This window comes from Hypanus sabinus, chromosome 18, assembly GCF_030144855.1.
Source record: "Hypanus sabinus isolate sHypSab1 chromosome 18, sHypSab1.hap1, whole genome shotgun sequence".
Lineage (NCBI taxonomy): Eukaryota > Metazoa > Chordata > Chondrichthyes > Myliobatiformes > Dasyatidae > Hypanus > Hypanus sabinus.
The window spans coordinates 3,396,320-3,540,498 of NC_082723.1; the positions used below are offsets into that span (position 1 = coordinate 3,396,320).

General features: G+C 44.3%; 2 protein-coding genes and 1 pseudogene across 4 annotated transcripts; 1 reads left to right on the forward strand and 2 right to left on the reverse strand.

Annotated features, from left to right (window-relative positions):
• Nucleotides 1-2,929: 2,929 nt before the first annotated feature.
• On the reverse strand, nucleotides 2,930-21,602 carry LOC132377456 (zinc finger protein 239-like; annotated as a pseudogene).
• A 15,239-nt stretch (nucleotides 21,603-36,841) lies between these two features.
• Nucleotides 36,842-75,966, forward strand: LOC132407286 (zinc finger protein 229-like). Of its 3 annotated transcripts, none has more exons than XR_009516433.1 (2): nucleotides 36,842-38,078; nucleotides 74,880-75,966. XR_009516433.1 is itself a non-coding variant. In XM_059993569.1 (2 exons), exon 2 carries the CDS (start codon nucleotides 58,008-58,010, stop codon nucleotides 59,463-59,465), a length of 1,458 nt encoding a protein of 485 aa, XP_059849552.1. In that variant the 5' UTR covers nucleotides 36,842-38,078; nucleotides 57,616-58,007; the 3' UTR covers nucleotides 59,466-61,511. The 3 variants fall into 3 exon arrangements, 2 of the variants coding, with proteins under 2 accessions (XP_059849552.1, XP_059849551.1); XM_059993569.1 differs by lacking the exon at nucleotides 74,880-75,966 and adding an exon at nucleotides 57,616-61,511; XM_059993568.1 differs by lacking the exons at nucleotides 36,842-38,078; nucleotides 74,880-75,966 and adding exons at nucleotides 39,679-39,749; nucleotides 57,616-61,511.
• Nucleotides 75,967-106,182: 30,216 nt separating this feature from the next.
• Nucleotides 106,183-108,323, reverse strand: LOC132377457 (zinc finger protein 239-like; the record flags this gene model as incomplete). Its single annotated transcript, XM_059943737.1, has 2 exons — nucleotides 106,183-106,749; nucleotides 107,739-108,323. Coding segments are annotated over 2 exons (1,152 nt in total), but the record flags the coding sequence as incomplete, so codon positions are not given.
• Between the last annotated feature and the right edge of the window lie 35,856 nt (nucleotides 108,324-144,179).

Genomic DNA, 144,179 nt, shown 5'->3' on the forward strand with positions numbered 1-144,179 from the left:
GTCAACATTCTGGCATTGTATTCCACGCACACTGAGCTGCCAGAGCACAACACTGGCCAGAAAGACTCCAATACAAGGAGATACATCTCAGTAAACATTACCCTGCTGACACAAACCAAGAGAATCCTTTTTTTTTGCTGTAGCTCTGACCTTTATAGCAACCAGCATCGTACTGTAACTGATTCTTACAGCAGTTTGCACCATACTCTAAGGATACGGATCTTTGCTATAACGGCTATCATACTGGAAGGTTGCATATATTGACAACATCTAGCACTGTACCGTAAAGGTACAGACCTTTACAAATGTTGTCAGCATTCTTAATGGGGATAGTTGTATGAGCAAACGGCTGCACAACCATGAAACTGTACTGGAAAGACTCAGAATCGTGTTAAATACAACATTTAACTGTCTTTGTCCGGTGTCAGGGAAGACTGGAAGCATCCCTACAATGACCACAAATTTCATAACAATACAATCATCACTCTGTTTGCAGTCTATGACAACCTTGAAGGCTCTCAAAAATAGAAACAAAATTGTGTATCACAGACCCAGCAACCCATCTCTGCTCTTTGGGACCACAGATTGGCAGCACCATTTATATTCTGTACAGAAAAAGCCATGAGGAATACCTCATTATACACAACCCAACAGAGACCGCACTCATCCCTCTGAGTACACGAGCCACCAACACTGGCAGAACAAAGACCTACAAACCAGCTCCGGAATGCATGGACACTGCCAGGAACAGCTACACAACTACCCAGTGCTGCACATCAGGGAAGCGGACAAGTAGAAACCAAACACAGTCCTGCAGGGTCAAACCCTGATGCAACTCAACATGTTGAGGAAGAGGAGGGTGTAACTATGGTACAAACATTACCTGATTACGAGCCTGTACAAGAATAGTCAGCAGTTAATTTACCAAGACAGTGAAATTTACAACTCCTACCAGGGGTCAGCAACCTTTACCACTGAAAGTGCCACTTGGACCCGTTTCCCACAGAAAAGAAAACACTGGGAGCCGCAAAACCCGTTTGACATTTAAAATGAAATAACACTGCATACAACGTTTTTTTTTGCCTTTATGCTATGTATAAACAAACTATAATGTGTTGCATTTATGAAATTGATGAACTCCTGCAGAGAAAACAAAATTACATTTCTGCATGCAACAAAAACATTTTGAACTCCGAAAAAAAGACGTTGGGTTGAAAGTTACTTTTAAGTAAAATATTCAATGTCTATTTGAGTCCTTCTTGTATTTATGAAAAACGCCGAACTTAAATTTTCCGCCAGCAGCAAACCAAAAATAACGTCAGCCAGCTGTCATCCTGAAAAATGAAAGGACTATTTCACTGAACAATGAAAAAATATGAATATAAGTAAAATAATAGGCAATTAAAATATTTATCATACTTGGTTAATGGGATTTCTGCTCCTGGACCTCAGCGCACAGCGTCTGCACATCAGGGCTGTATGATGTCACCTTCATCTTTACACAGGATCGCAAGCTGTCATCTGTGAGGTTTTCAATATCACTCCATTTGTGTTTCTGAGCAAGAACGGCCTTCTGACGGGCAACATCTTCAAGGTCTGCTGTCAAGCGTCTAAACTTGGACACCCATATGTCTTTGTCGGCTATGTCGGCCAGTTCCATCTCAAGATCAGGTTGACTCACACCTGCCAATGCAGTCGTATTCAGTAGGGAAGGATCGATGCTTAAGGGAGTGACCGGGAAGGATAATGTGTTTTTTTCCTCTCTGAACTCACAGAAGCGTTTCCCAAACGATGTTTGCATTGCGATGATTGCAGAATGTAAATACTCCGAAATTATCATGTCGTGACCTTGTTTGAACTCTCTCAAATTGGGGAAGTGAGACAAAGTGCCTTTCTGTAAATCTCTGGCAAGCACTGTCAACTTGCGTTCGAATGCCAAAACATCCTCCAACATGTGCAGGGCTGTACGTCCTTTCCCCTGAAGAGCTGTGTTCAGCGTGTTCAGGTGCGCTGTCATGTCTACCATGAAGTGTAGCTTTTCCAGCCACTCTGGCTGCTTCCAGACACGCGACAAAGCGTTTCAGCACCTTCCGTCTGGACAGCCAGCGATAAAAACACGTTGTAGCGGTGTCAGTAAACTGCAGTCAAAGATAGCTTTATTCGAACTAAACAGCCTTGCTTTTAAGCCTCCCTCAACCCAGCCCCCATGGACGCAGATGCTGCAAAAGACGCGTACTCACAAACCCCCGTAGGCTATCTCCCTTAGCCGGAATGCTGGCTAATTGTGAGCCGTTTCGGATGTGGCAGGAAATGTGTCGCTACACTTAGGTTGTACAAGATCACCATAATTACATTTCAAAAGCTAACAAACTAACATAAAATACATTTTAATTAAATACTGACCAATTATTTCCCAAAGCCACAGGGAGCCGCAGAACAGAGGTGAAAGAGCCACAAATGGCTCGGGAGCCGCAGGTTGCCGACCCCCGTCCTAGACCTTCACTTCTCGGGCACAGTCGTCTAGAACTCTGAAACCTGTGCAGTGATCACACTGACATTTGTACACCCAGCACGGTACTCCACCGGGAAACACTAGTGCAACCCAAGAACTTCAAGAACAGAGGTCTTTTCATCCCTGACACTGGACTGCAATTCATTGCATCACAGCCGCAACTCCTCCCACCACTGAGAACCTCTACAAGGAGCGAGGACGCAGGGACACAGCATTTACCATCAAAGACCCCCATTTTCCGGTTGAAGCTCGCATCTCGACTGCGCCAGCAGGAACAAATTACAGGAGCTCCACGTGTCACAGCAACGGATTATGGAATAGCTACTACTCCTAAATGATCAGGCTGTTGAGGCAAACGGGATGAGCCCAGCTGGTTTATAAAGAATCTACATCAAGTATTCTACCACTGCAGATATGGACAATTATTTCATATTTATTGTTATGTATGCTTTTTTTATTTGTACAATTCATTGCTATTGTTGTGTTTTGTGCTTTGGCGTTTTGTCCGCCTTTGTTGTGAGCTGTTTTTCATTGATTCCATTGCGTTTCTTTGTATTTACTGTGAATGCCTGCAGGAAAATAAAAATGAGTTTGGTAAATGATGGCACATATGAACTTCGACAACAAATTCACTTTAAACATGTCCAGTGAGGCTGATTTGAATAACATAGGGATCTTCTCTTTGGACGGAAGCAGGATGAGAAGTACCTGAAGGACGTATACATTATAGCAGATAAATCGAGTGAACAGCCAGAGATATTTCCCCAGGGAGGGAGGCGGCTGAAGCAAGGGGGATAATTTCAAAGTGGTTGGAAGAAAGTATTGAATGCAAATCATATGTCGCGAAACATGTGGAATTTGCTCTTGGGTTAGAGGTAGAAGCAGATGAATTCGGGACACTTAAAAGACCTTGCACTGGGGCATAAGCCTTATAATTGATGAATTTCAGTGGGAGAACATTTTTTGATTACAGGACGTAATCTTGTTGGATTTTGCCAAACTCAGGACAATCTACTGAACATCTTGCGCCTTGTACTCCTTCCTCATGTCCCTGCATCATATTTGTTCCAGTGCTGATAGTATCTTCTCAGCCCGAAACTAGGACTGTTGACTCTTTTCAAACGATGCTTGCTGAGTTACTTCAGACTGGTGACTAGGGAGAGGATCTGGGGAGAGTACAAATCGGGTGCAAACTGTGACGGGGTAAGTACACAAAATATTTCTGAGAGTTATTTGAAGCCAAGAGGTTTTGAATTCAAACTGTCTCTGGAGGAGTAAAAACAAGGTTGCAAGATCTGGGAACATTGGGTAATGAGAGATGTGCACCTGTAGACTAAAACGAAAAAGAATGCATAAGGAACTTTTGATGTTGTTGACTGCTATCCAGTCGAGGTCGGCATGACAAACCGATGGATAGTGCAGATGTCCATGTGGTTTCCGTAGCAAGACAGCGAGTAGATTATCAGGCTTTTCTTCCGTGCAAATATTGCTGCATCCCAGGTGGGGGCACTGGGACGAATTCGAAGACTGGAGCATTGGCCAATATATATTCAGTCACTAATCCCTTGTTCACATTATTCAGTATTACAACCAGGGAGTCTGATCAATTTAACTCAGAGTTTTTATTCGTGAATTTTATGCTCGTTTGTTTTTTTCATAGTGGACACCCCCCCCCCCCGGGAAAAAAAAATAAACAGGGGAAATTGTAAACCATGATAAACTGAAAATTCAAACCGGAAATGTTAGCAGTTCAGAAGTGTTCACGGCCCCTTACTCATACCTATTTCAATCATCCCTCACAGCCGGTGTACATTTTGGAAAAGTCTGTTTTAGCTTTACACAACTCCTTGCAAGATTGCCGAGGATGCGCCAGGTTAGCTGTGCAGCGCAAGTGGACAGTAATCCTCAGTTCTTGCCAGAGATTTAGGATTGGGGTAAGGTCGGGACTCTGGCTGAGGCAGTCAAGGTCAGGCTAACACCTATCACTTCCTTTCTTATGCCTCCCTCCCATCGGAAAGAATGGAGGGGGATTTATCATTCTCAGTCTACTGAAACAATTCCAGATTTTTTTTGGGTTATTGTTATCTTTTCAGCAGTTTGCATGGGGTACAACTGCGCAAGCGTGTGGAGGTCGGCCACTGAGAACAGCGGGAAGAGTTTAAAAGCGAAACAGATTTACAAAGCAGGCGACGGAGTAGAGAGAGACAGAGTAGGAAGGCTTTGGCTCAATGGAGCTTCGGTGACAAAGGGTCGAGGTCAAACCAGTTATCTGTTTAAAATAAACTCAGAGAGTATGTGTGTGAGGCCGGTTTTCTGTGCTCGGTGTCAGATGTGGGAGGTCCCAGAGCCTCCCAGCCTCCCGGACAGCCACAGGTGCGTCGAGCTGCAGCTCCTTAGACACCGCGTTAGGGAACTGGACCCGCAGCTCGATGACCTTCGTCTGGTCAGGTGATGATGGGGAGGAGCTATAGACAGGTAGTCACCCCGGGCCCACAGGGGAGAAAAAAATGGGTAACAGTCAGGAGAGGGAAAAGAAAGAAACGGGTTCAAGAGAGTAAAACAGTGGCTGTCCCCTTGACAATAATTATTGCTGCTGGAGTACTGTTGGTAGGGGTGGGGGCAGCCTACCTCGGGGAAGCAACAGTGACCGTACCTCTGGCACAGAGTCATGCCCTGTGGCTCAAATGGGCAGGGAAAGGAAGAGGTTGGCAGCAGTGTTAGGGGACTCTATAGTTAGCCGGTCAGATAGGCTATTCTGTGGACGCAGGAAAGAAACGCGGATGGTAATTTGCCTCCCAGGTGCCAAGGTCCGGGATTGCGTCCATGATACCTTGAAGTGGGAAGGAGAACAGCCAGGGGTCGTGGTACATATTGGTACCAGCGACAGATGCAGAAAAAGTGGGAAGGATGTCCTGAAAGAAGACTACAGGGAGTTAGAAAATAAATTGAGAAGCAGGACCTTAAAGGTAGTAATCTCGGGATTACTGCCTGTGCCACGCGACAGCGAGAATAGGCATAGAATTAGTTGGAAGCTAAATGCGTGGCAGGTTTCGAGCAGGGGGTAGGGTTTCAGATTTCTGGATCATTGGAACCTCTTTTGGTGCAGGTGTGACATGTATAAAACAGACGGGTTGCATAGGGATCAAAAGGGGACCAATATCCTGGCAGGAAGGTTTGCTAAAGCTATTGAGGAAACTTTAAACTAGAATTGCTGGGGGGGGGGGGGGGGGGTGAGAACCGAACTGAACTGACGGAGAAAAAGGAAGTTGGCTCACAAATGGAGCAAGTTGGGAGATATTGCGAAATTGGGGATAGGAAGGTGATAGAGAAGGGATGCGCAAAGTCTGGTGGTTTGAGAAGTGTCTATTTTAATGCGAGGAGTATCGTGAATAAAGCGGGTGAGCTTACAGTGTGGATCAGCACTTAGAGTATGATGTGGCCATTACAGACAATTGGATGGTGGAGGGGCAGGATTGGCGCATTAAAGTGCATAGATGTTTCAGGAAGGATAGGGAGGGAGGCAAAAGAGGTTGGGGCGTGGCACTGTTGATCACAGATAGAGGCACGGCTGCAGAAAAGGAGGAAGACATGGAGAGGTTGTCTGCAGAGTCTCTGTGGGTGAATGTTACGACAGAAAGGGGTCAATAACTACTGGATGTTTTTATAGACCACCAAATAGTAACAGGAACATAGATGAGCAGATAGGGAGGCAGATTCTGGAAAGGGGTAATAATAGCAGGGTTCTTCTGGTGGGAGATTTAAAATTCCCAAATATTGATTAGCATCTCCCTAGAGTGAGGGGTTAAGATGGGGTGGAGTTCGTTAGGTGTGTTCAGGAACGTTTCTTGACACAGTATGTAGACAAGTCTACAAGACGAGGGACTGTACTTGATCTGGTATTGGGAAATGAAACTGGTCAAGTGACAGGTCTTTGAGTGGGAGTGCATTTTGGAGATAGTGATCACAATTCGATCTCCTTTACCATGACATTGGTGAGGGATAAGAACAGACAAGTTAGGAAAACGTTTAGTTGGAGTGAGGAGAACTATGAGGATATCAGGCAGCAACTTGGAACCATAAATTAGAAATAGATTTTCTCAGGGAAAAGTACAAAAGAAGTGAGGCATATGTTACAACCATATAGCAATGAAAGCACGGAAACAGGCTATCTTAGCCCTTCTCGTCCATGCAGAACGCTTACGCTCACCTATTTCCACCGACCTACACTTAGCCCATAACCCTCATACCTTTCCTGTCCATATAACTAACCAAATTTACTTTAAATGACAAAATCGAACCTGCGTATACCACTTCTACTGGAAGCTCGTTCCACACGGCTACCACTCTCTGAGTAAAGAAGTTCCCACTCGTGTTACTCCGAAACTTCTGCTCCTTAACTCTCAACTCATCTCCTCTTGTTTAAATCTCCCTTACACTCAATGGAAAAAAGCCCATCTACGTCAACCCTATCTATCCCCCTTAAAATTTTAAATACCTCTATCAAGTCCCCCCTCAACCTTCTACTCTCCAAAGAATAAAGACCTAACTTGTTCAACATTTCTCTGTAACTTAGGTGCTGAAACACAGGTAACATTCTAGTAAATCTTTGATTTGTTGACATCGTTCCTATAATTCCATAACCAGACTGTACAGAATACTCCGAATTTGGCCTTACCAATGCCCTCTACAGTTTTAACATTACATCCCAACTCCTATACTCAATGTTCTGATTTATACAGGCCAGCATACCAAAAGCTTTCTTCACCACCCTATCCACATGAGATTCCACCTTCACCATTATTCCTTGATCACTCTGTTCTATTGCATTCTTCAATGCCGTACCATTTACCATGCATGTCCTATATTAGTCCTCCAAAATGTAGCACCTCACACTTATCAGCATTAAAGTCCATCTGCCATCTTTCAGCTCACTCTTCTAACTGGCCTAAATCTCTCTGCAAGCTTTGAAAACCTACTTCATTATCCACATTGCCAACTATCTTGATATCATCTGCATACTTACTAATCCAATTTACCACCCCATCATCCAGATCATTAATGTATATGACAAACGGCCTCCAACCTGACAAACAGTTATCCACCACTACTCTCTGGCATCTTGCATCCAGCCACTGTTCAATGCGTTTTATTACTTCAATATTAATACATTACAATTAAACATTACTAACTATGCTTCCGTGTGGAACCTTGTCAAAGGCCTTACTGAAGTACATATAGACAACATCCACTGCTTTACCCTCGTCAACTTTCTGAGAAACCTCTTCAAAAAATTCAATAAGATTTGTAAAACATGAACTTCCACGCACAAATCCATGTTGGCTGTTACTAATCAGACCCTGTCTATCCAGATAATTATATATACAATCTCTAAAAAATACTTTCCATTAATTTACCCACCACTGACGATAACTGCAAGGTTTACTCTTTGAACCCTTTTTAAACAATGGAAGAACATAAACAGTTCGCCAATCCTCTGACACCATCCCCGTTCTAATGGAAGTCACAGACCGAGTGCAGAGGAGATTTACAAGATTGTTGTCTGAATTGGGGAGCACCCTTTATGAGAATAGGTTGAGTGAATTCGGCTTTTCTTCTTGGAACAAAAGCGGATGAGAGGAGACTTGATAGAGGTGTACAAGATAGTGAGAGGATAGTGAGAGACTTTTCTCCAGGGTTGAAATGGCTAGCTTGACAGGGCTTAGTTTTAAGGTGTTTGGAAGTAGGTTCAGAGGAAATTTCAGGGGTAAGTATTTTTTTAATATATAAACGGAGAGAGTGGTGAGTGCGTGGAATGAGCTGGCGGCGGCAGCGATGGAGGCGGCCACGATTGGATCTTTAAAGAGACTGGATGGCTGCATGGAGCTTGGAAAAATAAAGGGTTATGAGTGAATTCCAGATAGTTGTAAGGTACGGACATGTTTGGCACAGCTTTGTGGGCTGAAAGGCCTATATTGTGCTGTATGTTTTCTATGAAATTTCCATTCTATGGAATTTAATTTTATGATTGTTAAGCGATCATTACTAATGCCTCCAGAATCGCACCAGCTACCTCCTTCAGAGTTCTGGTGAGTAATCCATCTTGAGCATGTGACTTATCTACCCTGACAACATTCCGTATCCCAAGCACCTTCTCATTAGTAATCACAATTACACACAATTATACCTCTTGACTCTCAACTCTTAAACATACTGCTGCTGTCTTTCAAAGGGAACATAGACGCAAATAGTCATTGAGTTGGTCTGCCATTTCTTTGACCGGCATTATTCCTCCAGAAGCACCATTGTAAGGCTGTCTGCTATCCGTTCTTGCCTCTCCTATACTGGATATTTTATAAGATTAGTTTCGTGTTTTATGTTTCTGGCTAGCTTTTCCTGATATTTCCTATTTTCTATCCTTACTGAGTTTTCCTTTGTTGCATTGTGGATTCAGATGGCTGAGCTCAAAGTGGCAGGGTCCAGGACCGAAGGTGAGAAATGACCGGGGAGTTGGACAATTTATGTGCCGTGCCAGGGTTAAATGTCCATGTCATTGGAGCTGAAGGCAAGGGGCAGAATGTTTCTGCTCAGGGCTCCATGAGGTTGACCGTCTTTGCGCTGGTCTGAAGCTAGTGAACTGGTGAATCTGCTGCAGTGATAAGGGACTTAGTGGCTGTCGACTCACTTTTGGGAACTTCAATTCTGAATTTTATTTGCTTACTTTCTTTGTCAGCACAATATCCTTGTTTTCGTGTTTGACGATTTGCTTTGTTAATTGGTTATATTGAGTTTCTTTGCATTGTTGCTGCCTGTGAGGAGACAAATCACAAGGTTATTTATAGGAAAAAATGGTTTAATAATAAATGTAATTTGAACCTTTGATGTTTTATTCTGTCGGTTTTTAACAGCTTCCCAATCCTCTCACCACCCAGTATTTTTTGCAAAATTATATGCCCCTCCTATGTTTTACCTCATCCCTCTGTTAAATACTTCTACTTTGAGATGTATCCATCCTGTGCCTGCTGAATCGCTTCCAGAAGTTCAAGCATTGATGCAGGGGCACAGATATCCCTGAAGGTGCAGAAACAGGTACATGCAATGAGGACTCTCAATAGGATATCTGCCTTTGTTTAGCTGAGCACGGAACAGAATTCTTTGAAGGACTTAATAAAATATTACTAGTGCCAACTGGTAAGAAGATTCACAAGGATGTTGTCGAAAGGCCTGAACTACAAGGACAGACTTCATTGGCTGGAACATTTCTTCCATCTGAAGCAAACAAAATTAAAGGGTAAAAAACATTAAAAGGATAGCTCAGGAAATTATAGGCCAGTGAGTCTTACTTCAGTGGTTGGTAAGTTGATGTAGAAAATCCTAAGGGGCAGGATTTATAAACATTTGAAGAAGCATAATATGATTAGCAATAGTCAGTATGGCTTTGGCAAAGACCCGTCTTGCCTTACGAGTCTGATTGAATATTTTGAGGTTGTGATGAAGCACATTAATGAAGGTAGAACCATAGATGTAGTGTATATGGATTTCAGCAAGGCTTTTGATAAGGTACCCCATGCAAGGCTTATTGAGAAAGCATGGATTAAGGATTAAAAGAATTACAGGTTTCCTTGCTACATAAACATCTGAATATGCTGTGGATACCTGGAAACCGATTTTCAGGTCACACTGACAAGAAACATCAGAACCAGAAGGATAGATTTCTCTTGAACAATGCTATTAGCTGTAAAATTATGAAATATCTCCCTCCCTTTTAGATAGGAAATTGGTGAACGATGGTGGGTGATATTAGGAGAAAGGGCTGACAGTTTGCCCATTGGAAGAAACCAAGAGTTGTACAGCATAGAAACAGGCCCTTCGTCCCCTCACATCTATGAGCGCCGTAATGCCTGTGCACAGTGATCCTGCTTTCCTGCATTAGTTACAAATATCTTTCTCATTGAAATTTCAGAAAGTACCTGAAATGCGATAGTGTCATAGAATATATATATATTGCAGCCCACCTAGAATTTCCTATTCTGTCTAGCCCTATCAACTGGTGCTGCATTAGCACCCTCCATAACCCTCTCACCCATGAATGTATCCAAATTGCCCTAAAATGTTGAGATCATGCCTGAATTCACCTATTCCACTGACAGTTTTCTTCACAATTTCACCACCCTCTGATTGAAGAAGAATTCCCTCATGCTCCCTTTACACATTGCAACTTATAACCATATAATCATATAACAATCACAGCACGGAAACAGGCCATCTTGGCCCTCCTAGTCCGTGCCGAACCCTTAATCTCACCTAGTCCCACCTACCCGCACTCAGCCCATAACCCTCCACTCCTTTCCTGTCCATATACCTATCCAATTTTACCTTAAATGACACAACTGAACTGGCCTCTACTACTTCTACAGGAAGCTCATTCCAACTTTCACTCTTAATTTCCAGTTCTATCACACCCAACCTCAGTGGAAAAGTCTGCTTGCACTTACTTGAAGTCTGCGCTTCACAATATTGTGCACCTCAATCAATCTGCCATTTTCTCCCTATGCTCTGGGGAATGCCGTACTAATTCATTCAAATTTCCCTATAGATCAGGTCCTCAGATTCTGGCATTCTACTTATAATTCTGTCAGCACTCTTGCAAACTCATTGATATCTCTCCTGTAGAAAGGTATTGCGACCTGAACACAATACCTAAAATTAAGCCTCAAAAATTTCTTGTGCAACTTCCAGACTCCTGCATTCAATACTTTAATATATGAATGCTTATGTGTCAAAAGATCTCTTAAAATCCTTTTGTATCTCTGATGGTATTAAGGATCTGTATTCCCAGATCTGTCTGTTTTCCCACAATTCTTGTGCCTTACCGCGCTCTCTATGAGTTCTACTAAAGTTTCTCTTCCCAAGCAGCTCACAATCATCTGCATTAAATTCCATCTGCCACGATTACCACTGGGGAAGCTCCCTTTGCGAGCTTTGATAACATTTCCCACTGTCCACTATGTACCGAATCTTGGTGTGATCCACAAATTTGTTTTGATGATCTTAACACATTATTATCCAGATTATTTGTACAGATCAGAAACAACAGCAGACCCAGCTCCAAATACCACACTACATTAAAAGCCACAAGGCTCCAGTGAGAGGAGCAAAATCTACCACAGTGTCTGGCTTCTCCAGCAAAGCCAATCTCTAATCCAATTTACTACCTCATCCTGAATGCTAAGTGATTCAACATTTTTGATCAACCTACCATATGGAACGCTGTCAAAGAACTTACTAAAGTGCACATAGACACTATCAACTGCCTTTCCTTCATCAGGCTTCCTAGTAAAGTCATTGAATAAATTTATAATCAGGTCGCCCCTCTACTTCCATGAACAGAAAATTCCACAACTTCACATTTCTCTGGGAGAGGTAGATCCTCCTCTTCGCCACCCAAAATCAATTCCTCTGAATCTTGATTCTATGTCCCCAAGTAGTAATCCTACATACCTGTACAACAACATTTCTGTCTCTATCTCATCTACCCATTTCACAATTTTGTATGCTTCTATAACACACCCTCTCATTCTTCCTAGTTTTAGCATGTATCAAATAGCACAGTAGGCCAGGAATACATATAAAGTGTGATGTCCTGCATCTATACATTGTGCTATTATAGACCAGGGTTGCTTATAAGGAGTGCAGTAGAAACATAGAAATAATGAAAACCTACAGCACAATGCAGGCCCTTCAGACCATAATGCTTTGCCGAACACTACCTATTTAGAAAGTACCTATTCAGGAGTCTTTATTGCAACTGTCGCTGGCAGCCCATTCCGTGTACTCAGCGCTCTCTGCGTAAAAAAACAAAACCCTTACATCTCCTCTGTACCTACTTCCATGCACCTTAAAACTGTGCCCTCTCAAGTTTGCCATATCAGCCCTAAGAAAAAGCCTCTGACTATCTACACGACCAATGCCTATCATCATCTTATACACCTCTATCAGGTCACCTCTCATCCTTTGCCACTTCAAGGCTGAATTCACTCAACCTTTTCCCATAAGGCATGCTCCCCAATCCAGGCATCATCCTTGTAAATTTCTTCTCCACATTTTCAATAGTTTCCACATCCTTTCTGCAGTGAAGTGACCAGAACTGAGCACAATACTCCGTGGGGTCTTACCAGTGCCCTATATAACTGTAACACTACCTCTCTGCCATTGAACTAAATCAGATGGCTCATGAATGGTAATGCACCCTATGCTTTCTTCAACAGAGTCAACCTTTAAATGGACTAAGATTGGAACCACAAGATCCATCTGATACTCCACACTGTCTAGATTCTTATCATTACTATAATCTGCTGTCAGATTAGACCTACGAAATTGAACCACCTTACATTTATCTGGGTTAAAATCCATCTGCCACTTCCCAGCCCAGTTTGCATCCCATCGATATTCGTTTTAACAGCCCTCCACACTATCCACAACATTCCCAACCATTGCTTCATCAGCAATTTACTAAGCTATCCCATCAGTTCTTTATTCAAGTCATTTATAAAAATCACGAAGAGAAGGTGTCCCTGGTTACAGAACTCCATGCATGATTGACATCCAGGTAAACAGTTGCGAAGGGGAATGCTTATTCTGCAAATGTTTGGAAGGTGCAAATTTAGAAGGTACAGTGATATGGATCACCTGGTAAATTAGGTAAGTAAACACCAGGTAGCATTTAATTCTGGGCTAGGTGATGAATTATGAAAAGTTGAAATGATAATAGACAGTGAGGAAAGCCTATGAAAAAGTTGCCCTTCTTAACTGTGGCACAGAACACAAACTTGGAGTAACTTTTAGGAACATTAGATAGACCCTAGCTAGCATTGTGGGCACACTTCTGATGGTACATTTCATTATGGGTATGATTACATTGGAGATAGTCGCAAGGGTGATGCAGGGATCAATGGCTAGAACTTTCCCATTAACATTGAACATTCAGGCATGAAATTTAAGATTAATGTAAAATACTGAGAGATGAAGGTTCAGCCAGGGTCTTCTATTAGCCACTGAGTAGGGGTCAGATGTTTTAAGAGAGAGGATGTGACATGTGAGGGACACTTCTTTCACCCAAATATAGGTGGAACGGGCTGCCAAGGAAGTAGTGGAAATTTGGACAAATAGAAAATATATCGTTCCTCTGGATGACGAACAAATTCTTGCTCACACCCATTCATAAACTCTTACTGCTCTCCTGAGAACTCTCCCCTCTTTTTTGGCACATTTCTATATACTGTCATGTGTGATGAGAAAACCAGATGTAGATGGGGTCCAGATTTGACCTCCCCCCCCCCCCCCCGGGGAACTATGCTGGTAATGGGAGAGAGGGGAGAGGGGAGAGGGGAGAGGGGAGAGGGGAGAGGGGAGAGGGGAGAGGGGAGAGGGGAGAGGGGAGAGGGGAGAGGGGAGAGGGGAGAGGGGAGAGGGGAGAGGGGAGAGGGGAGAGGGGAGAGGGGAGAGGGGAGAGGGGAGAGGGGAGAGGGGAGAGGGGAGAGGGGAGAGGGGAGAGGGGAGAGGGGAGAGGGGAGAGGGGAGAGGGGAGAGGGGAGAGGGGAGAGGGGAGAGGGGAGAGGGGAGAGGGGAGAGGGGAGAGGGGAGAGGGGAGAGGGGAGAGGGGAGAGGGGAGAGGGGAGAGGGGAGAGGGGAGAGGGGAGAGGGGTAGAGGGGTAGAGGGGTAGAGGGGGAGAGGGGGAGAGGGGGAGAGGGGAGAGGGGGAGAGGGGAGAGGGGAGAGGGGAGAGGGGAGAGGGGAGAGGGGAGAGGGGAGAGGGGAGAGGGGAGAGGGGGAGAGGGGGAGAGGGGGAGAGGGGGAGAGGGGAGAGGGGGAGAGGGGGAGAGGGGGAGAGGGGAGAGGGGGAGAGGGGGAGAGGGGGAGAGGGGGAGAGGGGGAGAGGGGGAGAGGGGGAGAGGGGGAGAGGGGAGAGGGGAGAGGGGGAGAGAGGAGAGAGAGAGAGAGAGAGAGAGAGAGAGAGAGAGAGAGAGAGAGAGAGAGAGAGAGAGAGAGAGAGAGAGAGAGAGAGAGAGAGGATTTATGTATTATGGTTTCTTCACTGATTATTTACCTTTTGCTGCAAGGAGACTTCTTTGCTCGTTGACATCCCTGCTGAGACAGCAGGGAGTGGCCAGTTTGATGGATGGCTGATACCCTGTCAGGGGAGATAAAAAACAGGTCTGCTGAGACACCGGGAGACACGCCACAAGACACTGTAAGAGCGTTGTGCACCCACAGGAAGGTGGGGGCTTGGAGGACTGAATCAGGGGATCGGTCACAAAGCTCACAGTGTGATGGCAGGACCGGTAGGGGCTTGTGTGTATGTCCACTCAGGCCAGAGTGATGAGTCCACCACGGAAGAACGGTCTAGCTGAGAACAGAGGGGTCATAACCGAATGACCACATCAGTGCAACGGAACAAGAAGACAACGGAAGGTTTGCCTGCTGCAGCAGTCTCTCTCTCTCTCACATCACACCAGCAGCTACCTCGACTTAAACTGAACTGAACTCTGTATTTTCTTAAGACTATTCATTTACCCCTAGACTTTGATAGAGCTTGGTTTTGATTCTTCTTTTTACACTTCTGTATTTATTACTGCTAACCTGTTTTATATGTATATTTGCATTTTTGATACTGTATTACTTAGTTTACTAATAAACACCTTTAGTTACAGTCTCAGCAGACTCCAACATATCGTTCCATTTCTGCTGGTTTGGTAACCCGGTTATTTTGGCATTACAGCATTTTGAGGTTTACATTTCTCCGGCACAGAAGCCATTGAGAGTTTATACTGATCACAACCCATTGGTATTTTTGACTAACATGAAGAATAATAATAGGTGTTATTAAGTTGGTGTCTGTTGTTACAAGAATTCAATATTAAAATACAACATGTAAAGGGGACTGACAAGGTAATTGCTGATTGTTTATCGAGGGGTTAGATTTGAAAGTATATCTGTGTTACTCTTACCTTGACCATCATCCAGGGCCCCAAACTCTGCTTTGTGCAGACCTGCCTCTGGTTTCTGACTCTGTTCTGTTGAACATCCAACTAATGGTTTCCCATTCTGCTTTCAGTCTTTAGAGGACAGTGGTGTTTTCCATCAACCCTTTAGAAGCAGGCAAAATGACTCATAATGTGGAAATGAGCCGTGAATAAGGAGGTTAAATCCCAATGCCATTCTTCCACAGTGCAGTGATTTGAGGGGCAAAGAACACCTCAGGCAGAACTGCAGACAGCTTGACTGCTTCAGTATGCAGAAAATTCAAGGGAAACCTCTTCACCCAAAGTGTGGTGACTGTTTGAAAAACATCTCACAGGGAGAGCAAGCGGTGAACAACAGGGGAGGATTTCAAAGGCCTGTTGAGGAACTGAATCACTTACAGGACCCAGCCAGCCTGAGAAGACAGTCTACTGTACACTAGTTGTGTTATAAATTCACTAATTACCAGAGACAGAGTTTAAAATGCAACTGATTTATTTGTCTCAGATCCAGAATATTAAACTCCAGTCACGTTAAAGGTGAATGTGCAGCAGAAGAAACCCCTCCCATGCCCAGTGACCAGGGCTGGGTGTGAGGAGCAGCAGCAACAAATGCAGAGTTCAGCACTGACAGTCACTCTCGAAATTGCATTCAGCAACCGTGATGGACAAATATCCAGCATGCAGCTTATTGAAACTTTCTCCCCAGTGTGAACCCGGTAGTGTGTCATAAGGTTAGATAACTGAGTGAATCCCCTCCCACATTCACAGCAGGTGAACGGCCTCTCCACAGTGTGAACCCAATGATGCACATTTGGTTGAATTGGCTGAGAGAATCTCTTCCTGAAGTCTGAGCAGGAAATAGGTCTCTACGTAGTGTGTACTCGCTGGTGTTTCAGTGGATTGGATGACCGAGTGAATCCCTTTCCACACACTGAGCAAGTGAATGGCCTCTCCCCAGTATGAACTGACCGGTTTGCAAGTAGTTCGGATGACCAAGTGAATCCTTTCCCACAGTCTGAGCAGGTGAACGGCTTCTCCCCAGTGTGAAGTCGCTGGTGTCTCCGTAGGTGGGATGACTGAATGAATCCTTTCCCACAGTCTGAGCAGGTGAATGGCCTCTCCCCAGTGTGAACTGGCTGATGTGCCTTCAGTTGAGATGAGTGAGTGAATCCCTTCCCACAGTCTGAGCAGGTGAACGGCCATTTCCCTGTGTGGGCTGACTGGTGTGTCTGTAGGTGAGATGACCGATTGAATCCCTTCCCACAGTCTGAGCAGGTAAACCGCTTCTCCACAGTGTGAACTTGATGGTGTCTCTGTAGTTGGGATGATCCAGTGAATCCTTTGCCGCACTCTGAGCAGGTGAATGGCTTCTCCCCAGTGTGAACTCGCTGATGTACCTTCAGTTGGGATGAGCAAGTGAATCCCTTCCCACAGTCCGAGCAGGTGAACGGCTTCTCCCCAGTGTGAAGTCGCTGGTGTCTCCGTAGGTGGGATGACTGAGCGAATCCCTTCCCACAGTCCGAGCAGGTGAATGGTCTCTCCCCAGTGTGAACTCGCTGATGTACCTACAGTTGGGATGAGCAAGTGAATCCCTTCCCACAGTCCGAGCAGGTGAACGGACTCTCTCCAGTGTGAACTGACTGGTGTGCCTTATGGGTGGATGACTGAGTGAATCCTTTCCCACAGTCTGAGCAGGTGAACAGCCACTCCCCAGTATGAACTGACTGGTGTGTAATTAGGTCAGATGACCAAGTGAATGCCTTCCCGCAGTCTGAGCAGATAAATGGCCTCTCTCCAGTGTGAACTGACTGGTGTCTCAGTAGCTGAGATGACGAAGTGAATCCCTTCCCACAGTCTGATCAGGTGAACAGCCTCTCCCCAGTGTGAACTGACTGGTGTCTCCGTAGGTGAGATGACTGAGTGAATCGCTTCCCACACTCTGAGCAGGTAAATGGCCTCTCTCCAGTGTGAACTCGCTGATGTAACTTCAGCTTAGATGAGCAAGTGAATCCCTTCCCACAGTCCGAGCAGGTGATTGGCCACTCTCGGGTGTGAACTCGCTGGTGAGCCATTTGGTCAGATGATCGAGTGAATCCTCCCGCACAAAATCAGCAGATGATTAGCCTCTGCCCAGTGTGAACTGACTGGTGAGTCCACAAGTGGGAAGATCAACGGAATCTCTTCTCACCCACAGAACAGGTGAATGACCTTGTCCAGTGTGAACTCGCTGATGTACCTTCAGTTGAAATGACCAACTGAATCCAGTCCCACTGTCTGAGCAGATGAAGGGGTTCCCCCTTTGTAAAATGATGGGCGTGCCAGTCAGTCAGATGATTGAGTGAACCAGATGAATGGCCTCTCGGCAGTGTGAATTCTCTGATGTACCTTCAGTTGTGATGACTGAGTGAATCCCTTGTTCCACTTCTTAAGTATCTGGGCATTGAGAGCAAAACTGGTGTGTTGTGTTTGAGATTCCCATAGACAAATTTCTTGTCATTTTTAACCTGTAAAAAGATTTACAAAATCCATCAGTGGGTGAAGGTCAACATTTCAGGTGAGATAACTTGAGTTGCCAAGGTGTGATCTGACATCACACTGTTACAGTGAGGTTCAACCCAAGTTGGAGAGAGAAGTCATCTTCTAACTGGGCACAGTGCTGGTATCTGGAATGACCATCAAACTCTCTGATGCTCCTCCTGTCTCTATAAGAATGGGGCTTTTCTGCCATCTCCAATCTGTGACCTGGCTCAGTTTGACTCTCTAAATTGATATTATTCTCAATTCCCACTGAGCTGCATGTGTGCCTGGCCCCACAGTAACTGAAAAACTCTCACAGAAATATCCGGCAGTGCATTCCACGCACCCACTACTCTTTGTGTAAAAAACTAACCCGTGACATCCTCTTGGTAACTATTTCCAAGCAGCTTAAAACTATGCCCTCTCGTTTTAGCTGTTTCAACACTGGGAAAAACCTCTGGCTATCCACACACTTAATGCCCTTCATCATCTTATACTTCTAAAACATTCTCTAAACATAAACAAGGAAATTATACATTGCTTTGAGGATTTGCTGGAAGTATACAAAATTATATTGGTATAGATAGGGTAACGGCAAGCAGGTTTTTCCACTGAGATTATGTGGGTTGGTCATGAGTAAGTAGGGAAGGTGAAAATTGAATGGAAACATTTGGAAAAGCTCTTTACTGAAATGGTCGTGAGAGTGTGGAATGAGATGCCAGCACAAGTGGTAAAGATGAGCGCGGTTTCACCATTTCAAAGAAGTATGGATGGGAGCCTGGATGGTAGGGGTATGGAGGGCAATCGTCACAGTGGCAGGCAGTTGCATTAGACAGCTTAAATGTTTTCAGCAAATAGCCAAATAGCCTGTTTCCATACTGAACTTCTCCATGTTTCTTTGACAGAGAAGCTGGACAAACTTGTTTGGAAGGGAAAAGGTAGGAGTGAGAATGGAGCAGCAATGACTGGAGTTTCTGGGAGCAATTAGGGAGCTGAGTGATAGATACATCCCAAAGAAGTGGAAGCATTTGAAAGGCAGAAGGGCACAATTGTGGCTAAAATGAGAAGCCAAAGCCTACATAAAAGCCAAAGAGAGGGCAAACAAAAGAGCAAAAACTATTGAGAAGCATTTAGAAACCAACAGAAGATGACTAAATAACAAGTCAGATGAGCTCAGTGCGTGGACTCATGATATTGTAGTCATTAATGAGTCTTGGTAGCACCCAACAGTCTGAGGTATTCAGAGGAACAAAATATCTGGGGCCTCAATATATCTTGAAAACCAAGGTACCCTGCACCAGGTACCTTTCAGCTTTTATTTTGACAGGCACATACAAACTCCACACGCTCAAAATTTCACTTCTGAAGGCCTCCCACTTACCAAGTACTCCTTTGCCAGAAAACAGCCAGTCCCAAACCACACTTGTCAGATCCTTTCTGATATCATCAAAATTGACCTTTCTCCAATTTAGAATCTCAACCCGTGGTCCAGACCTCTCTTTTTCCATCTTTAGTTTCAATTTCATGGCATTATGATCACTAATTTCTGTCACCAGCCCTGGATCATTTCCTAGTAGCTTATTGCACACCTCTACTTTGGGAATTCTATGTATTGATTAAGGGCACATTTGACAAACTCTATCCCATCTAGTCCTTTTACAGTATGGCAGTCCCAGTCAATATATGGAAGTTAATATTTACTGGATCATCCTTTGTTTCTTGGCATGGTCTGCGATCTCTCTACAAATTTGTTCCTCTAAATCCCTCAGACTAAATCCTAATTCCCAATAATGGATACAATATCATAAGGCCCTGTCCTGAGCTCATCTGGCTTTCCTACAATGCTTCTTGCATTGTGATATACACAGCTCAGCACATTCATCGCACCATGCTCAACCATTTGATTGCTGACTCTATCTGAGGTCTGAACAACATCTGACTGGTGTCAAGAAAACAACCTCTCCCTCATTGTCACAAAAGCAAGGGAACTGATTGTGAGGACCCGAGGAATGGATACAGGCTAACCCCTTTTGATATCAATGGATCTGGGGTTAAGAGGGTGAACAGCTTTAAGACCCAGGATCTCACATGGTCTGTACATACCAGCTGCGTTGTGAAAAGAGCACAGCAGCACTTCTTTCACATCAGACAGTTGAAGAAGTTTGGGATGGAGCCCCAAATCCTCAGACCTTTCTACAGAAACACAATTGAGAGCATCCTGACTGGCTGCATCACTGCCTGGTATGGGAACTGTACTTCCCTTAATCACAAGAACCTGCAGAGAGTGGAGCGGACACCCCAGCACACCTATAGATGTGAACTTCCCACTTTTCAGGACATTTACAGAGACAGGTGTGTAAAAAGGGCCCAAAGGATACTGGGGGCCCAATTCACCACAACCACAAACTGCCCTGCTGCTCCGATCCAGGGAACAGTACCACAGCAAAAAGACCAGCTGACTCTGGGCCATCATCTTCCACCAGGCCATCAGACTGATTAATTCATGCTGATACAATACATTTTTATGTTATATTGACTGTCCTATGTACAAACTATTTATTTTAAATTCCTATAAATTCCACAATGCACATTTATTTAATCCCCTCTTGTCCTGTTCCCCTAAGTAATGAATCCCTGATCATCCCTTTGACTCTCCTCTGAAAGGTAATCCTACGAACAGTTTCTAAAGTGGTCCACCTGCTGTTGTGCGAGATAGCAACAAGAGTACTCTGCAATGTTTATTTAACCTCATTCCCCTTACTGACTCTCAGCCAGTTTCCTGTGTCCTGCACTTTGGTTGTAACTCACCTCTTTTCATGTCACATCTATCACCACCTCCAACTCCTGGATGATCGGGAATTTATCCATTTCCAGTTCCAACTCCTTAAAGTGCAGGGTTAGAAACTGCAGCTGGATGCACATCTTGTAGGCGAGGGCACCAGGGACACTGGAGGTCTCCCCACCTTCCCACCAATGTCTCCTCTAATTTGTAATGACCAGTGGGCACATAAATCTTGTACTGTGCTTTTTTTTTTTAACCCAGTGACAACATGTGCACGGTGGATTTTATACAGAGAGGTATTCATTTTAACAGCTAGCAAATCACTGTTGATAAGAACTTCGATCTCTGACTGGTTCGATCCAGTTCATCTGCACTCTGTAGCAGGCCTGTAATGGGGAATAAAGGATTTTATCCTTTTGGACATTGTCCATCTGTGGTTTCTATGCTAAATTACACTTTAAAAGTCAGATTTCTAAATATCAGTCCACTTCTTCCCAATTGTAAATTCTCCAGAAATATTTGCATCGCCACAATACACGTAGGTAACACCAGTTTCTGCATTGGATATAAATATTTCCGCTGAGCCCTCATTAGGAATTGAGAATATACAGAAAAAGAAAATCATTTTGAAACTACATAACCTCTGGCTGAAAGAATAATTGAGAGTGAAAAGGAATTTTTGAACTGTCTTCAACGGTTAGCTAAGACAGGCTCATTACCGGTTCTCTGCAGCTTGCAGGGAGCCACACTGAGAGCTGATATCATTATACATTGCACCGTCATTAGCTGATAACGTTATAGATATTGTACCCTCGTTTGAGGAAACGGAGGAGGGCTTGATGATAAGGACAGGAATGAACATCTGTCTGTAATTAAGTCAGGGCCTTGCAAAGGGAATAACTGCTGACTGGACAGTACATCCATCTGTAATTAAAACCTTAATTTAGAGAACGCTTTTATCTACGTAATAAAGTTTTGCACCAACAGACTTGGTGGGCGTACCAGTTCAAATACCATCTTGCAATAGTAATGTCTGTGTATTACTATGTATAAATGTCTGGGTTCATGTATAAATATACGGTTGTAACCTGACTAAGTCAGTCCACTTGTCAGACGGTGGCAGTGCTTACGTGCCTTCCCTTTGACAACTGGGTCTCAAACTCCTGCAGGAAAATGCGCAATAAAATGTGGTGATGCTAAGAAGCTGGTCTCCCAAGTTTTATTCAGATTCAACTTTAACATTTGGCGTCATGAACAGGATCCCAATATAGGGAGTGCCAAGCAGACGTGCTGAGTAAGTGGCTGGACAACTCTGGGGACTGCTGAGACTGACCGGGTGCCCAATAGATATTTTATCTTTTGTTGCTCTCTGTTAGTTCCTTTGGAGGTACGGTCCCTCACCCAAGGCTGTTCGCATACCTGAATGAGATCGGGAAAGAATCTGTCGGGAGACTTGTATAAGGTAGGCAAAATTTTACTCAGTGGGCAGGAGGTTGGCAGATGTGCTGGGTAAATTTATTACGTGGGCAGGAGGTACCAGCAGGGTATATTACTTGGAGAACATGGGTCAATTGCTGTCGATTGATACAAGTGGGCCAGGAGCAGCCCCTACACAATATGAGTGAAAGTTTTCCAGACAAGGAAAAAGATTTGCGAATGTTCAGTGCAGCGCTGAATACGAAATTGGGGAACAAAATGTTGGCACTTAGGGGTTGGGGGCGGGGTGCTTGGAAATTGGGATATTACCTCATGAGAACAAACAGTAAATTTGATATGGAGAAAGAAATGTGGAAAGAAGTGGAAATTGTTGAAAATGGATTTGAAGAAAAAGGCAGAAGTAAAGTGGAACAATATATTATTAGCAAGTTGGAGGAATAATGCATGTGAGAAAGCAAGAGAGGTATGTACCGCAGAAGGAACGCCAAAGGTTGGGAGACGCTAACAGCAGAACGTGAATGGGTGGATGGGCACCACAAACGTAGCAGGAAAAACAACGTAATCAAACCAAGGCCGGCCTAGGTAGGAGAGAAGGGCAGGAACGTCAGTCTGAAGTTCAAACTGATAGGGAAACAAAGGATCCCGAACCCATGTCTGGCATACCGAACCTGTTTGAGGACAGTGACCGTGATGAGGAGTGGACACCCACTGTACCCCCACCTCAGACGTGGAGACGGATCGGGTAAAACAGCGGTGACCGGGAAGGGGAGTTCCCTGTACCCTGAGATCCAGAAAGGGAACCGAGGATTTTGCTAAGACAGGGAGGAAAGAATCCAATAAAACCCCAGTTAATGGCTCCACAAAGACGATTGCCCACCCAAATGCTGCCCAATCCGTGAGCAGGAGGAGGGAGAGCCCTCAGTGATTCCTGTGTATGCACCCTGGAAGCCTCCAGAAATGATAATGATCATGAATCAGGCCCCAGACAGAAAAGAAAAACCAGCACAGTTTGCTCAGTGTGTCTGCAGTACTATACAAATGTGCAATGCCACCCCGCAAGATTTATTTGGTCTCTGCTGCCCGATTCTCTCAGCTGATGAGGGGTGGAAATGGAAGGCAGAATTGAGATACCAAACCTGTCAGGAGTTACAGGCAGGAAAGCATAATGAGAATGAACAGACAGACCATTTCATTCAAGCCTTGGAAAGGGCTTTCCAGCAACCTAACGTACTTGAATGCAAACCAAAGCCTGGGGAATTGAGACCAGACTATTGGGAGAGATTTGAGGCCTGTTATGGCCCTTCTGCAGGAGACCATGCCTTTAAAGATGGAAATCTGTCCCCAGGTTTAATGACTTACTGCTCCAATGCATACCAACTAGGTTAGCCAACATGATTAAAACAAATTATATGGACTGGCCTGACAATGACCCAAATCAAATGTGACGAGCTTTGACATATTATTGTGACCGGGCTTTTGAATCCCGATCAATCCTGAAGGTAACTTATACTAAAAGTGAATATGTTCAGCAGGAAGAAGGACGCGAGTGGGATATATCTGGGGATCAGAAATGGGAACAAAAACCTACCACCAAGGGACAGGTGGGGACAACAACCCATTTAGAAATTGACAAGCAAGGATGCTTCCTACTGTGACTACCACCCCTCAGGAAGAGCCCAATGTAATATTGCAAGTTGCTGGAATTCCAATTCTATTTATGATTGATATGGGGGCAACCACAACCACTCCTGATCAGGAAATAGTATTGGAAAAGGGATTCCAGCTATCCGATGCGACAGTCACTCTGTCTGGGTTCGAAGGCTGTCTGGGTACATATTCACGTAGTCAGCCACTGCAGGTAGAATTCCAGGGGAACTACTGTGAGGTTTCATTTACAGTCACTACCAGTGGTGGGTGTAACCTAGCAGAGAGAGACTTGCTCTGTCTGTTGGAAGTCAAGATTCTATGCAGGGTATCACCCTGGGAATAGTGAACAACCGACAGCTTCCCCAGTTACCGAGAACCCCCCCCGAGGCGGACACTTAATCTGGACTCCATTGCGATTAAACCCCTTCTTACAGAGGCTGACCCTCATGTGACTCTGTGCTATGGCCCTCCGGGGTGCTCAACTGAGGAAAGCCAGTATCATGTACCCCTCGAGGGACAGAAGTTCCCAGTCACGGTGTTTGGAGAGGTTAAAGGAAAAGAGGTCAGTGCCTGAAGTTCCGGATTTCCTTTGGCAACAGACACTACTGGTGGTTCATACCGCCGTTAGGGTTTGCCCTGGGGTCAAGCCAAAGAGCCTGGGTTCCTTGCCTACAACTTGACAAAACAAGCCTCCAGCACCAAGGGAGAACGGCAAAACTTGGCCACGGGCCAACTCCGATATTGGAAGGAGTCTGAGGAGAAGATGGGACATCTGGTAAGACACTCTTTTAATATTGACCAAACACAAGACATTGTACTCCATCTCTGTGCAATTTTAGCCATGAAGTTGTCCGCACCAACTGTCCCCTCTCCGGATCACCGTGAAAGAAGGACAGACTCTCCCATACATTTCACAATACCCCTTAAGCCGGAGTCAATCTTTTATGAGGATGGAAGCCCTTTTGTGGATCCAGAAGGAAAACAATATTTTGACAATGCGATAGTGATGGACAGTGAAGTGCAGGCCTCTTTTGAAGCAGCTGTCTCTGCCCAGAAGGCTGAGCTGTTTTCTCTAACTCGTGCCTGTATCCTAGCAACAGACTAAAGTACGAACGTTTACACAGACTCCCGTTATGCATTTGGAGTTGTACATGACTACCGGGCTCTCTGGGAACATGAGGATTCCTGACTTCCTCTGGCCACCCCATTAGTAATGCCACCTTTGTAAACAACTTACTCACCGCTCTACAGCTACCTCAAGTTTTGGCGATTATTAAATGTGCAGCCCATACCCACATGTCCGACCAGGTCAATAAAGGACTTTAGCAGATTAGACAGCGAAAAGTGCAGCACAATCCTCAGTAGGTCTGTTCCCCTCGGGTTCCCGTCAAGCAGCCTTCCGTGACTTAAGCAGAACGGGTCTGCCAGACATGTGGGAGGTGCGTACTTTTCAGGGGATGCCTCTGAGGAGGAACGCAAACTGTGGTCCCAGATGGGGTGCCAGAAAGACCCCGACCTAGGATTTTAGAACACCCCAGCAGGACAGGTTTGTGTTCTTACACAGTATTTACCAATATTGGTTGATTGTATACATAATTGTACACACCTGGGAAAGGAGGGAATGGTTGGTAACCTGTACCCTGCATTCTGGGTACAACTCCCTCGACAGATGGACCGTTTTCCTGTCTACAAGTTGATTTTATTGAATTGCCTAGAGTACATTGCTATAGATACTGCTTAGTTATTATAGGTGTGTTTAGTAGATGGATTGAAGCTATTCCTACTACCAATAATACTGTTATGACTGTTGTGAAGGTATTATTACAGGAAATAACTCCCAGGTATGGCCTGCCAGAGATGCTGTGCTCTGACAATGGCCCACACTTTGTGGTGAAAGTAAACAAAGGGGTGTGTAACAAACTAGCTATCAACCAACAGTTCCACTGTATCCACCACCCACGGGCCGCTGGCATAGTGGAAAGAACCAAAGGCATTCTGAGGAGCAAATTGGCCAAACTAGCAGTGGAGACTGGACTCGCTTGGTTGAAGGTCCTACCATTAGCCCTGTTCTATATGAGGGTTACCCCACAGGGAAAACAGGGTTGTCACCAGCTGAAATCATTTATGGATGTCCCATGAAGACACCCTGTGGACCAGGACCTTGTGTACCATTGCTCCCAGAAATTCTACCAGCAAAATCGGATATGCACACCCTTGGGCAAAGAGATGGGGAAATACATATGCCAACTAACCAAGATTTTCCAAGCATTACATTCACAGATTCCACAGGCATACAAGGAATAAAACTACCCCGCAGAGCGGAGTGACTATCCCACAAAAGAAGCTAGGAATTTTGTCCTGATTAAGAACTGGAATCGAGAGAAACTTGGAAATCGGTGGAGAGGACCATATCAGGTGTCACTGACCACTCCCACGGCTCTGAAAATGAAGGGGAAATCTTGGTGGATACATTGAACAGACAACAAACGTGTTACTGTAGGAGCTGAGTCGTTGGACTCTCTCGGACTAAAGTAAAATGCATTGGTTGATAGTAGAGTGATGAACCCCTCGGTTTCTTGCCATGGACTGTCACTTTAAGAGAGATTGCCTGAGTGTCATCAGCGGCCGGTTTTCTCGGCTGCTGTTTGATTCTTACTGAGAGAGAGAGAGAGGGTGGAACTATTTGACTCTGCAGCGTGTTTACACTTGCTCACAGCTTGTGTTTACATAGCTCGCAATTTGCTTTATTTAAGCAAGGACAGTCACAGACACACAGTCAGATGGAGAGAAAGAAAGAAGATGGAAAGTTTGAAACAAAGAACCTAGTGGCCAAAGGTCACTGTTTGCAGTTTCCTGTGCCCACAAGGGTGGGTTGATTATTGATCCAGCATACACCGAATTTTGTCCTGATTAAGAACCGGGATCAAGAGAAACTTTGTCTGATCCACTGGAGTGGATCTGTTGGTTTGGGAGTATCCTGTGAAGACCACTTGTGCTAACCCTTGCCTGGGAGTATCACTTGCAGAGGGTACCCCTGTGACAAATCACTGTTGATGCTAATTCCTATAATCCATATGTGGATTTTGTTGGGGTATCCTGTGGCTACCACATTTGTTAACTCTTAGCTGGATTCAGGTGTGTTATGTGGTAACCATTTGTGAGAAGGGATATTCTGTGGAAATCACTGTTGGTTATACTTTGTGCGTTGGATCTGGATTGTGGATTGCGGAATCTACCTGTGTATTAACCCTTGCCTGGGTGGTAGTTCCCTTTGAAGACGGTACCCCTGTGATAAGCTACTTTTGGTGATAATTCGTATGTGGATTTGGATCGATGACAGATAGGTCCTACAGCGACTGTTATCCTGTTTTACCACCGTGGAATTTGACATAATTGACTCCTCTTGACTTTCACCCTGGATTACAACTATCTCTCTCACATCATTTATTCCATGGATGAACTGAACTTTCATACTTCTGAATCTCAGGATTTAAGCTTGATATTCCCTGAGCTCAATGGTTTGTGAATAAAATTTACACAGATGTTTACTCATAACACTTAACTTTTGCTTGACTTGCTTACATTGTTATATTATAAGTAGATACACATAAAGATATTGGTGTTAACATCAAAACCAGACTTACCAAAACCAGACTTTTGGGTAACACCAAAATTGGTGTGGTCTATTGCTGCTGGTTCATTTAAACCATTGCAGGTACATAACAATGCTGTTGGTGTTTATGTCTTTGAGAGGGTTCCAGCTTCCAGGGTTCCCATGTTAACAGCTTTCTGTCTCTCTGTCACACCTATGCCAAACAGGTAGAACTAGGGGCCTGCTGGGTTTGTGCCAAAATTCCGCAGCATAGTAAAACTATGACTGCAATGTCAGTAATCCCGCTCAACCACAGTGAGAAACTCTCAGCCTGGGCTTTCACAAATAACACCCAGGGAAGAGAGATGAGGAACTGTAGTCCAGTCAGAGATGACTGTGGCTGTCAGTGTTCTGAGGGATGGTATCTCAGGCTCCCACCAAACACAACTTCCTATACTGGGAAACATGCATCCTGGCCATACTTGCAGGTGCCCAGCAGCGGAGTGGAACAACTGAGACTGAGCAATTTTGGATGATCTCTTTTCTCTCCTACGGAGTAGCCAGGAATTCCCCAGAGAAAATCAATTCGGCTACAGCACTTGCGGAGCTGGACACAATACTGCAGAGGCCCTGACAGAAACGCATTCCCAAGTAACAGAAATATCCACTGAAATTATTGCAATCCAGAAAACAGTCCTATAGAATCGTATGGCTTTAGATTTTATCCTCGCTGAGAAAGGGGGAACCTGTGTTATTATTGACACAGAATGCTGCACCTATATCCCTGATGAGTCTACTAACATTACATCCCTCTCCGAGCACACTGCCAAGGAGATTGACAGCATCAAGAAAGTAGGGCAGGATTTACATGGGTTCACCGAAGGGTTGAAGACCTGTTAGGTAATATGTCGGGCATGATATTGCATTATGGCCCAATAGTTGTACATAATGATCAAAAGGAGGGAACGATAATATATGTAAAAGTGTTAACACTTTGTTAAACAAGAGCAGCCTGTTTTTCTGAAAGAAACTGCTGATGGTCAACAGATGTGCTCAGCCATATTTCGTCTTGAGGGACACTAGCTAGGGCTTCAAGATGGTTATCTCCTTGGGCACTCGTGCTTAGAGGTAGAACAGCTTCAGTCTGTTCTGTGTGTGGAAGTCAATATGACTATTTTGTCATTTGCTTTAGGGACTGTCATGTAGTAAGTAGCTTTGGCTCCAGTCTGTCTTGTGTGGGGGGGTGGGGGGTGGGTATCTGTGGTGTAAGGGGAATTGTTAGTCAATTAATGGATTGGGCAGGACAGTCAAGGAAGTCATGGAAGTCTGATTCGACTTCCACAGAATGGGAGAGGTTTTAAAGGGCTGGGCTGCTGGAAGCACATTACCAGACCTGCAGTGATTCCAACTGGGTCTGACAGAGGCATAACTGGTTCTTCTGGGCACATTCAGTCTCACTCCAACTATTTCCTACCTTCCTTTGTACTGGTGTGTAATGGCTGAAGGACCAGAGTTTGAGTAAATGAGACTCACCAAACTTTCTCCTGACTGAATCACTGGATTCTCTGAGTCAGATGGGTTCTCTCCAGTTGATGCTCTCAATCCTCGGGCTAGTTCACTTGTTGCTGTTCCCTCGTCTGCAGTCGTGGTTTCCTTCCAGTTGGGGTTTTACTTCCAATAAATCTCTCACCGCAGGTCTAACTTTAACATGAAAGATAATGAAGCACTTTAACAATAGAAATGAGAACCAAACATTTCTGCTTAATGTTACTAAGAACAAAACTCGGTGAAATTTAAACGTTGAAGGCAGATATACTGATCTCAGTGAACAATCTTTTATTGTCCCTCACACATCACAAAACGATATGGGATAAGAAGAAGCCATAAATCAGTCATGGTAAGACATAAGACACAGGAACAGAATTAAGTGATTCGATCCATCTGGTCTGCCCCACCCATCAACCAGGGCTGATTTTCATTCCAACACCATATTCCTGCCTTCCTCCTGTAACCCTGAAGCTACTTAGCAATCATGAGTATATTAATCTCTGTCATAAATATACCCAAATGGCAGCCTCAACCAACCTCTGCAGCAACAAATTCGATAGATCAGACATCTTTTCAACAAAACAAACATTCTCAGTTTTAAAGGGAACAAATTTATTCTGAGACCATGCTGCCAGATCACAGACTCTCCATCTAATGGAAACATCCTCTCTGTGTCCACTGTATCCAGGCTTTTCAGCATTCGGTAGGTTTACTTAACCGTACATCCCTCCACAACCCACACCGTCCCTCGGAACTCCATTGAGCACAGGTCCAGAACTCAAATACTCCTCATGCATAAAGCCGGTCATTCCTGAGAGTACTTTTCTAAACCTCATTAGCAACAACTGTACTGAACACATTTCCAGGAAGAACAGACAGATTGGTACCAGGATTATGTTACAGGTAAAAGCTGTGTTTTATTTACTGTTCTACTATCACAGAATGAGCCATTTCCATTTCCAGGTTAAAACAGGTCTATTTCAGGAAATATAAACCATTCCAGGGTGAATGTAATAAAAAGAAACTGGAGTTACCAGAAACGCTCAGCAGGAAAGGAACAGCTGTGGGGAGAGGAACAGTCTTTGCCATTCAGGTAAATAACATTTTGTCAGAATGATTTCAAACATTTTCAGTTTTTAGTGCAGATCTCCAGCAACTTGACTTCCACCGAGTGACAGACTTGTAACAGTGGGTGGGGGGTGGCGGGGGGCGGGGGGGGGGGGGGAGATTTCCAAACATAGATTGAACACAATACTCATGGTCTCTTTCTACTGTTGTAAACATGAAACAGCCCATTTACTCACAGCCTCTCCCTGTGAGGAAGGAATGGGAATTCATTCTCTCCTCAGATTAGCAGTCATTGCTTCCAAAGGAACTTCAGTAACAAACGCTTGATCCCAACAAGAAATACTCATTCAACACCTCATAAGCCCAAGCAGCTCGATCCCCAGGTCCAATTTAACTGGATCAAAAACTGTGATATCCCAGGACCCAAGCTTACAGAGTCACACAACTGAATCTGCCACTCACCGACACTGAGATTCTCACACATCGTCCATGCATCTCACACTGGGTAGTGCAATCAGGGATTTCCCTACAACCAATATCCAGCTGCTCAAAATTCTGCTTATTTCAGAAGGATGACAAACCAGCGCCATCTATAGAAGCAGTAACCAATGTCAAAGCCAAAACACCAACAGTTCCATATGCTGGGAATGCCGATCACGGGATTATAGCCCAAGCACCAACTGTTCCAGTCCTCTTTGCTGACAGTCACAGTTTGAAAACTAGCATTCCCACAGCAATGCACAACACAACTCTTGCCTGATGACCCTCCGGCATTCCAGCTAACAAAAACCGTTTCTGGAAATAACTCAGCAAGACCAAAGTTGCAAAAGAACATTTCACAATGAAGACAAGGATTAGAAGAAAGATTGCTGATATATAACATTGAGATGGTGCGATATAGGGTGGACCAAGTTTGTCCTAGATTCTTGATATACATCACTGAAGCTGGGGGAGAGAGAGACTGGACAGAGGTTGAACAAGATGGGCAGGGAATGAGCAGATGGAACCAGGTGGGAGAAGGGATCAAGGACAATCACTGATGGTTCTCCAGCAATACGCAGATACTGAATGAATAGTACATAATACTGTATAAAAAATTCTAAAATGACAAAGTTAGAACAAACAGCAAGAACTTTGCCATATATACTTTGACCCACACCAAATTTTTATCAACACACCAGAGAAAGTTTCCCATCCGGACACTTCACGTTCTGCATGGTAACTGCTCTGCCCATGACTGCAAGGAACAGCAGAGACCTTTGGATACAAAACAACATATTACAGAAACCATTCTCCCCTCAAAGAACTCTTTCTAGACTTCCCAGTCCCTTGGTAAAGCAGGCATTGAAATCAAAAATAGAAACATAGAATCATAGAAAACCTACTGCACAATACAGACACTTCGGCCCTCAAAATTGTGCCAAACATGTCCCTACATTAATTGCTAGGCTTACCCATAGCCCTCCATTTTTCAAAGCTCCATGTACCTATCCAAAATCTCTTAAAAAACCCTATCATTTCTGCCTCCACCACCATTGCCGGCAGCCCATTCCATGCAATCACCACTCTCTGAGCAAAAAACTTACCACTGACATCTGCTCTATACCTACTCCCCAGCACCTTAAACCTGTGTCTTCTTGAGGCAACCATTTCAGCCCTGGGAAAAAGCCTCTGACTATCCACATGATCCCTATAACCTGGAGCGTTCTCCATTTTTACCCACCCCAATCAGGGAGAAGACACAACAGCCATAAAGCTCAGGACAACTGCCTCAGGAAGTGAGGGGAGTTGGGGGAAGTTACGGGACTCAGTGGCCAACATCAGATTTCCCCTACACAACATCGAGCAAGCATCACCACCCATCTGGGAACTGTGTGCACACCACGTGATCTTACATCACAAAGCCGAGGCTGGGGCAGATCTGTGGTCAGCAGCCTGACATCACCTGTCGGCAGGACTTCCATTTCAATTCTGCGGAAAAAGACAGCCTGGGGTCCTGGTTTGGATTGTTCAATGCAGATTAAATGAAGTCTACATATTTTTGATGAGCCCAGATAACTGGAAAATAAATGAGTAACTGGCCCTCAGTTCAGGGCTCACGGCCAACACCAGATCTCCCCGCTTGGGATCGGGCTCAATACTCACTGATGGCAAAGTGATACCTTCGACCCACAGACAGTGATCCCGACCCAGGAAGTGAGGATCCGTCCCGATCCCGCAGACCATCCACTTCAGCACTGAGCGGAAAGGAAATCACCAACCATCCGAAGAATGTGAGCATATGCGCAATGATTGTTACATCATCCAGAGGGCGGGGCCTCAAACAGACACGCAGATGCTGCCCATCTGCAATTAACTGGGAGGGGCAAATGTGAACATGGAACTGGTGGGGACTCTCAACCCAAGCAGAGCACCCCAACTAACCTCCCACTCCAGACATCCCACCTATCCCAGAAGTTCTGCGAGTCTCGCACATATTGAGAGTGGCTCCCTGATGCCCACAAATTATATACAATATCCTGGAAACAATCTTTTTGAGAGTGAGCAAGCAAGAGGGAGAGAGACACAGTGACAAAGAGAGCATCCTGATTGGTCTCTCTTTGTGCTAAGTAGACCTATCAGTTTTCTCTGTGGGCGGGCTTTACAGTCGACCTCTCTCTCTCTTTTATTGTCCATCGGTTCTGATCAGTGTGTCAACTAACCTTGAAGGACGGTGCCAAACTACAAAAGTTTGCCAGTTGATGAGTACTAGGGGAAGCTGTCCAAAGTAAAATCTGTGAGCACAGGGCAGTTGAGATTCAAGGAGCTCTGACAGTTGATGAAGCTGATTTTGGTGCTGCCAAATTCTGATTGTGAAGTAGAAATTGCACTCAGAATGGCGCGTCACATTAAGACAGAATTCAGAAGTCAGCTGTCTCACAAAACACTTGTGAATCTGATGTCCTGCAAAATTAACAACTTCATTGACACAGACTGCTGTGAGGTTAAAACTTCTGGCAAAATGCTCCAATCTGCCAAGCAAACCACACCACAGTGTAAGGAATATCTGCAAAATAGAAAAGCTCTTTGCATTAGTATTTAGCGATTAGCATTGAGACTGCCTGCAAGGTACTCCACAAGGAATATATATATATATATATATATATATATATATATATATATATATATATATATATATTTTGTGTGTGTGTGTGTGTGTGTGTGTGTGTGTGTGTGTGTGTGTGTGTGTGTGTGTGTGATCAAATGTCATAATCAAATGTCCTGTATGCATACACTCTTGAAGGTTGATGGGGGGGGGGGCGGGGAGTTGGCCAGATATGGGGATGTGAGGGGTGGGGGTGGTGGTGCTACCTCCGTGAAATTAGTTTTTGCAGGGTGGGATGTCTGCCACAAACTTGCCCTCACATCTCCTCTCACCTTAAATGTATTAGACATTTCATCCCCTAGGTAAAGATATCGTATTTCACTCTAACTATTCCTCTGGCAATCTTATAAACGTACATCCAGTCTCACCCCAGCCAGCGCCGCTCTGGAGAAAACAACACAAATTTGTCCAAACTCTCATTATAGCTCTTGCCCTCTAATCCAGGCAGTATCCTGGTAAACCTCTTCTGTGCCCTCTCCAAAGCCCCGACATCCTTCCGAGAATGGGGGCGACCAGAACTGTCTGAAATACTCCAGATGCGGCCTAACTAGTTTTATAAAGCTGCAACACAACTTCCTGACTTTTGAAAATGCTTCAACTAATAAAGACAACCATGCCATTTGCCTTCTTAACCACCCGATCAATCTGTGCAGATCCTTCAGGCAGCGATGAGGCTGAAGATCTCTCTGATCGTCGACAATGCTCAGGGTTTTGCATTTAACAGAGTCCTGTCTCCCGACATTCCACTCAAGGAGCTACCAAGATGATCATCACTAATCAAATCTCACTGGGCTTTCTCAAGTCCAGCAGAATATGGTGGCAAGCGAGCAAGTACGGGAAGGTACAGGCACAGAGAAACACTGACGTGTAGCAGCATCACAGGCAAGTACATTCAGATAACACACGGAACAGAAAATAATACGATTCTCCAACAGTAACAATACAGAAATATGTTTTACGTCTCCTGCTAATCGGACCAGAAGAACAGGGGCTGAGCGGCGGCTCATCTCAGACGGTTCGGTGTGAAGGTCTCAAAACCCGGAGCGACCCCGGCAGATTCTGTGAAGGAAGCGAGGCGAGGCCGCCAGTTCAGGAAAGTTCACCCCTCCCCCTTCAGGATTCACCGATTGCCTTGTGTTTCTCTCTCCCTTCCCCACCCGCACCTTTTATTTTCCAGTCCGGTAACCGTGACTGTACTCTTTTCCTAGATGCTACCCGGCCTGCTGAGTTCCTCCAGCATCTTTTGCGTGCTGCTCGCATTTACAGCATCTGCAGATTTTCTCTTGTTGGATTTCGGGAAAGTTCACGGGACATCAGAACTCCCCTCTCGAGACCGGCTTCAGCACTCACCGAAGGGAATTTGTTGGTGTCGCCCGGCAGAGAATAATCCGTCCCCGGCTCCACGACCCAGAGAACGAAGACCCCCTCCCGATTCCGATCCCTCCGCCGACCCGCTTCAACAAAGAACAGGAGGTACACCGACCATCAAGGACTGAGCATGCGCGATGTCGTCAGCGCGTCACACGGGCGGAGCCTCGGAAACAAACCCGCGGATGCTGCGGATACGCGGTAAAACGGTTCAGGTGTAGGTGGAGGGTCGCCCATGTGACCCAGTGACTCTGCTCCTCGTCCCTCACACTCAGCCCGACCCATGTGGTGAACTACATATACCTGTCTGGGCACGGTCCCCTGCTGACTGCTCCTGTGGCTCCTTCCTCAGACCCCGGTAAAAAGGCGATTGGGGCCTGAGCCCTGCCCTCTGTCTCCAAGAATGTAGCATGGTGGTCAATTGCTGCTTGTTCTTTCTGCCAGTCAATTAAAGCCTCACGTCGCTGAGAGTTATTGATGGTGCATCAACCCATGCTGCATTTCCTCATGTTAATTCATTATTTCCCACATTATTTCATATTCACGCCAGATACATTTTTAATTTTCCCTCTATATCTTCCCCGTCCTCACCCCTCCACCCTACTGGTTACAGAGTTAGGCATTCCATTCCCATCCCAGCCACAAAATTCAAACCCAAACCAGAAATATGCAGGTTTCGTTTAAATCAGTTCTGTTTATAAACACTCATTTCTATTCACATTTCTCCGGAGCCTCACTGGACAGGAACACTGAAACATCAAGTGAGAAATAGCAGGAGTAGGCCATTCAGCCCCTCTAACCAACAACATGATGGCGACTGCTCTCCCATCTCAGCCATATGTTTTGGCCGGATCCTCGTTTCCTCGATTCCTTCAGTCCCCACACATCTGCCGGCTTCTGTTTAATGCGAGGAAGGTCACGGCGTCTTCACCGCCCTCGGTGTGGAGACATTTCCCCTCTTCTCAGTCCCAGACAGTCCACCCCCTTTTTCAGAGACTGGGATCCCTGGTTCAACCGGTAATGATGTTGTGCATTTCGATGCGTTCACCCCTCAGTCCTCGATTCTCTAAATGAAGGGGTTATCACATTTGATCTTTCTTCATATGATGACCCCACCACTCCAGGGATCACGCTGGTGAATCTTCATTGCACTCTCTATAACAAATACTCTCTAACCTCTTTGTTAATCCTCTACGGAATTAATTTCCATCTTCTGCAGCCCCGTGTTGCCCCAACCCCTCACCTCCCACCCCTGTCACTATTTCCACCTTCCCACCTCCCCCTCACCTAGATCCACCTCTCACTCCCCTGCTCTTGCCCCATCTCCACCCCTCAGCTCTTTTCTCTGATTATTTCCCGTCCACTCTCAGTCCAGAGGGAGGGTCTCGGCCCGAAATGTTGACGGTCCATTTCCCTCCACAGATGCTGCCCGACCCACTGAGTTCCTCCGGCAGTTTGTTCTTTGGTCTGTGTAACCCGTGTTAGTATAGGGAGCGGGATTTTACACTATATTCCAGGTACAATCTCAACAAAACCCGAATAATTGTCACTTTGTCCGGACCATTGACCCCGCTTGCAGGTCTACAGTCTGCCAGTGTTTGCCCCCAATGTGATAAATCCCTCTGCTCGGAATCACTGTGGGCTCACACATTTCCACAGATGTGTCCCTCCTGTCCCCACCGGGACAAACATCCTGTCCACGCGGTCTCACACCATATTTATCACACCATCAAATCCCGCTCCCTAAACCCCACCACGTGGAACAGGCATCAAAGCGACAGGCCGAGCGGTCTCTTCCTACCTCTCAGCGATACATCAGACTCCGGCCGCAGGAGACGCTTCACAGACGTCCCAACTTCCCTCCGAGGGAAATGGAAATAAATCAAAAAGTGGACATTTACTTTGGGATTTATTCCGCTTTTCGGGAAGTTTAGCACTGGAGCAGGAGACGGCTTCAGTGTGGGGTGCGCCCTCTCGGCTGGTCCACCTCGGCTATTGTAACCTGTGATTGACATGTCTGCGCACCAATGGGAATAGCGCAGCGCCTGAATCCTCTCTTGACAGCGGTGGGGGGGGCGGGGCTGATCACGTGATTAGTTGCTCAGCCGTTAAACCGACCAAGCGAGCTCACCAGGGAGTGGGTGACGTAAGACGCGAGTTCTTTGAATGAAGTCAAATATTGAAAGAACTGGATAGACAGGTCGGGGAGGGCTACAGTATCTGTTTATCACAATGCCATGAATTCAAATTAAATATACAAACAATAGGCTTGCTCCGCGGCTTGAGATTCTGAATTGGAGAATGGTGCTTTATTCACAAAATCCTCATAGCCCACAGTGACTGTGCACTGATCCCAGCAATGGAATCCGCCACTGCAGCCCCACAGTGCACCATGTACTGATTGCAAAGCTACGAAATTGCATGTGAATAGCCTCCCCTACCCCAGCTCCACTATTTCTGCGTCACCAGCTGATTGGGACATCTCACATCTCGCTGCCTCCGCCAGGACATTAAACTGTGAACAACTGTGGTCAGGGAATGATCTCTGGGTACTTCAAACGCTACCGCCTTCCAGTCTGAAAACGACCCACTCATCCAGACACACACTACCGGCAGTTTACCGATCTCCGATGAAAAAGCCTAATCACCTACTCCTGAGGGTCAATACGATTGCTGACCATTACCATTGCAGTACCATTACCACTGGTGAATTTACCACCGTCAAATGCCAGGAGGGACATAATAATCAGAAAGTCTCTAGTCGCAGCCGTGGAAATAAAATGTGATCTCAGTCGGTGTGTGGCGCATGCTCAGAATGCGAAGGAGACAGACAAACTGAGCAAAGTCACAGACTGACGAAGGGAGCAATGATCCATTTTGATACAGAGCGGGATGCAGAGAGTTTGATATTGACCCTGATGCCGGAACTGTAGCCAGTTAGAAGATGAAGTCTTGTTCCTCCAAATTGTTTTGAGCTGTGACAGTGTTTTTTTTTCTGAAGGCACAATGCAGACTAAAATTATCTGTTGAAATGTTGTCCTTCACCCCACTGACGTGCTTTGTCAACTTTTAAAAGTGTAGACACTTTTGTACACTTTTTGTGCATGGGAATCTCAAACACAACAGCAGGTTGGTTCCGCTGTATCTGCCTGTTCACCAGCGTTTGAATGCCAGGGATCCTTGAATGTAGAGGCCGAGATGCTGGAGAAGACAGCGCTCCACTCGCTACAAGGAGAGACCGAACAGGTTTTCATGTCCGTGAACTGATTGGATACATTGCCATGACGTTAATAGCATTGTGACGTCATTCACTGGCTCTCATTTTGGACGGGATTCAGTCAGCCATCGCAGATACACCAACAGCTTCGCACTGGGAAGCGACCGTTCACCTGCTCCGTGTGTGTGAAGAGACTCATTCAGTTAACCCACCTTGTGATGCTCCGGTGAGTTCACAATAAATAGAGGCCACATTTCTGTCCGGAGTGAGCAAAGAGTTTTACTCTATCATCCCAGCTGCAGCAACTTCACATCAGGGAGGAAGTTCAAATCAGCTCTGTGTTAAATGTTTAACCTTCACGGTGATAGAAGGCAGCTGCAGGTTCATGACGGACTGTTACTGTCAGATTCCGCAGTTCTTGTGCCGCTCGGCGCATCCAGGACTGAACCCTGGTCACTGAGCCTTGGAGGAGTCTGTTCTGCTGATGTTAGCCTTAAACTGGACTAGTGTTTAATATAGTCGATCTTTGAAAGATAAATCAGTTCTGTATCAAAGCCCGTTTCTCAGGTACTTACTGTCTCTACCACACAATGTATACTAATGAGGCCACTTGGTCCCTCTTGTCCCTGCCCATGTTTCTGTTCCATATCAGTATTTTAAAATCTATCCCTGCTGCTTCCCCCTCACTCTCCCTGTGATGACAGGTTGCAACTAGTCAAAACTCTGTCACAGAAGATATTTCCCTTGAATTTCAAGGAATTATATAAATCTAGAACACATAACAAGCCCTTCAGCCCACAATGTTGTGCCAACCAGAAACTGCCTAGAATTACCCTACCGCATACCCTCTAATTTTTTTCTAGGCGCCATGTAACAATCTAAGAATCTCTTAAAATACCCTATTGTATCCAACTCCAACACTATCACCGGCAGAGCATTTCACACACCCACCGCACCTTGCAACTTCCTCCAAGCACGCTAAAACCATGCCCCCTCACTTAGCCATTTCAGATGAGCTTACTGTGGTTTTAACGTTCTTCAGGGCTCCAGGTGGTTAAACTCCATCTTCCCTGCTCTTTTCAAAGTTTTGTGTCATTTTCACTCATTTCAAAAGATTGTGCCTCAGACAGCTGGGTTGTTGCAATGCGCCTCCAAACTCTGACAGCAGACTAGAGTCAGTGGAACAGAGTCAGAAATCCACGAGTTGCCAGCCTGAGTTCAGAGCTTTGGGGCTCCAGAAAGAGACAGGGCCTCAGAGCAGCAGGATGTGGCTACAAATGAAAGATCAGAAACATTTTGAAACTGCTCGATCGAAAAGTAAAAGGATGCTTAATTTCTGCAAAATACTGGTGGAAATTACCTGATCAGGCAGCAAGTGCAGAGAGGAATAAATAGACAACGTTTAGGCAGACCCCCTTCAGCATGTGTAGACTGTGTACTCCTCCGCTTAGCTGCTGCCTGAACTGCAGAGTTCCTCCTGCATTTTGTGTGTGTGCTTTTCTGTATTTCCAGCAACAGCAGAATCTCCTGTGTTTCCAATCTGTATTTGTAAGAATGTTCTGCTTTGGCATTGGACATGCTGACAGGTTGCTGTTATTAAGTACATTGTTTATGGGAGCTGTTTTTTGCGTTAAAAGAGCTGCTGAGTTTTCCACATAATAAAAAAACCTGAGGTATGGACATGTAACCGGAGCTTGCAGAAACTTTTAATGGCAGCGTGATTACCTTGAATGCTCTGCGTAACAATTTTCGCTGTCACTGAAGCACCGATCGAATGCGCAGGCGTCAGGGTTGCGGATGATCCCGAATATTGCGCATGCGCAGGCGTCAGGGTTGCGGATGATCCCGAATATTGCGCATGCGCAGTACACAAAAGGCCTCAGGATTTCGGCTCCAGGTAAGAAAGAGTTTGTGGCGCGTTCTTTCAGCACCGAAAGTCGAGGCAATTGCTCTGGCCTCCGGACCACCGTAACCCCGGAACAGTTCTGTTCTTTTCCCTCTCTCTCAGCCCCGGGGAGCTTCTGGCTGATGAGGGAATGGGAACCGATGAGCTCTAGCTATCTGAATGCAAGGATTAGGAACTCGGAGATAGGGAACAGAATCCTTTACAACACCAGTTGAGAAAATCGCCTTTGTTCTACCTCCAACCACAAACGAGAAAATCAGCAGAAATTGAAAATCTAAGCAACAGATCCAAAATGCTGGAGAAACTCAGCATTCGTACTCTTTCCCATAGATGCTGCCTGGCATGCTGAGTTCCTCCAGCAACTTGTGTGTTGCTTGTGCTACCTCCTCTTGTTCTGAACTTTTCTACCGGTGTGAATATGTTTTGACCCATTCTCTCTGGGTAGTTAATGATATCAAACACCTTTGCCCTGGGCAACGAGTATCTTTCACATCACAAAGCTGCCAGACTCCAGTCAGTGCCCTTCCCTGCATATTCATTGGCATTGCCATCAATGAGTTCAACACCGTCAGGTGGAGGGTTCAGGGGAAATATTTATGTCCAATATAGAAACTGGTGTTACTTGTGAGTATTGTGGTGATGCAAAAGCTGCTGGAGAATTTGTAAGTGGGAGGAAGTGGAGTGATACGTGGAAATCTGACTTTTAAAATCATCATTTAGCAAACAAATCAGATATGGGTGGTGTGCAAAAGCTGGAGTGAGAAAATCCTTCATTATCCTTTACAGCCCTGCTGCACAGGCTGTGTGAGAGTGTAGATGAACTTGATCAAACCCAGAAGAGATCAAAGTTCTTATTAACAGTGTTTTGCTAGCGGTTAAAATAAGTACCTCTCTATTTATAATTCAGTGTGCGTATGTTGTTGTCACTGGGCAAAAATTGCACAGCACAAGATTTTTTGGCAAACTGGTCATTACAAATTAGGGGGGCATTGGTGGGAAAGTGGGGTGATCTCCAGTGTCCCTGACACCCTCACCTACAAGATGTGCATCCAGCTGCAGCTTGTAGCCCTGCACGTTAGGGAGTTGGAACTTGAAATGGATGAATTCCAGATCATCCGGGGGTGATAGATATGACATGAAGAGAGATGAGTTGCACCCAAGGTGCAGGACCCAGGGAACTGGGTAACAGTCAGGAAGGGGATAGAGGTTAAATAGCCGTCGCAGAGTACTCTTGTAGCCATCCCCTGCAACGACAGGTAGATCACTTTAGAAACTGTTAAGGGGGATTACCTCGCAGAGGAATGTCAAAGGGCTGATAGCTGATTTGTTTGTTAGGGAATTAAAACTAACAGAGGTCTAAGATCCTAGTGGTAAGGCTTACCAGTGCTCGTGTGCGCTGGTGGGGGAGGGGATGTGTTTGTACTAAAGTGGAGTCAGAATGCCAGAACAGATAGTGCAGAAGGTGAATTGAAATGACTTTTACCCTTCATATACATGAGGAGTAGAAATCTTTATATTACTTCTATACCTAAATGTGCAATATGTAATATATAATAATTTTAGTAAGGTCAGTCAATACAATTGCATCAGCATGAGTTAATCAGTCTGATGATCTGGCGGAAGGAGCTGTCCCAGAGCCTGTAGGGCCTGGCTTTTATGTTGTGATACCGTTTCCCGGATGGGGGCAGCTGGAACAGTTTGTGGTTGGGGTGATCTTTCAGGACTTTTTGCGCAACTGTTTTTTTAAATGTCCTGAATAGTGGGAAGTTCACATCTACATTTAAAGGTAAAATTTTGAGGTTACAGAATCTTCATGTTCCTGTTAGGTTGAAAGCAAACGTTAAAAGTTTTAGAGCACAGTGTTTTTCAAGCGATATTGGAAACTTGGTTCAGAAAAAGAGGGAGATCTACAATAAATATAGGCAGCATGGAGTAAATGAGGTGCTTGAGGAATATAAAGAATGTAAAAAGAAACTTAAGAAAGAAACTAGAAAAGCTAAAAGAAGATATGAGGTTGCTTTGGCAAGTAAGGTGAAAATAAATTTGAAGCGTTTCTACAGCTAGATTTAATAGCAAAAGGATAGTGAGGGATAAAATTGATCCCTTAGAGACTCAGAGTGGACAGCTATGTGTGAAGCCGAAAGAGATGGGGGAGATTTTGAACAATTTCTTTTCTTCGGTATTCACTAAGGAGAAGGATATTGAATTGTGCAAGGTAAGGGAAACAAGTAGGGAAGTTATGGAAACTATGACAATTCAAGAGGAGGAAGTACTGGCACTTTTAAGGAATATAAAAGTGGATAAGTCTCCCGGTCCTGACAGGATATTCCCTAGGACCTTGCGAGAAGTTGGTGTAGAAATAGCAGAAATATTTCAAATGTCATTAGAAACGGGGATGTTTCCAGAGGATTAGTGTATTGTTCATGTTGATCCATTGTTTAAAAAGGGTTCTAAGAGTAAACCTAGCTATTATAGGCCTGTCACAAAGTATTCTTGGAGAATTCTTAGATGGTATATATAATTATCTGGATAAGTTCTGATTAGGAATAGTCATCATGGATTTGTGCGTGGAAGGTCATGTTTGACAGATCTTATTGAATTTTTTGAAGAGGTTACGAGGAAAGTTGACGAGGGTAAAGTAGTGGATGTTGCTATATGGACTTCAGTAAGGTTTTTGACAAGGTTACGCATGGAAGGTTAGTTAGGAAGGTTTAATCGTTAGGTATTGAAGTAGTGAGATGGATTCAACAGTGGCTGGATGGGAGATGCCAGAGAGTAGTGGTGGATAACTGTTTGTAAGGTTGGAGGCCGGTTACTAGTGGTGTGCCTCAGGGATCTGTATTGGGTCCAATGTTGTCTGCCATATACATTAATAAGTTGGATGATGGGGTGGTAAATTGGATTAGTAAGTATGCAGATTATACTAAGGTAGGTGGCATTGTGGATAATGAACTAGGTTTTAAAAGCTTGCAGGGAGATTTAGGCCGGAGAGATTTAAAGTGGGCTGAACGATGGAGATGGGCAAATGGATTTTAATGCTGATAAGTGTGAGATGCTACATTTTGGTAGGAATAATCCAAATAGGTCATACATGTTAAATGGTAGGGCATTGAAGAATGCAGTAGAACAGAGTGATCTAGGAATAATGGTGCACAATTCCCTGAAGGTGGAATCTCATGTGGGTAGGGTGGTGAAGAAAGCTTTTGGTATGCTGGCCTTTATGAATCATAGCATGAGTATAGGAGTTGGGATGTAATGTTAAAATTGTACAAGGCATTGGTAAGGCCAAATTTAGAGTATTGTGTACAGTTCTGGTCACTGAATTATAGGAAAGATGTCAACAAAATAGAGACAGAGTACAGAGATTTACCAGAATGTTACCTGTGTTTCAGCACCTAAGTTACAATGAAAGGATGAACAAGTTAGTTCTTTATTCTTTGGAGAGTAGAAGTTTGAGGGGGGACTTGATAGAAGTATTTAAAATAATGAGGGGGATAGATCGAGTTGACGTGGATAGTCTTTTTCCATTGAGAGTAGCGAGATTCAAACAAGAGGACATGAGTTGAAACATAGGGGGCAAAAGTTTCAGGGTAACACGAGGGGGAATTTCTTTACTCAGAGTGAGGTTGCTGTGTGGATTGAGCTTCCAGTAGCAGTGGTAGAGGCAGGTTTGGTATTGTCATTGAAAGTAAAATTGGATAGGTATATGATCAGGAAAGAATGGAGGGTCATGGGCTGAGTGCGGGCCAGTGGGAGTAAGCGTTGGCATGCACTAGAAGGGCCAGGATGGCCTATTTCCATGCTGTAATTGGTATATGGTTATACAGATGTGCTGGGCTATCCGCACCACTCTCTGCAGAGTCCGGCGATTGAGGGAAGTACAGTTTCTACAGCAGGCAGTGGTGCAGCCAGTCAGGATGCTGTCTATTGTGCCCCGGTAGAAAGTTCTTAGGATTTAGTACCCATCCTAAACAGGTTCACAGCCACATACCACACAGCCGGTATGTACAGACCACATGAGATCCTTGGTGATGTTTATTCCGCAGAACTTAAAGCTGTTCACTGTCTCAACCACAGATCCATTAATGTCAATAAGGTTAGCCTGTCTCCATTGCTTCTGTAGTCCACAACCCATTCCCTTGTTTTTGTGACATTGAGGGAGAGGTTGCTTCCTTGACACACAGACAGAAGTTGTTCAAACAAAGTCAGCAATCAAATGGTTGAGCATGGTGTGATGAATGTGCTGAGCTGTGTATATCACAATGCAAGAAGCATCGTAGGAAAGCCAGATGTACTCTGGACAGGGAATCATGATATTGTAGCCATTATTGGGACCTGGTTGCACATAACAGTCTGAGGGATTGAGAGGAACATTTTCATTTTTAGAAGCTTTTTATTGGTATGTAATCTTGAACAGCTATAAAATGATACAAAACTTTAACAGATTAATATGCATACAATTAATAAAGCTGAAAAAAACCTGATCTTGAAATATAAAAATGGAAATATCTATATATATATATATATATATATATATATATATATATATATATATATATAAAAACGAAGGAAATAAATGGAACCCCATCTAACTAGAAAAAAAATCCACTAACTACCAAAAAAAACCCATTAGGAGTCAACCCCCGAAGCAATACGTTTGACCACCATCTAAATAAAAATATTAAAAAGAGTCATCAACTGTCATTTCATATTTATAAAAAAAATAAAATTGGAAGGAAACCATGTAACAATTCAAATTAAATGATATTATTTTGCAAAAGAACTCCATCTTCTCTCAAAATCAAATCCAGGATCAAAAGTTCTACTTTTAATTTTTTCCAAACTAAGACATAACATTACTTGAGAAAACCATTCAATATCTTTCCATTTCAATAAAATAGCTCTTCTTGCAAGTAGTGTAACAAATGCAATTACATGTTGATCTGAAGATGAGATACCCTGAATATGATGCGGAACTATTCCAAATAGAACAGTCAATCAACTAGGTTGTAAATTAATTTTCAAAGCTTTAGAAATTGTAGAAAATAAAGATTTCCAAAACGATTTTAATGAAGAACATGACCAGAACAGATGTGACAAATTAGCTACTTCAGTCTTGCATCTATCGCAATAGTTATCTATACTCCGAAATATTTTAAATCGTCTCTCCTTTGTTAAGTGATAACATTGTGCAATTTTAAATTGAATTAAACAATGGTTGGCACATACAGAAGAAGAATTTACGTTTTTCAAAGCCAATCTTCATTAACAAAGGTCGTATTAAGTTCTCTCTCCCAATCTTGTTTAATCTTTAGTGATAGGTTCTCCTTTTGTAACAAAAATAAATTATAAATTCTGCTTATGGAACCTTTCACTAAGGGATTCAATTTCAAAATGGTATCCACCAAATCAGATTCTGGTAAATGTGGAACCTTAGGTAAGTATTGTTGTAAAAAAAAGTCTAACCTGAAAGTATTGCAAAAAAATATGCATGAGCGAGAGAAAAATTAATAAATAACTCTTCAAAAGTCATCAATCGACCATCACAAAATAAATCTGTAAAAGAATGGGTTCCTTTATTTTTCCATAAAAGAAAAATGGGGTCAGTTGTTGAAGGTTTAAATAAAAAGTTTTGATATAAAAACTAGATAACTTAAATTGTTTAAAATTAAAAGAATGATGGAACTAAACCCAAATCCGTAGAGATAATTTAATTAGCGGATAGAGATTTATATTCGGAACTTTAGAGAGCTGTAAAGGCAATGGAGCTCCTAAAATTGAAGTTAAATGAAATTGTTGAACAGCTTTTAATTCCAAATCAATACGTAATGGTTTTTGGTTCTTATCAAGCTAATATAACCAAAAACATAATTGTCTAATATTCACAGCCCAATAATACAGTCAAATTAGGAAGTGCAATCCAGCATCTTTTAAAAATATTTGTAAATGATACTTATTAATTCTTGGTCTCTTATTGTTCCAAATATGAGAAGAAATAAGAGAGTCAATTTGATCGAAAATTTTTTTAGTTAAAAAGGTAGGTATATTTTGGAAAATATATAAAAATCTAGGTAGAATCATCATTTTCACAGTATGAATATGACCTATTACAGAATAAGTAAGTGGATTCCATCTAGAAAATAGTTGTTTCATGGAGTCCATTAAAGGAACTATATTCACTTTATAGAGATCTTTATGATTTTTAGTAATTATAATATTGTGGCGACCCATTTCCTGGCACATCCGAACCGGCTCACAATTAGATAGCCTACGGGGGTTTGCGAGCACAGAGCTTTGGAGCCTCTGCGCCACGGGGGGCAGGTTGAGGGAGGCTTAAAAATGAGGCTGAGGATTTCAAATAAAGTTTTTCCTTCGACTGCAGTTACCAACTCCGTGTCGTAATTTTAGCGCTGCATGTAGCACACCACTACAATATCTAAATATCTAAATGTATTAACAATTCTGAAAGGAATAACATTATATATACTAATATGGACATTTAATGGAAACAATTCACTTTTATTCAAGTTAAGTTTATATCCTGAAAATTTACCAAAATCTTTAAGTGTTTCCAAAAGATTAGGGATTGATCTCTCAAGATCTGAAATAAAAACCAAAAGATCATTTGCATAAAGAAAAATCTTATGTATGCTTTCAGTCGTAGAGATGCCATGAATATTTTTAGCTTCACATAGTGTTACAGCTAAAGGCTCCAATACAAGATTAAATAATAAAGGACTTAATGGACATCCCTGTCTGGTGCCACGAAAAAGTGAGAAAAAAGAAGACTGGTAGTTATTAATAATAACCAGGGCAATAGGATTCTTATAAATCTTTCGAATCCATCCATTGAAATTATTACCAAAACCAAATTTTTCTAATACTTTAAACAAATATGGCCACTCAACTCTGTCAAATGCCTTTTCTGCATTGAGAGAGATAACACATTGATGTTGCTTAGATAATGATGAATAAATAACGTTCATCATTCTCGGAAAATTAGAGAAAGAATAACGGCCTTTAATAAACCCCATTTGATCCATAGAAATGATTTCAGTTAAAAATATTTTCCAAGTGATTAGCCATTATTTTAGAAAGAATTTTTGCATCCACAATTAATAGCAAAATGGGTCTTAATGATGACCATTCAACAGGATCTTTATCTTTTTTAAGAATTAAGGAAATAGATGCTTCATGAAAAGAAGAAGGTAAATTGCCCTTATCAAAGGATTCATGAGATATTTCCAAAAGATACGGAGAAAGTACCCTTTCAATTTTTTTGTAAAATCCCACTGAATAACCATCAAGTCCAGGAGCTTTACCCGATTGCATTGATAAAATAGCTTTCTGAATTTCATGCTCGATAATTGTAGCCTCAAGAATCTGTTAATCTTCAAGAGAAATTTGTGGAAATTTAATCCTATGTAAAAATGCCTTCACTTTAGAGGACTCTGCAGGAAATTGAGATCAGATCAGAGTAAAAGTATTATTAATGTCCTCATGGTTACTTACTAAATCTCCATTATTTTTACAAATCTTTAAGATTTGTCTTCTAGCTCTAGCTGCTCTTAATTGAGAAGCTAAGAGCTTATTTATCCACAAAGATATAAAACTGACTTTTCAATTTGAGCAAATATCCTTCAATAGGATATGTTAGTAATAAATTATGCAGTGATTGTAATTCTACTCTTTTTTAATGAAACAGCATTTGGAGAGATTGCATTGATGTTATCTAATTCTTTAATTTGTTTAGAGATTTTATCTAATTCCATTCTTGTTTGTTTCTTCAGTTTAGCTATATATGAAATAATTTGACCTCGTAAATACGCTTTTAATGTATCCCAAATTACTAACAGACGTTTCCTATATTATTAAAGAAAAAAACCTCTTTTATCTGAGTTTTGATAACCTCAACAAATTCTGAACTTTGTAATAAATGTTCTGGAAAACGCCAAAATGGTCTGGTAGAAACAACATCTTTCAGTTCAAATATTAAGTTTAAAGGAGCATGATCAGAAATAGCAATCGCATCATACTCACATTTCTGAACATTGAATAAAAGTTGAGGGTCAACTAGAAAATAGTCGATTCTTGAATACTTATTATGAGCATGTGAGAAAAAAGAGTATTCTCTATCACTAGGGTGCATATGCTTCCAGACCTCAATTAAACTGTAATCAATTAAAAAGGAAGTAATAAGTGATGCAGAATGATTAGGGACTTGATATTTGGATGATGACTTATCCATTAAAGGATTTGGACAAGTATTAAGATCACCACCCATTAATGACATATATTCATTTAAATCGGGTAATAGAGCAAAAACAGTTTTAAAAAACAAGCGATCGTCAACATTTGGTCCATAAATATTAACAAAATCATTTTTCTACTACAAATTATTACTTTAACAATCAAAAATCTACCATTAATGACAGATATAATATCCTCCTGATTAAAAGGAATATTGGATTCAATAAAAATAGAAACAGCCCTAATGTTACTCTGGGAATTTGCGTGAAACTGGGGACCCTCCAGAATTTGAAAAATCAGTTTTTATCACATAACCTGATATGCTTCTCTTGAGCAAAGACTATATCAGGCTGAAATCAGTTGATAACTTTAAATATTTTTTTACGCTTAATAGAATGATTCCAACCGCGAACATTCCAAGTTAAAACATTTAGCTGTTTTGACTTCATCATGGAACTTTGTATCTAAAAACAATGGTTAGACACATGTCAGGATAGGTAGTCAAAAATGGAGGGGGTGAACAACAACAAAAATAATTGGCATATGCTCCGGGATTTCATAATGGGGAGGAAAAAATATCCCACCCATACTACAAAGCCCAGAAGCAAGTCGATATCAATCAACACAAGCCCCTAGAAAAGCATAGATGCAAATGCAAATACAAACTCCGCCTACCTAAGTAAAAAAAAGAAGGAAAAAAAATAATCTCATTACATTCAACATATATCTTAATATAATTAACTTGGAAGGAAATTGTTTTTCTTGTAAAACAAAATGACCTTCAATTGAAGCTAACCTTCATATCATTAGATAAGGGAAGGAAAAACACATCCAGAACAATTCTTGAAATATTTGTACAGAAGAAAAACAATTGCCATCTTTAAACTGTCCGGTCTATCTTTAAAAGATAAAGAAATCCAAATAATTACTTAAAAGAAACTTTACAAAAGCATATGATACAAAAAAAATTAATTTAAGTGCGGCAGAGAAAAAAATTCTAAATGGTTCAAACTTACTACAGACTGTCAACAGTTCTCCCTCTATGTCTTCTGAAATTGAAGCCATCCAAACCAGTCTTTTTGAGAGATGAAAATGTATTTTAAGGTAAATACTTCTGTAACCATCAAATCTTCCAATCTCGTCACTCTTTACACCGTGAGACGATCAAGCCATTATAAATCATTCAAGCTTCAGATTCGTCATCGGATGTGTCGGATAAAGAATTAATAAAACTCAGTGCTTCGAGTGGATCATCAAATATATGAAAACCAGACTTTTTGACAAAAAGCCTTAATTTTGCTGGGTACTGAAGCAACGGAAAGAGCTTTTTTTCATACACTGACTTCATAGCAGTTGCAAATCCAGCACACCTCTTAACAATTTCACGTGGAAAATCTTCAAAAAAGCAATTGTCTGAATTCAGATACTGAAAAGGTCTTTTTTTTTTCTCGCAAGCTTAATAATACGTTCTTTGTCTCTGAAATGGAGAAAACGCACAACAATGTCTGTTTTTGCCTTGATCCAAAAATTTTAAAGTATCAATTCTGTGAGCCATTTTGATATCTGAAGGCTGTAAGCAAAGCTCCGGAAATAAAGACTGAAGCATTTTTTGCGAAGTAATCCAGTGTGTCGGCCGATTCTGATTTCTCTTTTAATCCAACAATTCGAATATTGTTCCGATGTGATGGAGCTTTGAGATCAATGATCCGTTGTTGGGCTTTTTCCAAACAAGAAGAAAGGTCCAAAGTATTTCGACTAACTTTTTTAAGATCAAAGCTCAAAGAGTCGACTTTTCCTTTGAATTTCTCATTTAGTTGAGTTATCTCAATGCTGATATTGCTGATTTGAGATTTTAGTCTCTTTATCCGGGAGTGGGTTCCTCCTAGAATTTGTCAGTTTTCTTGATTTTCCCATTGCCTGGGTCTGTATTTCTTATGGCGCTTCTGAGAGTGACCATAATTATATCTGATCCGACTGCATAAAGTTGAAATTTCTAAGTATAAATCGGAAAAGGGAGAGATTAAAGATGGACAAGAAGCGCCTGTGTCCGACATGTCCATAGCTGGGAGGCGGAGTCCCCTAGAGGAACAAATGTGTAGACAGATCACAGACCATGCCAAGAAACAAAGGTTGATATGGTAAGCGATTTTAAGTTTCCAAACATTGACTGTGTCTCCCATCCTGCAAAAGGATTAGCTGGGGTAGAATTTGGCAAATGTGTCCTTAATCAGTATGTAGAATTCCGAACATAGAAGTGTGCAATATGCTATTAGGGAATGATCCAGGGATAGTGACAGAAAATAGTGTATGGGAACACTTTGTATTTAGTGATCATAATGCCATGAGATTCCAAGTAAATATGGAAAAAGAGTGGTCTGGGACACAGGTTGAGATTCTAAATAGGAGAAAGGTCTATTGGGATGTTATCAGAAAGGATCTGAGAAGTGTGGACTGGCAGGATGTTTTCTGTCCAAGGAGTACTTGGTAAATGGGAGTCCTTCAGCATTGGAATTTTGAATCTTTGGAGTTTGTATGTGCCTGTAAAATTAAAAGTTGAAAGGTAACTGGGGCAGGGAACCTTGGTTTTCAAAAGATATGGTGGCCCCGGATATTTTATTCCTGTAAATGCCTCAGACTGGTAGGTGCAACCAAGCCTCATTAAAGACTACAAATCATAATTCAATGCCAGGAGCATACCAGATCTTTATTTTAGTTATAACCATATAACGATTACAGCACGGAAACTGGCCATCTCGGCCCTCCTAGTCTGTGCTGAACACTTACTCTCACTTAGTCCCACTGGCACGCACTCAGCCCATAACCCTGCATCCCTTTCCTGTCCATATACCTTTTCAATTTTACTTTAAATGACAATACCGAATGGGCCTCTACCACTTCTACTAGAAGCTCGTTCCACACAACTACCACTCTCTGAGTAAAGAGATTCCCCCTTGTGTTACCCTGAAGCTTTTGCCCCCGACTCCCAAATCATGTCCTCTTGCTTTGTCCTACTCTCAATGGAAAAAGCCTATCCATGTCAATTCTATTTATCCCCCTCATTATTTTAAATAACTCTATCAAGTCCCCCCTCAACCTTCTACTCTCCAAAGAATAAAGACCTAACTTGTTAAACCTTTCCCTGTAACTTAGGTGCTGAAACCCAGGTAACATTCTAGTAAATCTTCTCTGTACTCTCTCTCTCTATTTTGTTAACATCTTTCCTATAATTCAGTGACCAGAACTGTACACAATACTCCAAATTTGGCCTTACCAATGCCTTATACAACTTTAACATTACATCCCAACTCCTATACTTAATGCTGTGATTTATAAAGGCCAGCATACCAAAAGCTTTCTTCACCCCCCTACCAACATGAGATTCCACCTTCAGGGAACTATGCATTATTCCTAGATCACTCTGTTCTACAGCATTCTTCAATGCCCTACCATTTACCATGTATGACCTATTTGGATTATTCCTACCAAAATGTAGCACCTCACACTTATCAGCATTAAACTCCATCTGCCATTCTTCAGCCCACTCTTCTAACTGACCTAAATCTCTCTGTATGCTTTGAAAACTTACTTCATTATCCACAATGCCACCGACCTTAGTATCATCTGCATACTTCCTAATCCAATTTACCACCTCATCATCCAGATCATTAATGTATAGGACAAACAACATTGGACCCAATACAGATCCCTGAAGCACACCACTTGTCACCGGCCTCCAACCTGACACAGTTAACCACCACTACTGACTGGCATCTCCCATCCAGCCACTGTTGAATCCATTTTACTACTTCAATATTGATACCTAACGATTAAACCTTCTCGACTAACCTCCCATGTGGGACATTGTCAAAGGCCTTACTGAAGTCCAAATAGACAACATTCACTGCTTTACCCTCATTAACTTTCCTCGTAACCTCTTCAAAAAATTCAATGAGATTTGTCAAATATGACCTTCCATTCTCAAATCCATGCTGACTATTCCTAATCAGATCCTGTCTATCCAGATAATTATATATACCATCTCTAAGAATACTTTCCATTAAATTACCCACCACTGACGTCAAACTGACAGGCCTATAATTGCTAGGTTTACTCTTGGAACCCTTTTTAAACAATGGAACCACATGAGCAATACGCCAATCCTCCGGCACCATTCCCGTTTCTAATGACATTTGAAATATTTCTGTCAGAGCCCCTACTGTTTCTACACTAACTTTCCTCAACGTCCTAGGGAATATCCTGTCAGGACCCGGAGATTATTGTCTTCTGTTAGTTTCTAAAACTTTCCAATCATTTTTGTACTATTATTTACCCTCCCTTTGGCATTTATGTTGCTTTGGCTTCTCATTTCAGTCATGGTTGTTTCCTCCTGCCTTTCCAATGCTTCCACTTATTTGGGATGTATCGATCACTCAGCTCCCGAATTGATCCCAGAAACTCCAGCCATTACTGCTCCATCATCATTCCTACCAGTCTCCCCTTCCAATCAAGTTTGGCCAGCTTCTCTGTCATAGGGACATGGAGAAGTTCCATGAAACAGGCCATTTGGCCCATCCAGACAATGCTGAAAATGTTTAAACTCTCTGATGCAACATCCTACACTGGGATCACAGCCCTCCATACCCCTACCATCCAAGTACCTATCCAAACTTCTCTTAAATGCTGAAATTGAGATGGCATAAACCACTTGTGCTGGCATCTCATTCAACACACTCATAACCATTTCAGTGAAGGGCTTTTCCACATGTTCCCCTTGAATTTTCACCTTCCCCACTTACCCATGACCTCTGGTTATCATCACATCCAACCTCAGTGGAAACAATTGCTTGCTTTTACCCTATCTGTACCCTCACAATTGTGTATGCTTTGAACAAATCCTCAAAGCAATGTATAATTTCCTTGTTTATGTTTAGAACTGTTCTTATGTTTATAAGATGATGGGCATTGATCATGTGGATAGGCAGGGGCTTTTTCCAGGGCTGAAGTGGCTAACACGAGGGGACAGAATTTTAGATTGCTTGAAAATTTGTGCCAAGGGGATGTCAAGGGTAAGTTTTTCACACAGATATTGGTGGGTGTGTGGAATGCACTGCCAGTGGCGGTGTTGGAAGCGAATACAATAGGGTCTTTTATGACACCCTTAGACAGGTACATGGAGCTTAGAAAAATAGAGGGCTATGCGTTAGGGAAATTCTAGACAGTTTCCAGAGTAGGTTACATGGTTGCCACAACTTTGTGGGCTGAAGGGCCTGTAATATGTTGCAGACTTCTATGTTCTATGTTAAACAGCGAAACGTAGAAAACCTACAGTCTTTAGCCCACAAAGTTGTGCCGTACATGTGCCTAACCTAGAAATTACTAGGCTTACCTATAGCCCTCTATTTTACTAAGCTCCATATACCTATCTAAAAGCCTCTTAATATACCCTATCGTATCCGCCTCCACCACTGTTGTCAGCAGCCCATTCCACACACTCACCACTCTCTGAGTAAAAAACTTACCCCTGACATCTCCTCTGTACCTACTCCACTGCACCTTGAACCTGTGTCCTCTTGTGGCAGCTATTTCAGACCTCGCAAAAAGCCTCTGACTATCCACATGATCAATGCCTCTCATCATCTTGGACAGCTCTATCAGGTCACCTCTCATCCTCCGTCGCTCCGAGGAGAAAAGGCCGAGTTCACTGAACCTATTCTCATAAGGCATGCTCCCCAATCCAGGCACCCTTTCTCTGGCTTCAACATCCTTCCTGTACTGAGGCGACAAGAACTGAGCACAGTACAATAAGTAGGGTCTGCCCAGTGTGCTATAAAGCTGCAACATTACCTCTTAGCTCCCAAATTCAGTTCCATGATTGACGAAGGCCAATGCACCATACACCTTCTTAACCACACAGTCAACCTGCGGAGCTGCTTTGAGTGTCCTATGGACAAGATCCCTCTGATCCTCCACACTGCCAAGAGTTTTACCATTAGTACTATATTCTGCCATCATATTTGACCTGCCAAAATAAACCACTTCACATTTCTCTGAGTTGAACTCCATCTGTCACTTCTCAGCCCAGTTTTGCATCCTGTCCATATCCCACTGTAAACTCTGACAGCCCTCCACACTATCCTTAACACCTCCAACCTTTGTGTCATCAACAAACTTACTAACCCATCCCTCCACTTCCTCATCCAGGTCATTTATAAAAATCACAAAGAGTAGGGGTCCCCGAACAGATCCCCAAGGCACAACACTGGTCACTGACCTCCATACAGAATATGACCCACCTACAACTACTCTTTGCCTTTTGTCATTCATTGAAACAACATTGGCTGTTCTCCAATCTTTTTGTACATCCCCCCCATCACCAAGGATAATTTAGTTATCTCTGCTAGGGATCCCGACAATTTCTGCACTTGTCATGCCCTGGAAATTTATTCGCTCTCATCTGCCGCAGGACAGCAAACATCTCCTGTTCTTTAATTTGTACAGGGACCAGGATTTTAATGCTGCTTTTCCAAACATACCCATAGACCCTGTGTCCACCTCCTGAGTAAATAGAGATTAAAAAAAAATTAAGATCTCCCCCATCTGCTTTGGTTCCACACGTGGGTTGCCATTCCAGTCTTCCAGATTGCCCTGCAATCCTTCTGCTCTTAATCTATAACTGGAATCCCTGAGGATTATCCCTCCATCTTTTCTGCGAGGGGAATCTCATGCCTTCTTTTAGACATCCTGATTTATTTCTTATGTGTTCTATTGCATTTCGTAAGAACCTACCTGCCTATTCCTGTTATACATCTCCATTTTGTGCTTCACCAGGATCTCAAAATCTCTTGAAATCCAAGGTTCCCTACAGTTTCTATCTTTACCTTTTATTCTGACAAGCACATACCCGATTTGAAGGCCTCCCACTGACCAAGCACACCTTTGCCATAAAGCAGCCTGTCCCAGTCCACAGTTGCCAGATCCCAGTGTCTTAATTCCAGGTGTTGATCCATGCCCTGAACACATCCACCTTTCCTATGATGCTCCTTGCATTGAGGTATACAGGGCTCAGCATATTCACTGCATCATGCGCAACGTTTTTTATTGCTGACTTGGAGGACTGAACAACTTCTGTCTGCACAACCCCTCCACTATCTGTTCTGTTATTCAGGCTCCCATTCCCCCTGCAACTTTAGTTTCAACACCCATCCCCTACCCCCACCTCCCACCATGCAGCACTATCACCCCTTTGGTTTTCATCTCCCAGATCAATAAAAAGGAGGTGCATACAGGCAGATAAGAACAAATGGGCTACTTATGAGATACAGGAAATTCAAGTGAACACTTATGTAAGAAATAAAAGAAGGCAAGAGTTTGCCCCAGCAGAGAAGATGAAGGAGAATCCTCAGGGATTCTGCAGATATGTTCAGAGCAAAAAAAAATTGCAAGGGAAAAAATAAATCCTCTGGGAGATCAGAATGGTAATCCATATGAAGAGACTAAATATATGGGGGAGATTTTAAATATTATCTTTGCATCTGTATTTACTCAGGAGATGGAAACAGAGTCTATAGAAGTGAGGCAAAACAGCATAAACTTCATGGACACTGTACAGATTACAGAGGTGGAGGTGTTTGCTGTCCTAAGGAAAATTGCCATGGATAAATTGTTGGTGCCCAAGCACAGATATTTAAATCATCCTTAGTGACAGTTGAGGTACTGGAAGATTGGAGGACAGACAATGTTGACCCGCTGTTCAAGAAAAGCTCTAAAAATAAACTAAGAAATTGTACTTTGGTGAGATTGACATCAGTAGGGGGAAAGTTATTGGAATGTGTGTGCAGGAACTGGATATGCAAGTATTTAGATAGATGTGGACTGATTAAGGAATGACAGCATTGCTTTGTGCATGGTAGGTCATGTCAAACCAATCTTACAGAGTCTCTCGAGGAAGTTATCAGGAAAGTTTGTGAAGAAAAGGCGGTGGATGTTGTCTACATCGACTTTAGCAAAGCATTTGACAAAGCTTCATATGGGAGGTGGGTCCAGAAGGTTAAGTCAATCAACGTTCAAGATGACATAGTAAATTGGATTAGACGCAGTCTTTGGGAGAAGCTAGAGTATGGTAGCAGATGATTGCCTCTCTGACTGCTGTGCCACAGGGATCAGTACTGGATCTAGTGTTGTTTGTCATCTATTTCAGTAATCTGGATGTTAACATGGTCAGCTGGATCAGCAAATTTGTGGATGAAACCACGATTGGGGTTTAGTGGATAATGAGGAAGACTACCATGGCTTGCTGATCTGGACCAGCTGGAAAAATGGGTTGAGAAATGGAAAATGGAATTTAATGCAGACAGGTGTGAGGTGTTTCACTTTGGTAGGACCTACCAGGGTAGGTCTTACACAGTGACTGGTTGGGCATGGAGGAGTGTTGTAGAGGAAAGGGATCTGGGAATACAAGTCTATATTTCACTGAAAGTGCTGTCACAGTTTGATAGGGATGGAAAGAAAGATTTTGGCACATTGACCTTCGTAAACCAAAGTACTGAGTACAGGAGATGGATGTTATGCTGACATTGTACAAGACGTTGGTGAGGCCTAGTTTGGAGTATTGTGTGCAGTTTTGGTCTCCAATCTACATGAAAGATGTAAAAGAGGTTGAAAAAGTTCAGAGAAAATTCACAAAGATGTTGCCAGGTCTGGGGGAGATGGTTTAGAGGGAAAGATTGAACAGGGCAGGACTTTATTCCTTGGAATGGAGAAGATTAAGGGGAGATTTGATCGAGGTGTACCAACATTATGAAGGGTCTAGATAAGGTAAATGCAGGCTGGCATTTACCACTGAGATAGTGTGGGACTACGACCAGAGCCCATGGGTTAAGGGTGAAAGGTGAAATGTTAAGGGGAACAAGAGGGGAAACTTCTTCCCGCAGACAGTTATCCAGGTGTGGAATGAGCAGCCAGCACAAGTGGTGCATATGAGCTCAATTTCAGCATTTAAGAGTTTTGTATAGGTACCTGGATGTTAAGGGTATGGGAGTAGACAGATTAAATAGTTCAACATAGACTAGATGGGCCAAAGGGCCTGTTTCTGTTGTACTTTTCCATGACTGTGACAAGAACATGAAATAATACTGATATTCGTTTAATTCCTCTTAACTGCTGTGGAGACCAACCATTCATCTGGGCAGGGCATGTTAACATTGATCTAAAACTGGCACTTTACATTAACAGTACATGAAAGAAATTCCCAGCTGCACATCAACAAAGGCTATTTCTGTGAGAGTGTTTCAGTTTCTGTGGGGCCAGGCACCCATGCAGCTCAGTGGGAACAGGGAATAATACCAATGGAGAGAACCAAACTTAGCCAGGTCACAGATTGGAGATGACAGAAATGCCCGATTCTTGTAGAGACAGGAAGAGCATCAGAGAGATTGATTGTCATTCCAGATCCCATCACTGTGCCCAGTTGGAAGATGAGTTCTCTCTCCAACTTGGGTGAGACTTCACTGTAACTGTGTGATGCCAGATCACACCTTGACAACTCAAGTAATCTCATCTGAAATGTTGTTCTACACCCATTGATGGATTTTATAAATCTTTTTTTCAGGTTAACAACAACAAGGAATTTATCTGTGGGAATCCTGAACACTGTTTTGCTGTCTCTGTCCATGTATTTAAGAAGTGGAGTGAGGGATTCACTCAATCATCCTTCCTGCTCAGACTGTGGGGAGGGATTCCCTCAATCATCTGACCGACTGGCACCCCTGTCATTTTATACATGGGAGAGGCTGCTCACCTTTTCAGACTGTGGGGATTCAATGTCATCTCATGAAGGTACATCAGCAAGTTCACACTGGGACAAGACCATTCACCTGTTCTGCGGGTAAGAAGGGATTCAGTCAGTCATCCCACCTGTAGACACACCAGTCAGATCACACTGGGCAGACGCTGGTTATCTGCTGAAATTGTGGGGAAGGATTCACTCGGTCATCTGACCTAATGACACACCAGCGAGTTCACACTGGGGAGCGGCCGTTCACCTGCTCAGACTGTGGGAAGGGATTCATTTCCTCATCTCAACTGAAGGGACATCAACGAATTCACACTGGGGAGAGGCCGTTCACCTGCTCAGGCTGTGGGAAGGGATTCATTTGGTCATCCCAACTGAAGGTACATCAGAGAGTTCACACTGGAGAGAGGCCGTTCACCTGCTCAGTTTGTGATAAGGGATTCATTTTGTCATCTCACCTACTGAGACACCAGTCAGTTCACACTGGAGTGTGGCCATTCACCTGCTCGGTCTGTGGGAAAGGATTCACTTCGTCATGTCACCTACAGAAACACCAGTCAGTTCATTCTGGAGAGAGGCCATTTGCCTGCTCAGACTGTGGGAAGAGATTCACTCGGTCATCTGAACTGAAGGTACATCAGCGAGTTCACACCCGGGAGAGGCCGTTTGCCTGCTCAGACTGTGGGAAGGGATTCACTTTGGCATCTCAGCTACTGAGACACCAGTCAGTTCACACTGGGGAGTGGCCATTCATCTGCTCAGTCTGTGGGAAGGGATTCATTGAATCATCCTCCCTACAGGGACACCAGTCAGTTCACACTGGGAAGTGGCGGTTCAGCTGCTCAGACTGTGGGAAGGGATTCAATCGGTTATCTCACCTACTGAGACACCAGTCTGTTCACAGTGGGGAGAGGCCGTTCACCTGCTCAGAGTGTGGGAAAGGATTCAGTCAGTATTCCAACCTACAAGCACACTGGTCTGTTCACACTGGAGAGCGGGCGTTCACCTGCTCAGACTGTGGGAAAGGATTCACTTCGTCATCTAAACTGAAGGTACATCAGCGAGTTCACACAGGGGAGAGGCCATTCACCTGCTCAAACTGCGGGAAGGGATTCACACAGTTAGCTAGCCTACAAGTACACCAGTCAGTTCACACTGGAGAGAGGCCGTTCACCTGCTCAGAGTGTGGGAAGGGATTCACTCTGTTATCTCAACTGAAGGTACATCAGCGAGTTCACACCGGAGAGTGGCCATTCACCTGCTCAGACTGTGGGAAAGGATTCCCTCAGTCATGTCAACTGAAGGTACATCAGAGAATTCACACTGGAGTGAGGCCATTCACCTGTTCAGACTGTGGGAAGGGATTCACTTTGTCATCTCAACTAAAGGTACATCTGAGAGTTCACACCGGAGAGAGGCCGTACATCTGTTCAGACTGTGGAAAGGGATTTACTGAATCATCTCAACTTAAGGTACATCAGAGAGTTCACACTGGAGAGAGGCCATTCACTTGCTCAGACTGTGGGAAGGGATTCTCTCTGTCATCTCGTCTACTGACACACCAGTCAGTTCACACCGGGGAGAGGCCGTTCACCTGCTCAGTGTGTGGGAAGGGATTCACTCGGTCCACCGACCTACAGAGACACCAGCGAGTTCACACCGGGTAGAGGCTGATCACCTGCTGTGATTGTGGGAACCGAATCACTGAGTCACCTAAACTTGTGTAACTCTTGCTTCGGCTAGCAGCTTGATATAGAGGGTGATAGCCCAACAGGCTGGCCAAACTTGTGAAATCTCGTTTGGGTGGATGCTGTGTGATGTGTCCCCTGTGACAAATCAGTACCCTGAAATTAGAAACAGTACACAATATGTGATTAAACGATTGAGCTTTAGAATGTATACTTTGACTATAGGGTTAGTTGAGAAAATAAAGAAAGATATAGGGCCCACTCTCTCCATTCACGTCTTCGCATCTCTCCCAAGAAAAAGAGCACAAAAATCTCTCTTCCAGACTCACAAGAAAGAACATTTCTGTCATTGCATAGCCCTGCACTCCAAAACCCTCTTATCTCTCGTCGTAACCTAAACATTGCTGCTACAGAGAAACCATTACCTCAGCAGTGAAACATCGCAGATAGGCCATTACATTAGCAGTGAAACCTTACAGCATGTTACACATATGACATTCTGCCAGGTTCACACTGGGAGAAAGTTTCAGTAAGCTGCATGCTGGATATTTGTCCATCACCGTTGCTGAATGCAATTATTGCTGCTTCTCACCACACCCAGTTCTGCACCCTGGTCACTGGGCATGGGAGGAGTTTCTTCTGCTGCACATTCACCTTTAATGGTACTGGAGTTTGATAGTCTGCAGAAGTGACAAATAAATCAATTCTATTTTGAACTTTGTCTTTGGTACTTACTGAGTTCATAACACAACTAGTGTACAGTAGAGAGTCAGCTCAGGCCAGCTGGACCCTGCCAGTGATTCTGTTTCGCGACAGGCCATTTGAATCCTCCCCTTTTTTTCACTTCCCGCTCCCCCTGTGGGATGGGTTTCAGTCACCACTCTGTGGGTGAAGAGGTTTCCCTCAAATTTTCCGTAAACTGAAGAAGTCGAGCTGACAGCAGGTCTGTCTGAGATGTTCTTTGACCCTCAAATCTCTGGGCTGAGGAAGAATGACATTGGGAGTTAATCCCCTTATTCAGGGATCATTTCTAAAGGGTTGTTAGAAAACTCCACTGTCCTCTAAACACTGAAAGCAGAATGGGAAACCATTACTTGGATGTTCAACGGAGCAGGGTCAGATACCATAGGCGGGTCAGCACAGGGCAGAGTTTGCGGCTCTTGTCGTTTGGGTAATAAAGTATGAAAACTAGAAGGGAATCAGCAGCAGGGCGTGTCAACGAATGACAGACTAGCAACATTTGGATGATAATTGGCAGAGAAAATAATTTGCTTGTCTGATGACACAAACAATGCCTGTAGTGAGGTGCCCCATTGGTTGAGGCACATGTGTGTGTTGAGAATGGTTATATCCATTGAGGGAGTTGTTCCTGCTTGTTTATATTGTCATGTTATATCTGGATGTTTATTTTAGATTATCCTATTTGCAATGATGTATTGATTATCATATAAATTGTGAAATTCTGTACCTTACTGCGTCAGGCTTGAATTTATGGTGCCTTAATAAAGTTACTGCAGTCATTCATGAGTTTGTAATTTGAATCAAGATTTTGGTGAATGATATTTGCCACTTGATTGTACCTGCATAAGTAATCAGATTGAGTTAAACTGCTGCAGGATCCCAGAATGTGTTGGATTGTGTCTGGTTTCTCTTTGCATTTTCTGCATGTCTTGCCTTGTTTGTTTGTATTGTATGTATTTTTTTTTTCTTTTTGTTGATCATCTTGTCCTGTATTTCTGCAAGGAACCCCTCTTTTTCTAGGAAAAGGTCTCCAAATCTCAGTCAGGTGCTCGATGCTTCCTTGTCAACATCTGGTCTGCTCAGATCGTTGGGATGCCTCCCATGGAGGGTCATACTCATTGCATTGGTTAATATTTTCTTCCCTATAAATGATTTATTTTTCTGAGTTAGCCTCTCATTTAAGTTTTCTGGTCTGTATTTCTTATCACAATTGCATTTACACACATGGAGTGTTGAATAATATTTATTTTTTATAAAAAATATATACTTAGAAGTTGTATCTTACTGTTGTGTGATATCTTTCATGTGTGTTACACCTCTTCCTCCTCCTGTCCAAGGTAATGTCGATCTAAGTGGGTTTGAGTGTAAAAAGTATTTTCTAAAGTTGTCATATCAGTTCTTATTTCTCTTTGTAAATTTTACTGATTGAAATGGGACCAAGGTATCTTCGTTAAAAAAAATCACTGTCAGTATTGATGAAAGTGTTTATTGCCTTTATTGTATTTGTTAACTATTGAGCTCTGCTTGGCAGGTAGTGAGATTATCTGTCTCTGTTGGTAAAATAAGTAAAATCATTAGAAAGAGGTGGCATAGGGTTGAAAGGTGTAGAATCTCTGTGGGTAGAATTAGGGAATTGCAAATGGAAAAAAAAAAAATCCCTAATGGGAATTGTACAGAGACCTCCAAACAGTAGTAATTATGTGGTCCACAAATTACAATGGCAGATAGAAAATGCATGCCGAACGGGCAATGTTACAGAGGTCATTGGGGTTGTCATGCAGGTGACTGGGAAAATTAGGATGGTGTTTTGGTCTGAAGAGGAGTAATTCCTAGAATGCCTACAAGATGCTTTTTTAAAGCAGCTCATGTTTGAGACAACTTGGGGATCAGCTATTCTGGATTGGGTATTGTAATGAACTGGAATTAATTAGGTCACTTAAGTTCAAAGAACCCTGAGGGGCAGGTGATTTTAATGTGATCCAATTCACCCGACATTAGAGAAGGAGAAACTAAAGTTGGATGCGGAATAAAGAGAATTAGAGAGGCATGAGAGAAAAATTGGTCAAAATTGATTTGAAAGGAACACGGTGAAAACAGAGCAGCAATGGCTGGAATTTCTGGAAACAATTCGGAGGGCACAGGATATACACATCACAAAGAGGAATTAGTATTCTAAAGGTAAGGTGACAACCGTGGCTGATGAGAGAAACTAAACACAAATTGAAAACCACAGACAGGGCATGGAGCTAAAATTACTGGGAAGTTAGAGGATTGGGAAGCTTTTAAAAACAAACAGAATGCAACTTAAATAATTAAGAAGGAAAAGATGGAATACATAGTTCAGCTAGCCAGTAATATTAAAGAGGTTACCAAATTTTTCTTCAGTGTAAAAGAAAGATGGAAGTGGATATTGGACCACTGAAAAATGATGCTGGAGATGCTGGGGTGGGGGTGCAAGGTGATGAACTGAATAAGTCTTGTACACCACTCTTATCTGTCAAAAAACTGGCAGGAATATGGAAGTCACAGATGTTAGTGGTCAGAATGTGTAAAGTTATGTTACCCGCCAGAAGGTTCTTAGGAAACAGAGATGGTCTGAAGGTAAATAGGTCACGTGGACCAGATGGTGTACACCCCAGAGATCTGAAAGAGGTAGCTGAAGAGATATGGAGGCATTAGCATTGATCTTTTGTGAATCGTGAAGGAAATTATATCCTTTTTTCCTTCACTACTCCCCTTCTCCCGGTTTCACCTATCACCTACCACTTCTTCCACCTTTTTCACCCAAACACTTCTTCCTCTGACGTTTCCCCCCAGTCCTGATGAAGGGTCTTGGCCCGAAACGTCGTCTGTTTACTATTTCCTATATATACTGCCTGGCCTCCTAGGTTCCTCCGGCATTTTAGACAATAGACAATACATGCAGGAGTAGACCATTCAGCCCTTTGAACCAGCGTCGCCATTCAATGTGATCATGGCTGATCATCCACAATAAGTACCCCGTTCCTGCCGTCTCCCCATACCCCTTGACTCTGCTATGTTTAAGAAATCTATCTAACTCTTTCTTGAAAGCATCCAGAGAAACGGCCTCCACTGCCTTCCGAGGCAGAGCATTCCATACAGCCACAACTCTCTGGGTGAACAAGTTTTTCCTGAACTCCGTTATAAATGGCCTACCCCTTATTCATAAAGTGTGGCCTCTGGTTTTGGACTCCCCCAACATCAGGAACATGTTTCCTGCCTCTAGTGTGTCCAATCCCTTAATAATCTTAAATGTTTCAATCTGATCCCCTCTCATCCTTTAAATTCCAGTGTACAACAAGCCCAGTCGCTCTAAACTTTCAACATATGGTAGTCACGCCATCCCGTGAATCAACCTCATGAACCTGTGCTGCACTTCCTCAATAGCAAGAATATCCTTTCTCAAATTTGGAGACAAAAATTGAACACAATACTCCAGTTGTGGTCTCACCATAGCCCTGTACAACTGCAGAAGAACCTCTTTGCTCCTATACTCAACTTCCCTTGTTATGAAGGCCAACATGCCATTAGCTTCCTCCAATGCCTGCTGTACCTGTATGCTTAATTTCAGTGACTGATGATTAAGGACACCTAGATCTCGTTGTACTTCCCCTTCTACTAATTTGTCACCATTCAGATAGTAATCTGCCTTCCTGTTCTTGCCACCAAGGTGGATAACCTCACATTTATCCACATTAAACTGCATCTGCCCACTTACCCAACCTGTCCAAGTTACCCTGCATTCTCCTAACATCCTCCTCATATTTCACACCGCCACCCAGCTTTGTGTCATCTGCAAATTAGCTGCAAATGTTGTGTATATGTTGCTTGGATTTCAAGCATCCACCGATTTTCTACTGTTTTAACCAAAGCAAAAGCGGGGTCATATAATATAGCAAGAAAATAGTGGGAAGTTAGAGGATTGGAAAGCTTTCACATAACCAGCAGAGATAACTTAAAAAAAGATGTATAGGTTAGACGATGAAAAATTAAGGTAAGTGAGCCAATAATATCAAGTATCAAAAGTTTTTCAGATATATAAAGAGTTAAAGAGAGGCAAGAGTTGATATTGTACCACTGGATAATAATGCTGGAGAGCTAGTAATAGAGCAAAGAAATGGCGTCCGTATGTAATAAGTATTTTGTGTCAATCTTCACTGTGAATTTGGCCATTCAGCCCCTTCAATTCTGCTCTGCTGTTCTATCATTGCTGGTCCCTGTTCTCACTAAACCCCACGCACCTGCCTTGGCATATCCTGTAATGCCCTGACTGATCAACAAACTGTTAGCTTCTGTCTTAAATGTACCCACAGACTTGGCCCCCACTGTCGTCTGTGTCAGAGAATTTCATAGATTCTCTGCTCTGACTAATCAAAATCCTCCTTAACTGCTCTAAAAGGTCACTTCTCAGTTTTGAGGCTGTGCCCTCTGTTATGGCTACCCCTACCAAAGCAAAAGTCCTGTCCTCATCCACCCTTTCTAGACCTTTCCACATTAAGTGGAGGACAGGCCCAAGGCTGGCAAACGCTCCTCATATCTTAACCCCTTCATTCCCGGAATCATCTTGAACATCGTCTGCACTCTCTCGAACGACAACACAACTTTATAGAACCACAGAACATTACAGCACAGAAACAGGCCTTTTGGCCCTTCTTGGCTGTGCTGAACCAATTTTCCGCCTGGTCCTTCTGACCTGCACCTGGTCTAAATCCCTCCATACACCTCTCATCATGTACCTGTTCAAGTTTTTCTTAAATGTTAAAAGTGAGCCCACATTTACCACTTCATCTGGCAGCTCATTCCACACTCCGAGCACTCTCTGTGCGAAGAAGCCACCCCCCCCCATCCTCCCTTTAAACTTTCCCCCTTCAACCTTTTCCCATGTCTTCTGTTATTTTTTCTTCTTCCCTATTCTCAGTGGAAAAAGCCAGCTTGCATTCACTCAATCGACCCATCACAATTTTCATACTTTTATGCTTCAGGGATATTTTCTGAGATATGGGTACCAAATACTCTAAGTGCGGCCTAAGTAGTGTCTTATAAATTACCTGCATTATCTCCTTGCTTATAGATTCTACATCACTTTAAATAAACGGCAGCATTGCATTTGCCTTCTTTACCATATACTCAAACTGTAAATTACCCTTATGGGGGTCTTGCCCGAGGGCTCATATTTCCTTCTGTACTCATGTTGTTTGAACCTTCTCCCCAATCAGATCATCGTTCACTATTGTTTCTTTTGCCAAAATGCATTATCAGAGATTTCCCAAACTTGTATTCCATCTGCCTCTTTTTTGCCCTTCTGTGTCCTGCTGCAATTGCATTGCTTCCTCAGCACTACCAACACCTCCACCTATCTTTGTATCATCCGCAAACCTTGCCACAAAGCCATCGGTTCCATTATCCAAATCATTGACAAACAATGTGTAAAGTAGCGGACCGAATACTGACCACTGTAGACCACTAGTCATTGCTAGCCAACCATTAGGCAGTCAGCCATTCCTTTGTTATTTCCAGTATTTCTTCTGATTTTTATTCTGTTACGCAGTCTTATGTTGACACCTTATCAGATGCTTTCTGAAAATCCAATTAAAAGAAATCCACTGCCCCTCGTCTGTCTGTTCTGTTTATGACTTCCTCCAAGAACTCTAACAGATTTGTCAGGCAAGATTTCCCTGTACAGAAGCTATGCTGGCTTTGACTTATTTTATCATTAGTTTCCGAGTACCCTAAAACCACATCAGTTATAATAAACTCAAACACTTTCCCAGCCACTCAGGTCAGGCTAACTGGACTATAATTTGCTTTCCTTTGCCTTCCTCACTTCTCAAACAGTCGATTGATATTTGCAATCTTCCTGTCCTCCGGGACCATGCCTGAAGCAAGTGATTCTTGACAGGTGATGGCCAATGCATTTGTCATCTCTTCAGCAACCTCTCTCAGGACTCTGAGATATAGTCCATCTTGTCCACCTGACTTATCCTCTTTAAAAACCTGAGTGTGCCTAGCACATTTTACTTTGTAATAGCAATGGCACTCAATCCTGCTCCCTGACACTCACGGATCTCTGGCACACTGCTAGTATCTTCCACAAAGAAGTCGGATGCAAAGTACCTATCAAGTTCATCTACCATCTCTTCCCCATTTCTATCCAATGACCATCTTTTTCCAGTGGTTCAATATAAACCCTCGCCCCTCTTTTGCATTTTTATAAAGTTTTATATTATTGTTCAGTTTGATCTCATATTTCAGCTTTCCCCTTCATATAGTTTGTTTAGTTGCCTGTTGTTGGATTTTTAAAAGCTACCCAATAATCTATATTCTTACTCACTTTTGCTACCTTAAAAACACTTTCCTTGGCTTTTATACAGTCCTTAACTATCTGTGTTAGCCACAGTAGCCTAGCCCCGCTGTCTGAGAACTACTTCTGTGGGAAATATCTATCCTGTACATTATGAACTGTTCTCAGAAACGTCAGCCACTTCTGCTCTGGCGTCATCCCAAACAGTATCCTTCTCCAATCCACCTGGGGAATTAACTCTCTCATGTCTCTGTAATTCCCTTTATTCCATTGTGATATTACGCATGTGACCTATGGTTCTCCCTCACAAATTGCAGAAGGAATTCAATCATATTATGATCTCTGCCTTCTGATGGTTCCTTTACATTAACCTCCCTAATAAGATCTGGGATATTACACAACACGCAAACTAAGATAGCAGTTCCCGGAGTAGGCTCAACTATAAGTTTCTCTAAAAAGCCATTTCGTAAACATTCAATACATTCCCTGTGTTGTAACCTGACACAAATCTGACTTTCCCAATTCTCCTGCAGATTGAAGTCACCCACTTACAATTGTGTTATTTAATTTATTACATAAATGCCGAACATACAGGGGTATCTGGGGCAGAAGTGAGGATGCATACTTCTACCAAGGAAAGAAGGTGTTTCGGAAGCTGAAAGGCCTGAAGGGTGATAAGTCTTTTGGACCAGAAGTTGAGGACCCAAGGGTTCAGAAAGAGGTAGCTGAAGAAATTGTGAAGGCATTAGAGTCATAGAACACGACAACAGAGGAAAATGCCACTCGGCCAATCTAGTCCGTACCAAATCATTAATCTGCCGAGTTCCAACAACTTTCACCGGGACCAAAGGCCTCCATATCCTTCTCATCCATGGACCTGAGAAAACTTCTCTAAAGTTTGAAGCCGTCCCTGCCACTTGGTCTGGCAGCTCGTCGCACGCACTTCCCGCATCTGAATGAAGATGTTCCCCCTTAGTTTTCTCTTAAACTAATGACTAACAATCTATCAAGACTCACTGGATTTTGGAACGGTTCCGGCGGACTAGAAAATTGCAAATATCACTCCAAATAAGAAGAGAAGGAGGCAGATGAAAGAAAATTATAGGACAGTTAGTCTGACCTCAGTGGCCAGGAAGATGTTCGAGTGCATTAAGGGTGTGTGTTTTGGGTAGTGTAATTGGGGACATATGACGAAGTGGCCAAAGACAGCAGGATTCCTTTCGAGGAAATCGTGTCTGACAAATCATTTGGAACACTCTGAGGAAATAACAGACAGGATCCCATGCCTCCTTAATTTCTCAAGAAGCCTTGCATGGGGTACCTTGTTAAAGATCAAGTGAAAATCCAAGCAGACAACATCCTGTTCCTCTATTTCTATTTTCCCTGTTAGGCTGTGTACTGTGCGCATGCGTAATATTCACAGACATAGACAACCTTAACGCCTGCGCATTTGATGGGTGCTTCAGCAATGGCAGAATTTTAACGCAGAGCTTTAAGGGTCATCACGGTGCCATTAAAAATATTCTGCAAGCACCGGTTTCCTGTCCATCCCTCAGATTTTTTTTTAATTCAGCAGCGGTTTTAGCACAGAACGCGGTTCCCATAAACAATGTACTCGATATCAACGTGTATCTACTGCCAAAGTACAATCATCTTACAAATGCAGATATGAAACACAAGAGATTCTGCAGTGGCTGGAAATACAGAGACACACACATGCAAAATGCAGAAGTAGCTCTGCAGTTCATGCAGCAACTAAGCAGATGAGTACAAAGTCTATTCATGCTGAAGGGGCTCGGCCTAAATGTTATCTATTTATTCCTCTCCAGATTTGCTCCCTCCTGTTAATTTCCACAAGTATTTTGCAGAAATTAACCACCTCTTTTTCGATCAACCAGTTTCCAAATGTTTCTGATCTTTCATTTGTAGCGACATCCTGCTGGTCTGATTCCTCTTCTTCCTCCTCCTCCTCGTAAACTCCAGTCCCCATCTCTCTGTGGAGCCCCAAAGCCCCGACTGAGGCTGGAATCACTCTGGTTTCTGACTCTGCTCCATCGAAGATTCAGTCGCTAGTGTGCTCTCAGACTTTAGGGGTGCATTGCAACAACCCAGCTGTCTGAGGCACAGTGCTTTGAAATTAGTGAAAATGACCCAAAACGTTGAAAAGAGCAGGGAAGTGAGTTTCACCAACTTCGTCCAGAGCCCTGACGCATTTCAAAACCACAGTGAACTCATCGCCTTATTCAGCCTGGGGAAAATCATGCAGGAAATTTATGCATGCGCATAAGATGATGAGAGGCATTGGTTGTGTGGATAGCCAGAAGCTTTTTCCCAGGGCGGAAACGGCGGACACGAGGGAGCAGAGGTTTCAGCTGTTTGGAAGTAGGTACAGATGATAGATGAGATGTCAGAGCTAAGTTTTTTAAACAAAGAGTGGTGTGTATGTGCGGAATGCACTGCCAGCGACGGTGGTAGAGGCGGTTACAATAGAGTCTGAAATGTTTGTTCCACTTCGTGGAGACCCGCTGCTCATCACATTGAAGGGAAGCGACATGGGAAACGATTGTCTGGTTCCCAAAATCTGGAGAGAGCAAACACTCAACCCACTCTCGCCAACAATTTTTCCTCACTTTGCTTCCACCCACCCACTTCCCAACGATCCTTTGAAATGTTTTTGAACGTTTGAACTGGTTTCCTGAATATTTAAAGGGGAGTGTTCTTTTGTGCTGTTGTGGAGTCCTTGTGTCTGGGAGAATTATTTTCCTCACGCTGCCGCTTAGTCACGCCTTGATGCTGTATTTCTATTCCTTTGTCTTGTCTCGTGTATCTGTCTCTACGGGTGGTCTTATATTGCCCCAAACTTGTGCTGAGTTGTGGTCACCGCTCACTCTGACAAATTCCGCCATTTCTCCAATGTCCTGCCAGTGACCACAGTAACACTATCCGCATTTCCCCCTGATGTCATAAATTCCCCTCTCTGTAGATATCTGACCATGTCTAAAATACACACAGCCTTTGGTACACCTGTATACCTGTTCGTTAATGTAAATATCGAATTAGCCAATCATGCGGCAGCAGCTCAATACATAAACGTTGTGCAGACATGATCAAGGGGTTCAGTTCTTGTTAAGACCAAACGTCAGACAAGTGAAGAAATGTGATGGAACTGACTTTGAACATGGGATAATTATTGCTGCCAGGCGGAATGGTTTGAGAATTTCTCAAGTGACTAATCTGGAATTTTCACTCACATCAGCAAATCAAATAAACACAGGTTGCCACAATGGCGTCTTGAACACTCAACACGTCGAACCTTGTCGTGGATGGGCTGCAGCGGCAACAAGCCGCCCCGGCCTCCACTCCTGTACCCGACAACCCGGCCACTGAGTGGATATTTATGAAGTAGCCTCAACTACAGAGGGGTCAACAGCTTCACTACCTTATGGGAAATGCACTTCCTCCTCATCTCCGTCCTAAATCGAATTCCCGAATCTCGAGGCTGTGTTCCCCAAGTGTAGTCTCACCTGCCAGAGGAATTAATTTTTCTGCCTCTGTTTAACCCATCTCTCTTTCATTTTTTGACACATTTCAGTCCGATCCCTTCTTTCTTCTGTCTCACAGCCTGTCTCGCAGGAGACTCTTCGGCTTAACCACAATCAATTGATCCGCACTACCTCCTGAGCCAATCTATTTACTGTGACATAATGTTGCAGGTCCACAAAACAATTGTTAGAACACACTTAGAGTATGGTACCAACGCTGAGCCAGTACCAACTGTCCTGGAGAAGCCCAGCAAAAGCCTCGGGCGTTGGTACAACGCAGACCTCAGAGACACTGAGCAGGTAGAACAACTAAGGCAGGATACAATCAGCGGCCTCAAGCTAACCAACAACACGGCTCTCGCAGGGAGTATGAAGTATTGGTCCTTTCAGTTTGGACTGCTGTCCCGACTTACGTGGCCAAATGCAATCTAAGAGGTTTCTTTCTCTCATGCAAATCAGCTGGAGAGGCTGAGGAACTCACATTTGAGGAAGTGGCTTGGTCTGCCGAGATGCCTTAGCGGCATAGAACTTTACAGGAATGGAAACTTTGTCCCCCAATTTCCAGCCTGGTGGAGGAATTCAAAAGTGGCAAAGCAAGGCTGGAAAAGACTCTCAAAAAGGCTCGGGCCCCCAATCGTAAGAAGCTTTGCTCCTGCTCTAGAAGGGAAGAAATGGACCCCAGCCGCAGCAGTACTGGATGCAGAAGCTGCCCTCCGACACCGGGATATAGTGGGATATGTCCAACAGGGCAGTGGAGGCTTTGGAGTAATGAAACTTACCTGGAAAAAGGCTACCACAGCTGAACGCCGGCACCTGGTGGAGGAGGAGGTGTGCCACTAAACAGAAGCAGCTAGATGTGCCAAAGCAATATCCCAAGGCAAGCAAGGCTACTGCATGAGGTGGGAGGGTGTTGAGAGGAGGAAAATCACATGAAGTAGGCTGTGGAGCATTGCGTCAAGCAGACTGGCCGTCATTATCAGAGTAACATATGATGTCCTGCCCTCTCCTACAAACCTAAATCTTTGACTGGGAGAGGATCCAGTCTGTCCTTTGTGCGCAGTCCCGGCATCCCTGAAGCACATCTTGGTTAGTTGCAAGCCCAGCCTAACACAAGGCAGATACATCTGGCGACACAACCAAGTGCTAAGGCGTTTGGCAGCTGAACTTGAGTGTAAGAGAGTACCAGGCCAGGCCTCTCAGTGCCCAGACAACGGTCCCACAATTATCATCCTTCATCCAGGAAGGAGAGAAACCGCGGCTAACCCCGTGCCTCACGACTCTTGCCCACTGAGTGCAGCCAGCAACTGGGAAATGCGTGTCGATTTAGGCCAGAAAATTACCTTTCCATTTGAAATTGCAACGACCATCCTGTGGTCTGACCTGGTCCTTTGGTCCATCCCCTGTCTTTATCGTTGGGCTGACGGTCACCTGGGAGGACGCTGTCGTTGAGTCTTACGAACGGAACAAGGCTTCCAACCTTGCAGTTGAAGCAGAAGAGCGAGAATGGAAGTGAAAGTGCGCTCAGTTGAGGTGGGGTGCAGGGGCTTTGTAACCATTTCCACCGTAAGGCTGATGAGGGAAGTGGGAGTCAGAGGACAGGCCCATAGGAAGGCAATCAAAGCACTTGCTAATGCAGAAATGAGCAGTCACTGGGTATGGCTGAAAAGAAGGGATGCTGTCTGGTCTGCCAAGTGACCATCTACAGATTAACCATGCGACAAACACCCAGGGCTTATCAGCCTGTGGTGGGCCTGCCTCGGCTGAGGGTGTCTTGTGATAAAAGGCCTAAACACCCATCGATGTCGAGGTACACAAGTGAAGATGTGTCATAATAGTAGTAACATTATCTTTAAAAACTTACTTCCACTCAAGTCAAGTGCAGTGCCGAAACTTTAGGTATTGTAACATCCAGTCCTATTAATCACACTGTGTGGTCAGTCCTGAACGAGGGTCATTGTACCTGACCCTGTACAGCATGGTTTTCAGCTCACTCTCCAATGGGCCACTCGACCCACAAAGTTGTGCCGACCAGCATGAGTGGCCCATTGGAGAGTGAGCTGAAAACTTTCCAGATGTGATTAAATGCAGGGAAGTGCATTTACGCTTTGGGAACTCCAACCCGGGTAGGAATTACACAGTAAATGATAGTGAATTGTGGTGTGCAGGGGAACAGGGGGATCTGGGAAAACAGTCCCATAATCCCGAGAGTGGCTCATAAAGAAATCTCCAACACTTTGCCTTTCAGAAATCGAACCACTGAGTAAAGAATGGCGATGTTCTATTGGCGTTGTAAAGGCGAACGACTGAGTAAAGAATGACGATGTTCTATTGGCGTTGTCAAGGCGAACGACTGAGTAAAAAATGACGATGTTCTATTGGCGTTGTAAAGGACGCCAGAGAGGACAAATGTGGAGTATTATTTGCCGTTCTGGTCACCTATCCACGGGAGATATATGAATGTTTGAAAAATTACACAGAAAATTTTAATGATGTTCGCAGGGCTTGGCGATCTGCGGTAGAGGGAAATACACAGTAGGTTTGGTCTCACCCAGATGAAGCTTTTCCATCTCAGGCTGGGTGATTCGAGAACAAGAGGTCAGAGCATATGAAATGTTCAAGGGGCAGATGAGAGGGAAGATCTCGCAGAGGTCGGTGTGAGTGTGGAATGAGTTGGCTAGGGAAGTTACAGGTTTTAATTGCAACATTTAGAAGACACTTGGATCGCTACATAGACAGGAGGGGCCTGAAAGGCTCTTTTCCAGGTGCAGGTCGATGGGATTAGAGTAGAAAACAGATCGGAACAAATTGGAAGAACCAGAGTGTATGCTTATGTATGTGTTGTCCGATAAGTCTACATCCTATCCCAAAGAATCCTCTCCAGTAATGTCCATACGTCTGACGTGAAGTGGGCCTTTATGTTCCAAAATTATCCACTGGACTTCTTAAATATTGTAATAATTTTTGTCACTGACTTTCTGGAATTTTACTTGTGGCTATGGAGAAAAGAAATTTATTGTTAAAGTCCCCAGTGATGTCATCTACTGGATCTCTCAATAAAGTGCAGTGTAGCTCCCCAGACTCCTGAAAATTATTCACCCTTCCTGCTCTTTAAGAGACCGGACACGACCTCCTTAATGGTGCAGTAGAAATGTAAAAGGCATGTTGGATACGTACATGACATTGACATTTTAGTCACAGTCTCTTACAGTAGGGACAATACCTTTCAGTCCATGTGCCAAAGCGATTGAGATGTACATTCAAGCTGATTCCTTTTTCAGAAGAGATGGATCAGACGTAGGCAGATGAAACGAGTTTAGGTAGTCCCGGAACATGATCACAATCGCCGTTAAATTCACTGCAGGGAGAGTGAAGAGATGAGGTACTGGGCATCATTAAACACGTTCTTTGGGAATGGATACTGGCTTCGATTTCAGCCAAAAGTCAGGAGTGCTGGAGACGGTGAACAACTCCTTATCTAACACCAAACAAGGGTCTCGCTGTCTTTGAATTGCCTTCCTCATTGTGGGTAATCGTCGGGTGCAACAATGATCTGTACTCGTCCCGATTCCAGTTCCTGATGGGCCCGGTTTCCCTGATTTAACAGTGACTGACCAGGCCTCTGGAATCTCATTAGCTGACGGGGTCGAAGAGGGATCCAAAGGGAAGAAAGACAACAGCTGGAGAAACTCAACAGCTCAAGCAGCAATCACGGGATTGAACATACACTCGAACAGTTCCGGACGGTCTCAGAGCGAAAGCAGGAACAACTTCGTAAATGGATATTGGATGGCTTCATTAATGGATTAGTTCTACCGCAGAACACTTCATCTCGGCCCAAAACGTTGCTATTCTTTTCTCTCGGATGCTGCCTGACCAGCTGAGATCTTCCAGCGTTGTGTACGTATTCTTTGACCCACAGCATCTGCAGCTGTAGTTTCGTGTTTTAATTCGATAACACTCGTCAGTAGATCCGTGAACACTGGTTCAGTTGATCAGACCCCATTTTATGTAACAGTCAGTGAACTCCAGCTATGACAGTCTTCACAGGGAGACGTGAATCACAGGACCCGGTTTTCACCCTGTCCACAGAAATTGTGAACTTCAAAATGTAAAGCACCCTGCCCTTGTCTCACCGTTACAGAGCGTTTCCAGTATCCAAGACTGGGACAAATCTGGTCCCACTAAGTCCCTTCTAGTCACTCATTCCCTCAGAGCTGCCTGTGCCCAGTATTGATACAACACTAGGCAAAATCACACTGAGTCCCTCCCAAACACCCCTTCCCGGAGAACCTTTCCAAAACATTAGGAAGCTGCAGACAAGGTCGCACCAAAACCCTTCTTGTCACGTCTTCCTACAGAGATACCCGTCTCTAGCACTGTTGCAATTCTCGGCACGGTCCCACTCAGCGTCCCTTTGTCACACCTTCCTGCAGAGGTGCCTTTCCCCAGCACTAATACAACTGTGGGCAAAGTCCTACTGAATTCCTAACAGTTACCCTTCCCAGAGAGCTGCCTGTATCCAGCAGTGGGCCAGCTGTTGACAAGGTGTCATCAAAGTACCGTGTATTCTCTTTATAAATACCTGATCAATAGTCAACACTTCAATGTATAACTCTCTCAGTCAGACATTCCAGTGGTGCTGCCCGTCTCCAGCACTGGTATCACTCTGGTCCACGTGCCATTGAAAGCAAATACAAAGTTCGAGTCGATCTCATGAGTTGGAGGAAAGACAGAGGTTTAAGTTATTATGTCATTGAATATCAATTTTCTGATTTTTTTATTTAACAGGATCGATATCACTGATGGATATTAGTGCAATGACCATCAATTTGAAAATTTGTAAAATGATCGTAAACAGGTTCAGACCAGTCAACACACAGAAATACCGAATATGAATTGCTCCACTCACTCACTGGGAACTCCAATGACGGCAGTCAACAGTCTCAATATTTCCTGTACACTCCTTTACCTATCCAATATTGTAGACATTGTTTTTGTTCCGTGATTTGTCGCCGTGGCGATCTCTCGGAATGAAATATTGATAATGGCAAGTGCCTGGGGTTTTATTACATTCAGCTACTCTACAGGAAAAGATTTTAAAATTATTTGCAAACCGATTTCATCAGTCAAGTGCAATCCCTGCCGTGAGAGTTTGTGATTATTTTAGTGAATTAACTGTAAAATTGCAAACAATGGAAATTGTTGTGGTACTAAGTAAATTGTGAGTGGTATTCCTCCAGCAAAGGGATAATTGTTTCAAACACCATCAGAACCAGCTCTCCACCGAATCTTTTGTTGGTGCGACTCCTGTCCATCGGCTGACCAAATGCACTGAGAGTAACACGGCCATTCCACTCAGTTTCTTCACTAATTGTAATCACAGCTCATCCCACTTTATCTCCCACTCCCGATTACCAGCAACTGTGCTCAGCTTGTTCCTGTGAAGTGTACCAAACAGTTCAAAAGCATGTGCATCACCATCGCGAGAAATATATTGTCGGAGAAAAGAAACGTGCTGCGTGTTCTTTGTCTTACTCCTACATAGTACAGGGAAAAGGAGCATACAGGAACAGCCCTTTCGGCCCACAGCGTCTGTGCCAACCATGACATCACATTAAACAGATCCCACCCTATCAACACACGATCAGTCTCCTGCATTCCCTGCCTGACTCATCCTCACAAGTCATCAAGAGCTCCTGGCTTCTCTGTTTTCAGAAGTTTCTGACCATTTGTTTGAATAAGTCGGACTCAGGAAAATCGTCTAAGCCTTCAGAAGAGTCATCAATGACAATGTGCTTCCACCGAAAAAGGAAGCGTTTGTCAGACTGGAAATATTGAAGTAAATTGTGTCATTGTATTTTCCGAAATTGTACAGAATCACCTTTCAATACAATTTCCCCAGGATTAAAATTCTTGCGTTATATGGTTTGAGTTATAGATTTTCAATCGACAGTGTGTACAAGAAAATGCCTGTTCGTGGTGATCAACGAACACTTACATCTCTCCAATTTCTTCGGTGACGTGGTCACTGTCCGATCATCTAGAGTTCGTCAGGGAGGCATCCCAAACCCCAGTGGTTGGGCACCAAACGCTAATCGTGGTGACTATGTGTCAGAAAACACGACGGAGAGCTGAAGATGTGGATAAGGAAGTGTAGGTGTGCGTCCGTGTGTGTGTGTGTGTGTGTGTGTGTGTGTGTGTGTGTGTGTGTGTGTGTGTGTGTGTGTGTGTGTGTGTGTGTGTGTGAGAGAGAGAGAGAGAGAGAGAGAGAGAGAGAGAGAGAGAGAGAGAGAGAGAGAGAGAGAGAGAAGGGAGAATGTCCTGTCTGGTGTGGGGGTGGGGTGTAGTGTTGGTTATTCATGACGAATGCTGCTTTCTTGTGGCAACGCTTCTTGTAGACGTGTTCAATTTGCCATCGATGGGCGGGGGTGTGTCCAGTTCTTTACCCTACTTGGTCACTGGTGTTTCCATCCCGGACGGTGATGCAGCCAGAAAGGATACTCTCCATCGCGCATCTATAGAAGCTTGTCAAAATTTTAAAATGATACACAGAAACTGTGCAAACTTCTAAAGCAGTGGAGTTTGTTATGCTTTCTTTGTGATGCTTATTACGTGTTGGTGCAAGGTCAGATACTCAGAACCGATAACTCCAAGACATTTACAGTTATTGGCCTTCGCGATACCGATCCCCTAATGAGTGTCTGTGGATGTGTGTGTGTGTGTGTGTGTGTGTGTGTGTGTGTGTGTGTGTGTGTGTGTGTGTGTGTGTGTGTTTGTGTGTGTGTGTGTTCGTGTGTGTGTGTGTGTTTGTGTGTGTGTGTGTGTGTGTCTGTGTGTGTGTGTTTGTGTGTGTGTTTGTGTTTGTGTGTGTGTGTCTGTGTGTGTGTGTTTGTGTGTGTGTGTGTGTGTGTGTGTGAGTGTGAGTGTGTGTGTGTGTGTGTGTGTGTGTGTGTGCGCGCACGCTTGTATGTGAGACTTCTTCTGTGTATGTGTCTGTGTGTGTCTCTGTCTATGTGAGTGTGTTCCTGTGTTTGTGTCGGTGTCTATATGGGTGTGTGTGTGTGTTTGCGTCTATGTGTGTCAATGCGTGTGGCTCTATCTGTGTCTTGGACTGTGTAAGTGTGATCGCATTTATGTATGCGTGTCTCTGCGTCTGTCTAATTGTGTGTCTTTTGGGATGTTGATTGTGTGCAATTTATTTTTGTTTGATTGTATTCAGATCCCTATCCGTGTCTGTGTGTGTCTGCATCTGAATGTGTTTGTCTATCTGTGTCTGTATTTGTATGTGTGTGTATATCTTTGTGTGTGTGTGCGACTGTATGAATGTCTCCATGTCTGTTGTAACGCTCACGCTATCAGCTGATGTACGTCTAGGGGAAAATCCGTCCACCCGCCAAACCGTGTCTCCCATACGCGTGGCTTCTGTGAAACGCACACTGATATATTCTCGCAAACACAATACCAGACTGCACCATGTACGTTTACAGAGCACACTTTATAAATCTTACTAGAACAAGGTAATTAATAGCAATACAATATATATAAGGAAAGAAAAGGCGCTGAAACTTATCAGAGTTCAGTCAATTCATGCACAACCGTTGGAGCTCATTATCGAAGTCTTCGGACCACTATTCCATCATCTCCGACCTCCTCGACCCGCCCCCTGGGACCAACCTCGGGGGTCGGCCAGAGCGCGTCCCGCACGTTCTCCTTCTTCAGTTCTCCTCCCCGAGAAACCTGCGCACTCACTCCAGGTTCCCACACTTACAGATAGAACAACATTACTACCATTGGTCAGTTGCTCCGTTATCAACAATTATAACCCAAACATTGCAACTAAACAGAGCATTAACTCATCTGTTACCCACAAAGAAGCCATTTTAAGTATACAGTTAGCAGTTAACATGCAGTCAATAATCTGAGAACAACACATGAGTAACCTGGTTTGGTTGTCCAGCGTCTATTTCCACCAGGGCACTGCGGAGATAACACCAAGTCCAGCGGTATTTTAGGATAAAGCAGGAGATGAAGAAATCTGTTTACGGAGTTGAACCTATAAATGATAGAAAGTGTAATGCCAGTATTAACACCAGAGATAATCATGTAGTTGGTTGTGCTCCTTACCCACAGAACAGTAAATGACAGCTTTATCAGTCCATTATATTCCTGCAGAACGCCACAGTATTTCAGAATCTATTTGTTCCTCAGGTGGATTCAACAGCGACTGTCTCCGTTACCTTACCCTTTTCAAAATCCACGGCCGGAATCGGAAATTTATTCATGTGCTTTAAAAGATATATAAGAGGCATTTCTACACACAAGCACTCATATAGCCACACATACACGCATACCTGTACATACACACATAAACACACACAAACAGATTGACAGACACAAACACACATACATGAACACGCTCACTCATGCAAATACAGATACTGCAGATGTGGAGAAGATAGCTGAAGAACTGAAGGGAACTGTGGCGAGTTCTAGACCTCAAGGTCTAGAAAGTAAACATTATACAGGGCAGACCAATCAAAATGATGGTCTTGCATCGTTGTCGTCCCGGGCAGATGGGGAACTGGACAGAGTTTCTGTCAACACAGCGGGTATGTTTTCGATCCGGTGTCACATAGGGGGATCGGGTGCAGTGTGCTTGTTCCCTGAGCGGTGTTGCCAGCTTCTCAGTAAGTCACCAGCAGCCCATTGTTGCCATTATTCCAAATTTGAAACTTGAGCTTCCCTTATACTCCTACGCCAAAACACTCTCAGTACAACACAGGAAAAGGTGGTCACTATTTATGTATGAAACATAGATGGCGAGACACAGTCAAGTCTGAAACTATCAAAATAAAATTGAAATGAATGTAATATTATTTATAAGTGGGGCGTCACTCGAATAAACTCATACTCCGGGTACATTATGGATGGATAACAGAATGTGTGTGTGTGTGTGTGTGTGTGTGTGTGTGTGTGTGTGTGTGTGTGTGTGTGTGTGTGTGTGTGTGTGTGTGAACAATGGTTTAATAATGGTGTGTTAATAATGGTTCTTTGCCCGTACTGCAGCCGAGGAAGCAATTAAGCAGCTGTTCTCTCGTCGGCTTGAGAATTCACCCAGATTTAACCCATTTACAAAAGTCTTGGCACGTTCTCAGTTACGCCGAGAATGTACATTGTCAGTTGCTTCATATAATCTAGGTCCAGTTTCCCCCCTTCGAGGCAGAAACAAAAACACAAGACCTAATCTGATTCTATCACACTGCGGCTCTTTTCCCTGACTAGTCAGTAACTTCTCTGTTGTCTTCCCTCTCTCCTGCAGTTAACCTGCTAGCGATTGTTATCCTATCCCGAGGAAAGTGCGGTCTCTCCAAATGTATCACTCGCTACCTGCAGGGAACGGCAGAGGCCGATCTCCTGCTCGTTATCTCTGACCCTCTGCTGAAGTGGACGGTTTCCCTATATTTTAGGTCTTCTTTCCTCTATAGGACTCCCGTTAGCAGGGGAGTTCGTTGCCTGCTTTTAACCAGCACGGGGGTCTCTGTCTGGCTGACAGTCGCCTTCACCTGTGGCAGATTTATGGCCAGACGTTTTGAAAATCTGAAAACAAAATATTGCACCGAAGGAACAGTTGTTGTGGTTGTCGGGACAGTGAGTGTTCTGGGCTGTTTTGAAAGTATCCCTTTCTACTTTACATTAGAGACTTTGGAGATAATTAATGGAGTTTTCTATGGCTGTTCGACCAAAGAGAGTTTTTCTACGTCCCCCTCGTGGGCCGCATTTGAGATGATATATCGCATTTTCATGCCTTGTCTCCCGTTTGTTCTGATTTTATTGTTCAATGCTCAAACCGTTAGACGGATCATTTCCGCCAATGGAGTCCGGATGGGGCTCCGGGGCCGCAGCAACGGAAAGAAAGACAAGAACCCGGAGATGGAGAACCGAATGAAATCCGTCGTTTTACTATTCAGTATAACCGGTAGTTTTATATTTCTGTGGTTGACACGCCTGGTGTTTGATATCTATCGACGAATTGCAAACATCAATCGTTACACGGACGCGGATCCGATTTATATCGCAGACTCCACGGCGACGATGCTGCAGATCCTCAGCTCCTGCACCAACACATGTATTTACGCCGTCACTCAGAGCAAGTTCAGAGAGGAGCTGAAGAACGCGGTGATATACCCGCTGAAACTGTTAACCATTTTCGTTAAATCATTGAGCGACCAGCTTATTTCTGCAGCAGAATTAAGTCAAGTGCCATGTTCCCTCCATAAGCTATCCACTTGCCGATATATACTTGACATAGTGGTAATATATTTTTTCTCGCTGTCTACCACGTACAGATAAAATTTGTCCTTGCTCAGATTCCTCTAAAATAGGTAATTGACCCAGACGTTGTGCAACACCTGAACAGCCAGGGACGGTCCAGTCAGGTCCCGCCCGTTTTATTTTCATTCTCTCGATGAGATCTCATTCCTGGTTCTGGTGATGCTGGCAGCGTTTCACTCCGGGATTGTCCAGTCAGGATGGATCCGCTCCCTTTTCTCCACCCTGTCCGCTGCTTGTTACTCTTCCTTTTAGTTCTCTCTCTCTCTCTCTCTCTCTCTCTCTCTCTCTCTCTCTCTCTCTCTCTCTCTCTCTCTCTCTCCCTCCCTCCCTCCCTCCCTCCCCCCCCCCTTCTGCCCGGTCTGTCTGTCTCAATTTCTCCTACCCTCTCACACTCTTCCTCTTACAGCTGGAAGTTAGGGTCATTGTATTTTGTCGTCATCAGTAAAACAGTTAAAATTCAGAGAGAAGGGGAACCTGCAGGAAGAGGAAGAGACTGAAGGAAACGGTGGGATATGACGGGAACAGGAATTGGGGCTGACACCCTTCATCAGGACTCTGATTTTGTGTGTGTATTTTTTTATTTCCCCCATCAGCAGGTTTTCTCCCGTTAGTTTTCTCGCCCTGTTCATCGCACGCACACACAGTGAGATAGAGAAAGCAGCTGAATTGCGACACTTTACAGCATTTATTTCAAACGCTTCATGAGTTTCAAAATCCGATTCAGTGGGTATTTCACCGCGTTCTTTAGTACCTCTCGGGATTTGCTCGTGTTGCTCGTAAATACCCGTGTTGGTGCGGGAACTGAGAACCTGCAGCAGTCCCAATGTCTTTTCTATGACATAACGAGGATCCGAGACAGAATAATAAAAACCACTCATTGAAATCTGTCTATAGATAAAAAATACCAGCTGTGTTCCTCACAACATTATGAAACTACGGGTTATGCCGAAGAGCAAAACGATGGATTTGCGCCGGATTTCCATCTCCCGGTCCGTGTCATTCTCTCCAATCTTTTGTCCCCGGATCCCCCTGCGGGCTCGACTGGCCGCTAGAATCCGCCTGACAGTCTGAGCCTCGGGCAGCAAAATCAGAAAGAATGGGACGCAAGGGGTTAAAATACGGTGAAACATTTTCAAATGCCGCCCACGAGGGAGAATTTCTGAAGCGCGGTGTAAGAACACAATACCATCAATTATGACCAAAGGCACGTATATAAATCCCCAGGGGACACTCTCCAAACAGGCCAGCACACTCACTGCTGCGAAAACCACAGCCGCCGTCATCTCGGTGCAATATTTTGTTTTCATCTTCTCACAACAAATTGCCACAAATCGATCGACGGTGAAGGTGACAGTCAGCCAGACAGAGGTCGCCGTGCTCGCAAATATCAACCAGGAACGGAGTCTGCACACAGGAGCGATGTCCAGGAATGAACGGGGAAGATAAAACCAAGCAGTCCTCGTCAGCAGCGGATCAGAGAGAACGACCAGGAGATCGGCCGCGGCCATTCCCACCATGTAGCGAGTGACACATTTGGAGAGACAGCAGTTTCCCCGGGGACCGGATCACAATCGCCACCAGGTTCGCTGGAAGAGAGAGAAAGAACCACAAGTTGAGAAGTACTGAGCAGAAGAGAATCGAACAGTTTGAAGGTATCTTGTAATATTTCCACATTATTGCTGCATTTACCGTTGGGAGGATCGAGAGAGGTCACGGAGCCGACAGAGACAGAAGAGTTGACATAGTAAATTAAAATAAATAACACCCGAATACGCATTCCTTCGCTGCGTGAAGTGGCAGCTGAAAGATAAAATTGTGTAACTGCCACCACAGAGATACTACGGGATGGAGCATTTTCTACCCGCCCCTTGCGTCTCGTGTGGATGAAATGAATACATCCGAAAGCCAACAGCGGGATTTTCCATTGGACAATCATGAGCTTCCCTGGCGATCCCTGTCGGCGTCGGAGCAACCGAAATACGGAACAGAAAAAGGAAGTGCTGGAAACACTGATACAGATAAAACAGGATATGTATGTAAACGATTGAGAACTCAGAACTGTTCTCAGAGAGGACGCTGACACTGGTGGTGCCTCTCTCCATAAAGATGCTTGGGGCTCTGTACTTACAGAATTTCCCGTGTTTGTTTCCTACCCCAGCGTTTGCTACCGCAAACAGTTTAAAATAGAACAATCAATGAACCAAACAGACTTGACTGATCGCAACAGAACACTGACTGATCCCAACCGGTTGTGAATTCTGTCACAGCCTCACAGACACACATGACGCTTCCCGCTGAATGCAACACCGGGAAGCCGTGGAGAGGCAGTCAACATCCAGCAGCAGCGCGGTGCCGTAGCCAGATGTCTGTAACAGTGTCAGGTGTAGATAGAAGTGAACACATCTCACAGCATCGATAACTATGAAGCAACATGTCGGTTCTGTTGATTGGCTCAGCCACGATTTCATTGTGTTTTCCATCATTTTATTTTTTATGTTCAGTCACAGCGCTCAAAGTTATTAAAACAAAAATCATAATCCAACACATAGAACTCACATTTCCTAAAGTGCAACTAACAGATGGTTTGATCGTAAGCCCAGCTCAGAAAATCGGAAACAGACAATTGCAGACAATCAACTGATGTAATCTCTGCGGCCTTGTAAACACAATATTTGCAAATTCAGTGCGGTTGCTACAAGGCCTAAAGCACAGAGACCCGAAGATCATATTATTGAACACAGACAGTTGAAAGAACCCTGACTGACAGATGTTGGCCGAATCGCCGAATCTCTACGGCGGTTTGTTTTTCTGATCCAGATCCAAGAATCCACAGTCCCGGTGTTGGCAAACCACTCCTGAAATACAGAAGACTGGAACAGGACGTGGGACGGTGGCAGCCAGCCACAGCCCTTCTATCCGCAGGATGACTGGATACACCATTTTAGTGCATCTCTGTGTCATCTGTTGCTCCTGAATTCACAGCTCCGGCAGACAATCTGAGATGATGCTTTCAAAACAATCCTGATATATACAGAGTATCTGTCTCCAGAGAAACGGTTATACACCTGACCCACTTTCTTTGCTATAGTTACTTGAACAAACACTTTAATTCATCACCATTGTCACCCATATTAATATCGTGCGGTTGTGGGCAAATAATCAAAAGTTTTCGGCATTACATCAGCAGCGAATGACATGGTGGAAAGAATGGCAGAGCTCTACTGAAAAAGACTCAGCTTCGTCACGGAGCAGACACGTACTGAGATACCATGTTTTTGTTGGCCAAAATTTCATCTGTAAACGGAGTTGACACCGTCACCGACCGACACTAACGTTTTCCCATTTTAAACTGACTCTCAGTCCTTCAGCTCCTATCAGGCCGCGTGTGCGCGCTTATGTGCGCACACACATACACACACACACACACACACACACACACACACACACACACACTGAATGCTTCACGCCACCGTCTGACTTTGACCTCTCCCTCACTGACCCAGCTTCCTTTTCCAACTTCAATCAACTCTGATATTCCCTTCTGTCCAGACACAAGTTGCTTACAGAGCATCAGTTCCACCTTCTGAGAGAACAAACATTCAGTCCCACACTGAGCCCAAGGCACAGATACACATTTGCAATACAACTGTTATACTGAAAAACAGGCGGGCAATCTTCTAGCAACACACACAAAATGCTGGTGATATGCAGCAGGCCCGGCGGCATCTATAGGAAGAAGTAAGGTCGACGTTTCGGGCCAAGACACTTCGTCTGGACTAACTAAAATAAGATTTTGTGTTTTTTACATATTTTTTTATATCTGAGGGAAACTCTGAGGTTTATAGAGAGAAGTAAAAAGTTGCAAAGATGTTATTAATCTCTTTTGGATTTCTTGTCAGTTTTTGATAGGTGTCTCTTATCTGCGGAATTAGTCGTGATGCAGATTGACCCTTCAACTGATGAGCCCTAAGCCGGCTCGCCTTGTCACCATATTCATATTAGAGGCCACGTGACTTAAGAATTAATTGTTCTGATAGGTGTGTAGATAGAAAATTAAACTTCGCTTGCAAATCAGCCCGGCTTTTAAATAATTCCGCAGTGGGTGCCTCAGAATATTGCCTATCCAGGTCCAAAATAGATTGTGATAACACTTGCATTTCCTTCCTACACTCTTTATTGTCATGTGAAGTAAAATATATTATTTGACCTCTCAAGTAAGCTTTTAAAGTTTCCCAAAGTAAAGAGTATGATAGCGACTCAGTTTTGTTAGTCTCGAAGAATGCGTCGTTAACCGATATATAACTGCAACATTTCTCACTGGAAAGCAAAAGGGGATTAATTCTCCACAGAGGCCGTTCTCTAGGAAAATACAGGTCCAGTTTCACGGGCGAGTGATCAGATATAACTATAGAAGTGTACTCAATTTGGCTAATCATTGATATCAAGGAGCTATCTATAAAGAAATAGTCCAGCCTGAAATAGAAGTGGTGAACATGAGAAAAGAAAGACAATTGTCTAACTGATGGATTCAAATTTCTCCAAGGATCTATATAAACTTTTTGTTTCACAAAGCTCCAGAAGGCCTTTACTATACAAGCAGATATTCCTCTAGAGCTAAATCTATCAGGCAGTTGGTCAATAGCACTGTTCAGATCTCCTGAAAAGATTAGCTGGTGTGTATTCAGGTTAGGTGTTTAAGACAGAACCTTATTTGCGAAGTGGACGTGGTCCCAGTTAGGGGCATAATTATTTACCAAAATTACAGGTATTTGAAAGAAAGATCCAGAAACTATAATAAAGCGAACATCAGGGTCACTGATTACATCAGATGGTGTGAATGCATTCTTTTGGTGATTAGTATTGCCACCCCCCGGACATACTATTAAATCTAGAATGAACAACCTGACTAATCCATGCTTTACGAAGTCCATTATGGTTTTCCACTTTTAAATGTGTCTCTTGTAGAAATGGTATATCTGCTTTTAATTGTTTCAGATGAGAGAATACTTTAGCTCTTTTAACAGGACTATTGAGCGCCTTTACGTTCCGAGAAATAAACCTCACAGGGTGGCCTCCATCAGCAGCACTCATGTTAACCAAATCAAAAGACACACAAGGCCCACAATCAAAAACTGTGCGAGGGCACAAGCTGCACACAATAACACACAATGAAAAGAAAGTCTGGCCAATCCGTGACACACAAAAGAACAAGCTGCCATGGTAATCCCTCAAAACACTCTCCCACCCCTTTACACAAACAAGAAAAAACAATTACCCCCCGAAACCTAGATCTACCTCCCCAACTGAGGATGATCGCAGGCATTACCAAACAAAAAAACTTCCAAAGTTTTCCCCAAAAAAACAAACGTTCAATCTAATCTGGTGGCTTCCCTCCGTAGAATTTATGCCAACACTTATTGTACATTTAATATATTTCGGCTAAAGATAACACAGATGATGGATTGGACACGACTCGTTGAGCACGCGAAAGCACGAGTGTCCTTGGGAAGAAGTTTGTCCCCAGCACTTCGTCAAATAAACTCGGACATAAACTTAACAGGGTCTGAACCTTCCAAATTTTCTGGAATGCCAACCACTCTCAAATTTGATCTCCGCGACCGATATTCGAGGTCGTCCAGTTTCCCCTTCAGATGTAAGTTTTCGCTCTGCAGGGCTGCAATGGCGGCTTCGGCGCTCAGCTGTCGGTCAATATTATCATTCGGGCCATCTTCAACCTCACGAATACGTTCGTCGTGCGACTCGTAATAAGACATAATTTGTTCCATTGTAGTATTCACTGATGACCAAGTATCTTCAAGTTCTGTTTTTAGGGCAGAATGCACCGCTTGCGTCATGTCAGTAAAAGTACTAAGCGAAGCCTCTCCAAGTCATCTGATGGCGCAGGTCCAACAGCGTGCAACTGCATTACTGTAACATCAGCTCTCTTGCTGGAGGCTTCGCTATCTTTTTCCCGTTTTACCTTGAGGGTGCATTTTGTTTTCAATGTCTGTGTCCAGCAGCGTCCCGCATTGTTCACAATGTTCACAATATTCAGCTACCTCGAGAATACGACAACGATGAACAGGGAGATTTTCAATAAAAATCTGGAGCCACACTTCCACACACCTACTCACTCCACGCTCAACCCGGAAGTCCCCCAAGCCTGAACAACATTCTGACTGTAATAACTCATCCATGATTGTATGATGAAGCAGACCATTCTAAAAAATGGCTTATGTTCTTGTGAACCTTGTCACATCTTCGCTTTCTTCCACAATCATATTATTGGGCCTTATAGTCTACTTAACAACATCTATCTGTCATTCAGAGCATTCCGAAATACATCTGTTTATCTCGCATGTGGAGAGATTACTGTAAAGTTGTCAGGGTGTCCGAGTTGGCTAAGGCGCCAGACTTAACGCAAGAAAGTCGCATCCCGGTAAACACGAGTGTGCTGGTCTCCACCTGGAGGCATGAGTTCGAACCCCACTCCTGATTAAGTAATCTGTTTTTCACGTGATGTTTTTATAATGCAATCACTGTAATTTTACGGCAGCGATCAAAGTGTGGTCTGTTTGGGAGGATGAGAAAGACGCAATTAAGATAAAGATTTTGATTTAGTCACAACAGAGAGAAGAACAACGGGTCACATTACATGGGATCCGGGCTGTGGAGTTTGATGAGAAAGAGGACTGGGTGAAGAGGGTCTGTGTCACCTTCTCAGCCGCGGCTGTTTTTTGGACAGAATAACATCGGGGCCATTCAGACACGTTGTTGGTCTGTATATGGAAACGGCATTTTACATCGTCGTTCTTAAGCGTATCCCTGCCGCGGAGATCAGTACTGTGCGTTTAACACCTTTCTGGATTTGGAAATATTGGATCGATTATTCCGGACTGGATTATATTCACTTGTTGTTGTTTAACAGGCCACTCTTCCTTGTTTTGCAATGCAGATGTTTTAAGTCGTACAGCACAGTAAATAGCCTTCGGCCCAATTGGTTCAAAGTTCAAAACAGAGAGTAAATTTTGCATCACATCCTTTCTATATACATGTATCATCAAGTACAACGATGAGACTCAATTTCCCGCGGGCATCAAAGAAACACAATAAAATCCATGAAGGACCGCACTAACAGGACGGTCAAAACACTCAATATGTGTAACATAACAAACTGTGCAAAGTCAAGTGAAAGAATAATGATAATAGCAATATTAATTGTTATTTTACGCAATAATCCAGGGCGACTAAGAAGCTCACTGGAGTTTGTTTAGATTTAACCTCTCAGAGACAGCAGATGAATTACACATTGACGGAGGACCGAATATACACTATTTGAAATTATTCACGTAAAGCTCAACCATTTAATGCAGATAGTAAATATGATTTCAAAAGTAATAAAGATAAAATCTGGATAAAATAAGCGTATTAGATTAAACGTAAAGGAAGTTGCAATTGCGGTAGCACAATATAAAAGAGAAATGCAGGATGAATAATTTTATTTTATATGTTAATGACTTGGATGCTGGAATTGATGATCATACGGACAGGTTTGTGGTCCAGATGAAGTTAGGTGGAGGTGCAGGAAATCTGGAGGAAGTAGAAAATCTACAAAAGGACTGAGGAACATGGGAGAATGGGCAAAGAAGTTGCAGATTTCCAGACACATCGTCAGGAAAAGTATGGTGCTGCAATTGAGCAGAAGAAATAACATGGAAGGCTATTTTCTAATCGCAGAGAAAACTGGAAAATCTGAGGTGCAAAAGGACACAAGATTGTTCGTCCAGCATTCCCTGAAGGTTAATATACAGGTTGCGAAAGTGGTGAGGAAGGCCAATGCGATGTTCGCGATCATTTCCAGAGGAATGGGGTATGGATGCCCCGATGTAATTTTCAGGTTTTAAAATGCACTGATGAGACCTTACCTTGTGTATTGTGAGCAGTTTGGAGCCCCTTGTCCGAGACAGATTGTGCTGTCACTGGAGACGGTTCAGAGGTGGTTTAGAAAATTAATCCCGGGTTGAAACCTTTGTCATGCGAGAAGCATGTGCTGGTTATGGGTCTCTACTCAGGGGAATTCAGGAGAGTGAGTGGATCGCGCAACAAATCACCCCTTGGACAGTCTCTATCATTCGTGTCACCCAGCTGACTACTGGACCGCCTCTCCCCGTGACTATCACTCGTGTCACCCAGCTGACTACTGGACCGTCTCTCCCCATGTCTATCACTCGTGTCACCCAGCTGACTACTGGACCGCCTCTCTCCGTGACTATTACTCGTGTCACCCAGCTGACTACTGGACCGTCTCTCCCCGTGTCTATTACTCGTGTCACCCAGCTGACTACTGGACCGTCTCTCCCCATGTCTATCACTCGTGTCACCCAGCTGACTACTGGACCGTCTCTCCCCGTGTCTATTACTCGTGTCACCCAGCTGACTACTGGACCGTCTCTCCCCATGTCTATCACTCGTGTCACCCAGCTGACTACTGGACCGTCTCTCCCCGTGTCTATTACTCGTGTCACCCAGCTGACTACTGGACCGTCCCTCCCCATGTCTATCACTCGTGTCTCCCGGCTGACTACTGAACCGTCTCTCCCCGTGTCTATCACTCGTGTCTCCCGGCTGACCACTGAACCGTCTCTCCCCGTGTCTATCACTCGTGTCTCCCGGCTGACCACTGAACCGTCTCTCCCCGTGTCTATCACTCCTGTCTCCCGGCTGACCACTGAACCGTCTCTCCCCGTGTCTATTACTCGTGTCACCCAGCTGACTACTGGACCGTCTCTCCCCATGTCTATCACTCGTGTCTCCCGGCTGACCACTGAACCGTCTCTCCCCGTGTCTATTACTCGTGTCACCCAGCTGACCATTGAACCGTCTCTCTCCGTGACTATTACTCGTGTCACCCAGCTGACTACTGGACCGTCTCTCCCCATGTCTATCACTCGTGTCTCCCGGCTGACCACTGAACCGTCTCTCCCCGTGTCTATCACTCGTGTCTCCCAGCTGACCATTGAACCGTCTCTCCCCGTGTCTATTACTCGTGTCACCCAGCTGACTACTGGACCGTCTCTCCCAATGTCTATCACTCGTGTCTCCCGGCTGACCACTGAACCGTCTCTCCCCGTGTCTATTACTCGTGTCACCCAGCTGACCATTGAACCGTCTCTCTCCGTGACTATTACTCGTGTCACCCAGCTGACTACTGGACCGTCTCTCCCCGTGTCTATTACTCGTGTCACCCAGCTGACTACTGGACCGTCTCTCCCCATGTCTATCACTCGTGTCTCCCGGCTGACCACTGAACCGTCTCTCCCCGTGTCTATCACTCGTGTCTCCCAGCTGACCATTGAACCGTCTCTCCCCGTGTCTATCACTCGTGTCACCCAGCTGACTACTGGACCGTCTCTCCCCATGTCTATCACTCGTGTCTCCCAGCGGCTGAGGCGCTCCTGCTCCATGACTAAACTTAGCTTCCCTCTGTTTCATCAGCTGCGGATGAATGTCAGGAACCCCGCTGGATCCAATCAGCGAGACCTCTCTCGGAAAGAGATGCCCTCGGTTGCTTTAATACTGTGGCAAGTACTCTTGGAGAAATCAAACTCAGGACTGCCAGTGGAAAAGGCGTCTTCGCGTTCCAACACGTTATCAGTTAATCTCCATTTCCATTCCTCGAACATTTCAGCAAATGTAGGGCTTTCGGTCGCTCTAGCTGCTCCCAGAATGTAACATGACAGGTTTAGACGGGATGCAGCTCGCAGTTCCTCCTTTCCGCTCATCATCCTACTTAGCAGGAACTTGCACCTCCTTAAAAGCAGCTCTGAACACATGGTGAATGGACAAGGTGCTCAAAAAGTTATCTCTACTTCTCTCTTTGCTTGCTCCTTGGAACCTTCTCACAAGAATAAAAATGTTCCATCCGTTTCCATAGTCTCAGTTACTCCAACATCTGCTTCCATAAATGCAAGCTTCAACGAAAAGTAGCCATTGTATGGGTACTTATCAGTACTAAGCCCCAGAATTCCAAGGGCACTAACAGGCAGCAATGGCAAGTACATGGATACGGATTGTAAATGACACTAGAAGACACTAGACATCAGGATATGACAGCACAATACAGACCCTTCGGCGCTCGATTTTGAGCCAAACCATATATTTCTTTCATCCATTTGCCTGTGCAAGAGGCTCTTAAATACCCCTAATGTTCTAGCCTTCACCACGATCCCTGGCAAGTCATTCCAGGCACTCACAACCCTCTGTGTCAAAATATTACCCCTGATATCTCCCATAAACTTCTCTCCCTTAACTTAAATGCGTCTGTATGCACTCAGGTGTTTGCTATTCTTGCCTTGGGAAACAGGTACAGGCTAGCACCTTATCTATGCCTCTCAAAATCATGTAGACTTCTATAAAGACCCCTCTCATCCTTCTATGCTCCAAAGAAAAAAGTCCCAGCTCTGCTAACCATGCCTCATAACACTTGTTTTCCAATCCAAGCAATGTCCCTGTAAATCTCCTCTGCACCCTGTCCATAGCTTCCACATCCTTCCTATAATGAGGTGACCAGAATAGAAAACAATACCCTAAGTATAGTCTCGCCAAAGTTTAGTAGAGTTGCAACATGACCTCCCTACTCTTGAACTCAATCCACCTATTAAAGAAGCCTAGCATCCCATAGGCCTTCTTAACTATTCTATTAAACTGCGCAGCGACCGTGAGGGATGAATGGAATTGAACCCCAATGTCCCTCTGTTCATACTCTCTTAAGTGACCGACCATTAACCCTGTACTCAGCCTTCTGGTTTGTCCTTCTAAAATGCATCACCGCACACTTAATCGGATTGAACTCGATCTGCCACTGCTCTGGCCAACTCTGCATCCCGGACATACCCTCTTGTAACCTTCGACAACCTACAGCTCCTTCCATTACTCCTCCAATCTTCGTGTTATTCGAAAAATTACTCACCCATCCTCCTGCCTCTTTATCCAGGTCATTTATAAAAGTCACAAAGAGCAGGGGTCCCAGGACTGATCCCTGCAGCACCCCACTAGTCACGACCTCCAGGCGGAATACCTTCCTTCCACAACTAACCCCTGCTTTCCCCCTGTAACCATTTTTTTATCCAAACAGCAAGGATTCACTGATCCCAGGCCTCATGACTTTCTGAATGTGTCTCTCGCCGGGGACCTTGTCAAATGCCTTGTTAAAATCGATGTAGACGACATCTACCGCCCTACCCTCATCAATTTATTTTGTTACCTCTTCAAAAAATGAGGTAAATGAGGCTCATGAGGCACTATCTTCCCTTCAGAAAGCCATGTTGACTATCCTTGAGTAGACTGCACCTCTCCAAATGCTCGTAGATCGTATCCTTAAGAATCTTTTCCAATGGTTTGCAGACCACCGACGTAAGACTCACCAGTCTATAGAAGGTCTCTCCAGGTTTCTCTGTTACCTTTTTTAACAAGGAAACCACATTAGCCGTTTTCCAATCCTCCGGCACCTGCCCTGCAGCCAAAGAGGATTCAAAGATCATAGCTACTGCTCCAGCGATCTCTGCTCTCACTTGCCACAGCAGCCAGGGATATATCTCGTCCCGACCTGGGAATTTGTGGTTTTTAGGAAGATCCAACACTTCTTCTTCCTTAATCTCCACATTCTCCAGCACACAGGCCTGTTCTATTTCGACCTCACCCTGATCAAGATCCTTTTCACTTATGAACACTGAAGCAAAGTATCCATTTAGTAACTTCCTGCGCCTCCAGGCACATGTTGACCTCTTTATCCTTTTGCGAACCCATCTGCATTCTTGTTATTGTTGCTCTTCACATACACATAGAACATCTTGGGGTTTTCCTTAATCCTAGATGCCAAGGCCTTCTTATGCCCCCTTCAAGCTCTCCTAAATCCATTCTTAAGCTCCTTCCTGGCTAGCCAATATTTCTCATGAGCCTCTCCTGCTTCCTGCTTCTTATATCTAACATATGCTTTCTTCTTTCTGTTGACGAGTTGCCTCACGTGTTTTGTCAGCAACGGTTCCCTTTTCCTACGACATTTTCCTTGCCTCAGTGGGACAAACCTATCCTGAACCCAGCAGAAGTGTTCCCTAAACTTCCTTCACAATCCTTCTGTGCTTTCACCTTTGAACATCTGTTTCCAATTTACTCCCACTAGTTCCTGCCTCATCCCTTCAGTTAGCCATTCCCCAGTTAAGCACTTTCCCATTGCCTGTTTATCCTTTTCCATAGCAATGCTGAAGCTAAGGGGGTTGAGGTCACTCTCACCAAAATGCTCTGCCACCAAGATGTCTGCCACCTGATCAGGTTCATTACCTAAAACTAGATCCAGTATGGCTTCTCCTCTCATCAGCCGGACCACATACTGTATCAGGAATCCTTCTTGAACAAACCTGACAAATTCAGCCCCATCTCTCCCCCTTGCAGTCAGGTGGTGTCAGTCAATATGAGGGAAGTTGAAATCACCCAAAACTACAACGCTGTATTTCTTGCACCATTCTAAAATCTGCCCGCTTATCTGCTCCTCGGTGTCCCCAGGGCTATTTGGGGGCATATAGACTACTCCCAGCACACGTGATTAATCCCTTCCTATTTCTGACTTCCACCCAGACCGACTCAATGGACACGCCCTCTGCAGCTTCCTCCTCTTTTCTATAGACGAGAAACTATCCCTGACCAGTATTGCTACTTCACCCCCCCCCACCTTCCATCCTATTCCTTTTAAAACACCTCAAACTCGGTACCTCCATCAACCAATGCTGTCCTTCCTCCAGCCAGGTTTCAGGAACGGCCAGTGTCATAACTCCACATACTGATCCATGCTCTAAGTTCATCCACTTTATTCCTAATACTGTTAGCATTGAAATAGACAAATTTCAACCCCTCTGTGGCTACATTTATGTTTTATCGCCTGCCTGACCTTCCTCACCAACTCAGAACACATAGCATCATGCCCTTTTGTTTGTACCCTAATCTCTGCACTTACATTTTGATTCCCAACCCCTGCCAAACTAGTTTAAACCCTCTCCAACAGCTGTAACAAACCTGGCCGCCAGGATATTGGTCCCTTTCCAGTTCATGTGCAGCCGGTCCACTTTGTGCAGGTCAGACCTTTCCCAGAAGACATCCCAATGTTCCAGAAGTCTGAACCCCTGTCCCCTGCACCAGCTCTTCAGCCACCTATTCAACTGCCATAACTTCCAGTTCCTACCCTCTCTTCCTCGTGGCACAGGCAGCAATCATGAGATTACCACCCTTGCTTTTTAACTTTTATATTAACTTTCTATATTCCTTCTTCAGGACCTCTTCCCTACTCCTATCTATGTCATTGGTCCCCACTTGGACCACAGCTGACTGGTCACCCTCTTTCCTGAGAATACCGAGAACTCGATCCAAGATATCACGGACCCTGGCACCAGTGAGGCAACAAACCATCCAGGATTCTCGATCTTTCCCACAGCACCTCTTATCAGTCCCCCTAACTATCGAATCCCCAATCACTACTGTTCTCCTCTTTTTCCTCTTTTCCCTCAGCAAAGGGGCCAGTCACTGTGCCAGAGACACGACCAGTACAACTTGTCCCTGGTAGGTCATCTCCACCTACAATATCCAAAACAGTAAACTTATTGTTGATGGGAACGGCCACAAGAGTGGTCTGCTCTCTCTGTCTATTCCCCCTCCCTCTCCGGACAGTCACCCAGTTAGTTACCTGTCTCCTGACTTTTAAGCGAGACTGTCTCCCTGAAACTTCGATCTATTACTGTCTCTGCCTCCCGAATGATTTGAAGTTCATCCAGCTCCAGTTCCCGAACTCGGTTTGACAAGAGCTGAATCTGGATGCTTCTCTTGCTGGTGTAGTCATCAGAGACAATTGTGCTGTCCCTGACTCCTACATCCTACAATCGGAACACTGGACTGCCCTATCGACTGCCTCCATCACCAACTCCTAAGTTAATTAAATTATATGAAGAACCTTACCTGGCCTTACATACTGGGAGCTAGTTCGTCCTCCGCCTCTGCTCGGCGAAACCTCTCGAGTCAAAGCCAAAGCTCCACCGCTGCTCTGGCCCCACTCGCTCACTGGCCGCTCCGCTTGAGCTACCCCTCTTTTTATTTGTTTGTTGAGCTATTCAATTTACGATTACCCAATCAGACTGCTTGGTCATCTGACCTCGATTGTCCAATCAGCTGCTTTCTGCTGAGTCTGAGCTATTCAAATCTTTTCATTATTATTGTCCAAAATAACAAGAGTACATCGAAGTAAATAACACTTACAATGTGTCAAGGAAAAAAAAACATTGTTTCAAAGATTGAAAAATATGATGACACAAAAAAAGAAAAGAAAGAAATACTAAAGCAAAGAAAAGTTAGGAAAAAAAATATTAAGTGTTCAACCCCGGAGCCATACAAAAAGATTCTAAAGATAACCATCAAACGGCCAGCAAGAAAAAAAATACGATTAGAGCATGGAGAAAATGATCAATTAACTCAAATTGTAATGACGAGCAAATGAACCCCTTCTTTTCTCAAAATCAAACACAGGTGCAAAGGCTCATCTTCTAATTTTCTCAAAACTAAGACATAGCATCACTTGAGAGAACCATTGTAACAGAGTGGGAGCCGACATATCTTTCCACTTCAACAGACTGGCCCTCCTAACTATCAATGTAACAAATGTAATAACATGTTGGTCAGACAAAGAAATAGTTTGGATATTTTAAAGAATTATTCCAAAAAGTACAGTTAATTTGTTAGGTTGTAAATTAATTTTAAGTGTTTTAGAAATTGTAGAAAAAACTGACTTCCAGAACTGTTTCAGTGTGGAACAAGACCAAAACATGTGTGTCAGTGTAACTGTCTCAGTTTTACATCTATCACAATAACTATCAACATCAGGAAACATTTTAGACAATCTCTCCTTCGTCAAAAAGTAATGATGTACAACTTTAAATTGAATCAGTGCATGACAAGCACAAATCGAAGAAGAGTTAACCAACTTCAGAATCCGTGCCCTGTCCTCCACCATTAAAGTCAATTTAAGTTCCAATCATGTTTAATCTTAAATAAAGGACACTTATTCCATTGTAATAGTAAATTATGAATTCTTCCAATGGAACCCTTCCGCAAAGGGTTCATAATCATATTAGAACCTGTCAAGCCGCCATTCAGTATGTAAGGAAAATTAGTTAAATATTTTTGTAAGAAATGTCTAACTTGAAGGTATTATAAAAAGTGTGAGTACGAAAGAGAATATTTATCAACTAATTGTTCAAAAGACATCAGTCTATCTTCTTTAAATAGATCCAAAGTAAAAAAATTGGATCACTCAAAGAATGCTTAAAAAATTTCAAAAAATTAAACTACAAAGTTTAAATTCTTTAAGATAAAAAATTACGGAACTGGAGCCAAATTTGTAAAGAATACTTAATCACAGGGCATACATTTAAATTAGCAACTTTAGCTAATTGTATAGGTAAAGCAGCTCCCAATAAAGAGGTTTCACAGCTTTTTCACACTGTTTCACAGCTTTCAATTCCAAATCTACTCAAACTGGCCGTTCGTTCTTGTCAACCCAATGTAACTAAAAGGACATATATTGCACATTAACAGCCCAGTAATACATTCTTAAGTTAGGCGACGTAAGACTTCCATCCTTTTTCACTTCTTCTAAGTGACATTTACTAATTCTTTGTCTTTTATCATTCCAAATAAAAGATGAGATAATAGAATCAATCCGATCAAAAAAAAAACATCTTCGTCAAAAAACAGGGATATTCTGAAATCAATACAACAATTTTGGCAAAATCATCATTTTAACTATATGGATCTGACCAACAAGTGAAGATGTAACTGGGTTCCATCCACTAAATAAATACTTCATAGAATCTACTCTGGGAACAAGATTAGCTTTGTAAAGATCCCTTTTTTTTTAGAGATTATAACGCATAAATATCTAAAAGAATCCATAATGTTGAAAGGAGTATTACATATATGGAAACAGATTAATTTCAAGGAAACAGTTCATTTTTATTAAAATTTATTTTATATCCTGAACAATCTCCAAATTCATTAAATAATTTTAGCAAGGCAGGGAGATTCCTTGGGATTAGATATATAAACCAGAAAATCGTCAGCGTAAAGAGAAATCTCATTCACAAGAATCCCATGAATATCTTTAGCTTCAGGAAGAGTTATACCAAGGGATGCTAATTTTAAGTTAAATAACAAAGGACTTAATAGACAACCTTGTCTTGTCCTCCATGAAAGCTGAAAAAAAGAGATCTACAATTATTAGTAATAGCAGAGGCAATAGGAGTTTTATATATCATTCTAATCCAATTATTTAAATTAACACCAAAACAAAATTTCTCTAAAACATTAAATAAATATTTCCATGCAAATTGATCGAACGCTTTTTCAGCATCGAGAGACGACACGTTGTGGGGTTTTAATAGAAGACGGGTATATAATGTTAAATAATCTCCGAACATTTGAAAAGGAATAACGGCCGTTTATAAAGCCTGTTTGATCTTTAAAAATAACTTTACCCTAAAATTTTCCAACCAATTGGCCATTATCTTTGACAGGATCTTAGCACCATCATTCAGTAATGAAATAGGTCTATATGAGGCCCGATCAGAAAGACCTTTATCCTTTTTAAGAATTAAAGCATTAGAAGCGTCATAAAAAGTAAAGTGTAAATCGCCTTTCACAAAAGAGTCCTTAAACATTTCCTACATATACGGAGAGAGCAATTTTCAAACTTTTTTATATAATTCTACAGGGTGGCCATCAAGTCCAGGGGCCTTACCAGATGGCATTGAAAAGATAGCTTTATGAATGTTGGCTTCAGTAATTTGGGCATCGGGTTTTTTTGATCCTTAACAGAAATTCGAGGAAAAACAACCTTTCATTAAAAAAAAAAATCATTTTACAAGAATCGGCAGGAAATTTAGATTTATAAAATTCATTATAAAAACCTTGAAAAATCTTATCAATGTCTTCATATTCCCAAGCCAGGGTACCATCTTCCCTACAGATTGTCAAAATTTGCCTTTTGGCTCAGGACGTTTTTTATTGAGATGCAAGCGGTTTGTTATTTTTATCTCAAAACATATAAAATTGACTTTTTAGCTTAAGCAAATAGCCTTCAATAGGATGAGTTAATAATAAATTATATTGTGATTGAAGTTCCATCCTTTGTTTAAATAAGTCAATATTAGGGGAAATCGCATAAATATTATCAAAGTCTTTAACTTGTTTTGAAATCTTATCCATTTCTACTTTAGCCTGGTTCTTCAGGTTAGCAGAATAAGAAAAGATCTGATCACCTTAAAATGCTTTAAATATATGCCATATGATTAATTTAGATGTACACCCTATAACATGAAAAAGAAAAAAAAAATATTTTACCTGCTTTTCAATGAAGCTAACAAAGTCTGAATTCTGCAATAATGTCTGAGACAGGCGCCAAGGTGGGTGGGCAAGGATGGCATCATCGAAACCGAAAGACAAACTGAAAGCTGCATGAGCAGATACAGCGATAGTGTCATATTCACAATTCTTAACACTAGGCAAGAAGCAAGGGTCAACTATAATCTAATCGACCCTTGAATATTTTCTATAAACATGTGACAAAAATAATATTCTCTATCATCAGGGTGTAAATGTCTGCATAATTCAATCAATCCAAAAAAACAGTCAACAAGCAATTAATAAGTAATGCAGAGTGATTTGGAAGTTGCTGGTTGGTTGAGCTCTTGTCAATCAAAGGATTTAAAAAACAGTTAAAATCCCTGCCCATTATCAACATATATTCATTTAAATGAGGCAGTAAAGCAAATGCATTTTTTTAAAAGATTATCTAAGTTAGGACCTGAAAAATTGACCAAAACAGCTTTTCTCTTACAAATTACCCCTTTAACAATTAAAACTCTACTAAAGAATCTGACTTAATATCCTCTTGAATGAACAAAATACTGGATTTAATAAAAATAGAAACTCCTTTAGTTTTACTTTGAGAAGTGAAGTGAAATTGCAAAGTCTTTCACGATCCAAAAAACCTATTTTGATCTCCCGCCTTGATATGTGTCTCCTGGGTAAAAATTGTATCAGGTTGAAATCGATTAATGATTTTAAAAGTCTTTTTTCATTTGATAGGATGATTCCAACTACGTACATTCTAACTTATTACATTAATCTGTTTTGATTCCATACAATAACTTTATTCTATTTTACACATGTGCCGAGCACATACCAATGCGGGATGATCAAAAATGGTGCCAAAGGAGAATACAACCACACAGAAAACACGCACCACCCAATGGGAAAAAAAAACTCTAATTCTAACCCCATTTCACTCACCCCACAGCCCAGAAAAAGCAAGCACCCAATGATAAAACACACAGCCAAAAGACTGCTCTGTCTGTCCGGAAAAAAAGATTAAAAGAGTTTCTCTATCCCTCCCCCAGTTAAAAAATTAAACCCACTGACCTTGTAAAAGGAACGACAAAGTCTTAACAAAGGAAAAAGTTTCCATTCCAGCATCTACAAACTATCCCATGTTTATATTTAATCATTTTTTAAACAAAGAGGAAACCAAAAATTGTTATCTCTTAAAAAGAAAAACCAGCTCCATCATAAACTTAACATTAAATCCCCTAAAAAAGCTTTAAATTCTGTTATAAGATGCAATAATATTCATTATATAAAACACGTACTAATATATTGAAACAAATTTAAAAAACAAGCAATTATTAAAATCTAAAACATATTACATAGAGAAACCAAACATAGTGTTTAATAACAGATCAACACAATCTTTAAAACTAATATTGTAACGTTCTCCTTCGCGTGTACTAATAACGCCGAATTTAACGTCGAGATAAACAAGTCAATGAGACCAGATCGCAGTAAGAATAACCATTTACTGTTCAGTCTTCACATTAACATATGGTGAAAACTGTTGATAAAACTAACTAACTAACTAACGAAAGCATAAACATTATCGACCGTCGTTACTTCTAACAGGATCGGCAGTAACATCTTAGTTCAATATATCGATTATCTATTAACTTACAGCGTTGCACTCACTGTGATTTCTCATGCCTGCAAAACAACTTCTGCTCAGGTGTGCCTCGTGGTGAGCCCCCACCCTCACGTTAATTTCAAACCGGTACTTTCCCACATGACGCGGCGAAACCGGATGTGACGTCATCGCATGCCGATATATTTTACATGCAATGAATATACTTTAAACACTTCTAATTCTAACTAGAAAACACTATAAAATGAATTACTAAGCGAAAATATTATAAACTAAATAACTGTCGTAAAGACAGCACAATCCCCGCTTGACCTTCGTAAGGTCATAATGAACAGAGTACAAACTTAGTCTCTTAATCAGTCATTATGTAGAAGTAGAATATCTTCTGTAACTGGCCTTTGGTAAATTTTCACATCGCCTTGGTCGGTAGTCTTCAATTCGATCTTCCTGACGTGTCCATCCCCGCCAGGGAATGTAGCTGTGATTCTGGCCATTGGCCAGCTGTTGCGGGCGATTTGCTTGTCCCTGAGCAGGACTAAGTCTCCAACTTGAAGATTCCTGCGGGGTTCTGTCCACTTTTGTCTCTGTTGCAACAAAGGTAGATATTTTTGTCTCCAGCGAGACCAGAGCTGATTTGCCAGAGCCTGGACTTGTCTCCATTGCTTTGTGTACAAATCCTCGTCTGAGAAGCCTCCTGGTGGAGGGGGAGCTCCTGCCTTCTGCGTAAGGAGCATTGATGGCGAAAGTATGAAGGGGTTTTCTGGGTCAGAAGACACAGGTAGGAGTGGTTGTGCGTTTATAATGGCTGTGACCTCTGCCATTAGGGTGCACAGTACCTCGTGGGTCAATCGGGTGCGTTGCTGCATCTCAGGTTTCCTTTTCCGAGTTTTCCGTAAGGACATGAACCGTTTGACTGCCTGCTCTTTGTTATCTGGTGAGCGCTGGCGCGGTTCTCTGAAAGGCGATGGGGCAACCCCATTATTTGCTTCATCTCTGAAGACCTTGGTGTCCTTTGTTTTTAAAGAAATGGCATCTTGAGCTGATTGTGCAAGTTTATTTCTGTGCTCGGTTTGAACGAAAACTGACTGATCTGGCGTCTCGTCAGTTACTTTACGCTTGTTAACGTCTTGTTGTGCTTCCTTGATATACATGGAACTTGTGCAGGGTTGAAAAATCGAATGGCGGCCACTCTCTAGCATATTGGTCTTGAGTGTGTCAACCGTCGATTTGTGTACGTCACCGAGACACTCCTCTCCTATCACCACCCAGCCCAGATCCAGACGTTGCGCGAAGGGGGCGTCGAGTGGTCCATTGACCTGCTGCCTAACCTTGTGTACCTGGATAACATCTCTTCCGAATAGCAGGAGTATTTCCGCTTTTGGATCCAGTTCTGGGATGTGTTTGGCGATGTGGTGGAGATATGGCTGGTGTAGCACCGCACTTGGTGTCGGGATCTCAGTGCGGTTATTCATGATTCCATCGCACTCTAAGAGCGGAGGGAGACAGATGACGACTTTACCATCCAGGGACTCGATCTGGATGCCTTCTGCCTTCCTTCCTTGGGTTTCCATGTTGCCTGAGCAAGTTTTGAGGTAGTATGGGAACCGCTCACTCTCAATGTTGAACAATTTAAAGAACTCAGGACTGACTAGTGAGCGATTGCTCTGATCGTCCAGAATCACATAGGCTTTGATGGCCTTGTCTTTGGATTCCTTAGGGTACACCTTAGTGAGGCAGATCTTGGAACAAGAACGGCTTGACTGAGCTTGTCCGGAAACTTCTGTACAGTTCGAGCTGACAACTGTTGTCCTGGAGTGAGCCTCTCCCTCCACGCTGTCCTGTTGTGGGGGTGAAGGAGCGCTGTCGGTTTGCGGTGACAGGCCGGAATGCCTGGCCCCGACGTGATCCGTGCTAACACATTCCGGACACTTCACGGCGATCGTACACTCTCTGGCGAGGTGAGAGGTTGAGGAACAACATCTAAAACATATTCTTTTCTCCTTGAGAAGGTCCGTCCTCTCTTCAAGGGGTTTTTCCCTAAACATTCTGCATCCTTTGAGGGGGTGAGGTTTGTTATGCAATGGACAATACTTGCTAGGGTCGTTGTTGGTTGTAAGGGCTTCAGTCTTGAGCACTGAGACGGGTTTATCAATGTTGAAAACATTGGAAGAGGATCTACTTGGCTTGGTGTAAATCGTACTGCTTCCAGGACCCACGAGGCTAGGGTCGTTTCGCTTCTTCGCCTCCCTGCACACAAACCTAGTGCGGAGCTCAAAGGGAGGTGGTTGATCATCGTGCTCTTCCTTGTAATCTAAAGCAACGGACAGCCACCTGTCCTGCAGCCCAAAGGGAAGTTTGTCCACGACTTGTCTAATCCCGGATGGAGTATCTAGGTATACTAGACCAGCTGAGTAGCCGTCTTCTTTGGCGCCTTGGATCTCCATGAGTAAATCTCCGAATTCTCTTAACTTAATGTGATCTTTGGCTGACACCTTAGGAAAGTTTTCCAGACGTCGATATAGCGCCGCTTCAATAGCTTCGGGGGACCCATAGTCCTCCCGAAGTCTCTCCCACGCTTTGCTTAAGGCTAGTTCGGGTTTCTTGATGTACACTGAACGCATGCGTCTCACCTGTTCGCGTGATTCTTTTCCCAGCCATTTCGCCAGAAGGTCCAACTTTTGGGTTGCACTGAGCTGGACTCCGTCGATCGCGTTGGTGAATGTGGAGTACCATGCAAGGTAATTTTCAGGTTTATCGCCAAACTGGTTCAGTCCCGAAGTGACGAGATCCCGTCGTGCTAAATACTGCATCATGGCATCGGCTGTAAGCGGCATGCGGGCTGGAGAAGTACGTTGGCGCCTGTATGACTGAGAGAGTACGATTCTCATGGAATTTGCCGTCCTGGATTCAACCTCTGCATCTCTTCGCATCAAACTTTGTAAGTTTGGTGTCGAGAAGTATCGGTTGTCAGCTCTTTCATTCTTGACTTCGTCACGGAGTCGTGAGGGTAAATTTTCTTCCTCGTATGGATGTGATGCAATCGTGACTCTCTGAGGTTCCTCGTAGCTGGGGAAGTTATCGAATACGTATGGAGAGGGGAGACGAGCCTGCCTGTCTGTTTGATATTGTACATAGTCGCTTGTGCGTTCCAGTCTGGTCCTTTCTAAAGTAGATCTTACTTCGGTCAGATCACGCGACCCTTCAGCTTCTTCTCTGTACTCTGCTTCCGCCTTGGCAGCTTCTTCTTCTCTTTCTAGCTGCAGCACTTGCAACTCTGTCGATATTTTTGCCATTTCCAACTGGGTTTCGGCTTCTCGGGTGTCCCATTCCTTCTGGGTTTCGGCTTCTCTGGCGGCCCATTCCTTCTGGGTTTCGGCTTCTCTGGCGGCCTCTTCTCTTTGTCTGGCGGCCCTTTCGGCTTCTCTGGCAGCCTTTTCTTTCTGGATTTCGGCTTTTCTGGCAGCCTTTTCTTTCTGGATTTCGGCTTCTCTGGTGGCCTGTTTCATTTTCAAAACTGCTTCTTGTCTGGCGTAACGCAGTCGCAACTTGGCGGCTTCTGCCTTGGCTCTTGCCTGGGTGGACTTACTTGATGCCGCTCTACTGCCCTTGTCGCTGGGCGCTATCGACTTGATCCCGGATCGAGCTGACATTGCAGCACTTGGAACACCTGATAACGCCTGGGTGGGCTTACTTGATGTCGGTTTACCGCCCTTGTCGCTGGGCGGCGTCGACTTGATCCCGGATCGAGCTGACATTGCAGCACTTGAAACACCTGATAATGCCGCTTTTTCACTGTAACGTTCTCCTTCGCGTGTACTAATAACGCCGAAGTCAACGTCGAGATAAACAAGTCAATGAGACCAGATCACCAGATCGCAGTAAGAATAACCATTTACTGTTCACTCTTCACATTAACATATGGTGAAAACTGTTGATAAAACAATACAAGATTGATACAGTATTTGTTCCTTCCTTAATATCACATTTCAATTGTAAATACTTGTAAAGGTGACTATAACTACATTACACTAAGGTGCAGTATACAGGGAGAGTTTACCTGCTCCATTGACTACTTTAAATACACTTCCATGCAAACTATCCGCGACTCTTTAACTAACGAAAGCATAAACATTATCTACCGTCGTTACTTCTAACAGGATCGGCATTAACATCTTAGTTCAATATATCGATTATCTATTAACTTACAGCGTTGCTCTCACTGTGATTTCTCATGCCTGCAAAACAACTTCTGCTCAGGTGTGCCTCGTTGTGAGCCCCCACCCTCGCGTTAATTTCAAACCGGTACTTTCCCACATGACGCGGCGAAACCGGATGTGACGTCATCGGACGCCGATATATTTTACATGCAATGAATATACTTTAAACACTTCTAATTCTAACTAGAAAATACTATAAAATGAATTACTAAGCGAAAATATTATAAACTAAATAACTGTCGTAAAGCCAGCACAAATATTATGCAAATAATTGAAACCACTGCTAAGTATATATAAGAGAAGGAAATAGCCCCAGTAGTAGGAAAAACTACCAGTTAGTTAATTAAAAATATAAAAAAAATATCAAACTAGATATTAGGTTAAAGGAATAAGTCCTTTTATGTTCTTTTTCTCCGTCGAATGTCCATATAACCATTTAAACAGTCATACTTGAACCATAAATCTTCTTACCAAAAAATGATGATATGCAATAATAAACAAGTCCCCTAATCTTCTTTTAGTAGTCGCTCAATGAAATGTCCAAGTAGCCTTCATAAATCTTCTTTTGGAAATGCTATTATGCAGATAATATGCCAGACAGTTCAATCGGCAGTCGCAGCAGGTACAGTTTAAACAAACGTCAGTGCAACTTTAGGATCACAAAATGTACGAGGAGGAGAAACTTTAATCCTTGTTGGGTTACGCAAGGAAGGAAACAATTTCTTATCATATGCCTGTTTCATTACCAGAGCAAATTTTGATCTTTGTTCCATTACCTCCTTCGAATAATCTTCATTAAAACCGAGCTCAGATGTCTCAAATCTAAAAACTCTGTTTTCTTGCCTGTCGCATTATTTGACCTTTAATCTTAAAATAATGAAAACAAACCAGAACAGCCCTTGGTTTGTGTGGATCTTGAGATCTTGAAGTAAAATTTCTGTGTGCTCTTTCTACAGTAGGCGGCTGTGATAATATAGAGGGAAATAAGGTATGAAAAAGCTTACCAATGTAAGCAGTTAAATCTCCATTTTCAATTCCTTCCTGCAGCCCAACAATTTGTATATTCCTTCGGCGAGACCTAGTTTCAAAGTCTAATGTTATTTAGATATCTTTCCAAACGAGTTTTACTTTATTTTACTTTCAAGCAATTTTTGCTTAATTATCTTCAATTCCTCTTTGTTTGTAGTGACTTGAGCTTCCAGATCCTTAGGTTTTACCAGAAATGACATCATTTCATTACTATTCTTTTGAAATTAGTCTTTAAATGAACTGTGTCCAAGCCATATCTTCAGCCCACAATGGCATTTCATCAGATCCTTCCTTTTGCATCTTTCCTTTCCGGTTGCTTTATCACTAGGTTCAGACAAGTACTTCCCACTCCTCAAGGACACACTGTTCCCCTTCAAGAATCAGCAACTGAAGATATTAAATTCGGTTTAAACTAGGGAGAGAGGGACAAAACTAGGAGCAGTTCAGAAACTGCTGTTACTCCATTCACAGACAGGCGCAGTCTCCAGGAGCTGTTCAAATCTTGATTGACATGATTGCACAATCCATCTGCCAAAACTGCTGGAGCCAAAGCCTCAAAGCTCCACTTCTTCACTGGCCACACTCCACCCCACTCAATATTAAACTCCAGTCCCATTAAAGGTGAATATGCTGTAGAAGAAACTCCTCCCATGCCCAGAACTGGATGTGGTGAGCAGCAGCAATAATTGTAGAGCTCAGCACTGATAGTCACTCTCAAAATAGCTTTAGCAACAGTAATGGACAAATATCCAGCATGCAGCTTATTGAAACTGTCTTCCCTGTGTGAACCCGGTAGAGTGTCACAAGTATAACATGCTGTGAGATTTCACTGCTAACGTAATGGTCTCTCTGTTCTGTTTCACTGCTGAGCTAATGGTTTCTCTGCAGCAGCAATATTTAGCTCATGACTGGAAATAACAGGGTTTTGGAGTGCCTAGCTATCCAAGGAGAGATATATTGTTCTTTCCTGTGAGTCTGGAAGGTAGATTTTCACGGTCTTTTCCCAGGGAGAGTTGAGAAGACTCGAATGGAGAAAGGGCCCTTTTACTTTTTTTTGTTTCCTTTACTAATCCTATAGTCAAAGTAAGAATTAAATAGCTCAATTGTTTAATCGCATATTGTGTACCACTTGTTATTTTTGGGGTACTGATTTGTAACAGGGGACACATCATACAGCATTCACACAAACAAGATTTCTTAGGTTTGGCCAAGCTCAGGGGTTATCACCCCCTATATAACGTTGCTAGCTGAAGCAAGATTTACACAAGGTTAAATGACTTGAGTGAATCGCTCCCAACATTCACAGCAGGTGAACTCTCCCCACTGTGAACTCAATGATGCAAATTTGGTTGATTTTGCTGAAAGAATTACTACTCAAAGTCTCAGCAGCTAATCGGCCTCTCTCCTGTGTGAAATCGCTTGTGTGTCTGTAGATGAGATGACTGAGTTAATCCCTTCCCCCACACTGAGCAGGTAAAAGGCCTCCCCCAGTGTGAACTCGCTGATGAAACTTCAGTTGTGATGAGTAAGTGAATCTCTTCCCACAGTCTGAGCAGGTGAACAGCCATTCACCAGTGTGAACAGACCTGTGCAACTGTAGGCGGGATGATCGAGTGAATCCCTTCCCACAGTCTGAGCAGGTAAACGGCTTCTCCCCAGTGTGAACAGACCTGTGCAACCGTAGGTGGGATGATCGAGTGAATCCCTTCTCACAGACTGAGCAGGTGAATGGCTTCTCCCCAGTGTGAACTCGCTGATGTACCTTCAGCTCAGATGAGCAAGTGAATCCCTTCCCACAGTCTGAGCAGGTGAAAGGCTTCTCCCCAGTGTGAACAGACCTGTGCAACCGTAGGTGGGATAATTGTGTGAATCCCTTCCCACAGACTGAGCAGGTGAACGGCTTCTCCCCAGTGTGAACTCGCTGATGTACCTTCAGTTCAGATGAGCAAGTGAATCCCTTCCCACAGTCTGAGCAGGTGAACGGCCACTCTCCAGTGTGAACTCGATGATGTACATTCAGATGACTGAGTGAATCCCTTTTCACACACTGAGCAGGTGAATGGCCTCTCGCCAGTGTGAACTCGCTGATGAACCTTCAGTTCGGATGAGTAAGTGAATCTCTTCCCACAGTCTGAGCAGATGAACGCCTTTTCCCAGTGTGAACTCGCTGATGTACCCTCAGTTGGGATGAGCAAGGGAATACCTTCCCACAGTCTGAGCAGGTGAAAGGACTCTCCCCAGTGTGAACTCGTTGATGTACCTTCAGTTCAGATGAGCAAGTAAATCCCTTCCCACAGTCTGAGCAGGTGAACGGCCGCATCCCAGTGTGAACTCGCTGATGTACCTTCAGTTTAGATGACTGAGTGAATCCCTTCCCACAGTCTGATCAGGTGAATGGCCTCTCTCCAGTGTGAACTCGCTGATATACCTTCAGTTTAGATGATCGAGTGAATCCCTTCCCACAGTCTGAGCAGGTGAATGGCCTCTCTCCAGTGTGAACTCGCTGATATACCTTCAGTTGGGACGAAGAAGTTAATCCCTTCCCACACACTGAGCAGTTGAATGGCCACTCTCCAGTGTGAACTGACTGGCGTCTCAGTAGGTGACATGATATAGTGAATCCCTTCCCACAGTCTGAGCAGGTGAACGGCCTCTCGCAAGTGTGAACCCTCTGATATTCTTTCAGTTTAGATGAGCAAGTGAATCCCTTCCCACAGTCTGAGCAGGTGAATGGCCTCTCCCCAGTGTGAACTCGCTGGTGTGTCATTCGGTCAGATGATCGAGAGAATCATTCCCCACACATTCAGCAAATGACCAGCCTCTGCCCAGTGTGATCTGACTGGTGTGTCCACAGGTGGGATAACTGACTGAATCTCTTCTCACCCACAGAACAGGTGAATGGCCTTGTCCAGCGTGAACTTGCTAATCTAACTTCAGTTGAAATGACCGAGTGAATTCGTTCCCACTGTCTGAGCAGGTGAACGGTCTCTCCCCAGTGTGAACAGACCTGTGCAGCCGTAGGTGGGATAACTGAGTGAATCCCTTTCCACAGACTGAGCAGGTGAACGGCTTCTGCCCAGTGTGAACTCGCTGATGTACCTTCAGTTCAGATGAGCAAGTGAATCCCTTCCCACAGTCTGAGCAGATGAACGGCCGCTCCCCAGTGTGAACTCGCTGATGTACCTTTAGTTTAGATGACTGAGTGAATCCCTTCCCACACACTGAGCAGGTGAATGGCCTCTCGGCAGTGTGAACTCGCTGATGAACCTTCAGTTGGGATGAGTAAGTGAATCTCTTCCCACAGTCTGAGCAGGTGAACGGCTTCTCCCCAGTGTGAACTCGCTGATGTACCTTCAGTTCAGATGAGCAAGTAAATCCCTTCCCACTGCCTGAGCAGGTGAACGGCCGCTTCCCAGTGTGAACTCGCTGATGTACCTTCAGTTTAGATGACTGAGTGAATCCCTTCCCACAATCTGAGCAGGTGAATGGCCTCTCTCCAGTGTGAACAGACCGGTGCACCTGTAGGTGGGATAATCGAGTGAATCTCTTCCCACAGTCTGAGCAGGTGAATGGCCTTTCTCCAGTGTGAACTCGCTGATGTACCTTCAGTTGGGACGAAGAAGTGAATCCCTTCCCACACACTGAGCAGGTGAATGGCCTCTCTCCAGTGTGAACTGACTGGTATGCCATTTGGTCAGATGACCGAGTGAATCCTTCCCCACACATTCAGCAAATGACCAGCTTCTGCCCAGTGTGATCTGACTTCTGTGTCCACAGGTGGGATAACTGACATAATCCCTTCTCACACTGACAACAGGCGAATGGCCTTGTCCAGCGTGAACTTGCTGATCTACATTCAGTTGAAATGACCGAGTGAATCCGTTCCCACTGTCTGAGCAGGTGAATGCGTCCCTTTCCCCCCCCCCCCCGTGTAAAATGACAGGTACGTCATTTGGTCTGATGATCGAGTGCATCCCTTGCTCCTCTTCTTAAATATCTGGGCAGAGACAGCAAAACTGGCGTGTTGTGTTCGAGATTTCCAGAGAAAAATTCCTTGTCATATGTAACCTGTAAAAAGATTTACAAAATCGATCAATGGGTGTGGGACAACATTTCAGATGAGATCACTTGAGTCGGCAAGGTGTGAGTTGACATCACACTGTTACAGTGAAGTTCAACCCAAGTTGGAGAGAGAAATCATCTTCTAACTGGGCACAATGCTAGCCAATCAAACTCTCTGATGCTCTTCCTGTCTCTATAACATAGGGGCAGTTCTGCCATCTCCAACCGGTGATCTGGCTCAGTTGTCTCTCTGCATTGGTTTTATTCCCTGTTTCCAATGAGCTGCATGGGTGCTTGGTCCCACTGGAGATGAAACACTCTCTACTCCACTCTCTGTGTAACAAAACTTACCCATGACATCCCCTCGGTATCTACTTCAAAGCACTTTAAAACTATGCCCCCTTGTGCTAGTCAGTTCAGCCCTGGGAAAGAAACCTCTGACTATCCACAGGATCAATGCCCCTCATCATCTTATCCACCAAAAAAAAGGCTCTAAACATACACAAGAAAATTATACATTGCTTTGAGGATTTATTAGAAGTCTACAAAACTATGAGGAAAACGATAGGTTAAATGCCAGCAGCTCTTTCCACTGAGGTAGGGTGGGATGACAACCAGAGCTCGTGGGTAAGTGAGGAAGGTGAAAATTTAACGACAGCATGTGTGAAATGAGATGACAGCACAAGTGATGAATGTGAGCTCGGTTTCGCCATTTAAAAGAAGTTTGAATGGGAGCCTGGATGGTAGGGGTATCGAGGGTGATGGGCCGGTGCAGGTATAGACGCATCAGACAGCTTAAATGTTTTTTTTTTTTTTGCATTGACTATATGGGCCAAATAGCCTGTTTCTGTGTTGAACTTCTCCATGTTCCTATGATGGAGAAGCTGGTCTAACTTGCTTCGAAGGGAAAACAAGTAGGAGTGACAATGGAACAGCAATGGCTGGAGTTTCTGGGAGTTTCTGGGAGCTTAAATGAGAAGCCAAACAGAGGGCAACCAAAAGAGCAAAAACTATTGGGAAGCTTTTAGGCACCAAAAGAAGACGACAAAATAAAGTCAGATGAGCTCAGGAATTGGAATGATGATTAATGAGTCAGTCGTTAATGAGTCTTGGCAGCACCCAACAGTCTGAGGCATTTAGAGGGACAAAATATCCCGGGCCTCAATATCGCTCGAGAACCAAGGTTCCCTGCACCAGTTACCTTTCAACTTTTATTTTGACAGGCACATACAAACTCCACACCCTCAAAATTTCACTTCTGAAGGCCTCCCACTTACCAAGTACTCCTTTGCCAGAAAACAGCCTGTCCTAAACCACACTTGTCCGATCCTTTCTGATACCATCAAAATTGACCTTTCTCCAATTTAGAATCTCAACCCATAGTCCAGACCTCTTTTTCCATATTTACTTTCAATTTCATGGCATTATGATCACTAACTTTTGTCACTATCCGTGGATCATTTCCTTACAGCTTACGGCACACTTATACATCCGAAATTCTAGGTACTGATTAAGGGCACATTTGACAAACTCTACCCCTTCTATTCCTTTTACTGTATGGGAGTCCCAGTCAATATATGGAAAGTTAAAATGACTTACTAAAACCTTTGTTTCTTCGCATGGTCTGCGATCTCTCTACAAATTTGTTCCTCTATATAGCTCAGACTGTTGGGTGCAACCAAGTCCCAATAATGGCTAGAATATCATAAATCCCTGTCCTCAGCTCATGTGGAGTCTGGACAGAAGGAATGGAGACAGGTTAACCCCTACTGACATCAATGGATCTGGGGTTGAGAGGGTGAACAACTTTTAAGTTCCATGGCACAAACATCACCAAGGATCTCACATGGTCTGCATACACTGGCTGTGTTGTGAAAAAAAAGCACAGCGCCTCTTTCACCTCAGATGGTTGAAGAAGTTTGGGATGGGGACCCAAATCCTAAGGACTTTGTACAGAAACACAATTGAGAGCATCCTGACTGGCTGCTTCACTGCCTGGTATGGGAACTGTACTTTCCTGAATTGCATGAACCTTTACTGTAAAGGGAAGAATGGATTAATTTAAATACCAGCAAATTCTAGAAGCAAACATCACACTGTCTGTATAGTGGAAAGTGAGAATTCCCAGTTGTCTGTGTTCGAAGGTGTGTTAAAAGTTAGCCAGGAGATAAGAGGTGGTGAGGTGAATATTATTATTGAAGGGAAAGGGAAAAGTGTAGTTCCTAAATTGAATGAATAAAAGTTAAAGTCTGGATCGATGTCAGAAGAAGCAATCAGGCTACGGAGACAAAGGCTTGGTGCCTGCGAATCAATTACAGGTTGAGTTGGAATGTAAAGGTGCCCCACACGCTATTGTTATTCAAGAGTGTGGTGTGAAAAAAGCAGAATTCGAAATGCTGTTTGAACAAAGAGGAATCGTTTGCAGATCTTAAATTGAGAACTAATAGCATGAAGGGTCCTGAAGAGAAAACTAGCAACTTGCTTAAAATTAAAGAACTGTGAGGAAATTCGGAAAATGGTCTAAGTTTGGAACACATTGTTGATAAAATAACTCCTCTGAAAGGAACCTATGAAAACCTATTCCACACTGGTGCACAAGCTCACCACGTGGGAGTTAACTGGAAATGGGGCGAGGGTCGACGGGATGCCATTTTAAATAGCAGGATACAGTTTTAAGGGATTTCTTCAAAGCATGTGAATTATAAAGACAGCCCCCACGGAAGGTTGACTGTTAAGTTTCAAAAGTACAATACAGATGAGTATTTGCATGAACTTTTGTAGTATGCATGTAAGATAAGATCACAACTCTGTAGTTTTTGTTTGCTGGAGAAAAGGAAAATAAAAATAGGTAGTTATTAAATTGGAGTCTGATGCTACAAGACTTTAGTAAGGTACAAGATGTTAAGATATTAAAGGAAATGACCATGTAATCGTTAACTGTTTAGATGCTGAATTGAATGTATGACTGTATTACTGTAGTGTTAAAAAAAAACTCTTTTGTACTGTGTTAGATTCTGAAATCCTGTAGGACTCTGTATTAATTCATTTTTACCGAGAGTAAAAAAGCATTGAAGGAAGGGGGTGTTACGAATGTGCCACAACTCTGCTTGGTACCGTTACGTAACCCATAACTGGATAACTTACCAGCAAAGATAGAGAGGTCCATTGAAGTCTGATGTCACTATTTTCACACGTTTTTATTTATAAAGGGGCACAAAAGTAAGGTTAATACAAACACACAGATAATGCACGTCATCAATACTCAATCTAAAGCGCTGGTATAGTAATAATCATCAATAAGAAGTGAATGCTGTTGTCTAGGGGTTAATATATTGTCCGTTGGAAATATAAAAGTCACTCAGAAGTGTGCAGGCTTCAGCCTTTTGGGAATCGCTGGGTTTCACGTGGGGCGACCGAGAGAGACAGATTGGGGAGAAGAGGAAAAACTTGCCGGGTCTTTATGAAGCTTCCGTGGAATCAGGGCAGCGTTTGTTCCCTCTCCCCGATGTTAGATAAAAGCGGTTTTCCGTGATTCCAGCCACAAATTCCAATCCCGGAATCTAACGCACGTGGCTTCCTTCAGAATGGCTTCCCGCTGCTACGGGATCACTCTCGTGCCTTCTTGGTGCGTCTGAAGGGGCTGTCCCACTTAGACCCTCCTTTATACTTCCTCACGGGGTCGCAGGTGTCAATCAGGTTGGGATGATGCAATCTCTCTCCCAACCAGCCCAAGTTGCCCGAGGGCTTTTCACATGGTCTCCATGACACAATAGTCGCTGTCGCCTTATTTTGCATCCCGGGTGGAACGTGCTATTCGGCACATATCTCTCTCTCCCACTTCCTGAGTCCAGTCAGCACGTCTCGCTCTCTCCCACTTCCTGAGTCTATTCAGCACGTCTCTCTCTCCCGCTTCCTGAGTCTATTCAGCACGTCTCTCTCTCTCCCACTTCCTGTCTAGTCAGCACGTCTCTCTCTCCCGCTTCCTGAGTCTATTCAGCACGTCTCTCTCTCTCCCACTTCCTGAGTCTATTCAGCACGTCTCTCTCTCTCTCTCTTCCTGAGTCTATTCAGCACGTCTCTCTCTCTCCCACTTCCTGAGTCTAGTCAGCACGTCTCGCTCTCTCCCACTTCCTGAGTCTAGTCAGCACGTCTCGCTCTCTCCCACCTCCTGAGTCTATTCAGCACCTCTTTCGCTCCCACTTCCTGAGTCTATTCGGCACGTCTCTCTCTCTCTCCCACTTCCTGAGTCTATTCAGCACCTCTCTCTCTCTCTCTTCCTGAGTCTATTCAGCACGTCTCTCTCTCTCCCACTTCCTGAGTCTAGTCAGCACGTCTCGCTCTCTCCCACTTCCTGAGTCTAGTCAGCACGTCTCGCTCTCTCCCACCTCCTGAGTCTATTCAGCACCTCTTTCGCTCCCACTTCCTGAGTCTATTCGGCACGTCTCTCTCTCTCTCCCACTTCCTGAGTCTATTCAGCACGTCTCTCTCTCTACCACTTCCTGTCTATTCAGCACGTCTCTCTCTCTTCCACTTCCTGTCTAGTCAGCACGTCTCTCTCTCCCGCTTCCTGAGTCTATTCAGCACGTCTCTCTCTCTCCCACTTCCTGTCTAGTCAGCACGTCTCTCTCTCCCGCTTCCTGAGTCTATTCAGCACGTCTCTCTCTCTCCCACTTCCTGAGTCTATTCAGCACGTCTCTCTCTCTCTCTTCCTGAGTCTATTCAGCACGTCTCTCTCTCTCCCACTTCCTGAGTCTAGTCAGCACGTCTCGCTCTCTCCCACTTCCTGAGTCTAGTCAGCACGTCTCGCTCTCTCCCACCTCCTGAGTCTATTCAGCACCTCTTTCGCTCCCACTTCCTGAGTCTATTCGGCACGTCTCTCTCTCTCTCCCACTTCCTGAGTCTATTCAGCACCTCTCTCTCTCTCTCTTCCTGAGTCTATTCAGCACGTCTCTCTCTCTCCCACTTCCTGAGTCTAGTCAGCACGTCTCGCTCTCTCCCACTTCCTGAGTCTAGTCAGCACGTCTCGCTCTCTCCCACCTCCTGAGTCTATTCAGCACCTCTTTCGCTCCCACTTCCTGAGTCTATTCGGCACGTCTCTCTCTCTCTCCCACTTCCTGAGTCTATTCAGCACGTCTCTCTCTCTACCACTTCCTGTCTATTCAGCACGTCTCTCTCTCTCCCACCCTGTCTATTCAGCACGTCTCTCTCTCTCCCACTTCCTGAGTCTATTCAGCACGTCTATCTCTCTCTCTCTTCCTGTCTATTCAGCACGTCTCTCTCTCCCATTTCCTGAGTCTATTGAGCACGTCTCGCTCTCTCCCACTTCCTGAGTCTATTCAGCACGTCTCTCTCTCTCCCTGAGTCTATTCAGCACGTCTCGCTCTCTCCCATTTCCTAAGTCTATTCAGCACGTCTCTCTCTCTCTCCCACTTCCTGAGTCTATTCAGCATGTCTCTCTCTCCCACTTCCTGAGTCTATTCAGCACGTCTCTCTCTCTCCCACTTCCTGTGTCTATTCAGCACGTCTCTCTCTCTCCCACTTCCTGGGTCTACTGAACCCCTCCCCCCTCTACGGGTGCTCTTACGATTCTCACACAGAAGGGGGCTGGGACCATAACAACTCCCCTCTTAAAACGTTTTTACCAGCGGTCAAAACGGAGTGGTACACAGTCTTACAGGATTTTTGAATCTAACACAATACACAAGTTTTTCTTTTCATAGTGTACTACCATTATACATTCATGTCAGTATCTAAATAGTTAACGATTACAGTGTCCCTTTCTTTAATATCTTAACATCGCGTAAAGTCTTGTAGCATCAGACTTCAATTCAATAACCACCTACTTATTTTTTTCCTTCAGCTACAAAATGAAGGAGGTGTGGCCTTAGCTTAGGTGCATTTACAAAAGTTTATGCGAATACTAATCGTTTCAGTCGTTTTACTTAACCGGCAGGTCTCCAAAGGGGCGGTCTTTATTATTCACAGTCTTTGGCGCAAACCCGTTCAACCTGCTTTGCTGTTTAACAATGGCATCCCCATTAACCGTCGCCTCTTTTTCGGTGAGCCCCCCCGTGGGGAACTTGAGTAATTTTTCGTGGTGAACTCCCCCCATCCCGCCTCGTTCATCAGGGTTATTTTAGCAACACCATGCCCCAAACTTAGATCATTTCAACCCAATTCTTTGATTTTACCCAGGTGGCTGGCCCTTTTGTCAGTACCCTTCAGGGTATTGGTGTTTGATTCGAACTCTTTGCTCAAGTAGCATTTCGAAGGCGGCCTCTTCACACCCCATCCTGGCATAACAATAGAGTGGGGGGCCCCGCTATCCCCCGGCTCTCTCTGTGAGCAACCTGCCAGGTTTAAGAATTCTTCCTTCGATTTGGAAGCTACAGACTTTCCGTTTCCTTCAATAACAATCCTCATCCCCCCATTCTGAAATTCTGCATTAACTTTGAACCCACCTTCGAGTACAAACACCGGAGAACTCACACTTCCCCCGGTTAACCCTTTTCCCACTGAACCAAGTCTATCTGACCCACAAGGACGGCCGCCCCGTTCCACTGAATCAGATACCTCAGACTTCTTCTCAGCTCCGTTACGAGGTTCAGCACCACGAGCATCCCCATCTTGGACACACTCAAACGGGACATTGGCCCCTTCCAGGCTTTCAACACCTGTACCTTTTTCAAATTCTAACTTCCCCCGATCCTCCCAGTTACTCTCTGGGGAGCTCCCACCCGAGGAAGGCGCAACCCTGCAAGCTGAAACAACCTCCTCGGCCTTTTCAGCAGACTTCCTCGAGGCAAGGGTACCCTTTCCATCTAGGACTGCCCTCACCTCATTATCGGGAACACCTTTAGAACTCTCAAGTTCTTCAAACAATTCTGCCAAACCAGACAGATCATCCATGTCCAACTCTGGACCATTTAACAGCTTTATCTGTTTCTCATCTTTATTTCCTAACTTTAGGACCTTTCTCTTCGCTAAGGGCAGATCTATCTCCTCCCATTTACCCCCTTTCACTTTACTACACTTTGTCTTACCACACTCTAAACCCTCATGGCACAGGGTCAGCGAAGCCGTCTCGGCCAAATCAAAACTGGCCAGATTTAATGTGCTCTCGTTCTCAGCTGCCTCTCTCGACATGCTGCGAGTGACCGCGCCTGCGAGATAGTCCTTGGGCGCTAGGGGCGGGGCCACCACGCTCGCCGGTCGGCAGCATTTCTGACCAAACCTTACCCCCTGCTAAGTCGTTCTCCAGCAGAATGTCCACGTCAGCTCTCGGGAATTCTGACGGGACTCCTATTTCAACTGATCCATACACCAGCTCACAATCCAGAATGACTTTATGTAAGGACACCATTTCTATCCTTTTATTTATTCCTTCCACCTTTACCATGCCCGTTTTCTGACCAAATTCTAGTAACTTACTGCTGATCAGAGACAGGTCAGCCCCTGTGTCTCTCCAGATTCGTACGGGAACTGGTGTGTCTCCCTCCATCACAGACACTGTTCCATGTGACAGAAAACTCTCAGAGCCTTCTCGTACTCTGTCTACCCCCCGGATCTCTAGTCGATTTACTGATTACCACGGCACACCCTATAGGGACTGCGGCTTTCCCTCTTCCTATCTCTTTCCTTGGAGCAAAGCATCGAGATGCAATATGCCCCTCCTTTCCACAATTAAAACAGGTCAAACCCGGAAACCTCTGTCTGTCTTGCCTTTCCGCTAGCTCCCGGTGGGACCTCTGCCTCACTCGTCGGACTTTCTCGATCGTTCCCACGGTCTCTCTGGGGACCTTTATTCAAGGGAGTCTTTGTCTTGTGGGTTAGGACATATTCGTCCGCAAACCTAGCAAATTCTGAAATGGACTTATCCGGCTTCTCATTCAAATACATCCCGATCTCCTCCGGAACACAACTTTTAAATTCCTCAATCAAAAGTAACTCCCTGAGACGCCCATAATCCTCGTCCACTCCTTCCGCGGTGCACCAACGGTCCAAGAGCACCCGCTTCTCATGGGCTAGCTCGGTATATGTTTGATTCCACCACTTTCTTAAATTTCTTAACTTTTGTCCATAGGCCTCAGGTAACAATTCGTAACTCTGGAGAATGGCGTCCTTTACTTCAGCATAATTCTCCGCATCTCCCTCCTCCAGGGACAACGCTACATACGCTCGTTGGGCCTTCCGCGTTAACACACTTTGTAATAACGCCACCCACTGCTCTTGTGGCCAGTTCTGATTTACTGCCACCTTTTCAAAAAGCAAGAAATAACTATCGACATTTGTCTCCTCAAACGGGGGCACCAATCTCAACTCCCTACTAACATTAAACCTTGATCTCTTTGCTCGTTCCTCATCTTCTCAATTTCCCAGTCATGTTGCCTCTGTTTCTCTTTCTCGGCCCGTTCCTTCTCTTTCTCTGCCCGTTCTTTCTCTTTCTCGACTGCTTCTAGCTCCTTTAGCTGAATTTCATGCCGTCTTTGCCTCTCAGCCGCTTCCAGCTCTTTTAACTTAATTTCCTGTTCCAACCTTAATTTCTCCACCTCTAAATGAACCATCCCACTTGATGGTACCTTTTCAGGGATATCGTCCAATACCTCAGCTTCAAACACATTCTTCCCAATGTAATACTGAGTTATGGCCCTTCGCAACTCCCACTTTGTCATGGACGACCTCACTTCTGCGAGGTTCAACCCCTTCGCCAAATTTAACAAGTCTGATCTGGTGGCCACCTCTAGCGCCCCTACAGTCGGGTTTTTCATAAATTCACCCACGTCCATCTTTGCTGGTTTCCCGCCGGGCTACCAGTTTCAAGTTTTGGACTTACAAGCCCGATTCACTGGCCTCCCAATTTGGTGTCAAATCCCGAGACGAGAAACCCAAGTTGTTACGTATCCCGTAACTGGATAACTTACCAGCAAAGATAGAGAGGTCCGTTGACGTCTGATGTCACTATTTTCAAAAGTTTTTATTTATAAAGGGGCACAAAAGTAAGGTTAATGCAAACATTCAGATAATGCACGTCATCAATACTCAATCTAAAGCGCGAGTATAGTAATAATCATCAATAAGAAGAGAAGTGAGTGCTGTTGTCTAGGGGTTAATATATTGTACGTTGGAAATATAAAAGTCACTCAGAAGTGTGCAGGCTTCAGCCTTTTGGGAATCGCTGGGTTTCACGTGGGGCGACCGAGCGAGACAGATTGGGGAGAAGAGGAAAAACTTGCCGGGTGTTTATGAAGCTTCCGTAGAATCAGGGCAGCGTTGGTTCCCTCTCCCCGATGTTAGTTAAAAGCGGTTTTCTGTGATTCCAGCCACAAATTCCAATCCCGGAATCTAACGTATGTGGCTTCCTTCAGAATGGCTTCCCGCTGCTGCGGGAACAGTCTCGTGTCTTCTTGGTGCGTCTGAAGGGGCTGTCCCCCCGAGACTCTCCTTTATACTTCCTCACGTGGTCGCAGGTGTCAATCAGGTTGGGATGATGGAATCTCTCTCTCAACCAGCCCACGTTGCTAGAGGGCTTTTCACGTGGTCTCCATGAGACAATAGTCGCTGTCGCCTTATTTTGCATCCCGGGTGGAACGTGCTATTCGGTACATATCTCTCTCTCCCACTTCCTGAGTCTAGTCAGCACGTCTCGCTCTCTCCCACTTCCTGCGTCTACTGACCCTGTAACGTTCTCCTTCGCGTGTCACGAACGCCGAATTTAACGTCGAGATAAACCAGTTAATAAGAACCAGATCGCAGTAAGATTAACCATTTACTGTTCACTCTTCACATTAACATATGGTGAAAACTGTTGATAAAACAATACAAGATTGATACAGTATTTGTTCCTTCCTTAATATCACATTTCAAGTGTAAATACTTGCAAAGGTGACTATAACTACATTACACTAAGGTGCAGTATACAGGGAGAGTTTACCTGCTCCATTGACTACTTTAAATACACTTCCATGCAAACTATCCGCGACTCTTTAACTAACGAAAGCATAAACATTATCTACCTTCGTTCCTTCTAACAGGATCGGCATTAACATCTTAGTTCAACATATCGATTATCTATTAACTTACAGCGTTGCTCTCACTGTGATTTCTCATGCCTGCAAAACAACTTCTGCTCAGGTGTGCCTCTTGGTAAGCCCCCACCCTCACGCTAATTTCAAACCGGTATTTTCCCACAATACGCGGCGAAACCGGATGTGACGTCATCGCACGCCGATATATTTTACATGCAATGAATATACTTTAAACACTTCTAATTCTAACTAGAAAATACTATCGAATGAATTACTAAGCGGAAATTTTATAAACTAAATAACTGTCGTAAAGACAGCACACTCCCCGCTTGACCTTCGTAAGGTCACAATGAGCAGAGTACAAAACTTAGTCTCTTAATCAGTCATTGGGTAGAAGTAGAATAACTTCTGTAACTGGCCCTTGGTAAATTTTCACATCGCCTTGGTCGGTAGTCTTCAATTCGATCTTCCTGACATGTCCATCCCAGCTAGGGAATGTAGCAGTGATTCTGGCCGTTGGCCAGCTGTTGCGGGCGATTTGCTTGTCCCTGAGCAGGACTAAGTCTCCAACTTGAAGATTCCTGTGGGGTTCTGTCCACTTTTGTCTCTGTTGCAACAAAGGTAGATATTTTTGTCTCCAGCGAGGCCAGAACTGATTTGCCAGAGCCTGGACTTGTCTCCATTGCTTTGTGTACAAATCCTTGTCTGAGAAGTCTCCTGGTGGAGGAGGTGCTCCTGCCTTCTGTGTAAGGAGCATTGATGGCGAAAGGATGAAGGGGTTTTCTGGGTCAGAAGACACAGGTAGGAATGATTGTGCGTTTATAATGGCTGTGACCTCTGCCATTGGGGTGCACAGTACCTCGTGGGCCAATCGGGTGTGTTGCTGCATCTCAGGTTTCCTTTTCCGGGTTTTCCGTAAGGACGTGAACCGTTTGACTGCCTGCTCTTTGTTATCTGGTGAGCGCTGGGTGGTTCTCTGAAAGACAATGGGGCAACCCCATTATTTGCTTCATCTCTGAAGACCTTGGTGTCTTTGGGTTTTAAAGAAATGGTATCTTGAGCTGATTGTGCAAGTTTGTTTCCGTGCTCGGTTTGAACGAAAACTGACTGACCTAGCGTCTCGTCAGTTACTTTACGCTTGGTAATGTCTTGTTGTGCTTCTTTAGGGTACACCTTAGTGAGGCAGATCTTGGAACAAGAACGGCTTGACTGAGTTTGACCGCAAACTTCTGTACAGTTCGAGCTGACGATTGTTGTCCTGGAGTGAACCTCTCCCTCCCCGCCGTCCTGTTGTGGGGGTAAAGGAGCGTTGTCGGTTCTTTCATTCTTGACTTCATCACGGAGCCGCGAGGGTAAATTTCCTTCCTCGTATGGATGTGATGCAATCGTGACTCTCTGAGGTTCCTCGTAGCTGGGGAAGTTATCGAATACGTATGGAGAGGGGAGACGAGCCTGCCTGTCTATTTGAGATTGTACATAGTCGCTTGTGCGTTCCAGTCTGGTCCTTTCTAAAGTAGATCTTACTGCGGTCAGATCACGCGACCCTTCAGCTTCTTCTATGTACTTTGCTTCCGCCATGGCAGCTTCTTCTTCTCTTTCTAACTGCAGCACTTGCAACTCTGTCGACATTTTTGCCATTTCCAACTGGGTTTCGGCTTCTCTGGCGGCCCTTTCGGCTTCTCTGGCAGCCTTTTCTTTCTGGATTTCCGCTTCTCTGATGGCCTGTTCTTTCTGGATTTCGGCTTCTCTGGCAGCCCTTTCTTTCTGGATTTCGGCTTCTCTGGCAGCCTTTTCTTTCTGGATTTCGGCTTCTCTGGTGGCCAGTTTCATTTTCAAAACTGCTTCTTGTCTGGCGTAACGCAGTCGCACCTTGGCGGCTTCTGCCTTGGCTCTTGCCTGGGTGGGCTTACTTGATGCCGCTCTACTGCCCTTGTCACTGGACGGCGTCGACTTGATGCTGGATCGAGCTGACATTGCAGCACTTGAAACACCTGATAATGCCGCTTTTTCACTGTAACGTTCTCCTTCGCGTGTCACGAACGCCGAATTTAACGTCGAGATAAACCAGTTAATAAGAACCAGATCGCAGTAAGATTAACCATTTACTGTTCACTCTTCACATTAACATATGGTGATAACTGTTGATAAAACAATACAAGATTGATACAGTATTTGTTCCTTCCTTAATATCACATTTCAAGTGTAAATACTTGCAAAGGTGACTATAACTACATTACACTAAGGTGCAGTATACAGGGAGAGTTAACCTGCTCCATTGACTACTTTAAATACACTTCCATGCAAACTATCCGCGACTCTTTAACTAACGAAAGCATAAACATTATCCACCGTAGTTACTTCTAACAGGATCGGCATTAACATCTTAGTTCAACATATCGATTATCTATTAACTTACAGCGTTGCTCTCACTGTGATTTCTCATGCCTGCAAAACAACTTCTGCTCAGGGGTGCCTCGTGGAAAGCCCCCACCCTCGCGCTAATTTCAAACCGGTATTTTCCCACAAGACGCGGCGAAAACGGATGTGACGTCATCACATGCCGATATATTTTACATGCAATGAATATACTTTAAACACTTCTAATTCTAACTAGAAAATACTATCGAATGAATTACTAAGCGGAAATATTATAAACTAAATAACTGTTGTAAAGACAGCACAGACCCCCCCCCCCCCCCCAACGGGTGCTCGTGCAATTCTCACAAAGGAGGGGCCTGGGATCATAACAGTACAAAGTACAAAGTACAAAATCCAATACTAGCCCCCATCCTTTTTAAGAATCGCAAGATCGCTATTAATTCAGGTCTGAGACCCAGGAAATGAGAGAGAGAGACGTCCAAAATACATAAGGCTTGGAATGTGTCCTGGCCTCAGCGAAACAGAGCCACTGAAAACGGCCATTGTCAATTGGAGACAGAATTGTGTATTGAGTACTGTACTATTCATTGAAGCCCTCACGGGGTGACCAGAGTGGGCTGGTTGAGGGATTGCATCATCCCAACCTGATTGACATCTGAGACCCCGTGAGTAAGGATAAAAGAGGGTCTGGGGAACAACCCCTTTAGACGCACCAGGAGAAACGTATGAGACCGGTGGGGACTTGTGTGTGTGTGTGTGTGTGTGTCCATCCTTGCCTGGAACATTGTGGCATAGTGGAACAAGCCAATGGTACTTTGAAAGATAGGTTGGCAAAACTTACACAGGAAACTAGTACTACTTGTTGATGTAACCAGAATGAGAGTGCACCCTATCAAGTGGGAAATAGCAACTGTACCGAGAATCAAACTTATGATACCCCTGAACCACTAAATGGAACTTATTGGGGTTGTGGAAATTTTGCCGATCCCTTGGTGCCAGGAGAAAGAACAGGGCAGCGGCATGAAACCTCACCCTACAAGACGGGTTCTCGAGGGGGACGAGGGTCGGAGTGGTTGTTGCTACTTGGCCGACCTTGTGCCACACTTGAGGATCCTGACTCAGCCTCAGGACCATCCACTGGAATAGGCAACGAAGGGGTATAACGGAATCTGAGAGATTATGGATGATTGCCTCTCCCTCCTATGGGGTAAGCCAGAAATTCCAGGGAAATAATTAATTTAACAGCCGCTCTAGAAGAATTGGCCAATAATACAGCTGGAGCAATGACTGACACTCAAGCACAGGTAACTGAGATGATTGCAATTCGCCAAACAGTGCGACAGAATCGGATGGCCCAAGACTTTATATTAGCAGAAAAAGGAGGGACCTGTGCCATCATAGGTAAGGAATGCTGTACTTATATCCCTGACGAATCTTCCAATATTACTGACTTGTCTAAACACATAACCCAAGAGATTCTGAAAATTCAAGATGTTGGCAGTAAGCTACACAATGTTGCGACCAGTAAGGCTTGGGAGGGTGGTCCTGACCCTTCAATATATTCGGGGACTTCTGGAGGTAGTTTTTGCATTTTTGAAGTCTGATTCCATTAATTTTGATTATTGTCTGTATCCTACGGTGCCTCAGGCCATGTTTTCTATCATGTTGTAGAAGCAACAATCTGTTCAGAAAGGTTATCGTGCAATAATAAAAAGGAGGAATGATGAAGTTTTCAGGGTATTGGGAGATGTAAGAAATGATTCTTGGACTCTTGTAAATAACGGGTTAAAATTAAGTGCAAACTTAAGTGTGCTCTGTTCTGGATAGTGTGCAAATTTCTGTTTCGTCCTTCACTGACAAATCTGCTTGCAGCTTGTTTAGATTAACGACTCAGAGATGTCTCTTGGGAACGTGATGTGGAGTCGAGTTCTCATGGGACACAAAAAGAACTGAGTTCCCTCCTTTCGCTGACGAAGGAGAATAACTGTTAAGGATTGGACAGAACATTCATTTTTAATTAAAATCCTGATTTAGTGTACTCTGTCATCTTAGAAATTAAGTTTTGTTCCGTCAGACTTGCTGGGAGTACCGATTGGACTAAAGTGCTCTTTGTTTCCTAGTTCTATAAACTGTAACGCTTCAGCATGTTACACAGAGGTTCGTCACGAGCCACCAGAGGGAGAGGAATTCTGTCTCTCCGATCCTTGGCTCCGAGCTTCTCACCGGCTGAGTTTGAACAAATAAACTGGTCATAAGGATAGAGTAAAGAACTGCTTGTGGTGTGGTTATTGTTCCGGCGAATTTAAGTTTACACCATAAAAAGTATCTCATCCGGATACATCACACCTTTGTGTGGCTACTCTCTTCTTTTGAATTCAAGAAACAGCAGAGAACTGTGGACTTCGGTGAGCACATCATGGAAAGAAGCCTCCCCTCCATGGACTCGCTCTATACTTCCTGCTGCCTCAGTAAATCAGGCAACATAATGAAAGATACGCAGAACCCGGACCATACATTCTCAATTCTCAACCACCCATCGGGTCGAAGATAAATGAAAACATAAAAACAGAAAACGTACCACCAGGCCTAGGGACATTTTCCATTCTGCTGTTATAAGCAAACTGAATGTTCCTCAGAATTAGAAGACGGACTCTTGTCTTCACAACGTGATTTTTTCTCTGTGACCATAATGCTTTGTTACACTCTGTTAATTTTTACCATCATCTACTGTTGTAATGTGTTGATCTGAGAGGATGGCATGCAAGACAAGTTTTTCACTGAACCTCGGTACATGACAATAACCTACGATTCCCCCACTTTAACTGTGTGGAAATATCAGACAGACTGAGCTTCTCCTCTGGAACTTCTGGAGGGAGATTTCACTGAAGTGTACAAATGTTTGAGAAGCCCGGGAAAACAGAGCAGGCTTCCATCTTGCATTAATCGGGTTGTAAGGTCGCTAGGTGCTTTTTAGACTTATTCTATTAATCCAGTTCAGGTATGGGGGAGACAGTCAGAGCAGTGGCGTGCTCCGTATGCAGTATGTGGGAAGTCAGGGTCAACACAGTTGTCCCTGATGACCACACCTGCAATAGGTGCGTCCAGCTGCAGCTCCTATCAGACCGAGTTAGGGACTTGGAGCTGGAGCTGGATGAACTACGGATCATTCGGGAGGCAGAGGCAGAGATAGATAGTTGTCAGGAGGTAGTCACACCAAAAAACCAAGAAGTAGGCAGATGGGTGACGGTCCAGAGAGTCAGGGGGAGCAGGCAGAGAGAGCAGAGCACCTCTGCGGCCATTCCCATTTACAATAAGTATACCGTACTGGATACTGTTGATGGGGATGGCCGCAGGAATGAGTTGTAGTGGTCCTGCCTCTGGCACAGAGGTTGAACCCACAACTAGAAAGGGGTGGAGGGAAGAGAAGAGAGCGATAGTTTTAGGGGATTCTATAGTTAGAGGGGCAGATAGGAGATTTTATGGGGCAGATCGGGAGTCTCGGATGGTATGTTGCCTCCCTGGTGCCAGGGTCCGGGACATCTCAGATCGGGTGCAGGCTATTCTTGAGAATGAGGGCATGAAGCCAGATGTAGTTGTCCATGTAGGGACCAACGATGTAGGTAAGGTGAGTGAGGGGGTCCTGCTTAGAGATTTCAGGGAGTTGGGAGTGAAGCTGAAAGGCAGGACCTCCAGGGTGACAATCTCTGGATGGCTACCTGTGCCACGTGCGTGTGAGGTGAAGAATAGAATGATTATGCACATTAATACGAGGCTGAGAGCATGGTGCAGGAAGGAAGGGTTCAGGTTTTTGGATAATTGGTCTTTGTTCCAGGGACATTGGGATCTGTTTCGAAGGGACGGTCTACATCTGAACCGGAGGGGTACTAACATTCTTGCAGGAGTGTTTGCGTACTGCGCGCATGCGGAGTTGTCCAAGACAGTGGCAAGCTTGACGCCTTCGCATTTGATCGGTGCTTCAAGCGACAGCGAAATTTTAAACGCAGGGCATTATGGGTACACGAGGCCATTTAAGGTTTCTGAAGCACCAGTTTCCTGCCCATACCTCAGTTTGTTTTATGTGTAGAAAAATCAACAGGTTTTTTTTTTTAACTCAGAAAGCGGCTCCCATAAGCGATACACTCAATATCAACAGGCATTTCGTTTCTTTATTGCCAAAGTACAATCCTTTTACAAATGCGGATATGAAACACAAGAGATTCTGCACTTGCTGGAAAACAGCGACGCGCACACACACAATGCTGAAGGAGCTCTGCAGTTCAGGCGGCAACTAGACAGAGGAGTACACCGTCCAGACATGTTGAAGGGTCTCGGCCTAAATGCTGTCCATTTATTCCTCTCCACATTTCCTGCCTGATCTGCTGATTACCTGGAATGTTTTGCAGACATTAACCATTTTGTTTTTCAATTGGCCAGTTTCCAAATATTTCTCATCTTTCATTCATAGCCACACCCTGCTGGACTGGTTCCTCTTCCTCCTCCTCCTTGTAACCTCCAGACCCCATCTCTTTCCGGAGACCTAGAGCCCTGATTGGTGCTGGCAACTCTTTGGGTTCTGACTTTGCTCCACCGAAGATTAACTCGCTGGTCTGCTGTCAGGCTTTAGAGGCGCATTGCAACAACCCAGCTGTCTGAGGCACAGTCCTTTAAAATTAGTGAAAATGACCCAAAATTTGAAAAAAAAAAGTAGGGAAGAGTTTAACCTCCTTAGTCCAGAGCACAGGGGAAGGTCAAATACTCAGCAAGCTCATCTTGTTACTTAGCCTGGGAAAATCATGTAGGAAATTCATGTACAAGACGATGAGAGGCATTGATCGTATCAATATTCAGAGGCTTTTTCCCAGGGCTGAGCTGGCTAACACGAGGGGGCATAGCTTAAGGTGCTTGGAAGTAGCTCAAGGGAGATGTCAGAGGTATATTTTTATACACAGAGAGTGATGGGTGTGTGGAATGCACTGCCAGCGATGGTGGTAGAGACGGGTACAATAGGGTCTTTTAAGAGAATCGTCGGTACATGGAGCTTAGGAAAATAGAGGACTATGCGCTAGGGTAATTCTAGTCAGTTACTAGAGTAGGTTGCATGGTCGGAACAATGTACAGTGAACTGTAATTTGCTGCAGATTTCTATGATTCAACGAAATTCACAGGAACTCTTTTCTCCCAAAGAGTGGTGACAAATTGCAACAAAGAGGTAAACGGCAGAGATAATTTTTAAAATACTGATATGGGACAGAAAAATGGGCAGGGACCAGATGGGCCGAGTGGCCTGTCTAGTGTATATTGTGAGTGTGGTAGAGACACAGGATTTGACACAGAACTGTTTTATCTTTCACGTATCCGCACTATTAAACATCAGTCTAGTTCAAGGCTAACATCAGCAGAACAGACTCCTCCAATGCTCAGTGACCAGGTTTCAGTCCTGGGTGCGATGAGCAGCTGAATGAACTGCCGAATCTGACAGTAACAGTCCCTCATGAACCTGCAGAGGCCCTCAGTCACCGTGATGGTTAAACATTTAACACAGAGTGTGGTGAACTACATATACCTGTCTGGACATGCCCCCTGCTGACTGCTCCTGTGGCTCCTCCCACAGACCCCTGTATAAAGGCGATCAAGGCCTGAGCCCGGCCTTTCAGTCTCCAGGATGTAGTATGGTGGTCACTAACTGCTTGTTCCTTCTTCCAGTCAATTAAAGCCGATATCTCGCCTTACGTCTCAGAGTGAGTTATTGTTGGTGCATCACAGAGCTGATTTGAACTTCCACCCAGACGTGAAGTTGCTGGTGCTGCAGCAGCTGGGATGATCGAGGGAAACTCTTTGCTCACTCCGGACAGAAATGTGGCTTCCACTTATTGTAAACTCAGCGGAGCATCACAAGGTGGGTTAACTGAATGAGTCTCATCGCACACACGGAGCAGGTGAACGGCCGCTTCCCAGTGCGAAGCTGCTGGTGTATCTGCGATGGCTGACTGAATCCCGTCCAAAATGAGAGCCGGAGTATGACGTCACAATGCTGTCAACGTCACGGCATTGTATCCAATCAGATCCCGTACGTGGACACGTGATCGTGCTCTCCTGGTAGCGAGTGGGGCGCTGTCTTTTCCGGCATCTCCGCGTCCACATTCAAGGATCAGTGGCATTCAAACGCTGGTGAACTGACAGATACAGCGGACTATCGTTCTGTTGTGTTTGTGATTACCACACACAGATCTTTTGACATTTCTACACTGTTAAAAGTTTACAGACCACGTCAGTGGGTGAAGGAGAACATTTCAACTCAGGTAATTTTAGTCTCCTTGGTGCCTTCAGAAAAAAGCAGTGTTGCAGCACAAAACAATTTGGAGGAAAAAGATTTAATCTTCTAACTGGATACAGTTCCGGCATCATGGTCAATATCAAAGTCTCTGCTTCCCTCTCTGTGTCAAAATGGATCATTGGTCCCCTTCATCAGTCTGTGACTTGGCTCAGTTTGTCTGTCTCCTTCGCATTCTGAGCATGCGCCACACACCGACTGCGATCACATTTTATTTCCACGGCTGCGACTAGAGACTTTCTGATTATTATGTCTGTCCTAGCATCTGTCCGTGGTAAACAGAGTCAGCAATGGTATTGATCCTCAGGAGTAGGTGAATAGGCTTTTTCGTTGGAGATCGATAAGCTGCCGGTAGTGTGTGGCTCGATGAGTGGTTCATTTTCAGACTGGAAGGAGGAAGCGTTTGGAGTTCCCCAGAGATCAGTCCCTGACCACAGTTGTTCACAGTTGCGGAGGCAGCGAGATGTGAGATGTCCCAGTCTCCTGATGACACAGAAAGACTGGAGTTGGGGTAGGGGAGGCTATTTACATGCAATTTCGTAGCTTTGCATTCAGTACATAGTGCACTGTGTACAATGAAGATTTTGTGAATAAAGCGCCATTCTCCAATTTAGGATCTCAAGCCGTGGAACAAGCCTATCGCTTGTACACTTAAGTTGTATTTATGGCATTGTGATAACCAGAAACTATCGCTCTCCACGACCTCTCTATCCAGTCCTTTCAATATCCGACTTCATTCGTAAATTTGGCCACAGGGCCATCAACACTGTTATCCGATACATTGACATAGAACGTAAAAAGAAACGTTGCTAACCAGACCCCTATGGAGCTCTGGGGTAATAATCTCAGGATTGCTGCCTGTGCCCCTGCTAGCGATGAAAGAATATCATGATCAGGTGTATTAATGTGTGGCTGAGAGACGTGTAGGGGGCAGGGCTTCAAATTCCTGGATCACTGGGGTCTCTTCCGGGGGAGGTACGACCAGTACGAAAAGGACAGGTTACACCTGAACCCAAAAGGGTCCAATATCCTCGCGGGCACAGATGAAAAGGAAAAGAGGAATGACACCTGGGTGGAGCATATCTCTGCAATAGAGAAACTGTTAGAAACGCTGACCAAGGCTATTCTCACTGTAAACCTTGCTAAATGTGAATTTGGCCATACTATTGTCATATATCCTGGCTATGTGGTATGCCAGGGCCAACTGGCACCTGTGCAGGCCGAGGTTCAGGATATTGTTGAGGCTCCCATTCCGACGGGCAAGAAAGCATTACAGACTTTTCTTTTTGGAAATGGTTGGGTATTACCGTAAGTTTTGAAAGAACTTTGGAGACATCGCTCTCCCCTAATGAAACTCCGAGGGAAGTGTGAAAGATTTGTGTGGACTAACTTTTGCAAAGAGGCATTTGACCACCTGAAAACCATTCTGTGTTATTACCCTGTGCTCAAAGCACCTGATTTCAATAAACCATTTTGAGTCGCGGTAGTAGCTGCTGGGGCAGTATTTTTGTAGAAGTATGACGATGCAATTGTACATCCAGAGTCTTATTTCTCAAAAAAATTAATATGCATCAGGAAAATTACACCACTGTTGAAAGAGAGATGATAGCACTCATTTTAGCATTGTAACATTTCGCCGTCTGCATATGTCCTGCGGAGAGACCACTTGTGGTTTACACAGACCATAATCCATTCGTGTTTCTGAGTAAAATGAACGATAAGAACAGAATGTTGCTCAACTGAAGTCTGATCTTGCAAGAGTATGACATGGAAATAAAACACGTGAAAGGTACTGACAACGTTATAGCAGCTTGTTTGTCTAGATGGTAAGTTTATGTTTAAATGCTTTGCTATGTTACCTGATAATTACACATGTATTGGTTTAGTGCGTCGCCCTACAAAATGCTTTGGTTTAATTTGAATGCATTGGAAACCTGCTTCATCGTCTCTGTTGTGGACGAACTTAACGGGGTCATTCCTTAACGTGACTCTACATGAGAGCACAGTTCTGCAGTAGGTATTGCTTCACGGAGGAGGTTTTTCTGAGGTCAGTCTCGGGACACGATGCCACTGGTTTTGACCTGTGGGTTGACAGCTCTATCTCAGACTCACGCTACTCCGATAACACACACTGAGTTGGATAATTTGGACAACACAAACGGTGCTGTTCCGTGTAACCGCAGAATTGCGATGGCGATCAAACTAGGACTGTTAACGATGCAGATGACTTCCCTCGTTTGTAAAAGTGTTTCAGGTTCATTCGGAGAACTGTGAGTTGTTTCAGATCCTGTTGTCCCAGTAGGCAAAGTTGCTGGCGGGTTCACATGCTGTCTGGATCAACTCATGTTTGTGATAGTCAGTCGATGTCCTAGTTAATTAATGAACTTCAGTTTGCACAAGATGATGCAACACTTGCCGTTGGTGTACTTAAAATCACGAGTTGTTTTTTCTTCCTCTGCACTGCAACAGACTGTGTCATCGCTCTGAAACAGAGGCTGCGGACAACCAGTACAGCAAGTCAGTCTGAGGTAAGCCGTCCTATCTGGCGACTCAGCGGTGGAACTATAGTCACTGGTTGATGGAGACAAGGGATCATACCGTACGTATCGTCCTTGCTCTCTCCCTCTCTCTCTTTCTCTCTCCTACTCATACCATTTCCTACCACTCTATCTCTGTTCCAGCTCCTTTCTCTCCCATTGCCTCCAGGCTCCGTCTTGCAATTTCATCTCTCTTTCTCTCTGTCTGTCTCTCTGCGTCATTCTTCCCTCCGTCTCTGTCCGCATTATTCAATATCCCGCCCAGGCCCTCCGTTTCTGGTACAATATTTGTATCCACCTCGATCTCTACCTGTTACACGGACGTGGCAGGAAGAACGAACCGAAGTGCAGGACTCTGACATGGAGGCAGGATCAGGAGGGAGAAACTGAGTCAGGACTAGGGACGCTTGATTCACGAAATGATACGGGTTGAAGACTTGAAGCTAGGTTCCTCTTCTCTGAGAGTCGACCAACAATCTGGCAAGGGCCGAACGGGGCTGTCGGAGCCTTATCCTCCGGTGGTAATGGAAACCAGATGCTGGTGCTCGATAGGAATTGGGAAAGACTGGGAATCAAGTGTGGGGATTAAGTGTAGGGAGGAAAGGGAAAATTTGGGAAATGCCAGCCAGGACCATGACACCAACGTCTTCCGAACCTCGATCTCTACCCTCCCATATAGTCTTCATCCCATCCAAGGATACACAGAAACATAGAAAACATACAGCACAATACAGGCCCTTCAGCCCACAAAGCCTCTCATCATCTTATATACCTCTATCAGGTCACCTCTCATCCTTCGTCGCTCCAAGCAGAGAAGGCCGAGTTCACTCAATCTATTCTCATAAGGTATGCTCCCCAATCTAGGCAATACCCTTGTTAATCTCCTCTGCACTTTTTCTATGTCTTCCACATCCTTCCATTCAGTGAGGTGACGATAACGGACCACAGTTCTCCAAGTGGGGTCAGACCAGAGTCCCATATAGCTGCAACATTACCTCTCGACTCTTAAATTCAATTGCACTATTAATGAAGGCCAACACACCTTACGCCTTTTTAACCTGAATCAACCTTCGCAGCTGCTATGAGCGTACTATGGACCTGGGCCAATAGGAAGATCCCTCTGATCCTCCACATTGCCAAGAGTCCAACCATTAATACTGTATTCTGCCATCATATTTGCCATAACAAAAATAATATCTCACACTTATCTGGGCTGTACTCTATCTGTCATTCCTCAGCCCAGTTTTGTAACTTTTCAATGTCTAGCTGTAACCTTTGATAGCGGTCCACACTATCCACAACACCTTCAACTTTTGTGTCATCAGCAAACTGACTAACCCATCGCTCCACGTTCACATGTTGGTGGTTTATGTTCCTGAACAGATCCTGGAGGCACTGCACTCATGACCGAACTCCAAGCGCAATATGACCCGTCTACAACCGATCTTACCTTCTTGAGACAAAAGACAATAGACAATAGACAATAGGTGCAGAAGTAGACCATTCGGTCCCTCGAGTCTGCACCGCCATTCTGAGATCATGGCTGATCATTCACTATCAATACCCAGTCCCTGCCTTGTCCCCAAATCCCTTGATTCCCCTATCCATCAGATATCTATCCAGCAACTTCTTGAAAGCATCCAGAGAATTGGCCTCCACCGTCTTCCGAGGCAGTGCATTCCACACCTCCACAACTCTCTGGGAGAAGAAGCTCTTCCTCAACTCTGTTTTAAATAACTGACCTCTTATTCTCAATCCATGCCCTCTGGTACTGGACTCTCCCAACATCTGGAACACATTTCCTGCCTCAATCCTATCAAATCCTTTAATTATCTTAAACGTTTCAATCAGATCCCCTCGCAATCTCCTCAATTCCAGCGTGTACAAGCCCAAACTCTCCAATCTCTCTGCGTAAGACAGCCCTGCCATCCCAGGTATCAACCTAGTGAATCTACGCTGCACTTCCTCAATTGCCAGAATGTCCTTCCTTAAACCTGGAGAGCAAAACTATACACAATATTCCAGGTGTGGTCTCACCAGGGCCCTGTACAAATGCAAAAGAACATCCTTGCTCTTGTATTCAATTCCCCTTGTAACAAAGGCCAACATTCCATTTGCCCTCTTCACTGCCTGTTGCACTTGCTCATTCACCTTCATTGACTGGTGAACTAGGACTCCTAGGTCTCTTTGCTTTTCTCCCTTACCTAACTCGACACCGTTCAGACAATACTCTGCCCTCTTGTTCCAGCTTCCAAAGTGGATACCTTCACATTTATTCACATTGAATGACATCTGCCAAGTATCTGCCCACTCACTCAGCCTATCCAAGTCTCCCTGTATTCTTCTAACGTCTTCTTCGCATGTCACACTGCCACCCAGTTTAGTATCGTCAGCAAACTTGCTGATATAGTTTTCAATGCCCTCATCTAAATCATTGACATAAATCGTAAAGAGCTGTGGTCCCAATACAGAGCCCTGTGGTACCCCACTAGTCACCTCCAGCCGGTCTGAGAAACACCCATTCACTGCTACCCTTTGCTTTCTATCTGCCAACCAGTTTTCTATCCATGTTGAAACCCTGCCCCCAATGCCATGAGCTCTGATTTTACTCACCAATCTCCTATGTGGCACCTTATCGAATGCCTTCTGAAAATCTAGGTACACAACATCTACTGGCTTACCCTCGTCTAACATCCTTGTTACACCCTCAAAAAACTCCAACTGATTAGTCAAGCATGATTTGCCCTTGGTAAATCCATGCTGACTCGGCCTAATCCTATTTCTGCCATCTATATGTGCCACTATTTCGTCCTTAATAATGGACTCAAGCATATTCCCCACGACTGACGTTAGGCTAACAGGGAGATAGTTCTCCGTTTTCTCCTTCCCTCCCTACTTGAAAAGTGGGACAACATTGGCCACCCTCCAATCTTCAGGAACTGATCCTGAATCTAAGGAACATTGGAAAATGATTACCAATGCATCCGCAATTTCCTGAGCCACCTCTTTTAGAACCCTCGAATGCAGACCATCTGGACCCGGGGATTTATTAGCCTTCAGTCCTACCAGTCTACTCATCACAGTTTCTTTCCTAATGTCAATCTGTCTCAATTCCTCTGATATCTTATGACCCTGGCCCATCCATACATCTGGGAGATTGCTTGTGTCCTCCCTGGTGAAGACAGATCTAAAGTATGCATTAAATACTGTTGCCATTTCCCTGTTTCCCATAACAATTTCTCCTAATTCATTCTTCAAGGGGCCAACTTTGACCCACCCCTCCACACAATGAACCACACCTCCACACAGTAACCCACCCTCCCACACACTGACCCACCCCCTACACACAGTAACCCACCCCACACAAAGTAACCCCCCCACACCCTGAACTCTCCACACTATCTTCTTTCTGTTCACATAGCGATAAAAGCTTTTGCTATCCCCTTTTATATTCCTGGCTAGACTGAGCTCATACCTGATTTTTTCTCTCCGTATTGCTTTTTTAGTTAAGATCTGCTGTTCCTTAAAACTTTCCCAATCATCTGTATTCCCACTCATCTTAGCCCTGTCATACTACTTTTTCTTTAATGCTATACAATCTCTGACTTCCTTTGTCAACCACTGTGGCCCCTTCCCCCTCTTTGAATCCTTCTTTCTCATTGGAATGAACTGCATTTGCATCTTTTGTATTATGCCCAAGAATATCTGCCACTGCTGATCCACTGTCTTTCCTGCTAGGGCATCCGCCCATTTAACTTTGGCCAGCTCCTCCCTCATGGCTCCGTAGTCTCCTTTATTTAATTGCAACACTGACACCTCTGATCTGCCCTTATCCCTCTCAAATTGTAGATAAAAACTTATCATGTTATGATCACTACTTCCTAATGGCTCCTTTACTTCAAGGTCTCTTATCAATTCCTGTGCATTACACATCACCAAGTCCAAAATAGCCTTGTTCATGCACAAGCACATGCCAATGTTAACTCCCTAATCAACTTGTACCCAATATCCACGCTACTGTTTGGGGGCCTGTACACAACACCCATTAGGGTCTTTTTACCCTTACTGTTCCTCAGCTCAATCCACACAGACTCTACTTCCCCTGTTCCCAAGTCACCTCTTGCTAAGGACTGAATCTCATTCCTCACCAACAGGGCCACCCCACCCCCTCTTCCCATATTTCTGTCTCTACGGTAGCAAGTATACCCGGGTACACTCAATTCCCAGGCCTGATTCCCCCTGCAGCCATGTCTCCGTTATCCCAACAATATCGTAGTTCCCCATTTTCATCTGAGCTTCAAGCTCATCTGTCTTATTTCTGACACTACGCGCATTCAAGTATAGAATTCTTAGCCCATTCCTCCTCTCTTTGCTTAAAACACTGTCGACTGTACCTAACCCAGCTCCTTGAACTTCCATCGGGCAAATTGCACACTGAATTTTGATGACCTTCTCAAGATCACCCAAACCTTGTACACATTTAACCCGATGCACCTTCTGACCAACCCTCTGGATCTGGATCCCTGCCCCCTGCACATCTAGTTTAAACCCCCCCGAGCAGCACTGGCAAATACTCCTGCAAGTATGTTAGTACCCCTCCGGTTCAGATGTAGATCATCCCTTCGAAACAGATCCCTATGTCCCTGGAACAAAGACAAATTATCCAAAAACCTGAACCCTTCCTTCCTGCACCATGCTCTCAGCCTCGTATTAATGTGCATAATCATTCTATTCTTCGCCTCACTCGCACGTGGCACAGGTAGCAATCCCGAGATTGTCACCCTGGAGGTCCTGCCTTTCAGCTTCACTCCTAACTCCCTGAACTCTCTAAGCAGGACCCCCTCACTCACCTTACCTACATCATTGGACCCTACATGGACCACTACATCTGGGTTCATGCCCTCACTCTCAAGAATAGCCTGCACCCGATCTGAGATGTCCCGGACCCTGGCACCAGGGAGGCAACATACCATCCGAGACTCACGATCTGCCCCACAAAATCTCCTATCTGCCCCCCTAACTATAGAGTCCCCTAAAACTATCGCTCTCTTCTCTTCCCTTTCTAGTTGAGGGTTCAACCTCTGTGCCAGAGGCAGGACCACTACAACTCATTCCTGGTAGGTCATCCCCATCAACAGTATCCAGTACGGTATACTTATTGTTAATGGGAATGGCCGCAGGGGTGCTCTGCTCTCTCTGCCTGCTCCCCCTGCCTCTCTGGACCGTCACCCATCAGCCTACTTCTTGGTTTTTTGCTGTGACTACCTCCTGATAACTCCTATCTATCTCTGCCTCCACCTCCCGAATGATCCGTAGTTCATCCAGCTCCTGCTCCAACTCCCTAACTCGGTCTGATAGGAGCTGCAGCTGGACGCACCTTTTGCAGGTGTGGTCATCAGGGACAACTGTGTTGACCCTGACCTCCCACATACTGCATACGGAGCACACCACTGCTCCGACTGTCTCCCCCATACCTGAACTGGATTAATAGAATGTCTAAAAAGCACCTAGCGACCTTACCTTCTTCTCCTCAGCGTGCAATCACACAAGCTTACCGAAGTCCCCTTACGCCGAAGCCCACTTAGCCAAAGCCCAGGACTCTGCTTCCACGGACCCCGCTGCCCGCTCTGAAAAGAAGTCCTGCCTTTTAAAGTGCGCGCTCGACGCTGACGTCACTCGCGCCTGCGCAGTTCCCCCTCCTCCACAGGTATTGGCCAGGTCGGCTTAAATCCTACCTACACGGTCGAATTCTCTGAGCTCCCAGCTGAATCACAAGCTGTAACTTGCTCCCGATTAAAATGACCACTCTGAAAAGAAGTCCTGCCTTTTAAAGTGCGCGCTCGACGCTGACGTCACTCGCGAGTCAAGTCCATTCTGGATCCTCAAAGCAATGTCCGCTTGAATCTCATCCCTCCTTACTTTCTGAATAAGCCTTGCAGAGGGTACCTTATCAAATACCTTGCTGAAATCCATATTCACTACATCTATTGCACTTCCTTCATGAATGTGTTAAATCAGATCCTCAAAAAATTCAATCTGGCCCGTAAGGGACGACCTGACCTTGACAAAGACATGCAAACTATTCTTAATCATATTCTACCTCTCCAAATGTTCCTAAATCCTGCCTGTCAGGATCTTCTGCATCAACTTGCCAACCAGTTAAGATACACTGATCTATAATTTCCTGAGATATCTCTATTCCCTCTCTTGAATAAGGGAACAGCATCTGCAAAACTCCAATCCTCCAGAATCTTTCCCGTCCCCATTGACGATGCCAAGATCAGCACCTCAGGCTCAGCAATCTCCTCCCTCGCCTCCACAGTAGCCTGGAATATATCCCATCCGGTCCCGGCGATTATCCAACTTGATGCTTTCCAAAGTTTCCAACATATCCACTTTCATAATACCTACATGTTCCAGCTTTTCACTCTGCTGCAACTCATCACTACAATCATCAAGATCCTTTTTCCAAAGCGACTACTGAAGTAAAGTAATCATTAAGTACGTCTGCTATTTCCTCCGATTCCATGCACACTTTCGCACGTCACACTTGATAGGTCCTAATCTTCTTCGTCTTACCTCTTGCTCTACACTTACTTAAAGAATGCGTTGGGGCTCTCCTTTATCCTGCCTGCCAATGTATTTTCATGGCCCGTTCTGGCTCTCCTAATTTCCTTCTTAAGCTCCTTCCTATTAGCCTTATAATATTCTAACATTACGTAGCTCTCTGAACCTTTTTTAAGCTTTTCTTTTCCTCTTGACTGGATATATTACAATCATTTCACACCACGGGTCCTGTATCCTACCATAACATTTCTGTCTCATTGGAAAGTACTTATGCAGAACTGCACACAAATATCACCTGAACAATTTTACATTTCATCCGTACTTTTCCCTGAGTACATCTGTTTCCAATTCATGCTTCCAACTACCTTCCTGAGAGCCACATAATTCCCCCTACTCCAATTAAACGCTTTTCTAACTATTCAGTCCTATTTCTCTCCAGTGCTATTATAAAATAGATAGAATTATGATCACTAACTCCAAAATACTTTCCCATTGAGAGAGCTGACACCAGAACAGGTTTATTTCCCAATACCAAAACAAGTACAGCCGGTCCTCTTGTAGACTTATTTACATATTGTTACAAGAAACCTTCCTGAAAAACGCAACAAACTCCACCCCATCTAAACACTTTGCTCTTGGAAAAACCGATATTTGGGAAATTAAAATCGCCCATCACGACAACTCTGTTATTTTTTACACATTTTGCAGGATCTGTTTCCCTACCTGCTCCTCGCTATCCCTGTTACTATTGCGAGGCATATAAACACCCAGAAAAGTCATTGACCTCCTCCTGTTCCGAACATCCACCCACAGAGAGCCCGCAGATGATCCCTCCATGGCTTCCGCCTTTTCTGCAGCCGTGACAGTATTTCTGATCGACAGTGCCACGCCCCCACCCTTTTTGCCTCCCTCCTTGTCCTGTTTGAAACTTCTAAAACCAGGCATTTGAAGTAACCATTCCTGTCCCTGAACCATCCCTGTAATGGCTACCACCTCATATCTCCAAGTACTGATCCACCCTCTCAGCTCAACCGCTTTGTTCACAACAGTCATTGCGATAAAAAAAAAATCGCATCTCAATTGTTCGGCCTGAGCGCGTCCCTTCTCTATCCCCTGCCTATCCTCCTTCTCGCACTGTCTACAAGCTTTCTCTATCTCTGAGCTATTTGTAAACCACATCTTCAGTTCGGTTCCCACCTGCCAACAGTTCTAGTTTAAAGTCTCACCAGTAGACTTAGCAAAACTTCCAGCCAAAATTTTGAACCCATGCGATTCAAGTGCTACCTGTCCATTTTGTACAGGTCACATCTGCCCCGAAAGAGGTCCCAATGATCCAGAAATCTGAATCCCTGCCCCCTGCTCCAAACCTTCAGCCACGCATTTATCCTCGACCTCGTTCTATTCCTGTTCTCACAGTTGCGTAGCACAAACTGTAATCCCGAGATTACTACCGTTGCGGTCCTGTTTCACAACTTCCTACTTAACTCTCTGTAGTCTTTCATCAGGACCTCTTCCCTCTTCCGACCTATGTCACTGGTACCAATATGTATCACGACCTCTGGTTGTCCTCCATCCCACTGCAGGATATCATGGACGCGATCTGAAATTTCCCATACCCTGGCACCTGGGAGGCAAACTGCTATCCGAGTTTCTTTCCTGCGTCCACAGAATGGCATGTCTGATAATTAACTACAGAGTCTCTATCACTGCTACTTTCCTCTTCCTTTCCCTCGTCTTCTGAGCCACAGGGCCACACCCTGTGCCAGAGGCGCGGCCACTGTCGCATCCCCAGGTAGGCTCTCCCCACTCCAACAGTACTCAAACAGATGTACTAATTGTCAAGGGGTACGGCTGCAGGAGTACTCTATAGTACCTGACTCTTCCGGTTCCCTTTCCTGACTGTGATGCACCTGTCTGTCTCCCGTGGCCCCAGTGTGAACAGCTGCCGATAACTCCTTTCTATCACCTCCTCGCTCTCCATGACAAGGCGAAGGTCATCGAGCTGCCTCTCCAAATCACTAACGCGGACACTTAGGAGCTGCAGCTCGACACACCTGATGCAGATATGGCCGACCGGGGAGCTGGGAGACTTCGGGAACTCTTACATCTGACACCGAGCATAGAAAACTAGCCTCACACACAGAGTTGCTCATTTCCAGAATTAACGTAGGTAAACCTACCTCGCCTCGTCCCGTTGTCCCATTACCGCCGAAGTCCGTTGAGCCAAATCCCTATCAGTCTGCTACCTCTCACTACGCTGTGCGCTGGGTATGGCGGTCTTCTTTTTCAATCTTTCGCGCTCCACCTGCTGACTTCACGCCTCTGGGAAATCTTGCCTCTCTTTTACCCCGAGTGGGAAAAACTGCATTCGCTCCGGGTATCAGCCGTTGCTCGAAGTCTTCTTGCGCTGAAGGGACAATGTATCAGACAAAACAGCGTGCCGGAGATTTTGGTGAGGTTAAACATGGGGTTCGGTTAATGACCACACAACGAGCCGTGGATCTACATGCATCTCTATCATGTGCGCAGTCTCTAGGAAGTGGGGAATCACGGTCAGTGGTGCTCAGGTCACAGCGACGGCAGCCCGTGAGCTGAAGGGTGTCACAGGTCCTATTGCTAAGGTTTCTGATAACTCTCACCAGAGATGCTTGAAGATCTCAGTAGTCCAACAGAATCAGGAAGAAAAGAAGCACAGTCCTGGTTTCGGGCCGAAGCACTTCGGCAAGACTGGGGAAAAATTACATTTGAGGAGTAGTTTCAAAAGGCGCCAGGTGGGAGAGTGAAACACCAGGTGTGAGGCGAAACCTGGAGGACGTGGTGGATGAAGTAAGTAGAAAAGAGACAGAAGACCATATCAGATAGGAAAAAGAGAAGGAGCACCAGAGGGAGGCGATGAGCGGTCAAGGAGATATGGTGAGAGACGGAAACGGAGATGGGACATAGAAAGGGGGTAGTGGGTTCAGCGGGTTGGAAGGCATAACTCGAAGTTTGAAAAATCGATGCTCAGCTCATCAGCTTGGAGGCCACCCAAACAGAATATAAGGTGCCGTTCCTCCATCCTAAATGTGCCCTCATCACAACAGAGGTGGCAGCCATGGATGGGCATACCGCAGTGCGAATGGGAAGTGGAATTATAATGGATGACACCTCGAACGGAAAGCCTCTTCCTGAGAGCGTATGCGGCGGTGACGGAGGAATTGAGAGAAGGAGATAGCATTTTTACATGTAACAGGGCGGAATGGGGTATTGATCCTCTCGCCCCACCCCTCGGCCCATTTCCATACGGATCGCCCCTATGCGATTCCCCACTAATCTCCCTCCTGACACGTATCTTTGTAAGCGGAACAAGTGTTACACCTGCACCTACATCTCACTCACTAACACTCCGTGCTGTAAATAGTCTTTTCATATGAGGCGACTCGTCACCTGTGCGACCGTTGGGATCATTTATTGTGCTCGGTGCTCTCGGTGTGGCGTCCTTCATATCAACGAGACTCGACCGAGATTGAGAGACGACTTTGCCAAAGACCTACGCTCATCCCGCCAGAAAAAGCGGGATCTTCCAGTGGCCAGCGATTTTAATTCCAATTCCCATTCCCATTCCGATATGTCCATCCGTTCCTGTCGTGATGAGGCCACGTTTGATTTGGAGGAACAACACCTAATATTCCGTTTCGGTAGCTGCAATCCGATGGAGCGAAAATCGATGCCTCAATCTTCCTACAATGCCCCATGCACCCTCCACTTTTCACCATTACCATCCCCTTTACCCCTTATCTGCTTGCCCACCAATCGCCTCTCTCTGGTAGTCCTCTCACCCATGTTTTCTTTCTTCCACGACCATCTGTTTCAGAATGAAGTGCATTGTCGCTTCCGGTGTGGCCTCCTGTATATCGACAAGACTCGACGTAGATTGGGAGACAGCTTGGCCAAGCATCTGCGTTCAGTCTACCAAAACAAGCGGAATCGCCCACTGGCCAGCGTTTTTAATTCCAATTCACATTCCTCTGTCCATCCATGGCCTCCTTCGCTGTCGTGATGAGGCCGCACTTAGGTTGGGGGAAATAGCACCTTATGTTCCATTTGAATAGGTGGAACCTGACGGCATGAAAATCGATGTCTCAATCTTCCTGTAATGTCCACATTCACCCTCCACGTCACTATTTCCCATCCCCCTAACCCCCCCTCACCTAATCTGCTTGCCTGCCCTTCCCCTCCCTCTGGTGCTCCTCCCCCTTTTAATCTTTCTCCCATGGTTGTCTGTCTCTTTCACCAAACAATTTCCCATCTGCTTAGTTCATCACTGCCCCTGCAGGCTTCACCAATTACCTGCTCTCTCTCTCTCTCTCTCTCTCTCTCACTCTCTCTCTGTCTCTCTGTCTCTCTCTCTCTCTCTCACTCACTCTCTCTCTGTCTCTCTGTCTCTCTCTCTCTCTCTCTCTCTCTCTCTCTCTCTCTCTCTCTCTCTGTGTCTCTCTCTCTCTCTCTCGCTCTCGCTCTCTCTCCCCCCCCCCCACCAGCCCAAATGTTAATTTTAATTTTAAATAAAATAATAATTTCACTCCTCAGCTTTCTCATTTTCTCCAGTCCTGCCAAGGAGTTTCGGCCTGAAATGTCAACTGCTGTTTTGTTGTGTTCCTCCAGAATTTTGTGTGTGTTGCTCTGATTTCCGGCTTCTGCAGGTTTTGTCTTGTTTGAGAATTCGAGATCAAATTTATTATCACTGACGTTCACTGTGACGTGAAACGTGTTTTTATGGCGGTAGTACTGTGCAGAGAATTCGCCATAAGTACATATTTAAAGAGAGACTGGTAGATAGATGGAGAGATAGATCAATGGATCCAGAGGCAGATGGACACGCACCAATGGGCAAAGTCTGAGCAGGATGTTTTCCCTGTCTCAGATGTTTTGGATCAGGGACCATCATCCGGGGATGACATTGACAATCAATCTCAGAATGAAGTGTATCATCGTTAACATATTCGGTGCAACTTCTTCTGTTCCAACATCACAGCGTGAGAGTGAAAGTTGTAAATTGTAAATAGATATTTAGGGCAGACAGGGCGATTCCTGTGAAAAACAGAAACGTAAGTTAGTCTGGGCAGCAGAGAAAGTGGAAGGGCACTTTGAATGAATTGGTTTATCTCAGGTACGAGGTACCGTGCAAAGCTTATTTTTACACTCCGCACCAAACTCTCTCCTTCTGTCCGACAGCCGTACCCTCAACCCGCTTTTACATATTCCTTACCGTGTCCGTCCAATTCCACTCAATAACTCCTCCTCTCCCGCCTATTCTCTTGCACTCCCTCCTTCCCCACATCCCGAACAGAAACTCTGCAGAGTTTCTGTCTTACCGTGACATGGAGGAGGTTACCTGAGATGTTCTAACCGATGGAGGACATGGATGGTCCGCACAGTGGGACCGTTATCCCATGTAGCAGAGGTTTCAATAGCGCACATTATAAATTTAAGAGGCGAGGTGAGAGGCTCACCAGGATGGTAAAGTGACCCGATTCACCTAGGGCTGTAGAGGATGCTAAGCAGAATGCGCTACGGCGAAGTGGGAGAGAGCTTTGATAGCGTTACTCCGTCACTCCATCCCGTGTCTCGAGATGAACCAACTTAAATTGTGGCATTATAGCTAATGTGCAAAATCTTTCTCATGTTGGGGACAAGAATTGGCTCGAATGGCCGATGGGCTGTTTGTTGTATAACCCTGTGAATGGCCCTATGCCCATGGCAAATACTGGATAGTGACTGTTTCTGTTCCCCAAAGGTTAACCATGCTGCCTGTGATTCTGCTTGTCGCCTCGCTGGTCAGCGTGGAAGGCTTGAGCAAAGGGTAAGACGTGAGCAAAATTCCTTTCATTCTGCAGCCCCACATCTGCCGCTCTATCCCGGTTCCTTGCATCCCTGCCCAGTGCTGCCTCCGTGCCCTGCTCCGCATCCGACCAGGCTCTGCCTGCCTGGCCTCCCTCCTTCCATCAGTCTTCCTGTACCAGTCACCCTGAGTAGTGGGATTAAACTTTTATACTGAGCCACATCAGTAACGGTAGACAATCAGCAACATCTAATATGAGAGCTACGAACTGAGCTCTTTCATAAAATATATTGACGCTCCACTCTCTAGCACGGCATCCATCAACAAACCAGCCTCCCCCCAGATAACATCCCCCATGTTCAGCTCACGGCTCTCTCAATGTCGTAACTTGTGACACTGCCGGGTTTGATCTGACAGCCCTTCTCTTCTGACGGCACACATCAGAGAATCCACTGTTTTGTGGAAAGTGTGGGATGTTTGTTTGCATTGTCTATTGAGCTTCTGATTCTCTCATTGTGGTTTTGCTTCCAGTCGTTGCTTGGGATATGATGTCCACTGCACCACTGCGGATTATGAGGTAATGTGATCGCTGTCTATTACTTTTCTCATCCTCCTTCCCCCGGACGTCCCGTCTCTCTTTCAGCCACATCCGTTCCCCGGCGAACCTCCCTGTCACAGGTCATTGTTCACTGTTGACACTTGAGCCTCTAATTACCTGACCGCCACGTGCAGATCCCTGCCCACGTCATTCTTCCTCAGGCCGTAGGGACGAATTGTCTTGGCTTCGCTATCATTGTTTCTGAACTATGGAGCTGCTTATCCCTCAGCACTGGGGAGTCAGATGTAGCTGGAGAACTGCACCCAGCTGACTCCCCAACTTGCTGCCCCATGGAAGGAAAGGTGAAAGGTAATTTGATTATAAGAAAGATGTGTCTTTTGGAGATGGTACGAGCAAACTTTATTTGAATATTTACTGAATTAGTGGGTTCGTGCTTTGATAAGAACTTGCGGACACTCGGAATGCTTTCTTTGTAGTGGCGGTAGCTGAGGCGATGTCATTAAGAGTTTAAAAGTTTGAGAAGGAACGGTAGCATGTATTTTACGTGAGAGGCGGTAATAGCAAAAACGTGTTCATGAGGCCGTCAATTGTGAATTGTTTTGTCTGTACGTGGAAGGACTTCAAAAACAACATGTTGAGACGACAGAACTTCTCTGTGTTTCTTAGAACAATAGAGAAGGGTAACAAGTCCATAGAATCCAGCTATGGAGCTAATTAGATTGAGGAGACCTTAAGTACCTTTTTATGCATGTGTTTGTCCTAAAGAATTGCCCACGAGTTCTATGGAAGTGAGGCAAAGCGGCAGAAACATCACGGATTCTGTACAGATTGCAGATGAAGAGGTGTTTTCTAACCTGAGGCATACCCGAGTGGATAAATACCCAGGAACTGATAATGTGTTCCCTCCGACGCCACAGACAGCCAGCTCAGATATTGCTTGGTCCTGAGCAGAAACATTTAAAGCATCCTTTGCAATTGGAGAGATACCAGAGGATGAGAGGGTAACCAATGTTATTCCGCTGTCTTTAAGGCTTTAAACATAATCCACAAAATTATAGGCCGAATTTCTGACAGCAGTTGAGGAAACTTTATTGGAAATTATTCCAAGAGACGTGATGTAAAAGTACATGGATGCATGTTGACAAAGTAAGTACCTTCGGCGT

Coding starts and splice junctions, on each gene's coding strand:
- LOC132407286 (XM_059993569.1), top strand. CDS start 58,008: ATGACACACCAGCGAGTTCACACTGGGGAGCGGCCGTTCACCTGCTCA.